The sequence below is a fragment of the Amblyomma maculatum genome, chromosome 1 (assembly GCF_055883805.1).
Source record: "Amblyomma maculatum isolate TAMU_Amacu chromosome 1, ASM5588380v1, whole genome shotgun sequence".
NCBI classification, from domain to species: domain Eukaryota; kingdom Metazoa; phylum Arthropoda; class Arachnida; order Ixodida; family Ixodidae; genus Amblyomma; species Amblyomma maculatum.
In genome coordinates, this window is record NC_139344.1 from 336,225,688 (window position 1) to 336,353,654 (window position 127,967).

A 127,967-nucleotide genomic window follows, 5' to 3' on the forward strand; every position below is an offset into this window, starting at 1 on the left:
TCGCGTTTCAAGCTGTATTAAACTAGTATCCACTAGTCCAAATTTGCGCACCCCAAAAGTGAGCTGCCATACCCTTGTCACGAGGCCATCCCATAAAGGGCCTCTCCAACAGAGGCATCTCAACGCAGCAAAGGAAAAAAAAACTTGAAAGGACCAGCGATGCAGTCACGCGGCGCAGCTTCGGTCGTTGAACTCTCAACAAAGCTAGCCCCGCGTGCGGTGTCGGAATTGAAAGTCAAAGATAATTATTTTATTCATACGATAAGCATAGGCTTTTATTTCTTTTACTCCCTACATTAAAGAAATATCGAAAGCTTCTCCCGGTCAGCGGTTTATGGAAACACGCCGTATAGTTACGCGAGGGCAGCAATTACGCGCTCGAGCGAGACACGAGAAGCTGGGGCGCTTCGGGCTCCCGGCACAAATTGCCCCCTAACGGTCTCTCCGCGGTTCACTGAAATAGCACGCCTCGCGGGGGCCGTGGTGCTAAGTCTACAGGGTCCGCAGGGTGTAGAACCAGGCGATCCCCGACAGACTAAAACTGATGATAGGCGCCAAGAGGCGCTCTCTACGGCTCCTCGAGCCACCCGTGCGCAAAGGGGGAAAGGCTCTCCGGCTTCTACAAGATTGAATAGGGAGAGGGGGGAAGAACACCGCTCCGAAATAGTCGAGTGAGAAGCGCGAACTCCAGCATGGTTCGCGCACCAGAGCCCAGGACCGCAGGTGAAGACTGCTGAAAGTGCAGGTCTTTGTAATAAATAAAAAAAGAAGAATAAGTATGCGTATCGCACGCTTTTTCCATTTTTTATATCAAATTCGCGATATATATATATATATATATATATATGTGTGTGTGTGTGTGTGTGTGTGTGTGTGTGTGTGTGTGTGTGTGTGTGTGTGTGTGTGTGTGTGTGTGTATATACATATATTTGAGTGGGTCCGCGCTAGGGGGTTAAAATTGCCTACAAAGACAGAAAATGAGAGGTAAGCGTTTCAGACCGAGAGGACACCTGTACGGCGCGGAAAAGGAAAAAGCAAAAACGTCCAAAGAAGGTACACTCAATATGCTGTCAGCTTTGCTTCACGAAAAATTAATAGAGCAGTCCAGCAAGCAACAAATCCGGGATTGCTTCTTTACCACCATATAATATGCACCGACAGGAAAAAGCGAATGCGCTGTGGAATCGACATGGGCATAGGTTAAGAATCATTTGCACGATTGATGTACGAGTTCGTATACAAACTTCTGAACTTGCGTCCACTTGTGAACCGTTGGCAAGATAAAACTAACCACCCGATGGAATACAGCAAATTGTAGAAAGAGAGAGACCTCTCTCTCCTCTGTACACATGACACATACTCAAAATGAGGGATTTAACTCTCTACAACAGATCATCCTGCTACCTGACCACCTGCTCACATGATAGCGTGTCAGCACATGTTGCCTTCTAAACCGTGCCCTCTTCATCTTTGACGCTCATTGCATGCTCGTGGACAAAAAATAGGATGGGAGCTGTAGTGCGAAAAAATAAAATTACAAGGATTCAACGCTGCTGAACCAAATATTGAGCGAAAGCATTAGCTGCGGGTGACCGAGCGTTCTTCTTCTTCCTCAGCCCACATATAAAGCCCCGCTTTAACCAACCCATATGAACGGGCCTTAGTGGCCTATAGGGGTAATGTGAATGCCAGGGTCTTAGCAGGCTGTTTCTGACATAACCGTCCCACGTGAAACCAGCTCCACGCCAGCTCCTGCTCCTGCCACGTGAAACCAGCTCCTGCCAGCACGTGTGTCACGTGGGGTGTGACGTCACAGCTTCACGTGGGTAAGACGTAACTGCGGCCGGGTCACGCGAAGGCTTGAAAGTGCGAGTAGCATTGCTTTCGCAATAAAAAAAATATCAGCAGGGACACTACAAATTGTTTACGCACATGAATGCGAAAGCATTATAGTCCCGCAGGCGACCCCTGTGCGTGTGTTTGCGTACTACACTTAGATTGTCATGCCTCACATAACGCCTGGGATCCGTATTCGCAGAAACCTTGATTTGAAATCATGCAGTTCGAGGTACACATATATCGTTGGTTCGAATCTCTGTCGTAAGCTGGCCTTCAACTTTACTAGATGCTATATGCAACGAAAAAGTAAGACACCACCAGAAACTCTATATGACATACGATTACGTCACAAATTTAATACGAGAATGTCAGGAAAACTAGCGCCAAATGCCCAGACAGCACGTTCATTGGCTCGATATTGGCACTGTATTGGTAATGTCAAGCCCAACATAGGGCCAATGCATTGCAAATATTGTATCAATATTGAGCCGATGATTTGCGCCGTCCGGGTGGTGATCGGCCAATGGTGACTAATGTACAGACGAATTAAATGTATAGGATTGTGTTCAGCTGCGGAGGCCTCAGTCGCAAATAGCTCTGGGTGCATCCAGTGATGCGCCGTACATGGTCGGCTTGTTGTGCGTGTCATGGCCGCTTAATGACTTTACCCTATTTTTCCTGCCATCGCTGATATTTTAACGGCTATCCTGCGAGAAAGAACAAAATGACGTCGCCGGATTTTCACCGTAATGCGACGTATGAATATTTCGCATTGAAGACATTGCTGCGTTGTTTATTCTTTTCCCAACCAGCTGGTACGCATTCCAAAGCATGGAATACGCATGTCTGCTCCCGTTTCAGGCTGTTCAGTGAACAGTTTCGCTTACTGCGCAGAAATACATTTTTTTTTCAGCGAACCACCAACCCTTAAACTTATGCTCATGACTGCGCATCAGTGACTAACCGAAACTGCGCAGATACTCCCGCAGCAGGCAGTTCTTTTGCGGGGGCTTCGAGCGGGGAACGCGCAGTGCGTGTTCGGTGATCGGGCGCGTTTCCCAATCGGGCGGTTCCGCTCGGTCGTCCTGGCTCCTTCCGGGTCGGGGCGCGGTTCTCTGAGAAAACGTGCCCGGTTTAGAAAGAAGTGGCGGCCACCCACGCGAGCACCTTATGCAGAGGCCGACTCGGTCCTTCGATGGCAGCGCATCGGCTGGTTCCGCAGCGACGAAGATACCGGGCCAACTATTTCGTGCTGGACACCCACGAAAGGCCTTCGCTCGTATATCCGAGGGCCGTTTTGCGTCTTCAGCGCATGGCAAAGTGGGCCAGTAACAATCCCCTCTTGCCATTCCCTTAGGCTGTCGTCTGTCTATACGGTATAGGACGGGTGAAAGGTCTTTTTAATGCGCTTACCCGTAAGTCTCAACGTACAAAATTTTCTTTTATTCTCTCCACCTCTCTAATACTCTTTTATCCGCCCGTGTGTGAGGAATACCAACCTAGCATATGCCTAGTCGACATTCCTCCTCACTGGCGTTCTCTCGAGTTAGCCGAGTTCTGCAGCCACCGCACTCAGAACACGCGTGTGAACTTTTCGACGCCATGACTATGTCGGCCGGCTGATTATTTTCGTTCATATATTCATGCTGGGAGGATATGCCAATACCTATTTTTTTTTTATAGCTCTGTACACAATTTCCCGAAAAAACAAAGGTATAAAATATCAAACAACCACTTGATTGATACAGCTGTGTACATGAGGCATCTACAGTCGGCGACTTTTTTTTAAGTATCGCGTGAGCGTCTGCTGGGACGTTGTTGTAAGTTCGAAGCCACCCCTGCCTATTAACGGCAGTTGTGTATCGAGGCCCAAAAAGCTGCGACTATGGTTATCGGCTGCATTCAGTGGAGTCGTCGAGTGCGGTTGATATTTCCGATAAATCAAGCAGCGCGACGAAATGGACCTGCTGCAATCATTACTAACAAATAAATAATAGAGAAAACCCTCAGTATAGGCGTATTTAGTTAAAAGAAACTCCCTCTTGGCAGTGCCAGCAAACACAACCTGGACCTATAGCGTCGTGCTTAGAACGTTACGAGTTAGTCTCAGTGAAAAAAAAAAAAAAAAAAAAAAAAAACAAAGAGAAAGAAAATAAGAGCACGCAGAGAATTGAAAATGAAAAAAAAAAAAAAAAAAAAAGCTTGCTCAGAACTCGAACATAAAAATTGATTCGCACAAAGTAGAACAGCCAAGCAGACGACGCTGGCTCCATCAGAATGATCGACGAGCACGTTTACTTCCTCAACCGATTTCCGCTTTGCTTGATCTCGCCGCAGCTGCACCTAGAAATCGACGCTTGCGCGACACTTCTAAAAAAAGTGGCAGACTGCCCTATCCATACGTTTACTTTTTTAATAAAGCTTCAAATGCATCTTTGCTAGTTGGTTTCCGGGTGGCCTCGACTCCATTATATCGTACCGTTCATGTTACCTTCGGCACTGATACGTCTCTCGCGGCAATATAATAGCTCTACTGCGTTACATAAAGACATAAAGACCAAAAAGAGTCCATAAGGAAATGCAATTAAATAGAAATCATATTGCAATGGTAAGTGTAATTTTTTTCGCAGCGCTAATTTTGGTAATTTTGGTAAAGTTAAAGCTCAGCTACTTTGGTGATCTGATGAGAAGAGAGGAGTCGCTGGAGAAAGATTTGATGCTGGGAAAGGTTGAGGGTCGCCGGAGAAGGGGTAGGCAGCGAACGCGATGGTTAGATGGCATTCTCGAGGCATTGCAGATGAAGGTATGTGATGTTAGGAAGATAGTGAGAGACCGGAAAGCGTGGCGTGACATGGTCCATAGGGTCACGAAGAGTCGGACACGACTGAATGACTGAACTGAACTGAATTTTGGTAATAGCAAAGACTGACGGATCCCAGCAGGTTTCACGCCGTCAAGCAAACAACCTTTGCTCTTCTTAAAGGGCTAAGGAGAAAACACATAGGAGCGCGCCACTCGGGTCACGAAGCCAGTTTGGAAATCCATTGCACTGGCTGCGCAAGCTTTGGATTACGCGCTCCGGCGAACAAAAATAAGAGCGCCCTCCCGGCTCTCAGCTCCCCTTACGAACTTCATTGGCTGCCAAACGGATAGTGCTGTTGATGCTGGCTTCTCGTCGCTGATCCCCCATTGTTTCCTCACGAGGGCTGAACCGTACTCTGAAAATAACCTCGAAAGAGACAGAGAGCCGTAGTGCTGTGCGTGTGCACTCTAACTTCCTTCATAGCTACATGCAGCTATACATAGTGTATCATTATATGGTGTACCCTTCTCCCGGGCTTTTAAAGTAAGAAATAACACCATGAGTTGCAAACAACTGCTCAGAGAGGAACACAAGGAAAGTGAACACGCTTCAAAGGAGCGTGACCCGCCGGGGTGGTGCAGTGGTAAGACGCCCGACCACTGTGCCGGAGTACCCGTGTTCGATCCCGACCGCGGCAGCTGCGTTTCGATGAAGGCGAAACGAAGAGGAGTCCGTGTACTGTGCGATGTCAGCGCACGTTAAAGATCCCCAGGTGGTCGAAATTACTCCGGAGCTCTCCACTACGACTCCCCTTTCTCTCTTTCCACTTTCACTCCCTCCCTTCCCTTACGGCGCGGTTCAGGTGTCCACAGAAACAAATGTGACAGATACTGCGCCATTCCCTTCCTGTGAAACAATTATTATTATTCAAAGGAGCACGGTAGAGTCTAAGACCTGTTCTTGTGTGTGATCACTACCTCAGTAAGGTAATAAAGCTACTTGACAGGGGAGTGGTTACTCATTGGCATCCACACATGCGAAGCTATAGCTTTCCTTTGTAGCCGTATGGCTGCGCTTAAGAGTATCCAATGAGTAACCACTCCCCTATTAAAAATTCTACTCCACCTTGAGGGATTCCCCTATACTTTGGACTAATACAGTTGCCTGATATTCAGATATTTTAAAGACAGCGAAGATAAAGATGGACTAGTTTTCTGCCATTTACAATAACATGGAGACGAAAAAGACTGACGACAGACGCGTTTTCTCTGCCTTTTTCTGTTTACCGTTGGAAATTTGTGCCTTCGATGTTCTTCATATAGACATTAAATTGCTGTTTGAACGTTATTGCTTCACCGCATGGTAATAACTCCCGCTTCTGGCATATGTATAGCAACGCACTACATTGCATATGCTTATCGCCAACGTATAAAAAGATAAAAACGCTGAAACGGGAGTACAGGACCTTCAGCATGTTGTTCAAAGTGGCGAAGCGTACAAAGCCGGAGACCCCCCCCCCCCCTCCCCCCCCCCAAAAAAAAAATAAAAAATAAAGTACAGGACTAAGCTTAAGTCTGATTAAAAGCGAAAATGGCGAAAGCCAGTTTACAAGACTGTTTTCACTAACTGCATCGTCATAGTCATCGTTACTATCATCATCATTTCTATAACTGATATCATTATCAACTAAATGCACCGTCATTCATCGCTACTAGCATCCCTATCATTACTGCTACTAGCATCAATATCATTATCAGCGAGATTTTTTTATTTAGTGTCAGTTCGTGCGAAAACTTCCTGCAAACATTTCCGAAGCCCATGAGCCAAGACTGGCTTCCTTCTTAAAAAAAAAAATTGAACTCGGAGCTATAAGCCACATCCCATCCTACGTGCCATCCGTCTCTATATTTTATGCATTAAGAGTAAGCGTATATTTTTCCGCTCTTCCTGAAGACCCTGTCTTGGTTAGGACGTTCAACCCTAATACAGCAATACTTAGACTTGATATCAGTGTGGTCCAACGCTAACCAAATGTAGGTGAAACGTAATACTCCGTCATGAAGGTTTCTCACTCTAGCTCATTATATGGAGGTACGAAAATACTTCCATCTCTTCGCTACTATTCGAAATACGCAGCAAATCATCGCCGCGACTCCTAAATCGGGCCGAAGAAAGTGCCAAGAATCCAGTATACGCAAAACAAGGTGCAATATGGAAAACTAAAATTCGCGGTTCCGAGGTTATCGCAAATATCACCGCGTGCTCCTGATATGCTCTTCCGAAAGCATACAAATGTGGCGACACTGGCACCCAACTTGAAGAACGCAGCTCACGGCCAAGCAAAGCCCAGTTTCGGGCGTTTCGATTTCTCGGCTCGGAGATAGAGGTAGAAATTGCCGCGCCCCGTGCAGACGAGAAATAAATGAGGCGTGCCCCCTAGCAAGCCGCAGTCTATAGGTTCGCCACGCGCGACGCATACTGAACACTGTTCGCCGTTCAATATGCCGGGACATTGTCCCGCTAGCGTCACATTTTCGCCGCTTTGTATACACGCGCAATGCTTGCCCGCCGTTCGATACTTCGCCGTTTAACTGCGAGGGAATGCTTTTCCGCTTGCGTATAACAATAGGCGGACTGCAGGCATAGCCACAATAGTTGAACGATCGGTGATACCGTCGAGATGACTTCGACGATAAACTATTTGCAGCAAAAATACGCGTTCCAAGAGCGAGAGAATAGCTATAGGCGGCAGGAGAATTTGTGACCGCACCGCTCGGCGGTTGGAGAATCGAATTCAGAGGTGCCTCACCGGGTTACATACTGAAGTCAGATCACGCAGCGTTCTGGAATGGCCGAAGTACCGCTGAGATTGTCCAAAGATAAGATAAAACGGGCAGCGACGGGCGATGAACAAGCGCAAAGAATGTGTTAACTTCGTGCTGCAGGAAAGCAAAGTAATGCAGCCTAAAGCAGCAATAAAAATTAAAAACAAAAACAAAACAAAAACAATTATATTGCGAACAATGCGTCAAGATAATACAATACTGTGCAATGGTCGTTTCAGAGTTCGCGTGTACTTGGAACCTTTTTTTCTTGCACTCCACGCTAGACCGCCCATAAAGTGTAAGAAAATGTGATTGTACCCTTAAAATAACAACAACCACTACATAACAGAGCTCCAGCGATTGCTTTTCGTAATGTTTCATCCAAGACGGGTTCCCATCACAGTTAGGAAGCCTTCATACAAATCATTTTTTTTTTTTTTTATGTAGTCTCCTTGGTAGAAATAGGCAACGCTTGCTACCAAGCGGGACCATATGGTTATAGTGGAAGATGTTCAGACTTACTGACTGGCTGTAACAAAAGCTCATTGCTGTTGTGTGCCTAGGAAAAAAACCATTAAATCGCCCCTTATGTCAGGAAAGCGGAGATGGCATGGCTGGCATAGAAACGCCGAGAGAAAAACAAAGAAAAGGAAGCCGTGGACTGAACTAAGAGCTCAGAGTAGATGTGGTCCATTTTGCCGCTGACTTAACCACTCAACTCTAGGCGGCGAGCACGGAGGCAGGACGTGCAGATGACCGTCACTCTGCTCACAAGTTGAGGTGCTATAAAACTTATGACGATTCCTAGGTTTCGTTCAATTATATCCAAGGCACTCTCTAAGTTCGAAGAAGGTGTGCGGAGTTCCATTAATTATTCCTGTTTTAGGCGTCCGCTCAACTAGCGCCAAAGGGAAACCGCTTTTTTACCTGTGTCTGCAAACTGCTTGTATGCACGGAAAGGTTATGCAAAAAAAAAAAAAAAAAAAAGAGAGAGTTGAGGCGTCTCGTTTTATCAGGACATTGAGAACAGCGAAACAAAATGGTCAGGTTAGGGAAGGTTAACTTACGGAATAACGCGGAAGGGGGGCGATGCAAAAGCGTAGTAGGTATAGTATACCAGTGAGCTTCGGCGAGTGTGTGCCTGTGGGTTTCTGTCCGGCAAAGTGTATGTATGCGCGTATGCGTGTGAGCAGGAGGGGGGGGGGGGGGGGGTAACATTCCACCACGAGTATGATTTATGAAAACGTCAATGTGGTATGCATGAATGGAAGAAAAGGCTCAGCCGACTAAACGGAAACGTGCTAGTACTGAATAGTACACTATGGGCGGATACAAGCGGATGGTGCGACCGCGCAAAGCGGAGGAGCAATTCCAGAGCTCGCGGACCACGGCTCCCTTTCCATGGGGTTGCGCCAAAAACACGTCTCTCTAGTGGAGCGTACACTACGTGCCCGTCAGTTCTACATTAGCATCGATCTGGCGCCGTCCTTCCGTACTCCGCGGTTCTCCTACTCGCGGTTTCCAGGCGGCGGCGGAAATAAAGAGAGAAAAAAAAAAAAAAGCGCGCTATATCCGCCGGTATTATATTGCCGGGGGAGACTGGAATGTCCATGGAGAGGAAAACGGGAGCAGTGCAAGATGCTGAGCTACGACGGGGGCAGAGTGAGGGACGGAGGGAGCAAAACTGCGTGAGCGAGCGGGAGGAAACCTTGTTCCTCAAAGTAAGGGCGCAGGCAGAAAGCGCTTAATGTGATGGGACGGCATAGAAAGAAAGAAAGAAAGAAAGAAAGAAAGAAAGAAAGAAAGAAAGAAAGAAAGAAAGAAAGAAAGAAAGAAAGAAAGAAAGAAAGAAAGAAAGAAAGAAAGAAAGAAAGAAAGAAAGAAAGAAAGAAAGAAAGAAAGAAAGAAAGAAAGAAAGAAAGAAAGAAAGAAAGAAAGAAAGAAAGAAAGAAAGAAAGAAAGAAAGAAAGAAAGAAAGAAGCTACGGCGGCCCGGTTTGCGTGCAGTGGTCTCTCTAATACTATGTGTGTATGCGGTAGAAATTATGCGCGTGGATTAGCAGTGCCGCGCGACGGTCACATAACTGCAATCATAAAATGGTACAAGTTTGTGTTGGCACGACATTCGAGCAAAGAATCGCTTCGCTCAAAACAGATACACACACAAAAGTAGCGATTCTGCCTGTTTGAAAAACTGAGTAATATAATAAACATCTCGTGATTAGCTTATTTTACTCCAGACATGCCTTTCTCCGCATTCGTATTTTTACCGCAGAAAGAGGGGCTGCATTTTGTGTGGATTCAGCGTATTTCGTTCAGCAACTCTGCTCCTCCGTCAAGACCCATTTTAATAAAACAGCGTTGAAAGCTTTATGCGGAACCGACAGAGAGCACTCGTCTCCCCGCCCTCAGATTCTCGCTCATACACGCACATCTGGCGAGTCTTTCTGTCAGCTGTGAGGCTGCACCACAGGGGCGACCTCGGTGTGCACTGGGTCCGAGAGGAGGAGGGGTAGGGAGCCGCGTTGTTTCCCAGCTTAGTTCAGAGAGGCAAGGTGAATGGTTTTCGCGGCTTTTGAGCCAGCTTTTTTTGAGCCCTGGGCTCTATTCTTGGAGCCGGGCCTTGGAAGGGGGCTCCCTCATCAATTCGTCCGCGCCTCTTTTCTGGGAAGAGCCGCACATGTGCGCGAGACAAGCGAGAGCTGAGCGAAACTTCTTACCCCGTGCTTCGTTTTATCTCTGATCGTTCCGCCTATCTATGTAGTACTATATTGTAGCGGAATGCCATCGGAGGAGAAGCTTGGACTGCTTGCGTGGTAAGTTTCCCTTTTCAACAAAGTTTGCAACAAAGATAAAACACACAATTACATCAACTACTTTCATTTTCTTTTTGCTTAATTCAGTTTCTCACGCCTCTGTGTTATGTCAGTGTACAAAAAAAAAAAAAAAAAAAAACACTTTAGGCGGGACAGATTAACCAGAGTCCTCCACTACGGCGCATCCCGCATAATTAGAGGGGTTTGACTTTAATGCTGAAACTTAAAAAAAAAAAAAGAAAACGTCGAAAGTAAGTCGAAAACATTTTTTATTCATATTTAATCGAACAATGTCAGTATCTTTCTTAACGTGTCCATCAAAACCAGCTGCGCTTGTATATTCAATCAAAGAGGAAAATTAACAAGGTATTGAAGCTGGGGACACGGTGACTCATCGGCTCCGTTATATTAAGTAAATCCGCTGTGGGTTTTGGGGAACCGTCTCGCTTCCTTGTGCAGGTCTGGTGACCGGGAGGCTTGATTGCGAATGCAATTTTCGAGCACAGCGCGGTGTTTATTCACTGTAATTCACCGCATACGGCAGTTGCATTGTTACGTGTGTTTCTCCGCTTCATGTAAGGACACGGTCGCGGAACCATGCGCAAGCGTCATGAAAACGTTTTCCGTACTGTGCACCGCGACAGTTCGGGGACTGTCGTCGAAACGCACACCACATCATGCCCCGCCCTTCCTCTGGACAAACCAAAACAACTGAACGATAACATGACAGCCCAGTGCATGCAAGTACTAAACTTCGATTTGCGTGTTAGTTTGACGGTTTCATAATTTAACATACCTTACTTCTTTTTAATGGCAATAGCATTTTCCTCTCCAAGCAATTAAGGATCTAAGTACGATCATCTGTGCGTTAATCAGCGGGAAATCGAGCGCTCGGGATTACCAAAATGCAAAGATGAACTCTCTGTGCCTTCCGTGCTGGAGAGGAATACCATATTATACAAAAACAAACAAACTCGGTAATACATAGAAAAATATAAAGAGCACTGCAGAATCTGCATTGGAGTAATGCGAAAGCACGGATTCTGCTGTTGGTTGCTTCTGATTGCTTCTAGTTGCTTAATTCACTTCTTGTTTGCCCATTTTAATTTTTGGTACATTCAAATCGCGCGCAAATTCCTTCCTATGCCCTTTTTTCGGCTCTACTTCTGGTTGCGTGACGTCACATCTTTGACGTCATATCCACTACGGCACCCCTTTCTCTCTTTCCGCTTTCACTCCCAACTTCCTCCCTGCCCTTACGCGGAGTTCAAGTGTCCACAAAACAAGTGTGGCAGATACTGCGCCTTTTTTTCCTGTGAGCCGGTTATTTTAATTAATTACCTGATTAACGTATTGGCCTAATCATTTTTTCGGCAACAACATTACGTCACCCTCCATCGATTGACACCACTCATTAACCTCTACCACTTCTCAATTACTCACAACTGCTGCGGACACGATTTTGCGGACACGGTCTGCGGGCAGAAATCTGTGAACATAGCGAAGTAATGCTTTCGCATTATTAATAATCAGTGACGTGGAAAAAAACGAAAACTGCGTCCTAAATTAAAATAGAAAACGACTGCCGAATTTGCAAATAATAAAAGCAGGAAAAGCTCAATGGTGAATCAGCTATGAATCTGAGTGCCTGTCGTCCAACCCGGCCTCGGTAGCCGCGTTTCAATGGAGCGCGCGAAAAGCAAGAAGCAGCCGTTTGCTCAACGACGTGAGTGCACGTTAAATAGAAACTCAGGTAGCGTAAATTATTACAGGCACAGGACTTGCATTAGCACTGTTTGTCACAGGTTCGAACTCCACGTGCCTAGCAAAGCGTGGAATTCCCTGCCTCAGCATTCAGTGCGGCGCAGGCGTGAGCGATGGAGCCTGACACCAGGGCCCAGAGCACAAATGGTATCGTCCCAACTGCGTAGGCCCTAGACACATCGGTTTCTAGGTACTTGAACTATTCGTCCCACCCGTTTTCATCCGCTCTTACATTGTGGTTCGGGTATCCACTCAGAGTAAGATATTTACCCCAGTGGACATTTACAGCGTCTTTTCTTTCTCCACAACCTCCTCTTCCCCGAGCAAGGCATTAACTGCTCACGCAGAGAGACGGTAATGAGGCTTCCGCCTTTATAGATACAACCGAACGTTGTGAGATTAAAATTAGTTTACTCTTTTTCGTACACATGGGGAACGACATACATATAGCTTTAGTGGCATTACCCTTTTGAAAAGAAAGAAATTGGAATTCGCTCAACTTTCTGTAAATATTCTTCTTGTCAGACGGTTGGCTATGAGGAGGAAGCGGACAAGCTATAGCTTGTGATGATAGTGATGTTGTGAAGCTAGGGTAAGCAGTATGTCGACCTTCGAGTAGTAATTTCCGTCTAAATTCAGTGCAGAACCGTCGTGGTTCAAAGATGCCGCTAGCTCCACTTTTGAATCATGCTCGCGGAGTCAAGTACATGTGACGTCAAGCAGGGGCGATAAACCTTCGCACGACGGGCACGTGAAAGTTCGCTCCGGACGCTGAGAATGAATGTTTGGTTTGTGGGGTTTAACTTCCCAAAGTCACAGAGGATATGAGAAATGTCTTAGTTGAGGGCTCCAGAAATTTCGACCACCTGGGATTCTTTAACGTGCGCTGACATCGCTAGCCCACGGGCACCTTGCTTTTCGACTCCATCGAAAAGCGGCCGCCGCGGCCGAAATGTAATCGACATTAAATGTAACCGCTGACGATGATAACGAACCGTGCCTTTCCGCTTGTGTCAGTGCATGCTGCCGCCGTCGAGTCTTGCGCTCGCGACCAGCCCCTAAAAAAGTAACCATCAGTGCGGCCATCTATAGTATATAAATCAAAATGAGCGATTTACTGAGAGAACAGACAGTGTTCTTTGAGGCGTCTGATATCAACGGCAGAAAAAGCCATCTGAAGTTTACCAGTGAGTCCAGAAACGGTGGACACGAGAGCGATGCGACCTAATAGTTCAGCTCTGATGAGACATTGTTTATAGGGTAAGAAAGCTTTTTGGTGATAAACTTTGCCTACAAGGTATGTCGCTTAATCTTTGTGCATTTCGTTTTCGTTGCTTCAATTCGCTATTGCGTTGTGCAGCGGGATATATTTCCGAATACACAACAATTTTATGAAATCAAATTCAAGGCATTCCAAAAACCAGCATACATACGAACGAGCAAGCAACTACTGGCAGCGTCCATGAGCACGCTTCCTTTCCGTGCTTTGATTTTGCTGCGACACTTCGGTTTCTTTCACCTCCTGCGTCAGTCCACTCCATGTCCCTTATCTACCTCAGTGTACGTCCGAATTCACAGATCTATCCTTTCTGTACTCATCTAGTCTTGCCTATTACGCTTCCGCAACTTTCCTACCGGTGATGCAAAAAGTACGAGAAGCAGATACCCTGAAACCTTGCTTCTTGTTTAAGTAGTATTGCGTCGTTATTAATTCGCACGCTATAGAAACCAGTGTGCGAAACATACGTGTAGCTAGTCCACAATCACGACAATATTTGCAGCCATTTCGTGCAGCCGCAATGGGCGATTCAGTAAAGCATTCTTGAAATTACTCCTTCCATCACTTACGATGCTTCGCAGTGCGCACCCATGTTTAGTACCCCGTAAACATTTACATGATTTTCGATTGTTTCATCTTGGACTACCCTATTACGATGCATATGGCTAGGCAAAGCCAGCAAGTCTCTATCGCTCACTCGTCCTCTATTTCGAGGAGGCCCCGCATCATCAAAGCGCGCAAGCTATAACTCATGTCTGTGAGAAAACCGCACTGCGATGCACGCATGCGCGGCGTCCACGCAAGCACTCACATTCGTCGAGCACGAGTTCGTCGTCCTGCCGCCTGTGACGCCACCTGTCGTCGTCCTCCTCGTCGTCGTCCTCATCTTCCTCTTCCTCGTCCTCACCGGCCTCTTCTTCATCGGCTTCCTCGTCATCGTAGTTGGTCACGTCTAGCGCGGGAATCACGAAGCCCCCACGGTACGAAGGGCCGCTCCCACCGCCTCCTATGCCGCCCAGACGTGCGGCGAACGACGGTCGCGGGGGGATCGCTGGAGGTCGTCGCCGGTGCATGGCAACGACGACGACAACGACTGGGACTTACTCGAGGACTCTTTCGGTGCGGTCCTTGTGGCTTCACGAGAAGTGAGCTGCTACACGACCTGCCCGCCAACGACGACACCACTCGGACGCACACACGTCACAGGCAACACACATTCACCTAGCACTGGCACTCTACGAAGCGCTCGCCCGGTCGCGGTTGCTTCCAGGAGCTCGATGCATGTCGCGTCGCCTAACTCGTACGTTGTCGGCCACTCGTCGATGCAATATGCCGTTCGAAGTGAGGAGGGCGTGTCACGCGCTCCGGTGAAGGGAAAACTGCTGCCAGCAGTCCGCAAGAACTCGAGACGTTGCAGTGCAGTGCGAATCAAAAAGGTCGTTTCTTGTTTTTGCGCCAGTGCACAGAGAAACTGCCCGCCGGTGCTTATTTCAGCGCTCAGAACCTTGCGTCACACGTCGCCCTCCCGCGTGCACAGGCGATGAGTCCTCCTGGTAGCGACAAGCACGCTCGTCACGCAACGCTTTCGTTGCGACGGATGGCACACAAAAACACAGACACGCACCCACACACGGCACACACCAGATTCGAGTAGAAAGCGAAAAAGAGCGCCAGGCAGAGGCAGCAGCGTGCCTGCCAAACGCTGCGCTCACGTGTGTCACTGAGTTCCCGTCACTGCTTCAGCTTGGGCAGGCGAAAGAATCCCTACATGCGACGACGTCCCCGCATGCTCCCATTAACCGTGTCTCGTTCTTACACAAGCGATGCTGTCACATCAGCCTACAGACAGTTTCTCCATCGTCGGCACGTCCGGAATTCCAGCATCGATGCGCGGAAGGACGCCGCTTGCAGCACAGAACGACAGCGGCAGCAGAATAGGGCGTGAGCCCCGAAAGCTCAGGCGGGAGAGGAAAAACAGCTAGCGCTTCTCCGGACTGCGATCTAACGGAAAGTGAGCAGCAGCGCTGGCGGCGGGAAACCAGCGAGTTTGGTGCGCGTGTTGATGATGCGGGAGGGCTTTCGCCGCGCGGGCGCTGCACACTGTAGAGGAGGCTTCTCCTGCCTCCACGCGGCCGGCAGCCGAAGCCCGCGCCCCGCTGCATCACGTGGTTCCACGGAGCGGTGGGAGAGGAGGAAGGGATGCAAGAAGAGGAAGCGGCCATCACGTGATCTCTCCATCCTCTCGTCGCTGCTGCCACCACGGCCGCTACACGCTTGGGGAGCCAAGTCGGATCTCTCTTCTCATCGCTGGTCGTTTTTTTTTCGCTGCCCGCCCGGAGAAACGTGCATTACCTCCGTTCCCGGGAGGGTCGTTCGTTTCCGGTGCTGGCCTCGGCTGTGACACGGGCTTTAGGTCCCCCGCGAATCGCATCGCATTTATTTGTCCCTCATCTCGTTACTGGAGATTAGCAGAGCCCATCTGACGTGTCTTATGCCCGCGGGATGCTCCAGCCCAAGTCTGCCGCGCACTAACGATAGGACGATCCGTTCTGCGCGGATGTCAGCGAAGAAGACATTATGCAGCTGATGGAAATCACTAGATGATGCGGCACATATAGCGTCTTCTTATCAATGACGTAGTACAGGGTTAGTATCCGGCAGGATAGACTTAGCAATTATTTGGTCCGAAATATCTTAAGCTTTGTAAAAACCTCCAGGGTCCACTAAATCGTGCCGCTTTCTAGAGTGCAATGTCCCACCATCTTACTGCTCATGCATTATACATAAGAAGAGCAGCGCTAAACACGCCAGAGAGGATGGTCGTTTACTGTCTGGCACACATTGTGGTGACATCAATTACGACACTGAGACTATGCGTGAAGGCACGATTTTCGAACTACACTTAGGAGTATATCCGCAAGTAAAGACACTTTGTTTGTATTAGTAGGAGTTTAGTGCTCATTTGTGTTATTTCTGGCTAAGATGAACTCTGGAACAGAGTACTCTTCCTTCATATTTTGCATTTACCTTGACATTGAAGACACGCTGATGCACGCAGATGAAAGGTTAAAATGTCATAATGACTCAGCGTTACAATTGTTTCGGCTTGCATACGTCGGCATTGATCGCGATATGAAATGCAGCTGAGGTAGTTTGTCATCATGACAACGCGTGAGGGAAACTTTGAAGAAAAGGGCAGTCATTTTTACAAATATTTGGCGTGTAGCCTTTTAAAACGAGAACCTGAAACTATATTGTAATGTAACAGTAGCATCACAGGCAGCCAAGGAAAACAAAGCACGTCTTTGCAGGATAAGTGGCTTTGACCGCTACATATGCATGTAGCTGTTCTTGAGGGCAAATTGTGTTGATAAAAACGAGATTACTGTGAATGAACTGTCCGGTACAAAGAGGATAAATTTTTTGTTCGCCCTTACAAAAGTGTGAGTACATAATATAACTGACATTAGTCATATATTCAGATGGCCATAATAGTCTGAAATTAAGGAAAATAACATACTTTCTTTAAAAAGAGTTTTCATCCTAAGCGCATTCATAACGCGTTCTAATGAATATGCAACAGAGAAAACAAGAAATGTGAAAAAAGAAAGATTTTGTATATTGGATATTACTGTAAAGGTTGCTTTGTGCTGAACGAGCTTGTAATGCAGCAAAGCCAAACCACTGTAAAACTGAGAAGAAACACAAGGAATGGGATTATTCCGTTGCAAATACATTATGCAGACAACGATTTCTGTTCTATTTGTGTATTTTTACTCTCAATATAAAGCACACAGTACCATCAGTTTCGTTTCCTTCAGAAGCGTTAATCCGTCATAATTATGCTAAACTACGCATGCGTCAGAAACCATTATCCAGATCTCTTCGTAGCAAGCACCGAAATATATACAGTATCGGTTTGATTAATATATTGCTGACTGAATTGCTTGCATTGTCGCTATTCGACTGATAACCCTTGGCCATTTCTCTCTGCCGGCCTGGCAATCACGGAGACTTCAGAGGCACCAATAGTGAGCGATTGAGTGAGTGGGGTATGAGAGTAGGAGAGTCGGGAGGTAAGTGAATGGGTAACCGGCGAAATTACCGAGTGAATGAGTAAGCGAGTAAGTGAATGAGGTAAGTGCTGGAATGCATAAGCGAATGAATGAGCGGATAAGTCAATAAGTGAGTAATCTATTACGTAAATAAGCATAGTGCGTGTGCGAGTGAGTGGGTAAGCTAGTGCATAAACGAGCTGAGTGAGTGAGTGAGTGAGTGAGTGAGTGAGTGAGTGAGTGAGTGAGTGAGTGAGTGAGTGAGTGAGTGAGTGAGTGAGTGAGTGAGTGAGTGAGTGAGTGAGTGAGTGAGTGAGTGAGTGAGTGAGTGAGTGAGTGAGTGAGTGAGTGAGTGAGTGAGTGAGTGAGTGAGTGAGTGAGTGAGTGAGTGAGTGAGTGAGTGAGTGAGTGAGTGAGTGAGTGAGTGAGTGAGTTATACCACAAGGTCCTGTCAATTAGCAAAAGAAAACATTGTTAGGAGATGACAGCAGGCAATGGAGCAGGACGAAGCGCTCGCAGTAAGCAAGTCATTGGCCATGAAATGCTTTCTTCACCGTCGTTCATAAGATGCCCTCCATCATGCACTGCATTCCTTGAATGAAAACGACTGCTTTGCTGCCTGGTCCTGTTACGCAGTAACATCAACTTTGTGTTGAAAGTGGCGTAAAGTTTGTGAGTTGTCATAAAATATTCAAGCTGCTAAGATACTATAACACGCTTGCAAACAGTGTATATGGGTATGTAATTTTCTTTTTTTTTTTCCGAATACCCACTAAACCAAGTGAATCCTGACCACGAAGTCCGCTCCCTCGGGCGTGTTGCAGCTTCGAGTCGTTAAACCAAACTAAATTGTACTTTCACGTGCATTATTAGGCCTCGCTTTCAAGATTTGGCTGCTGTGGGATGTGTACACGTGTACAGTTGCATACGCGAACGGAAATAGCCTACGAACGCAACAATAAGTCCATACGATGCACAAGATGGACTCATAGTGCTCGTTGAAAAAAGTGGGGCGGGGGTCACACGAAGGTCACATTCACAGCCGGGTCACATACATGACGTTCACAGTCCCAACACACGACGTCACAGACAAGCTATCAATGGCAATGGCAATGCGCTGCTAAGAAGATCGCTGATGACAGTAAAATAAAACAAAGGAGGGGAGGGGGGGGGGGGGGGGTCGGAGACAGCTATCCATGACCACTCCTCAGGCACAGTGACCATGTTTCAAGATTAAACCTCCATTAGTGTTACATACTAGTTCGTCCATTGAATCTGCGCAGGAATGATGTATTTAAGTAACGAGACGTGGCCAACCCCATCTCGTGTCTGTAATCAACGCCCAAGGTAATCCCACCTGTTAAGCTTTTCATAGCTGGGACCAGGGGCGTAACCAGAAATATTTTTCAGATGATGTTATACACCGCCGGCCGAAAAAAAAAATGGGCAAAAAAAACAAAAGGCCGTAAAGAGGGGAAAGGAAGGGGTGCAGCACTCATAAAACTTCGAGGGGTGTTCTGACACCAAAATACCCACCCTGTCTACGCCCCTGGCTGGCACATCTAATTAGTCAAAACACATTCGTAAACAGTTCTTCCTTTCGAGAGCTCACCTTTCTCCGTCTTTATCTTGCGCTGGAAGCGGTCGAGGTTATCCTCTTCGGTCGAGGATGAGGTCTCTCCGACGTCGCCATCCTCTTCGTTGGGCGGCATGTCAGACGCCGACTGTGGGAAAAGAGCGCCAATAATGATGCACAGGGCCCACATGCCACACGCGAGTGACGCGTTTATCTTAACGCCGTCTTTAAGCTAAGACCGCCAGAACTCGACGCATAACCGAAGCATGCTGAGCGCGTCCGAAGCGTCCCTCACAAGCACATGACGAATGCACGAAGTCCATCGCCTCGGTGCGCTTTCTGGCTCTCAAAGGCATAAAAATAAAGTATGTCGGCTAATTGACTACTGCTTCTCTTTTCCAGTTTTGCGCAGGAGGAGGGTGAGGAAGCTACGGTGTTAACGAAAGAATGTTTTAATTATTTTTATTTTCCGTGGGTGGCTTTTGTCAGGTACCTCTCGTTTCACGCTCAACTTACCGCTTTCGTTCTTTTTTCTTCTGTTGACTTAGATTCGTCTTCAGTGGCTCTTCTGAAACAATAGCGCGTCTTTTCTGTCTTGACAAGTTGCGTCACATTCGCGGTAAGAGCTGTTTACTCGCATCCCGTACGCCTCTTGCGACCGGCATTCTACGCGAACTGATAGGTGCAAAAAACACGTTGCCAACTTCTTGGTGCTCGCCGGTTGAGAATTCGGCAGTGTGGCGAACTTTCCCCAGTTCCAAAATTTGATTCCAGTGATTCATATCAGTGCGCGCAGCGCCAATAAGATAAAAAGAAAGACAAATTACGCATATGTTTCTTGTCCGTGGGACGCATGTGCGCAATTTCTTTAACACTGTCCAACAGGAAGTACGGCAAGGGCATGTGTTCCACATAAATGCGAATTTGGCGATGAGCTCGCATGAAGAACTGCCAGGAAGGAGGTGTTTCAACAGATGTAGAGAGACAGCAAGTAAAGGCCAATCGTTAAAATTTGCCCCGCATTGGCATTCAAATAAAAAGCATGCAAAGCTCAACAAAGTTCGTGACAGTTACACAGGAGAGAAAGCCCGTTATATGCGCCGAGCACTACACACGACACAAACACAGCTCAAGATAAATCCAACATACAACCGACAAAACAAGATAGAGCGCAACACCAAGCACTTATCTGACGACTCCTTCCGCATGAATAATTTGTAGCCTAAATACCGTTAAAACACTATGCTATCAGTGTCACCGTACTGTTTCGACCTACACAGCTGCCGTGCCGAGGATTCTTCAGGGGGCATGTTTTCTCATTACAAACCACGCCCATTCAGAGAGAAAGAAACGTTCGAGGCTAAGGAATACCGTTATACCACCAGTAAAACGAACTGCTCAGTTGCACACACTTGTTAAACGCTCTAGCGCTCACTTTCGCTTCGCCGCCCTGCCCTCCCTGAAGGTTCCTGCGAACCTGAAGGGGAACCCGGTTTGAGCGTCCCGGACTAGCGCCACGTTGTGTGTATACGTACCGAGGAGGGTGCTTCTAACAAGACGCGCTCGCATCCATCACTGTCGTCTCGCTGTGTGACCGACGAGTGCGCATCCACAGGTCTGCAAGAGCTCGGCAGCTGCGGGCCACACACACGCGTCGAATGCGGCGCGATGCCTCGCTCTGTTCGTCGGCGTCTCGAAGGCCGGCTCGCCCACGGAGGACGCCGAACCCCGACCCACATCTCCCGTATCGCCCTCCCCGCCTCGGACCGCACGTCGCACATGTGCTTTGCGCGTACGCTTGCCGACGCCGACGCAAACTCGCTATGAAACGGCGCGGTTTTACTACCGGGTCTCTGATGCACTGGACGGCGTTGCATGATCGAAGCGCGCTGTATAGGAAGGTTCAAACATTCGCGTACGGGTGGGTGCTGGCTGGATGGCCGCTCATCGATGACGTTTAACAGGCAAGATTCTAGACAAAGAAAATATAGACACTGTAAGCGTATAGCGCGGAAATCGCTTGCAGTGTTTCTGTTCTGCTGCATACTGAACGCTACCGATGATGGACACAGACACAAAGCGAACAAGCAGCTCCGCATTATAGATTGGCTTACTTCTTCACATGAGTGTCCTTATATGCGATTACGACGAGAAACGAAAGAAAACGAAAGGAGTCATCAATGCTATGGCGTCATACTCTTTAAAACGGAGCTTGATACTCATTAACCTTTCTTTGTTTTCTCTCCCTCGTTTATCTCCAACAGAAATTATTCAGGGTGACTTAATGTAGCATGCGCTGATGACAAAGACGCGCAGAAGTGCCTCTTTGAAGGGTCCGCCGTATAAGTATGGTCGAAACTTCGAAATAGACCACACGATGGCGAGGCATTCCTTTTCAGTGGCAGAGTAGTTTGCCTCGCCCATAGACAAAGCCCGACTAGCGTAGACGACCATACGTTGTTGGCTATTCTGTATCTGTACTAGGACAGCGCCCAAACCGACATTGCTTGCATCGGTGTGCACTTCAGTGTCCGCGGTTCAATCGAAATGTGCTAGAACTGGAGGTGACTGCAGGCGACGTTCAATCTCTTGAAATGCTAGCATTTGCTGTTCTCCCCATGTGAACGGCATATCAGCCTTAGTAAGAAGTGTAAGGGGGGCGGCTATATTAGAGAAGTTAGCGAGTTCGAGCTCAGACTCGGAGCTAAAACACTTTCTTCTTCTACACACTTCTGCGCGTCTTCGTTGTCAGCGCATGCTACAACTATGACCCTACATTTCAAATTCTGGACGTTTTAGTTAAGATTGCGTACATTTCAACTCTAACGCTATGAACAGCGCTGTATGAAGTTACCTCATTTAATATGAACTGTAGAGGCAAGACACTGTCTACGATTGTAACACACGCAATAGTAAGGAAAACACTGAGGCGGAAAAGGCACCAGCGCTATTTGTGGCCATGAATCGAGGGAACTAGAAAACGTCTATCTCGCTTGCAAGTTATGCTGTAACGTTATACGCCTGCTATCGCAGCAACTTTGTTCGCTCAAATTGGCCGACATAAGCTTTTTTTTTTTCTTTTTTTCGGGCAGTCCGTAAGCTCGAAATGGCAGCCACAGTCTGCAGAGCTTTGTATTTCAGTTCTCTGTCATTACGATGCTCGCTTTCCTGCATCGCGTTGCTCTAACTCCAAACTCTCATTTCGAGTACCGAACAAAGAGGATGGCTTCAGACCAACGCACGGCTCGGCGTGTCCGCATTTACTTGCAAATAAGTTTTTCCCTTAGCCTTCTTTTTTTTTTTTCTTTACCTCTTGGGAAGCAAACCTGTGACGCTCACGGATCGAACGGCGAGGGCTCCAGAGCGACAGCAGTATACGACCCGGCCCTTGTTTACCTCATGCGACCGTCCACGACAGGCACGAGGGGCTCTTCGAAACAGCCCACAGAGCGGTCAATATCGGGGTTGCATTGGGCCTTCCGTTGTTCGCTGTGGCCTCTGAAAGCTAGTTATCCTCGTACCGATTTCGGAGCGCCATGGTTCAAAAAAATAAATAAAGAAAGAACAAGGATGTAGCCCTCATCAGATCCAAGCTCAAAAACGTCCCTTGTTCCTGCTTCACGATGTTTTCTTTTTTTTTTTTCTTTTTTTTTTTTTTTTACGTAGCCTCTAGCTTAACGAAGGACAACGCATTGTGTCCTAGTTTCTGGATCCTATAAGCAGTGGCTATAGGACATCAATGTATCAAAAATAGGAGGAAAAAAAAAAGAATATTTTGCGCTGCAACAGAAAATGAGCAAAAAAAAAAAAAAAAAAAAAACGTGTATACTATAGAACGTAAACAAAAGCTTCCATGGTTCTGAACCGTCGAATTCAGAGTACGAAATCCGAAAAATACGAAGCACGCGTGGTGTGCAGGAACTTCTTCAAATACGCGAACTGTTTTTCAGCAACTTTTCACTTTATTTGTTCACGTGTTAGAGGACCGTGGAGAAAGAGCCGCATGTGCATGATAGTATAGCTCGGCGTCAATTTCACCCTCGACTGAGCTAAACGTCGTAACAAGAAATAAAGGCCTGGAGAAGGCCTGGAGAACTATGCGACCGTTCCAGTACATGGAAGTGGGCAGCTGCTCTTAGACGTATGCGGACGTGCCAAGCTCTTTGTTGTCATGTAGCCATAAGCAGGGCCGTCGCACGCTGTGAACAATCCCAGCTAGCGGAGAGGGCGCCCTCCCAAGCATGTCCCTAAATGTAAAGTTATGTCCCTAAACAAGTATGTCCTTGAAGTCGCGGCGGATGCCACCAGAAAACGCCGAGAACGAATGGACCCCGGGCGCCACGCCATGACATTGTCACAGGTAATGACAATCGCCCTCCTAATTCTATGTAAAAAAAAGGACGTGAGAGAATACATAGTATTTTGCAAAACTAAATAAGCGCATACCAACCTAAAAATTTAGTTTACTCTGGGAAATTTGTCAATTTTGGCCACTTTTTCGAGAGAGAGAGAGAAAAAAAAAGACAATGATTTAGCGATAGCTAAGCGCAAGTTTTACGTGCGAAAGATAGGCGTGCTTTCGCCCTAAATATGCTTTGTTCGGCGTAATAGAGATAACTAAGACTAATCAAGCTTAATTATACTTAGAAAGGCGTAATAATGGCCAACGTGTGTTCAGACATCAACGCGCTACTTAAAACAACAATGTGACACTTACGTTGTGAAGAGATATCTCCGTTAAAATAAGGACACCTACGTAATTCGTCTAACACTGAATTTTTTTTTCGTAAGGACCACCCGTTACAATGAGAAGGCAAATCAAATCCAAAGTAATGTGACCTTGCTGACATTTAGTGTTGGCTTAACTAAACCCAAGGAGGTTATGACCTCATTGACTTAAACAAGGAGGTCATAATCTAAATGCTTAGTTAGGCTTATGAAGGCGTAATTACGACATGTGCTTCTCACAGGCTTAATTGGTGTTAAATATGCGAAATTAGCTTCGACCTTGGCCGTAGTCATGGTAGTAATGGTCCCTCATAGCAAGTCACAGTACAATTACAATGCATAGCAAATCCAGGCTTGGTTGATAGCAGCATTCGGTTAGGCGGGAGGTATCCGGAAATCGGCGAACTCCTTTCTTCTTGACTAGAAGAGCCTTTGCACTAATCTAGCTGTAGCTCACACAGATTCAAAGGTCTATAGTGCGTCGTGACCGGAACCGTGCAATGTCAAAGCGAAAATTGTAAATTTAAATCACATGGAGCTTTTACGTGACCGGATTGAAACCCTGAGCCTTCCGGGCCCAGGAGCCGACTGTCCTATCCCCTCAGTCACCGCGGCGGGTAAAGAGCCAACGTAAAAAGGCCCCTACAATTCCGCAGCTCTGCAGGGGTGCGCCCAGAACCGCCTTCGCTAAAGTTTTGTAACAGTGCCAGTGCCATAAAGAGCCCACTTCCGCGCACTGGCGCAAGTAAGAGAGGTACATGAGCAACGCGTAGGTGCGTGTTTCGCTTTTGACGAAGCTGCTTTTTGTTTATTCGATGCTGGTTGGAATGTTGTTGTTGTTGTGGCTGTAGGAAGAAAGAAAAGAAAATGCACGGGCCTGCTACTGGCTCCGTAGCTGAGCCACCTCCGCTGCCTTGTGCGGACAGAAGAGAAAAAATAGACAAGAAAGAAAAAAAGAAGAGGGAGAGAAAGACGCGCGCACCGCAACAACAGCCGTCGTCCGCCACCACTGAAGCGGTGGCGGGTGCAATGACGGCCTACAACAGATAAAAATTAGTGGCTGGCTAGCCCCCGCCGCAAGCAGCGTTGACCCACTGTCCCGGCCCCGTAGGGCCAGGAACTACCACCCTTCACCACCTCCAGGTCTGTTTGGAATGAGTGCAAGTACGAACGTCCCGTTTTACTCGCCCTCCTATCATACCTTCCTAACAGGTTGGGAGCGTTTTCCTACTGAGTGCGCGACAAGCACTATGCAGTGCACACTCGCACAATGGGAGCAAAATAAACGGATAAATTATTTGATAAGAAGATACACTGCGGAAATCAAAAATAGTCGCAGCACTTCACGAAGATGATGAGAAGCATGACTTTTTTCTTATTCCGTAGCAAGCCACCTAAATCGAAATGTACTGCAACTTTTTCAGTGCATCTTCACAACTCCTTATATGAAGTAAAAACGCCGTTCTTCTGCGTTTTCATATTATTATTTTCTTTCTTCGAAAAAAAAAAGCGTTTCTCGTCTCGGTGCACCTTCAGGGAATAATTATTCCCTGCAGGGTGACGTGTGACCCCCACTGTGACACGGCATTATCCTATTTCCTACGCCGTCACTATCGGTCCGTGTATGTTCTTCCTGCAACTTTAATGAAATGAACGCTTTGCTACTTCGACCGTTCCATGCATACGCTTCACCTTTCTCTAGTCTTTGATTAGTTTGAAGAAACGTCATGGCATATTTGCTTACGAAATGAAACGCCACGTCGTTCGGAGCATCTCTGCTTTTTTACGCGAGTACTTTCTGATGCCTGTTTTGTATAGCTTCCGCTCCGAATAGGCGGCGGATTTCGATGCAAAATTTAATCGACTTGACTTTTCCAGCGGCGCAGTGCCCTCAAGTTCGTCGTGCACAGCACACAGAGCTGTCCAAATCAAATATGCCTGGAGTAGACAGGATTCTGAAGGGGGCTGGAGCCGTAACTAAGTTACAAAGAGTTTCCTAATTTACTGACTGAATAATCAAGTCGGAAAACCGCACTAAACAGCTGATCGACATCTTGTAAAGTTCGTACAGGTGTACGACGGCGACAGCCGTGACGCTACATTTTAATCGAGATAACTTCATATCTCGATTACAGGCTACCACCTCATCACGAACCTATACACGAGCGGCTCCTCGATTTAAAGGTCCACAGAAGCGGTCACCATGAAGCCACTGATAAACGTGTTCAGTGTGTAGAATGAATCCCTTTGAGCATTAACCCAAAGTATAACTCCTTGGAACAAAGCCAGCAAATTATTATTAATTTTTAAAAACAGCGTTTTATGAAATTCGCGGGCAGAGAGGCTGTCGCTTGGCGGTGTCGCATGGAACTATTTCCTTAAACCGTGACGTCACGGGTGAGTTGACTGGCAAGGCTTGCTAGAAGCTGCCATTCGCTGCGGCCACTGCAGCCATGACGTCACGGACACACTTCCGGTAGCTGCGAAAGTCTTCTGCTCGTGCGCTGCTCGAACTCTGTGCGGGCTGTTGTTACACAGCTCGCCGCCCTTATCGGTTAGGCGGGCGTTTCCCATCAAGTACAACAACCGAAGCGACGCAGTGATCGGCGGAACGAAGCTGCATTTACAAATATCTTATTTATACAACGTGGTTTCAGGAGTACCGGAGTGTCGTCCGACGAGACGTCAACAGCACGGTCCTCTTGAACTAGTTTGCACCCATGGCCGCTTCCTTATCCAGGCGGAGTACAAAAACCACCCCTGGCGTCTCGGTGCTCTGAAAACTCTATGCCTGCGAGGTTACTCGGACGTTCCTATACTGGTGACGCATCAGCAGACACTCGTACTGGGATTGTGCGTGACGTCGACGTGCATACCAATGGGGAATGCAAATAACGGCTGTCGCTGTGTCTGGTGGAATCGATTGTGGAGAACCGAATCTTTCGAACGATGCATTATCGGAGATCAAGTAGCTCATGAATTAAAAGTGACCCACTATTACTCATGTTTACAACCAAACGGAAAGATTAACTGTTCGTTGAGGCTGAAACGAAATGCGCATAACACACGCACAAGATTAATGTTACTGCTGGTTAATAAAAGCAGTGCCCCCAGTTTGATTTCTCGGTTTAGATCGGTGAAAGTATATAATAACCTTTTTTTATGCCGCAGCTGCGGTTTTGATAAACTATCCACTTCTGGTTTCAACCTTTAAAAAATCCAGGGGGTAACTAATGCGAAAACATTGAGAGTTCTGTCATGCCGCCTGGTGGATTCTCTCGACACTACGCTAGCGAACCTCGGCCGCACTTGGCCGGATGTATTTACCGAGGTATTATGAAGGAGCGGCGCAGATGGAACTTCACGAAGACGACGGTGTCCACTGCTTCGCAGGGGGAGCTTGATGAAGACGACGATGTTTACTGCACATCACGAGAGTGTGTTGGAGCTTCACACGAGGCTTGATAGAATGCGACGATAGTATAGTGTTCTCGAGCCGGATCTGTTCGTTCTGATGCGGGTTCGAAACCCAGTGGCGATAATGTCTTTTATCTTTATCGACAGTTTGTACGGAAACGCTCTGTTCACAAATCCTGTCCATGCCACTCGTTAGCCAAGAAATGCTTTCGCATTAAAAGAGTCCATGCCTTCTTTCCTCTTCACCCCCACCCCCTCCTCCCCTCAAACTCAATGAGAACTCTCGGCTTAACACTGTGTATTGTTCATTATACATTCCTTTCCAGAGAGGGCTAAAAAAGATTACTTTCGCAAAACATGATTCGCACGGAAGGGGAAAGTAAATTTAAAGTAAACAGGTGTGTGTGTGGGGGGGGGGAAGGGGGGGGATGGGGGGATTTATCAGTACACGGTCGTTCATTCATTGCCCCTTTAACGCGACTAAATTAAAATAATTTCGCTAAAGTGACTTTGCACCGATTGGCATCAGGTGGCCACTAAGCGTTCACCGGTTTTACTCCCACGATAATCGTTATGGTCAAAAGCCTTTCGCTGGGGCCTTATCCATTGCTTAGACTTACTTACTTCTCAAGAGGAAAGAGTGTCAGGAGCGACAGCATAAGCTCTACCGCTCGAACGTGTGCACGGGGAATGCAGCTTCACCCTTTAATTATCGTAGCACAACTCTATGTAAATGATAAGGCCCCACACTTTATGCTAAACATCAATACCAAACACGTATCCACGCCTACAGCTAGCCGGAGCCGTGCAGATATAAACCAGCACGTTAATCGGGGCCGCTCAAATAGAAGGCAACGCGACAACGCTATTCAGAAGCAATTGCTAGACGCGGAGAATCCCCCCGGCACTCCCCGCATATCTACATATATTCTCGCCCACGTAACGGCACACAAAAGACCCGGAAGCACTGGCAATTGGACGCGATCGGCATATATAGCTGCCAAGACGGGTTGGCCGCCGTTTATCGTCGGCGCCAGGGCCGCACAGGCGGCGGCGAAGCGGAGGGCGAGCTTAGCCGGTCCTGACGCATTCCAAGACGTCACCTACCGTTGCGTCATCGGTGGTCGCAGTGGCAGCGACGTCGCTCGGACGTGGCTCGCTCACATGCTCGCTCATATCTCCGCCAGAAGAGCGCGACACGACACAGCGATGCACATCGATCGCAACCCCCAAACACACACAGACGCACACACAGACACGGACTCACGAAAACACACACGAACTGAGTAGTTGCAGGACGAGTAGCGACCGACGATTCTCCCGGCGGGCGTGCGTAATAGCTCCCGGCGCTGTGAGGCGCTCGTGGAAACGGCGCCGCTCGCTGTACTCGAAGAGTATGTGTACGCCCAGGCGCGCTGGTGGAAAGTAAGAGAAACGAAAGGAAAATGAAAGTGGAAGAGGGTGGAAAGAACGGCACCATATAGGCTGCGGCAAAGGAAAGAAGAGCTTGGGAGGGGGTCGCCCAATTGGCAGAGGCAACGGGGAGGGGGGCTGCAGTGCCGGCCTAATCGTCCACATCCGCCGCCGTCGTCGACGGCCGAGACAAGCGGAGAGGGGGCCTCCGCCTCACTTGCTGAGACAGAGCCTCACAAGATGACACATGAATGCCCCGCGAGCAGCGGCGACGGCCGCCACCGCGGGATGTCTGTGCGCGGAAGGAGCGTGGAGCGGAGGGATGTCTTCCTGCACAGCACGCTGCTGCGGGAGGAAGACGTCCCTCCTGGATATTCGGCGGAATCCTACGGCGCTGAGTGTTCGAGAAGAAAAGCAGTGGCGCACAAGCGCGGCTCGCATCAAGTGCCTGCACCAAGCGACCGGGAAAAATGATCATCATCATTCAAGTGCCTGCGCCGAGCGACCGGGAAGACCATCATCATCGTTCCTAGTAGAGGAGTCTTCATTGTTCGCCAAGCTTGGTGACAAGGCGACCTCTAGGCAGTATTGACGTGCACAGATGAGACTCTTGGCCAAGTCGATTGCTGTATGCGCTTTGCGAGGATGAAATATAAAAAAAGAATGTTATTTACTCTGAAGAGCTGCAGAGCACGTTGGGCGTAGTCGCAAGGGAGTAGTTTACACACAGCAAGGTAAAATGAAACTTCCGAGCGAAAACGTAAAACTTAATTTGTGCTATACGTAAAAACCATAAACACAGTTTTCTTCTGTAGTATGCACCGAGGTCCTATTCAAGGGAAGGAATTGCTCGATAATAACCCCAAAATTAATTTATACCCTGAAAAATACCTCAACACTTTACTTTCATGCAGCAAGTGAAACCACGAGGATGTTATTAAATCGCTTTCATTGATGTAGATGATGCAAGAGCATTTCCCACAGCTGCACGTTTGCTGCATTCCATCCGTTCGTGCGGTGCACGTATTAGCTGTTCTCTAATATCGAAGACAAATTAAAACCGCTGACTTTTTTTTTTTTTTTTCAAATCTCTTTTTATGAAGCACAAATTACAGAGCTTTCGGCATTTGTAAGCCGACGGCATTATATCGGTCGGTTCAGATAGTTTCCGTTCCACGCCGTTAGGCTTTCTTGTCCAGTAAACGTTTAGTTACTGCCCCTTGGGCGCGCATTGTAAGATGCACGATAATGCGCGTAATGAGCGCACACACCGCAAAGAAAAAAGTAGGCGTTTGTAGAAGCGGAATTCTTTCTTCAATTTTCTTTAGTGCAACCCTCTCCCTTAAAGAACTGCAGCGAACGCACTGAGAAAATAAGTGCATGTACATTACTTAGCACTTATTTCGAGCAATGAGGCTGCAATAAAAAATTTCTATAAAAAAACAAAAATGACGGTCTCTTCGTTTATGCCTCATAGATTCCAAGTTTCGTGATTGCCGCAACGGTGATCAATAGACGTTGAAAACAGCTTCCGGGAGTGAGATGGATGATGGCGCCGACCTTCCCAGTCAGGTCACAACAACCGAAAGAGCGAGTATGTCGCCAAATATGTTCTTTCCGCAAGAACGCAAGGAAAGAAACTGACGAGTTACGACCAATACGTGCAAAACGATGCGATAGAACAAACACCCAATCGTTAAACCTGTACGACCCAGTTTGCTCAGATCGTTTCATGCGGAAGTTGCTTGAGTAGCAAAACCTAACTTCGTCATCGCAAACACAGAATAAATGTTGGCAGAGGAACTGATAGAAAAAAAAAAAAAAAAAAAAAACTTAAGCCGCTTCGCCACTGGTGAGCCTTTATATATGCTGCAGAAATGTGACGTAGGATACGGTATGTGTTGAGTGAAGGGTGAGTATTTGAAGTAGTCCGCACCGCAGAAAAATTGAAAGAGTACTGCACTTGGGGCGTGAAAGTCGTCAGCTTTACCTCCGCTCCTCATAGACCCCCGTAGTTGGTTTTATTCATTTTCTTTAAACTGATTGAAGAAAAACAAATTTAACTTATTTGTGTTACTCCAGAAACGCCAAAATTTGCATTTATTTATTTTTTATTTAATTTTGTGATGGCAGCTTCACTTTTTTTTTCAGTCATTTTCAATACGTGGCCGTATTACATGGCCGTATACGTGGCCGTATTACATGCGCTGGACATATCGCATTGTGTGCCTGAAAGTGTTTGTTTTCTGTGGGATGAATACAAAAATGAATATGTCCAGGGAAACGTGCTACATGAGCATATTAAAACATGAACGAATGAGCCCTGGCAGACGAACTTGCACTCGGAGCTTCAGTGAAAGTCCGATGATTAATTCGTGATTTGAAAGTAAGGAATAAACAACAATAAAAACAAAAAGAAAACGGTAACAACGTTTTTACTAGACAGAGGACAATATCCAGAATGTGAAAGAAACTTTTTCTGTTTCTCTCCTGTTTTTCACGTCCTGTTTACGTTTCACGTCCTCCTCCTGAATATATTTTCTTTTTTTTCTTAAGCTGGTTCCAAGGCATAAAAGTAGACTTCACTACACACCCTTAACAAAAGCAGCCTCCCGTTCCCCCTAGCATGGAGGCCGGTGATTATACCCCCTCTTCAGACAATGCCAGATATAGACAAACTATAGCATTGTATTTAAACGACTAGACCTATATGTACGACTACGCTTCCATGTGCTCGGAAAAATTTGCCTGAGATAAAACAACACGGAAAAAGATGAAAGGGAAAAATACTAGATGCGTGCATTGAAGTGCGCAGTGCGGCAGTAGGCACGCGTCGCCGAAGCGTTTAATGGCGTGTAATAAAAGGACTTCAATATGCGTTTGAAAGAGATGGAAAAACGCGGTATCTCCAAAATTCGACCGCTCTTGATTCGAGCTTTCACTTATTCGAACTGACACTTTGACATCATCCACATCACAGGTATTTTCTCGAACTCCGTAAAGATCCAACAAATTATCGTTTTTTTTTTTCTTGCTCGAATGGCTGATATTCGACCGTAATGTTAACGCACAATACAGCACGGATATATTTTCAGATATGGTATACTCTTTAAAGGCAAGTAAAGAAATGCGAAGAAACGAAACGCAAACAGCTACAATATGATGCTGTTTTCTCACGCATATCGATGCATCGCTCATCGAACCGTATATGCTATGCGCGCATAAAAAGAAAAATAAATTAGTTTTTTTCATCGTTTAGTCAGCAGCAAACAATACAATTTTAAGGTGAAACATATAGGAAGAGCGAAGAAGATTTGTCTAAGATCATTCCCAGCTTTCAACTGCGATTGTGAGTCTCTAAACACGCTCAAAACGACGGAGACGGCCAATGCGGAATTCGTTCTGAGCAAAAGTTTAAAAAGTGAAAGAAGACACTTCTGTTTACTCAGGATACAAGCAAGAATGCAATCTAACTATACCCCGCTCCACGTCGAGAAAAATGTGGTCGTCATATATCAGTTTCAAGGATCAATTAAAGAGACGACTAGCGTCCTATGAAGCAAGGGTTCTTTTATACTTTTTCTTTCGAACTTGGTTTCCCGAAACCAATTTCCCCGGCAGTCCTCTTGCGACCGTAGAGGCGACTGGCAATTTTCTTCACCATAGTTAAACGGCACGGAATCGCTCATTTTTCTCCCGTTATTCTTCTTCAGCGAGGCAATTTTCTTCGAGCAAGACACTAGAGCCGCGTAAAGAGGCCTCTCCCTAGAGTCGTCGAGTTTTACCCCCACTGAGGCAAGTACACAGGAATCTGCTGCATTTTGAAACTCTCGCTGTCTGGAGACAAGGAAGGGAAACTTAGAATGACGGGCAAAGGACGCGTGCGTTACATTGAGGCAATTACTTGCACCCGGCTTTTATGGCGCAAAACGAAACGGTCGAAAGAAGGGCGAAATTAGCGTGTCTTACCTTGTTAAAAGAAGAAACAATGGGAATGTGAGAGCGTGGCGCAGTTAGCCATTTGCAAGGGGAATTCTTTCGCGAAGCAGACTTAAAAATAAAGGGGCCAGCGACTTTTTTTCACGGGTGCCAAATGAGAACGGGGACAATTTTCAGTCGTCGTATACCGAACGGTGCGAAAAGGCGCAAAATGGGGTTAAAAAACTGATTTATTTATAGGAAGGCAAAGGCGCGGTAACTGTCTCACTTGTTTTTCTGTGGACACCGCAACCGCGCCGTAAGGGAAGGGAGGAAGATGGGAGTGAAAGGGGAAAGAGAGAAAGAGGAGCCGTAGTGGAGGGCTACGATTCCTGAGAGAAAAAAAAAGGAAGAGGAGAAGGAGGGGGGGGGGGGGGGCGGTCGCTGAATATGGGAGAGAAAGAAAGACTGCTGAGTTCCCCCTTTCAAATTTGCCAAGGAAAAATAAATAAAAACGCGGATGAGACATTGAAGAGTAGCACGAATGACCCTTCAAAGTCCTTAATTGTGCTCCACCATTTGTTCGTTCTTATGTTTTTTTCTTTTTTACTTGGGCAGTGCTTTATCACAGGGTTCCTCGTAGTTTGCTCCCACCCTCCCAATCAAAGTTTTTTTAAACACAGAGTATAAAGCTCAACGAGCCCCCAAAATTTTCAAGCTGGAAAAAAAAGAAAAAAAAAAAGGAAAGAAAAGAGCAGAGGAAACAAAAACGAAATGGAAAACCAGCAACTACGCTCAGACGCTCGCAAGCACGAGAAGCAGAAGAACGCCGGAGGAAATTTGCATCTCACGCCAGGAAGCTGCCTGCCAACGCCGGGCTGGCGAAGAGAGGTCAAACAGCGAAAGAATAGTAAAAGAGTGCAGAGGGACGTGATGCAGCAACCAAATTCCATTCTCGAAGAAAGGAATGCAACGTGAGCCAAGCCAAGCGCCTCCGTCTGCCGCGCCGCAGCCGATGCGCGCCTTGCGTTGTGTGGCAAACACTTCCGCTCTTATTGGGCAGCCACTACACGCAAACCCTTTCGGTCGCTGCCTTGAACGGACGCATAAAACAAACCAAAGGCCCTCGTCCGCAACGAAGAGAGGGAGAGAGAAAGAAGTTTCACACGCTGAGTGGGGGAGACTTGACGAAAGGGCGAAGGTGGTGGAGGGTCGAGGGAATCTACTTGAGAGACGTCTTCTCGACTTTCCGTCTCCGCCCATGGATCTCCTCATGTCGGGCGGCGGCAGCCTTCACGGGCGTTCGCTCGTCTGTTTGTTTTCGTATATCATCGCGAGAAGTAGATTAGGCGAAGAGCGGAGCAACGCGAAGAAACGCCGGGGGCGTAGAACGAGGTATTTTTCTTTTTTTCTTATTTTGACGGAGAGAGAGAGAGAGAGAGAGAGAGAGAGAGAGAGAGAGAGAGAGAGAGAGAGAGAGAGAGAGAGAAGAGGGAGGGAGGGGGGGGGGCAGTGCACTGATGGCTTTTGAAAGAAAAAAAAGAAAAAAAAAGTGGCTGGCGAATTTAGTATGGTGGCTAAGAGAATGGAGTTCTCGCCCGATGAGGAAGGTGTAGAAAAAAAAAAAAAAGGCTTTGCTGCTTCTCTCTTCAAACAGTGCGGTCTCCAACTATCCACGCACATTCCGGTTAGCTTCTCTCTTCTCACTACAACCGCCTCCCGATCCCCCGCCCTCCTAGACGCGCACTTATCCGCCCTGCCGCGGAGGCTCCGAGTGGAAGCCGAGGACCCGGTTTCAAATCCGGCCACGGCGGGCGCTTTCGGAGGCGAAACGCAAGGCGCCCGTGTACTGTACGATGTAAGGTCATGCTAAAGAATTCCAGGCGGGTGGAAATTATCGGAGCTCTCCACTAACGCGCCCCTAATAGGTTATCTCTTCTTGGGACGCTAAGCCACCGTATCATACCGTACCATACAAATATGAAACGATACTAAATCATAGCATGCAGTATAGCATAGCACAGCATACCATCACCCACCCAATGCTTTACAAAGTTCGTGTGTTGGCCGTTTTTTTTTTTTTTGTTTTTTAGTTACAGGGGGAGAGGGGTGGGGGGAGGACTTGGTATTACCAACGTCCGCTCATACACACACCAACCTACAGGAGTACTATTTTGGTTAACGCCGGACCGCGACATTCTGATGACTGCGTTCGGTTATTGTTTCCATCGCCCTTCGCACTTGTCTTGAAAGCTTGAACGCAGCTACACACCATTTTGAGGTCGGCGATTAGCGCCAGTTGAGTGGCGAAGAAAAACGTTGATGGCTCTGCATGACTCCTCCACAAGGCTGCACAGTTTTATAGCAACCCCAGAAAGGCCGGGGCGCGCGATTAAAGTATCAGCAACGAAATGAAGGGTGCAGAAGGGCGAGGAGAGGCCGCGTCGGCGTCTCAGACTTGAGCGCGCACTCCCGCGCATTGCATATCTTGAGAAAGAGAGAGAAAAGCTGCCGCTCCGCCGTGCAGCAAAGTCAACCAACGCGAGACTCGATCTGCCGCGCCGACTTCCGGCAGCAGAAAAGTAGCGGGAGGGCGCCGTCACAGGCGCCTTCGCAAAACAGCCGTTTTTGCTGGTCTATACTATGCACGTATGCATGTACGGTATTGCACTGTCGTGGCTTAAAGGGGGAAGAGGGGGGGCATGGTGCTGCCAAAAGTTTGTAATTTTCTGATAGAGATATTTTTTAACTTTCACAAAATACACTTTGGTATCCTTTATCTCAAAAACGTTTTTGATCGTTTTTCACGGTGGCGTCGAGCCGGAAGGAGGGAGTATCTAAACGCTTTATTTGCGTTTTTCTTGTTATGCAAAAATAAAAAAAAAACGTTTTTTGGGGAGTTGGCAACTTGCTCATAGAGCATTTCCTTTAGATCATACATGGCAAAACTACTTTTGAAAAGAAATTAAATTGCATTACCAATTTCTCTCCATAAAATCGAACAAAAGTAATGAAATTACGTTACCAATTGCTGATCGCAAAATAATGTCATTACCTTACAATTACTTCCTAAAAATTATGCAATTACTCTTAAATTACTTCCCAGTTTTCATGCATGAGAAAATTCAGTGAACAAAACTGCGACATTCTCTCGGTGCCCGACGCACATAGTTTCGATTTCATTCAAAATTCCATCTCCTGCAGCACGTGCCATTATAAAGATAAGACCGTGGCAACACAACAACGAAAACAGAACACGGTCGAACGCTCGTCACTTTCATTGCGCTCAAGGCAGAAACGAACGGCGAACAGCAGAACTGTCTTCATTGTTTGAAGCCGCCGAGGCTGGTTATTTATGGCTTTGGTAGTCCCAGGAATTGACCACGGTAGTGTAACCAAACGCAACTCTGCTACTTGGACAAAACAACCTAGGGAGTGACACTGAGCGCTCTTGACTACCTTCCAAAAGTCAACCCTACGCTACTTGCCCCTTTGGCGACCCCTCGATCAAGCAGACGCACAGTTCTACCCATCCCTGTTCCTCCTTGCTGGTCATTTACGCTGGCCCAAGCCTGCCTTCATTCTTGCTTTCGAGGCCTCTTATCAGGCGTACGTTGTTCTGTCCGCACGAAGAGCAAATACGCATTTCAGTTAAAGTAATTTCAAAAAGAAGTCATTACATTTCATGTGAAATTATTGCCCAAAAGTAATTTATTATATTAATAAATTATTGTACCAGAAAAGTAATGCATTGCATTATCACTAACGTAATTCACTTACTACAATGTGTGCTTTAGATTTCAGAAATTTTATTGTACTCGGGCATTATATTCCATCACCATCATCGTTATCAGCCGGACTATACCCACTGCAGGGCGAAGGCCTCTCCCATATTCCTCCAATCAAACCGGTCCTGTGTAAGAAGCTTCCACGTGAACCCTGCGAACTTCTCAACCTCATCCGCCCAACTAACTTTCTGCCGCCCCCTGCTACCCTTTCCTTCCCTTGGAATCTAATTGTTACTTTTAGCGACCATATCTGTTATCCTCTCTTCGCACTACATACCCTGCCCCTGCCGATTTCTTCTTGGTTTCCATTAGAGTGTCATTAATTCAGGTTATTTCTCTGATCCACTCTGCACGCTTCCTATAAATTAACGTTACGCCTACCTTTTCCGGTTCCACAGCTCCCTGCGTCTTCCTCAACGTAAGCAGAACCATTTTCGTTAGCCTCCACGTTTCAGCCCCATAGGTGAGTACTGGCAAGACGCAACTGTTATATACTTTCCTCTTGAGCGATATCGATAAGTTACCATAATAATGATCTGCGCATACTTGCCAAATGCGCTCCATTCCAATCTTATTTTACAAGATATTTATTTTTCACGGTCTGGGATCTGCGGTCACTACCTGTCTATAGCAGACATATTCACCTACAACTTCCAGTGCTTCGCTACCTATTATAAACTGCTATTCCCTTCCGAGGCTGCTGAACATTACCTTAATCTCCTGCATATTAATTTTTGCGCCTACCTTTCTGCTTTTCATGTCTAGGTCATCAATCATAAATTACAATTCGTCCCTTAAGTTGACCCTGTCCGCACGAGGCAGCGGTTATGGCTCAGGTATACAGCCAGTTGGTAGGCCCGGGCATTTTGTTTTCCTTACTCTTACAGTCGTAACAACAAAGAACTAAGGTTGCTGTGCAGCCACTATACATATCTTTCAGTATTTTCACGTATCGCTCATCTACACCCCGGTTTCGCAATGCTTGCATAACTGGTAAGCTTTCGACCGAGTCAACTGCTTTGTTGTAATCAGTTAATGCTGGTTATATTCCGAGCATTTTCCTAGTATCTAGCTGTTAGTATCGATATTATCGATGGTAGAGTACCTTTTTCAAAAACGTGCTTGATCCTTTGGTTGATTAAGGTCTAAGGTTGCCCTAATTCTATTAGCAGTTCACCCAAGTAAATATCTTGTGCGTAGCGGATAGTAAGTTGATTGGTCTGTGATTTTCCCAGTCCTTATGAATTAAGAATAGTAAGTTAGCGTTCTTCCAAGATTTTAGTACTGTCGACGTCTTCAGCCATTGCGTAAACAGGGTGGCCAGTTTTTCATGCGCGGAATACCCACCGTCCTTCAAACACACACACACACACACACACACACACACACACACACACACACACACACACACACACACACACACACACACACACACACACACACACACACACACACACACACACACACACACACACACACACACACACACACACACACACACACACACACACACACACACACACACACACACACACACACACACACACACACACACACACACACACACACATGTTTTGTGTGTCTGTTCCTCCATTTGTGTTGTATGCACGACACTTTCTAGTACTATTTCTTTTCTCATTTCATTGCAGACTTTGGTAACTGCTTTACAGGTAATTTTTTTTTCTAGGCTGTAGTGTGCTTAGCATGCTGATTTGAATTTATATTTTTGTGTATTGGCTAACTCTTAATGTATAATTTTTGTGATTTTGTTCTATCTTCTCTCGCAGTTTCTGTCTACGTACAGCCTTTGTCAAAAGTTTAGAACCCAGGGGGTTTACTTCTGAGCCGTGTAGTGGCGCTGATTTAGCATTAGTGGAGGTCATTCCCATTGGATAGGGTAGCATAAGAAATGTTACCATCAAGATGTTTGGATCGCTAGAAATGCATTACAAGCTGCACGAAGTGGCTCAGAAGCAGACCCCCCGGGCTCTACACTTTTATTTATTTATTTATTTATTTATTTATTTATTTATTTATTTATTTATTTATTTATTTATTTATTTATTTATTTATTTATTTATTTATTTATTTATTTATTTATTTATTTATTTATTTATTTCATAATACTGCAGGCCTTATGGCCCAAGCAGGAGGGGCATACCAGGTAACAATCACACACAGAAAAAAACAAAAAATACAATACACACACTACAAAGACTGCACGTTTTCTTCTGTGCCTCCTTCTTTTCTGGAGCTCTTCATCTTTTTGTTTTCTTATCTCGTTTTAATATTTCACAGCACTGCTTGTTGAGAATAGGAAGTTGTGTTCCTTGTTTACCTTTGTATTTTTACGGTATTGTATATAATTTTTTTTTCACTAAATTACGTTATTTTTTATTTTTTTATTTTGGGCGTTTAGCTCTTTTTCTTTTATCTTAAATTGGCTTACGCCCGGTAAAGCTTTGTTGGTCCGGGCTCTCTCTCTCGTTCGTTTACATTTCTTTTTGTCATGTTCTGAGAGGATCAATAAAAGGTGAAAAAAAAAAGGTCATATATGCACTTTCTATCTGTACAGATAACCACAATTTTGCGACGAGAAGGTGACTACACCTGTCGTAAATTATTCATAAGAAATAACGATATATAGAGCACGACAAAATGCAATCTCTTAGGCCTGAATCAGTTTACAACATTTGACGCGACAGCATTAAAAGTTGTTTGTAAGCAAGGACCGTTGCATTCAAGTTACCCCCATTCAGGCCCGTTCATGCGGCTTATGCTTAAAGCGGGACTTTATATGTGGGGTAGTAGCCTATATGTTATCGCGTCAAGCTTAAGTGTCCCGAATAATTTTCATAGCGACGTAGAAATAACAGAGTGAAAAGTTAAAAAAAATTAGTTGTGGTTTAACTCTTGGTTAATCCTAGTTGAATTGTGAGTTGGAAGCTTCTTTTGCCTGCTATATTATTCCCCTCTTACGCCCTATCAGTGTAAGGTGCTACATTATCGGGGACAATTAAGCTCATCCTTTAAGAGTATGACGCGAGAGCGTATGCTACCAGCCCACATATAAATGAGAAGGGTTCAATGCTGCTGAACCGAATGTGGAGCGAAAGCATTAGCTGCCGGTAATGATGATGATGATGATGATTCGTCTTCGTCGCCTTCTTCTTCGTCTTTACTTCTCCTTCTTCTTCGTCTCCGACTTCTTCTTCGTCGTCTTTTTTTTCGTCTTCTTCGTCTTCTTCTTCGTCGTCTTCTTCTGTGCCGTCGTCTTCTTCCTCGTCTTCTTCACGACTGTTCAAGGTCGAACGTGGCCCTTCCCGGGACGACGCGACGGGCCGAAACCTGGCGCAGTATTGATATCGCAATAAAAACCCCTTGCTACTATTCAGTGAATGTATGGCCTCCAGTTACCGACTTTAATGTCAATCGTGTTCGGATCCCAGAAGCGGCAGCTTAAGTGCGGAAGTGCCTATGCTCTGCGCAATGTCAGCTCGTGCAGCCCTCCATTATGACGCATCTCGGGAAGAAATGACAATAACGAAGCCTGCAATTGGTGTCGCCAGTCATAATTGGTCCAATAACTTCGCACTAATTGCAGACATATATATATATATATATATATATATATATATAAATTGTGATAATAATAATAATAATTGGTTCACAGGAAGGGAAAGGCACAGTATCTGTCACACGTGAGTCTGTGGACACCTGAACCGCGCCGTAAGGGAAGGGAGGAAGGTGGGAGGTAAAGTGGAAAGAGAGAAAGAGGAGCCGTAGTGGAGGGCTACGAAGTAATTTCGACCACCTGGGGATCTTTAACGTGCGCTGACATCGCACAGCATACGGACGCCTCTTCGTTTCGCCTCCATCGAAACGCAGCCGCCGAGGTCGGGTTCGAGTCCGGGTATTCCGGACAGTAGTCGGGCGTCTTACCACTGTACCACCCCGGTGGGGCAATATATATTGTGTGTATATTGTTAAGGTTAATTTACAGAGTGATTCTGCACCTCAGCCTGGTGCGCAAACCAACAGATGGTGAGCTTCCTCTTCCTCAACCTCTATTCTGGAGAGACTCTTTTTCACACTTCTTTGTCCTCTTCTGTGCGCATGCCTGACATTATATATATATATATATATATATATATATATATATATATATATATATATATATATATATATATATATATATATATATATATATATATATATATATATATATATATATATATATATGTCAGGCATATATATATATATGAAATACTTGAAATACAATTGAAAATATGATGAAAGATGAAAATACTTTTTTTTTTCTGGCAAGAATTCAGGCGGTAGTGATAGTGAATGGATTAAAATGTGAAAGCAAGCGGCGAACTAAAGAAACTAGCCTAAAACTAGCCATGCATGGTGTGCCATCTACCGATGACACTCCACGTTATGAAAGACGAATAAGCTGGCGCGCCCGTGTTTGACTCCTCCGACGGTGCTCGTCAACATACACTGAGCACTAAACATGTGCGGTAGTAACCCAAGAGAAGAGTAAGCGCTTCGCTGTTTGTCGACTTTTTGACGGCGCGGCACGAATAGCACGCATTCCCGAAGCCAACGTGCTCTCGGACTGCAAGGAGCCTAGGAGGTCAACACTCGAAAGCCTATTCCTTACAAATTTCTTGAATCCCGGTAACCACCACTGATACAAGTAAATACATTTATAGAAAAGCTGTTGATAGTACTCCATGCTTCTCCGTAAGCAGAATACTAAAAAAAAAAAAACAAAAAAAAAACTGGGGGTTCAAGGTATGACGCGACAGCAGTAACGTACCGCTTGACTGATGTTCTCTTAATCACTAGTCTATTATCTGTGCCCCTGTCATCCCACACTGAGCCGCACAAGCTTAATAGCATACATTCGTAAGCTACCACATGGCGTTAAACGCCACCAAACATATATATAAATCCCTTCTTTAAGCACGCCGTACGAAGGTTCGTGCGTAGCCTATGGGCAGCATATATTATTCGGGACCCAATAAGGGTCCTGGAAGGCTGCATTGCGATCACGTCCTATCATATCAAAGGCGAAGACCCAGTTGGCTGCACCGGCCAAATTGGCAACCTCGCGTGGTCTCGTGACGTCACACAACACGACGACTAATCAGTGCACGGTCATATCACCGACCAACTACCACCTGCCATTTTTCTCTCGCAACGCTAAAGCTCTCATAGATGCTGATTTTATTGCGAAAGCAATAATACGACAGTCAAAGCGAGACCTCGGGTGGCCACAGCTAGCTATGCCGTGAAGAGACAGTTACGCCGTGAAGAGTGAGCAATCCTGACTTAGTGATCCCCACTGAATTGGCCAACTCGAATTAGTTTAGACATCAATTTTGGTCACATTCTGATGAGGTCAAATTTTGGGTGTCCAAAGGGCCAAATTTTGAGAGTGAGCAATCCCGACTTAGAGATCCCCACTGAATTGGCCATACTCTAATTAGTTTAGACATCAATTTTGGTCACATTCTGACGAGGTCAAATTTTGGGTGTCCAAGGGGCCAAATTTTGAGAGTGAGCAATCCCGACTTAGAGATCCCTACTGAATTGGCCATACTCTAATTAGTTTAGACATCAATTTTGGTCACATTCTGACGGGGTCAAATTTTGGGTGTCCAAGGGGCCAAATTTTGAGAGTGAGCAATCCCGACTTAGAGATCCCCACTGAATTGGCCATACTCTAATTAGTTTAGACATCAATTTTGGTCACATTCTGACGAGGTCAAATTTTGGGTGTCCAAGGGGCCAAATTTTGAGAGTGAGCAATCCCGACTTAGAGATCCCTACTGAATTGGCCATACTCTAATTAGTTTAGACATCAATTTTGGTCACATTCTGACGAGGTCAAATTTTGGGTGTCCAAGGGGCCAAATTTTGAGAGTGAGCAATCCCGACTTAGAGATCCCTACTGAATTGGCCATACTCTAATTAGTTTAGACATCAATTTTGGTCACATTCTGACGAGGTCAAATTTTGGGTGTCCAAGGGGCCAAATTTTGAGAGTGAGCAATCCTGACTTAGTGATCCCCACTGAATTGGCCAACTCGAATTAGTTTAGACATCAATTTTGGTCACATTCTGAGGCGGTCAAATTTTGGGTGTCAAAAGGGCCAAATTCTGAGAGTGAGCAATCCAGACTTAGAGATCCCCACTGATTTGGCCATACTCGAATTAGTTTAGACATCAATTTTGGTCACATTCTGGCGAGGTAAATATTTGGTGTCCAAGGGACCAAAGCTCCTCATAAAAAAAAAAAAAAAAAAATCAGCCTGCCATGACATTTGAATCCACGTTACCCCTATGCCACGGGCAGGAGCTGCTTACTCGGGTCGCTCCGTTCATATGGGAGGGTGATATCAGAATCAGCCTGCCAGAACCGTTTGCATTCTCGTTACCCCTACGACACGCAGGCACGTCCATATGGCTTGGTTGAAGCGTGACTTTATATGTGGGCTGGTAGCTTACGCTCTCGCGTCATGCCCTTAAAGGATGAGCTTAAGTGTCCCCAATAATGTAGCACCTTACACTCCGACCACAAAGCTTCCTTCATGACAGTCAAGAACTGTTAGTAGAGTGTTTCTTGAAGGAATATGTGTGAAAAATAAAAACCCTTAAGTGTTTACAGACAATTGTCTGTAATTGTACATGCATGTCTTGCTCTAGATCTTTGCCTCAATCTATCGAAAAAGATGAAACAGTTGATAAGCTGCGCTTAAATTTCGCCTTAGGAAGTAACGTAATCATCGGCAATTTTTTCGCGCTATCCCTCGCTTTCTTCACAGCCCGGTTGAGGTGCCCATAGAGAAGCGATAGCCACAGCATTCTTCTGCTGTGAGGTATAATTTGCAATGTGATCGCTTTCAGCAAGACACTTCCGAGGGGAATGAAAGTGGAAAAAGGTGCTGTAGCGGAGGGCTACGGTGTAATTGCGACCACCTGGGGAACTAACGTGGGCGAAGAGGGTGGTTGATCCTGGCCCTACGGGGCTGGTGCTGGTGCTAGCCTGCCACCATAGTTTTATCTGTTGTAGGCCGTCATTGCACCTGCTACCGTTTCGGTGGTGGACGAAGGCTGTTGCGACACGCATCTTTCTCCCCCTTTTCTTCTCTATTTTCTCTTCTGTCCACACGAGGCAGCGGAGGTGGCTCAGCTACAGAGCCAGTAGCAGGCCTGTGCATTTTCTTTTCCTTCAGTCGCAACAGCGGCAGCACTGAAATCGCACAGCAGTGCATGTTAAGATCCGAAATTACTCAGCCCTCCCCCCCAGTACGGCTTTTTCTCTCTTTCCACTTTCATTGTAACTGGTTCATAGGAAGAGAGAGGCGCAGTATCTGTCACACTTGTTTCTGCGGACGCCTGCACCGCGCCTTCAGGGAAGGGAGAAGGGTGTGAGTGAAAGTGGAAAAAGGAGCCGTAGTGGGAGGCTACAGCTCCTCTCTCTTTCACTCCTACCTTCCCTTATGGCGCGGTTTAGGAGTCCACACAACAAGCGACGGATGCTGCACCTTTCCTTTCCCGTGAACCAATAATCATTATTATGGACACCTGAACCGCGCCGTTAGGGAAATGAGGAAGGTGGGAGTGAAAGTGGAACCACAGTGTAGGGCTATAGGGTAATTTCGACCACCTGGTAATCTAACGGTCACTGACATCGCGCAGCAGTGCACATTAAAGTTCCCGGCCCGGAAACGAGGCACACTAACTAGCCCGAGATCTCATACACCGCGCTGGAGAAGTGCGATCGGAGCAATGCAAACAAGAGGACCTGATTAACTATAGCAAAATAACAAAGCACTACAGACTGAGCAGGAAGGTCCTACAACCCCCAGACCCCACGTTAAGCAAAGAGGAAGCAATAGCATGGAGAAAGCTACAAATACATGCCCGAACCTAGTTCTAGTCAATCATATATATGATCGGAAATACGATCAGACCTCTGTTCATTGTGTAAGGAAAGGGGATCACTTGATCACATAATATGGGAATGCGCGAAGTCACAAGGCAGGGCTAAAAATATAACTAAATACACCTGAAAAACCCTACCGCGAAGCTGGCTCAAGAGCTCAAAGAGAAATTGTTCGACTGGCTGAAGATGCCGCAGAGTCCAAGAACTACCGGCCGGCAACTAAGGCGACTGTCCCACCTTCCGGGTCTAACCCCCTTAGAGCGGGATAGTCACTCTGTTAGAAAAATAAATATTCTCTCTCTCCCCGGGTGGTCGAAATTACTCCGTAGCCCTCCGCTACGGCTCATCTTTGTTTCCACTTTCACTAATATTCGTTCAAAGGAAGGGTGCAGTACCTATCTCTTGTTCTGCGGATACCTGAACCGCGCCGTAAGAGAAAGATGGGAGGTGCTCCTCTTTCCGCTTTCACTCGAAAGCGGAAAGAGAAGCCGTAGTAGAGGGACACGGAATAATTTCTACCACCTGGGGTTCTTTAACGTGCGTTGACATCGAGGAGGTGGCGAAAGGTGGCTGTTCCTGGCCGTACGGGGCTGGTAGGTAAACGCCGCTTGCGGCGGGGGCTAGCCTGCCACCGAATTTTCATCTGTTGTAGGCCGTCATCGCACCCGCCACCGCTTAGGTGGTGAACGACGGCTGTTGCAGCTGCGGCGCGCGTCTTTATCTCTCTTTTAAAGCGAAAAGCCTCACTAGGCTCGTCAACACCGCGCTTCACGTGAGCCGGAGCCCCAGATTTGCCACTTCTGCGCATGCGCGAAACCGAGTGACGTCATGCATGGTGCAGGTGACCGCCGTCGCCGCTGACTCCGTCGCGAGAGGGGGGCTGTTCCTGGCCCTACGGGGCTGGGACTGATCAACGCCGCTTACGGCGGGGGCTAGCCTGCCACCGAATTTTCATCTGTTGTAGGCCGTCATTGCACCCGCCACCGCTTAGGTGGTGAACGACGGCTGTTGCAGCTACGGCGCACGTCTTTATCTCCCTCTTCTTTCTCTCTTCTGACCAGCTCAAGCTGATGGACAGAGCACGCAAGACGGCAAAGGCCACTGGACTGAGGGCCCCACCCACGCCGCGCCGTAAGGGAAGGAAGGTGGGTGTGAAAGTGGAGATGCCGTAGTAATTTCGACCACTTGGGGTTCTTTAAAATGCGCTGACACGCACAGCCCACGGAAGCCTCTCCATTTCGCCTCCATCTAAACACAGCCGCCGGCGGTCGGGATCGAACCCACATATACTCCGCCACAGTAGTCGGGCCTCTTACCACTGCACCACCGCGGTAAAAATAGGTTTGGGAGGACACCCACACGGTATGCACCGAAAAATGAGACGATACATTAGTTTCCATTTCCCCCAAAACCCATTTTAACAGGTGGTAGAAATTTCTAGATCCCTCCTCTATGGCGTTCACGTTAACTCTTAGAACAAATCCCTCCTTGCTATCGTCTATCCTCTGACTGTCCACCAGCTCCACGGTTACCCGAGGAGCGATCCTGGAGCAGCCACCTTCTTGTTCCCTTTCCTAGTGCATGTAACGCACACATCTTTTCACCAAGGGGATTCTAATGGAAACCACCCTCCAGTTGTGCATCCTTACGTTCTCGCCGTGTCCTACGTATAGACCCCGCGGGAACCATGCTCCTGTTACCATGGTTATGACCTGGATGATCTTTTATATGACAGCGATCCTACACTGTAAGAAATGTTTGTTGAAAAATATGGAAATTTTCTGCAGCTGTTCTGCCAGAAATTTCCTGTTCCGCAAAGTTCTTTTTATTCTTCTTTCATCTGTTTTCTGCTTACAACAGAAAATTGCTGTGAACTGACAGAAATTATGTTATGCTATGTTTCCCGGTTTTTCTGTCAGTCTACAGGTATTTCTGTTGCAGCTAAAAGGAAATGTCTATAATGCATATCTCTCTTTTCATATCTAATGTTTTTCTGCCAGTAAAAAACAAGAACTACACAAAGCTCCACTTTGTCATAAAACAGTTAAGGCGAAAGACTTCCTAACTTTGTTACGCAAAAATCATTACACCGGTGCGACACTGAACAGCATCCATAAAGTTGGCCTTGACAATAGCAGTTGTTGAAACACTGAAATGGTGAGTGGAGCGATGGCATACATAACACCAATCGCGTAGCAAAGAGTCCCTCCTTCTCTTTTGGCCCACTATATGCTTATAAGCACCACTAGTATCTCAACGTGGTGCCACTGTTTATGCTTTCTCGTATAAGAATTGTTATGAAACCATTCTTCAAGCAGCACTTTCATGAGTATCGTACAATTTTGCTACCTGTTAGCATACATCTATTATTCAAGTAAGAATCAGTTTGCGATAGAAAATTGAACAGACATATGTACCTGCAATTGTTTGCCTTCGAAACAGGGTTTCGGCTGGAAAACAATAGAATTACAGCTTTTTTTTTTCGTGAACATGTTTTGGTAAATGGCGTATAACAGATATTCTCTTTACGGAAACCAAAATTTTCGTTAACAATGGCTGTAATTCCACACAGTTTTTACAGTGTATGGTTTTATTTTTTGCGACATTAAAGGCCCCATCCGCCAGAAAATCCGGCATTCGCCTTGTGAGCGAAAAATCCCGTTCATGACTATGGCAAATGACATAATGGCCGGGCACTGGTTGGTGAGCAGGCTAATGATGTCATGAGAAATGACATGGCCGAGTTGACAGGTGCTGCCAACTTGGTCTTTCTGCTTTGATATGGGAATCAAACCCTGTGAGACCAGTAAGACCCGCTACACCTAGGCCATGCAGGCACATCCGTGCGACTTGGTTAAAGGGAGGTTTTATACCTGTGTTGGGTGATTTTTCACATAATGTGGTAGCTTTATGACTGTATGCTAATGAGTGAGATAATGAAGGCACAAATTAATAGATTAAGTGAGTAGCAAATTAAAGTGCATGATCAAGAAGACCAAAGGAGAGCTATAGTCTGGGACTATAAATACTGTTGGTTGTGGCATCCATCCCCTGTTGCCATATTCTCATTTCATAGCAACAACTGTTAATGTTAGGCATCCCTACGCTTTTATTACACCCCACTCTGTCCATGGTAAACACTCTCCGGTTAGACTGACTACTACTATACTACAACGGCCTGAAGCCAAGAGAATGAGCATTTTGATCGCCAAGTGATTAACATTGCGCTTTACACAGTGCATGCCTGCACCTGCTTGCTATAGGCCAGTGCAGCCACAACACTCGCCTACAAGAAGCACATGAGACCAAGGCAAGAAGCAAAAGCACTCCAGAGTGTGTACACTGCTGGAGGTGGTGCACTACTAAACGAAGTAATAAGGGCATGTTGGGTGCTTACCAACAGCTGTTTCAAGAACCCAGTAGCTGCGACTAGAAACTGGTCCAAGCGGCTAACAAGAATGGTGTGCCTTTCCCTTGAAGCGCACCTTGCAGTAATGTGTGCGACTGATACCCGGGTATAGCTACTCTTTCAATGATAGCTGCCACTTTCAATAAATTATTTTGGAAGGAAGGATCACAGGCACCTTGAAACTGCCCCCAGATTTCATGCAGTTTACTAAAGCTGTGTCAAGACATAGCGACCTCAAAAGGACATAAACCACACTCGCACTGGATGCAGCTACACTGAAGGCAGCATGTCATTTGCTGCACCATCGTGCACCCGAATCTTATGTGGTACTGAAATATTTTTTTTTAACAAAATAGTAAGAATTATATCACTATCCAACTTTACATATTCAACCATCACCATGAGCTCCTATGTGCATTTTTTCAGATGGCTGCTCTGTCCTTTCTGCGTCACTAGTACTGTTCATGGCCAATGTCTCATTTTCTGGCACACACTCAGCTGCGGCTTCAGAAGACTGGCATGGGGTTTCTTGTGCTTGATGCACTGCCTCCACACACGTCTCCCCTTTGTCCTGCTCCGAAGTGACACCAATATTAACTTCAACGCTTGATGACATCTTCGCTAACATTTTGGTTGGCCGTTTGCACAAAGGAGTTATTATTGCATGCTTATCCTTAGATGAAGGGCTCTTTGGTCTCCTCCCAGGAGACGAATGTCTTCCAGGCGTCCTTCCAAGCCTGGGTGGAGACGGCGAATATGCGGGTCTTCTCTCCGGTCGATGATGCCGGCGAGGCTGGGGAGAGAAACGCTCCCGTGAACGGCGACGCATTGCTCTTGGCTCTGGGCTGTGGCGGTGATACCTTGGGGTTCTGTGTTTTGCATGGTGAATATCAAGTCGGTCATGAAGCGATATTCTCCGAGGCTGTGGATGCTCTCTAGGAGAGTATGGCCTCGGTGGCGGTGACCGCGAGTAAGATCGCGACCGCGACCTGCGCCGCTTCCCCAGGAGGCTGCGGTAGTCTCCCATCTCCCTTGGACTGCGAGCCCTTCGGAATTCAACATCTTCAGACAAGCTGCTTGGAGGTGGTTGCGTGCTCCGTGCAGGCCCACTGGGAGATATCCTGCGCTTGATTCCCAAACGCTGATGAAGTAGACCCTTACCCGATGGTTTGCTTACCCTGGTAGTCAAGTCCTGGAGTTTTGATGGCCTACTAGTGGCCTCCCCAGATTTTTTTACAACCTTTCTGGCCTGTTCATTTGCCCCAGCTTCCTGCTTAGACTGTGAGGCACATACTTCCGCAGCATGGTCTTCAGGTGGCTGTTTGGCAACTTTTTCGAGAGGCGTAGTCTCAAACGATTCTGTGGGTGGTTCTGGTGGCGGTTTTCCTGGTGGAGTGTGTGGACCTTTCGCGGTTCTTTGACCTTCCAGAGGTGGAGTCCTCTGATGTTCGGTTACCAACTGTGGCGAACATTCCGGTGGAGCTTGTGGTCCCCTGGTAACTCTCCTTGTCAGCGGTGGAGTTCTGATGTGTTTGGCAGGCGGCTCGTTCTCTGGTGGAGTGTGCGGCCCTTTGGTGATTCCCTTTTTTCTAGATGGAGGAGTCATATAGCAGTCAAAATGTGGTTCAGGTGACCAACTTTCATGTTGCATGTATGGTCTTTTAGCAACACCTCTGTGTCTAATTGGTGGTGTCCGGGACAGCATTGAACGTGGGTCCATTGGTCGATCTTTGGGCGATGCTTGACTTGAGGCACCTCTCCGCTCCTGGTGTGGTGAGTCGGTAAATCGTGCTGCTAAAGGTGTTCTTTCAGAAACCCTTCGCCTTTTGAGTGGTGATAAACCAAGTCTCCTGTTTACTTCCATCCTCCTTGGCAGCTTTGTAGGAGAGCCACTTATTTTCTTTATGCTGTTCCTTATAAGCCTCTTTGCATTTCGCTGTGCAGCAGACTTTGTTGGAGTACCTGGCACCTTAGCTGCAATTTCATTTTTTCGTGACGCAATTACTAATTCAGGCACCTGACTGTACTCAGTTCTGTACTTAGGCCTCACATTGTTGTATTCATAAAGTCTTTGCAAGTCCCCTGACATGTCCACCTTTGGCTTTTTTGGTTTAGCGGGATCTGGAGGATGACTACGCTCTTGGGGTGAAGGGCCATAAGGTCTCTCTGCAGTGGGTGTTCCAGGCGAATTCCACGATGAATGGCTTTGCCTCTGAGACCGTTGTTGAGGGCCTCTTGCGCTGGTTGGTGTGGTGACTGCAAGTGGCGAGCTTTGTGATCCCAGGTTTCTCTTGAAGACAAGGTTATCTAACCTGCATTCCAAAACATGACAGTGTTACATAGAAAGGGCATAGGTGGACATTGCGACTAAGACTGACTACAAAGGTAATTAGTGCGAGCAACCAAGCACACAAGTTCTTTACAAATTACAAGTAAACATGCTTATTTACATGCCTTGTATATTTTTGTTTTACACTGCTGCACTGGTCCCTTAACATAGTGCATCATACACTTTAAATGAAAATTAACAGCTTTTCTACAAATTTGGTGCAGTAATGAGCAGATGCATTGGAGCTAGGGGAACACAAGTACTATTTTCTGTCAAAAAACTGCATTAATTACTGCATAACACTTTACTTCCACCTTGATTTGTGCATTATTCAACTTAAATTTATTAGTGAGCCTTGAACACTAGATCACTGATGCAATTTGACACTAGACGACCACATGGGTATCTATATGCCTGATGCAATACTTCTGCATTATTTGCATGCTGCCTCACTCTTGCACAGCCTTCAAAAACCATTGCTGCATGTATACTTCATGCTGATGGAATATATTTCCACGATGCTTAAGCAATGGAAATGCGCAAATAAAGACACAGACAAAGGGCACAAGGACGGGCACATACTCACGACTGACTTTATTCAGAAAAAATGCTCATTCCTACCGTTTCCTACAGCGCACGTGCCAGCAACTTTCTTTCATTTTTATACAATTTGATATTTATGCACTTATCACCTGAGCTTTCAATGAAAAAAAGCCTCTGCCAGCTGACGTGCCGTCTGGTCAGGACTGCGCCTCAAGATTTTAGTTCTAGCCATTCCATTGCTTAAGCATGTATGACTGAGTCACCCAACAATGTGCCTTCTTAAATGTTTCCAGGAATATCTCTGAATATGTTAAGAAAAACTGAATAATTTCAGTTCATATCTTGCATTTCTTCGTGATCACTCCACCACTCCGATTGCCACGAAGGGTCTGAAAAGACCAACTTTTTGGTGATTTGATTACCGCATCCACACTTTAGCTTGATTGATTAACAGCCTTTTTTGCAACAGTGTTTCTTAAGCCACTAAACCACTGCCATGAATGATCTTTATAGCACTAGCACCATGTATAGCAGCAGGAAAGAAAAACACAACCCTTAAATGCTCAAAAAACGATCACAGTGCACAAAATACATGAGCAGCCAACTCAAGCAAAAAAGTAGGAAGATTAGATGTGCTTCTCCTTGGGAATTCAAAGAACATTGAACACCAAAAGATGTTATATGCTCAACTTTTATCTGAGTCAATCTAAAGGCCGAAGTGTTGACATAGAAAAGGGTAAACAATTTACAGCTCGGTGGATACAGCCATTACCAGTAGCATAAAGCCCAAGCAGTGGACCTTTCCAGTAATTCCGCCGCGCCATCGAGCGGTTACGCAAAGCCCGCTGGGAAAGCGGAGCACTGCTGCGCTCGCATCTCTCCGACTCTGCCGGTTCTCAGGCGAACTTTTCTCTGCCATCTCGGAGTCATCGCTGCACTGATGCTTCCCACTGTTTTCTTTTTTAATTATATTGTGCCCACCATTCCTGATCGAGTTGCACAGTTGGTTGTTGCATTCTAAATCCATGGATCATCAGCCGACACTGAAAGTCCGGCATTTGCCCACTGCAGCTCTCCGTTGCTGCGGCACACGCATGCACAGTACAGAAACAATCCTTCTCCTCCTCTCCACGCTAACGCGCGCATCTGGAGCCCAGTGGCACAACATTTTAGAAGGGCGCAGCTCACTGTCATGGTTACGACGCAGCAGCATGTGCCACGCAAGGCAACCTTGGCTTTACATGGCGTAGTGAAGCTTTTGCTTCAAAAGTCACAAAAAATTTGCACAAAAGACTAGCAACTAACTATAAAAGCCATCCAGTGCTTTTTGCATTTTGCAAGGAAGCACCAACGATGCGCACAAGAAGACGCATGACGGCAGAAAGCAGCGGCACAGCACGCCAACACGTTTGCCAGCAGCAGACGCGGGAGGAGATCGCTCCGTTCTCCCATCATGCTTTGCATGGATCCGCCAGGGGATGGAGCAGCACTGCAATTTGCGAAAAGGTCTATTTGCTTCTAAGCGTGTCAGTGGACCTCTTATAACATCCATGGAAGTCCAGTGTTCCATAGGTGCTAGTATCACTCTCGCCCTTCAAAAGACTTGAAATGCTGGCAATGCATAATGAGAAACTAAGCTCCTTACTTTAGATGAAAACAGCATCCGATGACACAGCTATGCAACCAGCAGGATAAGATGCAGGAAAAAGGTTCTAGGAACTGACATAACAGTACCCAACTGTCCTTTCACTTTGTACATCTCGCCTGCCTGTTACAAGTTTGACGCTAACATGAAATTCTGACATCCACCCACCTTCGTTGGAGGCTTACTATCTCCTTGTCTCGGGAGTCCAGGAGATGCTTAGCAGTCTTGTAAAGAACTGAAATGTTGTGTCTCAGAATTCCATTTTCTTTCTTCAAAGCAGCAATGGTTGCTTGTGCAGTGATAGATAGTGCAGTACTGCTCGTCTCACTACCAGCCACAATCTGAAATCAGCGGCCAGTAAACAAATTACTCTGGGGCCAATGGAAAGGAATAAAACAATGGAAACAGCCTTTGCCAAAATGAATGCAGCCTTTACAATTTCACTTAGAAGACTTGCAGTCAAAGTTTAATATCACATAGGCAAGCAGGATGGATTGTGGATACAAGCCACAATGGGGATTAATTTCCAGCATGTCCCTGTAAGAAAATAAAAACCTTAATCAATTCAGCCTGGCTTAATCATGGCCACCATACAGATAAGTCATAAAAAGTCGCAACAAAGGACTCAGTGGTACAGAAAACCTTCCTTGGCAGCTGCTACTCAAGTGCTATATTGCAAAGAAATGATGCATGCCTTTGTTCAAGAGCTCTTCTCTGCAACAAAGCGCCATATTGCCGATCCTGAGAATGCACAAAAAGTTCCTCAGAATAAAGGACAAGGGTGATGCTGGTCAGCACAAGCTCTCTGCCAGCGATATCAATAAGCCAATTACAACTGCATTTTATTTTATTCTCTAGAGGCTGTCGACGCCCATCATACTGCATGTTCCCATATTGAAGCTTCAGATAACCACTGCATAGCCTCATCAGAAACAGAATTTTCTGTGCGTGCATTTACTTGCGAAAAAACTTGGTTAGTGAATGTTACATCACAGAAGAAAGAAAAAGCCTCTGGCTCTTGCGACTATCAAACGATAACAAGTGACTTGCAGTCCTGCATCTATCGAGGCAGGATCCGATAAAGAATGTTACTTTCTGAATGTTGAATGTCTTGCCGTCTGCTGTGGCATGGCAATTTAGCAAGGCCTTTATAATGGAAGTACAATGAAAGCATCTTGGTAAAGGCCCTTTGGCCATAATTACAAGTTACTCATTACTCACACACACTGTTTATATATCCCACCAGGGTAGTGTGTGTCATCTTAATGAACTACACCTGCTGCTCAGTTTCTCCAACTATATAGTGGCTTTACTGCGCTACCAGTGAATAACAGCTATCTTTCCTGGTTGTGAATTTTGGAAAGCATTGAACATATCCTATATGCCATTCCTTACTTCCAATACCATTCACACTGTTCAAAGCTCGAGCAGTGCAGACTATATTAAGTCAGCTGGGCACTAGACCATTCTTTGTGGCGAAGATCCTGCTTTCTTAGCCTCGTCGGCCAATGGCATAGAAAGCTTACAGACTTTTGTCAAAGTAATTGGAACTTTGCACATTTAGGAGACGTCTTATAGTCTATGTGTGGGCAACTTTTACAGGGCAAGCTATGCACCATCCCTTTACATTACTTAGATTAGTTTACTGAGTTTAACGTCCTAAAGAGACTTAGGCAATTTATTAGAGACGCTGTTGTAGAGGGCTTCAAAAATTTCGATCACCTATGGTTATTTAACTTGCACTAACACCATAAAGTACACGGGCGCCTTGCTTTTCGCTTCCATCGAAAGAAGGTCGCCGCGGCCAGAATTGAAGCCGCGTACTTAGAATCAGTAGTTCACAACTCTAACCACACACCACGGCGGGACTCTCACGATGAGAAGCCTGTTCTCAACGCATGGAAGTGCCCTGGAATGCATGATCAAGCGTGCAAAGATGCACTCACCGAACGTTCTGGGGCACAAAATGTCTTCGTCTTTGGCGGCCCATCTTTCTTTAACGGGGTCGACTGCCGAGGTAATACGGATGTGTCCAACAGGTCCAATTCAGCAGCAGCTGTGGAGTGCGCCTCTTCAATGCTACGCTTACTCTGGGAGCACGAATCACCGAGATCAGAGTAAATGTCGGGGCAACCATCATCGCCCACTGTATAAACAGCACTCCGATTATGAAGCTGGCGCACAACCTGAGGTCGATCGTCTTTCTTTGCTAGTGTGGCTACCCCTGGCAACACAGACGTGTCCAAAATGTCCAACTCTGCAGTGATTGCGCAGCGCGAGTCTTTGGTGTCAGATGTGGTTTCGGAACACGATCCACTGAGATCAGAATAAATTTCTCCGTCACTCTCGTCTTCCATCGTGCTAATATCAGTAGAGCTTCCTTCCTGTAAAAAAAAAAAGAAACGTTTGTAGCAATGTTTCACAATTTAGCGTCAAGCCAGCAAAGGGTGAAATGCAATATGCGCAGATGCAGTCGGTGAACTAGTTACCATGCAACCTAAACAGCACAACAGTAGCTACAAACAGTTAAGAGTAAAAGGCAGACGCTTTCCAAATGAAATATTCAGCAAAGCTTCTGACCCACAGCGATTCTGACCATCCAGATCAACCAGAGGAAATGCCACAGCGGATGCGTTTGGCTACACAGACAAAACTGTGTCTTCTTAAGCAAACTGTGGGGACGCAGGGCCAAATACGACGCTCCACCATGAGCTCACTGACATTTAATGTGCCGATCATAGTGAAATAAAGTGCTAAACTTAGCTCAGCCTGTCCCCGCGTACACCCGCTCACAGACAATTCGCGCCATAAAATAGAGACATGAAAGCAGCTGCTGAGATGGGAAACTGAAAAGTTCGCAAGATATTGACGGTCTTTACTGTATACACTTTCTTTTAAAAGACTAACTTTAAGCAAAAAATATAATTAAATAATGTTTTACTTTAGTATGTTCGCAGAAGTTTTTGGAGTTTCAGTGTATTTGCTGCGTTCCACAAAATTTACTGCTGTCCTGTAAACACGACGCCAACTCCGCCAGACGCCTCTCCGCTCATCGGTGTCGCTTTCGTGTAACTATGTTGATATGAGCCGGTGAATATAGCTTGCGGCACAATGTTAATTACTGTTTTTTTGTGTAAACTCATACTGTGTTTTTTACACGCTTGTCTGTACGTTTTAGACGTGTTTTCTCTGGTGAAACACAAGCTACTTTATCGATTCAAGTACTCGAGTGTGCATGATGCAAAGTTTCCCGACGCGAAACTCCTGTGCCCCTCCAGTGCTCTCACTAGCATGGACTTACTGCAGAAGGTTCCTAAGCACATAGCAGTTCTAATTGGTGAACATGACATCTCGTATCGAGACGCCGCTAATCTCGTCGTGTGGTGTTTGTTTGCCGGAATACCGCACGTAACTCTGTACGATGCCGAAGGTGAGTTGCACTCTGGACAGCGGTCCTCTAGATTCGTTCAGTGCGTCTTTTCCATCGCTTGAATCTTCATTATCTCCTTTGCGTTGTTTCATATTTTTGTGTACTTGCTACCTGCGATCGCAGAAAAAAAAAAAAAAAGGAGGTGAAGTTTTGGGTATTTATCAACCTAACCTCTCAACAAGTTGCCGAAGGTGATGGAGGAGGAGGTGTTGATGCCGGTCGAACGTTACTGTGCCTCGGTCGGAATTGGGAGCCTTGCTGTCAAGTTTACTTTCACTCGTACCTGCAGCGGTGACCATACGTGACGTCGGTTTCGCCCTAAGTAGCGTGCTTATTTTATCTTTTGTGCTTAACGGCCAACCACCATTTGTGTACAATGCGTCGACTACCAGCTGACAGGATCGAGCTTATCGCTTCACTCCCGTGGCCGTACATGTAGTACGTATGTACCGGCGACGTTCCTGCAACGTTCCACTGCTGCTGACATTGTCGGGAATTTGCCTCCGGGCGCATTGCTTTTTCCAACCACTTTTCCTGATGGACCAGGAGTGGAGAACGGGCGACCTTAAAGCGCGCGCATGTGGCACTTTCGCTTGCCTAGCACACGTGTTCCGTTCGCCTATCTGTGCTAACGTCATCTGCGCACGTTTCCATGATGTGTTTTACTTTTCGTATGCGAGCTCCTGTTCAACAAAACGTGCGCGTTCAAAGTTTTTGCTACCAGCGCATCTTTCATCGTAGGTACCATGCGCGCGATAGTGGCTGCGCCGTTTTGCGCTTCAAATGTGCCACCAGGAACGTTTGATCTCATTTTCTTTTTGTCTCCACTATAGGGGCATTAAAGGAGAACGTCGCCAGACTCTACAAGGAGATCTCAAGGAGCCAAGCGGAGAACTTCGGGTCTGACAGCCGCGCCAAAGTTGTTCTGCATGTGAAGGGCCAGAAGCTGCCAGAAAGGAATGGTATGACTTCGTGAACCAGTCTTGCTGCAATTTCTTTCCAAAACGCATCGTTCATTGTAAAAGGCAACAACGTAATTTGAGACTGCAAATTTTTGAAGCTTCCCAAAGCGCTTCAAAAGTGTGCCTATGAAAAAAAATGTGGGGAAATGTTTGAGGCAGCATGAAATGTCAGAATGAATTCTCCAAATCAACTTGAATATGTCTGTATTTTACTTCAATTTCCTGGTGGAATTAAGGGGACATTCTTTGATTAATTTGATGCCTGTTTTCCTCAGTTTTCTAATCTAATCCTATTCGTGTGTGTGTGTTTTTTTTCCTCATTCTGCTGTTATTTGAGGCCGCATTTATACTTTGAACAGGAAAGAGACTCAACCTTGAAGCTAACAGGAAAATTGGCGTGCCATTGGAATGTGGTATTACTACTGCTCTTTTAATCTTTAGTGGTTGTGAAAGTTAATGGCAAGCTACACAGGTTTCATGACTGAAATCATGCAGCAGTTAATGATACAGTGACCGAATACAAGACTGCATGCTAAACATACTAAGACATAATCTCCTTGACCTGCAGATATATTGTTTTAAGTGCAAGCACTCACTGTATACTGAACAGCACTGCTGCATTTGAATGTTCTTGCTGAAAAACTCCTGTTTATAAGCAGGATGGTATGCTCTTTCAGACAGACCGTATGCAGCTGCATGCTTTGGTGTGAATTTGACACAGAATTTCTTCAGGCCGAAAAGAAGTGCCACCATATTTGTAAATAATGCTGGCTTTGGTTGTTGAAATAAAAGTAAAATATGTGCACTGGTGTGCGTCATTTTTGAGAAAACACGATACTACAATCTTTTTGTGTATGTTGCTGTCAAAATTTAATCATAACACCTTAGTACGAGTCACTATTAGTGTTTTTGGTACACAATGTTAAAAAAGGAAGTATTCTTGTCTAAATATCATACATGGCTTAGAACAATACTGATTAGATTATATTAAATGTGAACTGCAGTATTCTGTATGTGTAGTGAATTTTAACGCACAAAGCGAAGCTGTGCTTCTTTTATCTGCTGTGTAATTGCCAGTAGTCTGAGCTGGAAGAGGTATGCGCAGGTGCCGTGCTTTGTTAGCAGTCGTTTATAAACGGATGTCTTTTGTCATCATCCCTCACCTAAGGGCAGCTGGTCGGCTAATGCACAAATTGTGCAGCTCATTAAGCGTACATGTGTTATTGGTATTTAATGAACAGGTTTTGTGGCATCCATTCAAAGTGAATTAATAGGTCTAGTCTCTCATTATAATATATTACTCTGCAAGCTCATTGCTACTGTCAGTTATGTTTTTCATTATAAATGAAGGCTTGATAAGCAACTATCTGAATAATAGCTTTTATGGCACCGAGCAAAGCTTTTATCTTCTGTAATAATACAGTCCTGCGTGAATCTTTTGCAGGCATCGTGATAAAGAATTTGCACCTGCCTACTTTTTTAACTGACTTCCATGTTTCTTCGTGATTTGTGGCTACTGCTGTCTTCTTATACAGAGATTTAAATATAATTCTAATGTCCATCCCTGGTTGTGTTATGAAGCAAGATTTTTCCCAGTGCAAGGTGTCTGAAAACTGTGAAGTAGTGGGCAGTCCGCATGCAAGACCTCTTCAGCACAGAATTGAAACTGGTCACAGACAGAGCATTGTCCAGAAACTGGTGCTTCATTTTTGTAATGTGTGGCATTTTTATTTGTACTGCGACAGCATGCATGTTTTGCGATGCACAAACTAGTTGGGCAAACTTGAGGATGGAGTGGCGGATGCGTCACGGAGAAGGCCCTTCAAGCAGTGGAATCAACTGCCTTGCAGTTGCCACACCTGCTGGCAAATGCAAGGCATTGCCTGCTGCGTCATGACAGTGAGTTGACAACATTTTTTGGAAGGCCCTCTCTGAACAGGATTTGCTACTTTGTTCTCGAATGGTGTCTAGCAATTAGTGACTTGAAATGCACAAGATTGCAGCCATAGGTGTTTTTACCGCTTTGCAGTGGCTGCGGAGTAATTGTGCTACATAATATTGTTCTTCTAGGTCAGAGAAACGGCTACAAGCAGCACATCAATGTGCATCTGGCCAGTGGTGAGGATGGCCGTCCACACCTGGCGAGCATAGCTCGCACATTCTGCCAAGCTGTGGAAAGAGGAGAGATGCGACCTCACGACATTACTCCTCATTTAATACAGCGAGATTTGGGAGGTGCGTTTGTGTTCTGAGGCATAAACCTGTTTTGTTGACCCTTATCAGTGAAAAGTGCCAGTTGGAAATTTCCCTGTAGCATCGATGAGGTGGCACTGCTGCTGCTGCTGCTGCTAGAATTTACCTGTGCAGCAGCCAGAGGGTCAACATTCTGAACATAATTTATTGCCTCTCTTTTCCTTCATGAACTGTGGCAGTTCAGGCAGGATCCGATTTTAGCGGTGTTGTTTCTTCTCTGCTGCAGTACATTTTGGTTCTGGTGGCAGGACGTAAATTGTAGTGAATCTCCTGCAAGATTTGCCTACCTGTCATACATTTGAAATTATATGGAGAACGTTTTTTCACTCCTTTTATGACTGGTCCAGACTTCCTGTAAAATTTTTCTGCGTTAATTGACATGGCGGGAAGATTGAATGATTTTTGCTTAAATTTATTAATGTTTCCCACTTTGCTGCTCAATGTATCGCCCTTTTTAATGAATGACCACTGGAAGTCAATATGGCAGGCTGCCGTGATAGTGCAGTGTATGGACATTGCAGACTTCAAACAGGAAACTGTTGGTAGCGTTTAATTATGACGAGAGCGCCAAGGTGTATCTCCAGCTACGAGAAAGGGACATTCTGGATGGACAAGTGATTAAATGGCAGGCACGTTAGGCTACAGAACTTTTAATGAGTGCAGATCTTTCTCTCTGCAGATGTTCCCGACCCTGAATTACTACTGAGATGTGGCTATGTGCACAGCCTGCTCGGTTACCCACCTTGGCAGATCCGGCTCACAGAGATTATGTAAGTACGCTGTTTGCAAGGCCAGTTTGGTCTAGTTTATCTTGATAAACTTCTCTGTATTAGGCTAGAGGGAAGATCACTAGGATTCAATAGAACCAAGTTCATTTCTTAAGTTGTGTGCATGCGTATGCATTTGGCAAGTGGCTGCAACACACATAGATACCAAAGATACCTGGCTAAGCATTGTGTGAATATTCATTTTGTTAATGTGCTGAGAAATTTAACCCAAGGCCATGAAATGCGTGGAGTGAGTGGGGAGGTCTTGGGCCATTCCATGAGGGGAAGTACGGAAGAGGGTGCTAAAAGAGAGTCACTGCAGTGAAGAGCTCCAAATTAATTCTAACCACGTGGGGACTTCTAGTCTTCACCGATATCGCATAACTGTACAAAATTTGGGAGACTAGGCTTCCTTTTTGCAAGCAGCGCAAAATGTAGCTAATGTTCCAAGCATTTCAAAACTTGCACATAGTGCTCATTTTTATTTTTACTTTAAGTGCGATGTGCATTGGGAGTGCCGGAAATCATTCGCAAAATTTCTAAAAGCAAAAAGAAATGTTGTGCAGCGGTGCTTCTAGATTTAGAAAATATATCTGTAATACCTAGGTTATGGTGTTGGCTCGTGGCAGCCAGATTCCTTCCACGTCACTTATTGACTGCAACTTTTGCAAATGCAGCATTGCAGCGAGGGTCAAGTTTGCATTGTTAGGATCCTGGAGCCTTCACTTTAAGCTTCATTCTTGCAGCTCTTGCAGCCATAACATATTTTGCCTCTTTAGCTGCAGCTTGCAGTATTATGAAAGAAGTAACTTTTCACTGCCTGATGCAAGGTAAACATCCTCACAGCCATAAATTGTCTGGAAAATCAAGAATTGAGTTGTTTTTCAGACATTGCTGCAGCACCTCATCGCATATCTAGCACCTTCCGTGTGCACTGACCTAGCACCCAGTATAAAATACTCGTTTCCCATTATATCAGCTGTTTAAATGGCTTGATTATGGCAGCATACCAAGGTCCATCTAGACAGTGGACTGAACTATCTGCAATAGCCCGGGGCAGGGTTGCTGTCTTGATCAGAAATAAACGTCTAGTTTGCGGCACATAGCTGCATCGTAAAAGGGCACTTGCGATGAATGCCATTTTCCCCAACTGGCACAGTCTGCACCTAAAATTTTATCATATGTGTTTTGTGTGAACTTGACAAAAACGCAGCTGAGCTGCAAAATGAAGCTGGACCTCCTTAATGGTATTTTTGTGGATTCAAGAGAACACAGCTTAACATTTAAATTCCGAGTCGTTAGGCAGGTGGCGTTAAAATTGCCGACAGAAAAGAAGCAATTTTTCTAATGTGCCTTTCTCGGCCTTTCTGTGCTATTATTCCTTCCAAAAGCTGTGCACAACCTTGCCTATGCACACCAAGCAAAATGCCCGAACGTTGGTCCTCTTTATCTTATGCCAATTCAAAAGCTATTATTTATTGTTCAATAACAAAAACCTTCAAAAATGTGTGTTGTCAGGCTAGTGATTATGCTTAATGTTTAAATTCATCGTATGTGTCTCTTGTCTTCGTCAAAGTTTTTGCGTTATCATCTACAATAAACAATAACCTCATTTACAATATTGCTTCTGTTTTAGTTGGCTACAAATTTGGTGTGAAAACCAAGTTGTGTGACTACTTTTAGCTTGAGTTCTGGCTCTTTCTAGTACCTGCCCAACGGCAATCTCGCATATTGCTCTTTGTGTATAGATAGCCATAATGGGCCATTGACAGCAGTCAGTGCTACAACACTTGGTGTACAACAAAACAAGCGGTGCTCGTTTAGCAACTGGAAGTATGTGGCAAATTACCTCCTCCTTTCCTGCTCCCACGAGTGCATAGGAACCTGTCTCAAACTTCTTGTTTTGGCATAAATAGTAATCGACAGGGCCACAGCTGGTGAGAAACAGGAACAGTTGGCGGTTTGCTGTATGGGGCCTATGACCAGCAATGAAAGCTGATGATAACAGTTTTCTGACAAACCCTGTTTTGCTTGCAGTTACAATGGCCATCCCTTTGTCTACTTAGACTCATGTAAAGAGTAGTGTCTGAGATGGCTTTTATGAGACTCGATAATTAAAAACTTGAAAGCTACTGTAGATTTATCCACAGTACAGAAGACACAAATTAAACAGAGCCTTTATGATGGGCCTGATGTTGATAGAAGAAATGAAACAGAATCCTGAATAGGCGAGTTCGAACCTACGGGGTTCCATTTTCTGAACTGTTTCCATCACTACTTGTCCCATTAAAGTTTAATTCCCAGTCTTTGCATGAGATGTGGAGCGGAGAGATTGCTGTATACAAATTGAAGAACCCCACCAATGTTGCCCTCAGTACCATCCATAGAAACGCATCCCAGTTGTTTTTGCCTCATTACAGACCACATTTTAGGAACACCTTATCTAATGTCATTTTTGAAGCGAGAGTTTCACTACGCTACATAAAGCTGGTCTTTGCATGAGCTTTTCAATATAGCCTTCAAGGAGCAGGAGGGCAAACTATTGCTGTGCGGTTCAGGTGTTCACAGAAAGCTGCGACAGATGCTGTGCCTTTCCTTTCCTATAAACCAACACACAGTGTCAGCGTGGGCTAGCCATTGACCTTCGAGCCACAGGACAGTGTGGCTACAAATAGCTTATGTGTAACCTTGTGGACCACCTCGTTGTCACGCAAGGAACTTAACCCTTGGACCTTTCAAACTTGGAGCTGAAGAGAGAGTGGAAGGCGGTGGAGCACGCGATTAATGACGCCACGTCGCGCCATCGTGCTATGGAAACAGCCATGACGTCAATCGATGGGTACAAGAATGAGGAGTAACCACGCCTTGACTCAGCCAACCATGGATGCCAGTGGCAATGATGCCGCGCTTAGCGCATCATAGCGATGCCAGTTAAATCGGGCTACAAATGTCATTAAGCTTTCGCTATTTTCAACTATGCTAAACCTCTGCTAATTTTGTTTTTAAAGTTGCCAGAGTTCTGTCTGAAGGTGCATGTTGACCAGTCACTATGCTATTTGTAGACTAATGTAATACGTACTTTGGACCCAATAAACCTTTTCCATTTAGCTGCAAGACCCTTCTGACATGTGCCTTCGTGAAAGGGAATGCGTTGTACCTTTTTGTTGCCTTTGTATCGTCCTTTTAGAACTTGCTGTGTGAAAATGCCCTTGAAATCGGGGATGTACGAACTCTGCTTTTTTTCTGCTACATGTCAATCTCCATAGTCAATGCCATGTGTATACTAGTATCACTTGTCACCTCTTGCAGAGCCCTGCCCACCCACCATAATCTTCGGCTATCGGAGTTTTTGGAGGCACTCGTCAAGTACAACAAACGGGAGCAGCGCTTCGGGAAGTGACTGTGATACATGTGGAGTGCCGCTGTTCCTCACCTAACACATGCCCTCCACCAAGTTCATTGCTCTCCATCAATAATTCATTGTCCCAGTGATGAAATGCTATATTTGTTTGGAGGAGGAACTCTAAGTCTTCCTTTTAGCATAAGAATGTTTTACTTAAGTTACATTAATTTGGATACTTCTACTCTATTGCCCAAAGGTCCTGCAGGTTCCTTCCCAGCCTTGTTCCCTTGTTTCAATAGGACTTGCCTGCGACATAAGGCGAGCTTTTCAAATGTGCAGGTCTGCGCGAGTGGTACTTGATAATCGAGCTGCTGTTGCCCAGGCCAGTTTCACTACATGAAAATGTATAGCTACTGCAGCATGGCCTTTTGTTACGGCTGTGCTGGAATGTACTGTAAATAAATGTTTTCGTATGTTGCCAGCGACCCAGAGTTACTTAATGTGGTTATGCTTAATTTGTTATGGGATTCTTTGCGATCAGTAGAGCTTTTATTTACAACCATTTGCAAAGGAATGTTACAAACCTTCATAACAACCTACACTAAATCTAGTACTGTGGTTGGAGAGAAAAAGAAAAAAAAAACTATAGTAGAGTAAAAACAAAAACAAAAAAAGAGGCTGAATGTAAGCATTTCACACTGCTTACGAACGAGGGGAACGTGACAACAAGAGCCTGTCACATTCACAGTTGTGCCATGTGGTTATACACCAGAATATGATTCGTTTCTAGGAATTGCACAGCAAGGCAATAAATGGGCAAAGTACTTTGCCAGACAGTCACTTTCAACATGAAAATGCACCCTAAAAACTTTCCATTGCAGTTTATCAGTACTACTGACAGGAAAACTGCAATGGACGATGCTTTGTTGGTTGACAGCATGCAGTCAGTGTCAAATGGAGTTACATAAAAAAACGAAATGTGAATACCAAAAAGTAAATATTAGCCAGGGCATACAACTAGAAACTTTTTCTGTGATGCAATTTCACGATTTTTCTATTTCAAAAAGCATAGTGCTGCTCTAGAATCGCACGGTTTTCTCGATGTACCGCTGAATGAGTTGGTGCGAGATGTCTACAAAATATTCACTAAGTGGCACCTTTTATAAATATGTTCTAGTATCCCAGTCTCCATCATTCTCTCGTTTTGCCACTCATATTTTCATTTAGCTCAGGTTTATAGTAGCAACCATGAAGTTGAGACATTGGTATTCTAGCATAAGCATTGGGTAATCAGCACTGAATATTTGTGCTATACAAGTGCGCAGTAACCACCATGCACTATTCCTCAGTGACTGAAAGTATTTGCTGTTACTTTATCTAAATAAAAAGCTAAGCATCAGACCGAATTATAAGCTCAAAAGTTCAGATGCCTCTGGCATGTTTTGGTGTGGTCAAATATCAAAACCCGATTTCGTTTACTCTTCAGCAGCATAATACACATGGCCGTACCACAGCCCATGGTAACTGCCATTTTTTAACCTGTATTCTACTATATAGCATGTTAACTGTCAATTACTTTTGTTAGCACACAGTATAGTTCATCTGAGATGGATAAATGATCTAATTTCTTCAGACTACTTCATGTATATTCCTCATTTTTGTAATATCGATGCTCTCGCCATATCTGTCGATTTTTTTTTTTTTTATCGCATGAGAACAAGAGAAAGAAAAAGGGAAACGCGCTGTCACCTCATGCCAATGCGCTGCCATCGTGCCATTACCATAACTAAAAAATAAATAGGTTAACATATACAGCAATGCCTCGTTAATATGGACTCTGTTAATATGGACATGTACGACTCATATTACGAAAACATTTTCTGCAGATGAACCTTGCAATGCCTTTACACTTCATTAACATGGAAGTTTGCTGTTCGGACAATAAACAAGGGCCCATTGGGGCCCCGTGTTATTTCCCATACATTAGACAAGTGCAAATTTAAGGCTGCATCAAAATTTCAGAAATGAGCAATCAAAAAAATTTCAACTCTCTCTCTCTCTCTCTCTCTCTTTTTTTTTTTTTTTACAAACTACTATGAAAAATCTCTTACCAACTTGCATACCAGTTCATGTTGTCCACTCCGTGTTTATGATGTTTGCTACTACATATGCAAAGTATTACAACTGGACTGTTTAGTAGCTTGACAACAAAGACTACAGCACGAAACCAAAAATGGCAAATGCAGTTTATTTGGCGCAAAGAGCAGGGTTGGGTAAAAGGGAAGGTGCGAGGTAACTTGGCTGAGTGATGAGTGTGATGGGAGAGGCTTTAATAAGCCTCGCTATTTACACATTAACACAGTGCAGGGTAGTAGGGTGGGAGGTTGGTGGTGGGCACGAGTTCCTCTCTGAGCATTCAACAGATCAGGATGAAAAGAACAAAGTGGCTGCAGTCCCGCACACTGCAGCCTCTGTACACAATGCCCTGCCTATTCACAAAAACAAATTATACTTGACCAGTGCTCATAACGCTGATCACTCGAGTGAGACGATGGCTCCATGTGGTGGTGGGGTGCATGCTGCTGGTTTCTGCACCTGAAAATGGAACACAGAGCACACTCCTCAATACCCGGAGCAACAATGGCTACAGCTACGCACCGGAAGACCGACTCCAAGCAGCATTTTCCCAAGGCAGCATAAAAACATATGTACCCCACACTACCTTTAGCCCATGTCTAGATGAGTCGCACTGAGTCATGATTCACTTCACACACTGCACTTATCACCAGTGGACGTTCACACCACGTTTGCAGGAAGCAGTGAAGTTGTAGGAAATGGCAATGTTCTACATACTGAATCGCATGGCAGCCTATGCACTTCGAGCACGTAAGTAAAAGCAGGAGATGCGCAAGGATCAAATTAACAAATGTTGCTGGCAGTGTTTGTGCCAAGCAAGTTGACCTCACCAAGAACCCTTTTGACATAAAAAGCTTTGGCATAAAAAAAAACAGTGAACTATGCCAGATGGAAACATACTACTGGAATCCAGTCTGGCCCTTGTTACAATATGTGGGCTAAATTGGAATAAAAGCAATAAAACCTCTCTTCAGATCACTGGTTGCTGTTCCTGCAGACATCCTTGTTCCTTAAATACAGTAGAATCCCATTGTAGTAAACTCGCATAAAGTAGAAACCACAGTAGGGTATAGGGCAACCGCAGTCCTATTTAGCCTTCGGTAGATAATTGCACATCCTCTATCATTCTTAGTAAACGTCATTAACAAATGGTTACCACAAAAAAGCATTTGGCCATCAGGGTGTGCTTCCCATAGAATGCGGATGCTGCTGCACACAAAAAGTGGTCTAAGAAGTCTCGGAGCAACACACCAACATTCAAAAACAAAATAACGATGCCTACCCCTCTTGTTTTGAGTTAGCTTTGTGAAGGAAGGTTTAGGAACTATACTAGAGCAAATATAGTGATGGTGCACTAGTTGTTTCGAATGCACAGCAGGAAGTGTTTTCCTGTGTCCTTTCCACGCATGTCTCCGAGTTCTCTCCCAACATCTATACCCCTCTCCTCCACGCGCCTTTGCCGTAAACGGATCTCTCCTAGCCATTAATGACTGAACAGAAGGGCTGTTTATGGCCTACTGAGTTTTTGGTTTTTGCATCTCTTGTGATGTCAGTGCACGTTGAAGATCTCCAGGTGATCAAAATTACTCCCGAGCTTTCTACTATGGCACCCCTTTCTTTCTTTCTTTCTGCTTTCACTCCTACCTTCCTCCCTTCCCTTACAGTGTGGTTCAGGTGTCCACAGAACAAGGGTGACAAATACTGCGCCTTTTCTTTCCCGTGGACCAATTATCTCCCGTTCAGTAGCACCAGAGCGGCTCCTTGCCTTGACATAGCACCTAGTCAAAGCGTTCGTGGTCTTCGAGTTGCCTTGCCAGTGCCGTGAAGGGCACACATGAGAGACAATCTTGCAAGGTACTTGGCCACAGAATCAACCCCTTGCTCAGAGTTTCAGCCAGCGCAATTTGGAGACAAAGAAGCAGCATACCAAGAACTTGTTCTTCTTGCTAAGAAAATATCAGCCAATCCAGCCACTGGTTTGAGCGGCGAAAGAAACTTCAGCGTTGCCAGGTCCATAACGCAGGAGTACCATACATGCCTCAAGCCTCTAGCAACAGATAATTTGTTGTTTCTGCATAATAGCATGATAATTCTATGTATGCACAGTGCCTTATACAATGCACAAATTTGTCAGCTTGAACTCGAGGGCTCAAAATTTAAAGGTCATAAATAATAACCATCTAGAAATTGATTCTTTTTGTATGCCGAATCAACTGCAATTACAGCAGGTGGACTGGGCCTCTGTCTGAAGTAGAGCACAGAGCCAGGCTGGGTGCGAGCTCAGAATTTCGACCTTTGTACACTTTAAACTATAATAAGGCAAAATGTGCAGTGCATGAGAAAGAAAAATACTGTAGCTGGCTATAAACTTGTAAAGAAGGTGGTGAAGGAGTACAGAGAGATAACAAGGCAAAAAAAAAGGGGTGAATGGTCGAAGTACTGAGTGGCATGAAGCATGAAGTAGCAGCAGGAAGCAGAAGCACAGCAGTACTGCGTGAAGGGTTTTGCCACAATTTATTGTGGTGTATGGGGGTATGAGGGTGTTGAAAGCCCCATTTTTATTCTTCAATTTATCTTGTCAAAACTTCTCATGCAAGTGCAGAATGAAATGCTGATTTCAAATATCTTGTGTCAAAGAGAAGATATTGCAAAATAGACGTCCTAATTAGTAGGTTGCTTCTTATGGGCCACTGTGGTAATTGTTCATTAGAAAAAGACCTCTTTCAGGAACAAGCATGCATTTCCAAAGGTCTATCGCATATCCTAAAGCTTTTGTTTTTTAATTGTGATATATTAGCAATTAGAAAAAAATTTGGCTAATTACTGCCACATAATTTTTTCTTTCCAACTATGGTATTTATTTATTATCAAGAAAATGACATTTTATGAATTTCCTTAGCTTTAGCATGTGCAGTAGACCTCTTGAAACGTATGCATGTTCATAAAAGAGGTCTTTTTTAAATGAGGGATTATCATAATGGCTCGTAAGAAACGGATATATGTTATTAGGCCATAACGTAGCTTTTTTATGCGATATTTGAAATCTAAATGCATATTTGAAATCAGCATTCCATTCTGCACTTGCACGCCAAGTTTACAAAATATGTTGAAGAATAAAGAAAAAGTTTTAAGTCCCTCATCTCCCCTCAACTACAGCCTGTCAGTGCAGTCATGGAAAAGACGCCCATGTTACGTGGAGCTTTCGTTTTCATATGGACTCGAACACAGTCTCCGTAATACATTTGTGGCCAAGTTACCTTTGTACAGTCAGTACTTCCACAAGACAGATCAAGTTCTCTATGGGGCTGAACCTTATTCAATGTAGCATCTTGTCTGCAGTCTTTTAGTATTTCACGCTGCACAAGTGAGGCTGGGTAAGCCAGCATATTTCTCAGCTTGAAATAATTCTTGAAAATTTCTGAAGCACAAATGTCGAAGCTTGGCACAGACATTTTAGCAGAGGCATACGCTTGTTTGCATAGGCTGTTTAAGTTGACAGAGGCACCAAACAGGCTTTCTCATTGTCACACACCCTCAACATGCATCAGTTATGAATAGAAACCCTAGCTCTTCTAATGTTGTGTGAGATGCTTCCAGCTTGCCTCCAGACTTCCACACCCCCATTACTACTAGTTACAAAGTGAGCATAAGCTGTAAAAGCAGGGTTTCACAGCAACTAAGGTGTGGGCAGCAAGATGGAGGAAAAGGCATACTGCACCTGTGATGGGTGTCTCATCGGTCTCTGTTTTTGCGACTGGACCTCTTACCCGACCCTGCGCTTTCAGAACTATGTCGGCGCCTCCGACTTCGGCTCCGACTCCGGTCTTTTCTCCGGTGCGTACGTTTGGCACTCCTTGAGCGACTCCTTCGTCGCCCGTGGCTTCGGCTCCGGCTCCTCGAGTAGCTACTGCTGCTACTTCTGCGACGCTTGCGCCTGTCCTTTCTGTCTCTAGACCGACTCCGGCGTTTGTTGCGCCTCCGGCTAGTGCTACGGCTGCGGCTGGAGCTGCTGCTGCTGCGATGGTGTCGGGAACGCTGTTTGTCCTTCCTGTCTCGCGAACGGCTCCGGCTTTTTCTTCTGCGTGAGCTGCTACGGCTCCTTCTGTTGTTCCGTTTCTTGCTTGAACTAGTCTTCTCTGAGGTGGACTTTGTTGATTCACGCCTTGAGCTTTTCTCCTTATCTCTCTTCAATGGGCTGTCCTCATGGCGACGATCATCAATCTCTGAAGAGTTGTTCTCGGGAGAAGTGCTGCTACTTCTGCTGCTACTCTTATCATTTATCTTATCATCTGAAGCCAGCACTGCTGGAGGACTTGACCAGCTTTCTTGTGGTGCATCAGCAGCGCCCTCTTGGCTTTCCTGGACATCAGCCGACCCTGGTTCCTCATAGCTTGCTTGTCTAGGAGACTCGTCGTCTAAAGTGCCCGGTGAACTCTTCTCGGCTACAAACACAACGATGCAGACACTCAAAATAGTTTTTTAACAGTCACGCTGCACGAGTCTCTCTACTTGCCAAGCAGCATGCTCAAAAATATGGGCTACCCCAATACACCCATTGTAACGCTCAGTATTTGTCGCACGAACATGCTTGTGTCCCTAAACTATTAAACGTGGCAGATGTCTGATGTCATCACAGCTGGGTGCCCTTCAGCACGTGTTGCTAGTGCAATCATAGTGCAGTACATGTAGTGCAGTCAAACTCTGCTACAACGAAACTCACTGGACCAACGAAACACTTTGTTAAAACATTGTTGTAATGAGATAATCCCAAAAACATGACAGATAGGAGCTGATAGTGCAAAAATGATAATTACTTTAAAATAAAACTGGTCAACTTTGGCAGCCCTCATTGTACCAGTGCCGAGGTGAGACTTCGTATTCCACCATTAGCAGCCGCACCATGACATTGCCGTGCACTCCAATAAAACCTATGCCTGGCGGCCTCGCAAGTATCAGTGGTTTCTAAAGACTCACTGAATACTGTTCAAGTGTCTAAAAAGGGTATCTAAAGGCTCACTGAATACTGTTCAAGTGTTCAAAAAGGGTAAATTCAGCCGAGAAATAAGAATAATAACTTTCCGCATGTGCTTACGTTTCCCTTTAATCACACCGTCCTGCGTATCGGCAGAACGCATGGCAACTGCTTCCATGCACCTGGCATCGGACGGCTTTGTTACACTGTTGTTAGCTAGTTGCCCATGGATGCACCAGACTAAATAACGCTCGGATGAAAATGCGAATCTACCATGCTGGTACTAAACTGTCATAACAGAGGTCAGCATTTGCTTCTGCAGTTAGGCTCGAAGCTGGCAATCTGCTAATGATTATACTCTGCAACTCAGATAAGGGGAGAAGTGAAATATCAGTTACTGTCGATGCTGAAGTGGTTATCGATGGCATGACAAATGGTTGCGACTGATGAATGCCTCCATTGTGGTGCTTCAAGGGAATATGTGAGGCAAAACACTTGTGGACTTGCTCAGCCTCTGTGAGACAACGCTTCCTACGGAAGGCAGGCTTGTGGTGAGACCTTGAATGCGACCATCCCAAGTGAGACCCTAAGTAATTGATCAATGGGAACTTTCATAAATTTTAAAGCGAGACCAATCCAAACTACTACTTCTAACTTTCTCCCCCATTCCTCCTCCCTTTCTCACTATGCTTAATAGGAAACATCTCGAATAAAAAACAAAAAAAAAAAAAAAAAGAAGAAGACTTCAGTGTAGCAGAGTCTGACTGCATAAAAAATGATGCATAAAGAGCATGAATCAGCTGCATTACAAGACGACTGTGCCTTCAGTTATGCATGAAAACCTTATACCTCGTGTATTGTTCAATGTGATGCGGTCACAAAAGAAAAAAATAACACTCCGAAATGTTACACTAAGTGATGCGTGCCCGGTGCTTCACATGCTTGATCAAGCTTGCATCCCTGCCTGCAACACCTACTGTAGGCATAGGAGGTCCCCACATTAATTTCTTTGCCAACAATCCCGTTACAACTTGAAGACAATCAACCTCTACAAAACTGGCTAAAGTCTGAGCAAACATTTTTTTAAGCAGTGACCACTCTGCTTGTCTACATACAGGGCCTTTTATACTTCATTTCTTTTCCTCTTTCCCCAAAAAATGAAGCTGTGCCCTGAAGACGCTGTTATTTAAGTCTTGCAGGAAGCAACCTTGACTGTGCCCTATCCCATACATTCTGTGCTGACCGTGATTCATCTTTGCGTTCCTGTGCTCCCTCCACGCTGCACGATGGCAACTGGTTCTTCACCTGGTTTCACTTCCCTGTGCCCTGCTTCTTTTCTCTGTCTCTGACTTTGTTAGCAGCATCTTCACACCACCTCTCCCCCAACCAAGCACGAGGAGGCAATGAACCGTACACTTACCAGGCCTGTTGGTGCTACGCACGCCCCCGTCTTCCGTTACCTTCTGGGCTGCCTGCAGCTGTTGTTGCTGTTGCTGCTGCTGCTGCAGCCGCCGTTCGTGGCGGCGGTCTTCTTCATCCAGCTCCTCAGTGACCTGGTGCTCCCACTGGGCAAACGCAGCCCGCTTGTCGCGGATGCTGCGCTCCAGCTCCTCATCCGAGTCATCTCCACTCTCCCCGCCACTGCTCGACTCGCTGTCACTGCCATAGCCGCTCAGACCACCTAGAAACAACCATGCCCAAAAGGCTCTGCGGGTCAACTGTCTCAACTGCTTGCACAAACAATGAACAGGAGACAAACAAAAACTCTGAACAGTGGTGATGCATGCAGCAAAGCATCACACCTGCTTGCTCCAACAATGAGAGTATTCGGTAGCAGTTCTTTGTCGAAATGTTTCATTTAGTTGGAACAGGGGTGCAACAGCTGAAGTAGGATTTGGAGCAACTTTTGGAGCAGGCAAATTTTAAGTTTGGAGCAGTAAAATCCAAATTTAGAGCAGGCCACAGAAAAAAAACTTGCACTTCAATGCACAAATTTAAATTTTGGACAGGTGTAACGAGGAAGAAACCTTACCTTCAGCAAAAGAGAAAATGAAAAAAATATGAATATCAGACTATATGAACGTGAACCAAAAGAAATCTAGAAACTGTCACCAAGAAAACAAGACTGGCGAGCGTGCCTTCGGCCTGTGATTTACGTTTTCCAAGGGCAGGTGATAACTCAGTGGTTTTGATGTAGTCGACATTTTGCCCAAGAGGAGGCGTGTGATGACAGTAGATATTAGGTTATATACTTCGTGCAAAAATGAGAGATTATAGTATTTTGCTGCTCCAGCAGCTGTAAATGTTATTTTCAGCAGTCTTGGGCTCGCGGCGCTATGGAATTCAAAATCTGAGACTGCTGCGCGTTTCCTGACAGGGCGGTGTCCAAAACAAAATTTATTTTGTGCCCCCTTATGTTATATTTGCACAAATAGAAACTATAACTGCTGCACTTGCTACACTATCTGATGACGGGAACTTGAGTCTACCGATGAAACAGCATAAACAATCTCACGGTGCATGAATTAACGGTCCGACAGGATAACGTCAACTTCAAATATCCTCATAAACATGCGACATGTACATTAAAAGCATGTGGCGCTTAAAACACGATTGTAGTAATAGTAAAAATAAGACAATAGGTGCCTGCTCTGCCGATTCAACGAAAGACTTGCAAGCGATTACACTGACGATTTTGGCAGCAGATGATATACCAGCCCAAGTGGACAGCAGTCGTTTGCAGCACCTGTCAGAATCTGCATCAAATGCACTTGTGGCGAAGCCGACAAAAATGCACCCTTTTACTGCCTCTCGGAGTCGAAAAACGCACACGTGGTTTTCTTTTTTTGTTGCATTACTTGCGTTACACTGCTTAGATCTAGGCACAGAGTTGTGTTATGGGTTGCGTCTCCATGACTGGATTGGTCACCGGCGAAATGCATGCACCCAACGTAGCTCTTATTTTTCGCCAAATATACTGCACGACTGCAAACTTTTTTTGGCTAGTCGAGGCATTTGGGTGCAGCATGGCGCAGCATTTAACACACTTCACGCTAAAGGTAGAGCTTGGCATAGAAACATGCTGTTGTATCAAAATGGCTCAATTGGCACAGCTGTTGCACCCCTGTTGGAAGATCAGCAGAGTAATACAGGATGCCGCAGACCCTGGCTCATAGTAACCAACAGCTGTTTTCGCAAGAAGTGAGCTACTACAGTAATTTTAGAGCAATAACAGAACATGGCCATCTGAGACTCAATGCCAGTTCCAGAAAAAAAAAGAAAAAGCTAGAACTTGCTATGCACAAAATTTAAATAATTTCCAAATTTCAACATAAAGTGATGGTGTGCCACAGTTGTGATTTTAGGGATTAAACCGCAACCTAAATATCACCACAATACAAGGTGCAAGTATACACATATTAATGCTGCAATCCTTCCAACGCAATTTAACGCTGCCTACCTAGCATAAAATAAACAGCATGTATGGCTTTTTTTTTTTTTTTTTTTTTTTCATTTATGCTGAGCAAGGGGTAAGAGCATTTCATTTAAAACAAGACAGCGAACTCAGTTCACTATGTTCAAACTTGTACAGGTCTCGCGTCCGAAGCACGGTGACCATACACGTACAGAAAACAAGGTTAGCACAAATGATTTCCCAGAGCTCACCATACTATTTTTTTCACCAATTAAAACTGCAGAACAAAGATGGTAAAAGTTACCGAGATCTGAGATAAAGTCAGAGATGTCTTATGTTGCACAGTTTTTGTAATACAACACAAGTAAACATGGCAATCAAACTTTTTTGCAGAGTTCAAGTCAGAGTCACCAGAGTCAGTGGATTAGATGTACATCTCCAACTGAGCCATGTCAAACCAAAAACCGCTAATGATTCATAAGTCAGGCTCATCTTAATGCTTATGTGACAAGACTGCCACTATAAATTCCAAGCCTTGTTTTCAGAAATGCGTGAAAGTGAGTTTCTTTTCTTCTGTTCTGAGTGAACTTAACAGTAACTTCCTTCAAATATTTTTGCAGCCAATAATTCGAACACTGTTTTTTTTTTGTACATAAAGTATCCTTGCATGACTGGCAGTGCAGAAATTTTAAAACCCCTCACTATTCTTTAACAAGGCCATAATGTAAAAAGTAATAAGTGCAACTTCAAGACACTAAGCCAAACATTTTTAACATAACAGTTCACATACTACATGCAATGTTTACATGTTAAATGACACACAATTAGTAGTACAGCCCCTAAATATTACTGCTATTAGATGCAAGTGTTCTCAGCACATTATACACTCATGATGAACTAAAATTTTGAGCATTGAACATTCGGGTCGAACTGAATGCCGGACGTTTTACTAGTCATTCAAGTATTCAAAATTACCGAATAACTGTACAAGACTCCTAGGTTTGTTTTATTTCTACAGCAAGGATACAGTGTGAAGCATTTGTTTGTCGTGTTTGCACAATTTGAAAGAAAAAAAAAACAGCACTTGCAGCTCCAGAGTAAGCCTTTGCGGCCCATACTCCAGATAAAGCTGCTATAACAAGGTGCCATTAAATCAGGCATCATTTGTGCTGACCTTGTGAACAGGCCATTGCTTCCTTAAGTGCACAGTTCAAAGAATAGCTGAGAAAGGACTTACCCAATCCACCGGTAATATTTGCCAAAGCTGAGGAGGATCTGAGCTGGCGGGCGGGAGCTTTTGCAGCAAATCAGCAGAGGGAACCATTTTAGTGCACTACACAGAGAACACAACCTACGCACAGGGGCACATCAGGTCTCTGGTTCACAGACTCAAAAGAAGCACGGGTTCCATACATATAAATCTGCTGGTGAAATTGGACTTCACCTGTCCAGCAATTTCCTTCAGACAGCAGAAAATTGCAAGTTCCAATCGAGCTCCTGTACTACGCTAATTGTATACCACTATTATTCCAGCATTACATGTAAACTATCCATTGCTACATCAAAACACAAAAATTAAAAAGTATTACAAAACCAAGACATGCGGCCTTTCTCAACTTTACCTCCACCCTTCGCTAACCATCAAAAGTGCTCAAATCGATTTTCTTTCCCACCACCATCAGCAAACATAGCATGAATGCTAGAGCACAACTTCAACTGATATAAACACCACAGAGCACAGGCTGCTTGCTGGGTCCAAGACCATACTAGAGTGGCAATAGGGGACCTGTCATGTATAGTCAGCCACATACTAGAGTGGAAACAGGTGACATGCTATGTATAATCAGCCACATACTAGAGTGGCAACAAGGGACCTGCTATGTATAGTCAGCCGCTCACTAGAGTGACAACAGGGGACCTGCCACATATAGCCAGCCGCCGCAAACAGACTGTGCAGCATGATCCTGGACTCAGAAGCCAATGCTCCACAGGACTAATGAGAGTCGAAGCCTGAGCATTCGAGTTACGTTTGGCTGGTCCTGTCCGCATACTGCTCGAGACACACGTCACAAGAAAGTCCACTGATTCTTCTGCTATAATAATACTGTTAGAAGTAACTCCCAGATTTCACACACTTCCCTGTGCAGTGAAACCACAGCACTACAGTGGCCACTCCTCTCTCCACCTCCCCTCCAACTGCAGGGGCCACTTGGTTCAGGCAACTGCAGATGGCACGGTCTTGGGAGCAGCTGCTCTTTCATTCACACATCCCTCAGTGTCCCATGATTATCATCAGCCAGACTATACCCATTGCAGCGCAAAGGCCTCTCCCATATTTCTCCAATTAACTCAGTGTCGTGCTAGCTGCATACACGTGAACCCCGCAAACTCCTTAACATGATCCGCCTGCCTTTCTGCCGCGCCCTGCTACGCTTTCCTTCCCTTGGCATTGAATTTGTTACCCTTTTCGACTATTGGTTATCCTCTCTTCACACTATATGCCCTGCCCATGATAATTTCTTCTTCTTGATTTCCACTAGAATGTCCTTAATGCGAGTTATTTCTCAGACCCACTCTGCACGCTTCCTATCTCTTTCGTTCTTAGATAAAGGCAGTTGGAAAACTGTGCTGGCGCACCGCGCTGCGAAGTGGGCCCAAACAATCGGCGGTCAGGCGTGAGTTGATCGCAAAGCAACCGCAGCGCACCTCTCCCCTGCTGCGGTAGATGGGTGAGGCCACTGAGCTAATACACAGGCGGAAATTTTAAAATACTACTAGCCCTCTTCTTTTAGCAATGCAACGGATAATAAAATTGTGTTTGCGTTTTTAAACACACCACCGCGACTACTGACGCGTCTGAAGCAAGGAGGTTGCAGATGTGGCTCAAGTGGGTCGTCTGCTACCTGCCTGCTTGAGATACGTCTGCAAGCGTGGTGGCATTTCATGCGTACAAAGATGTGTTTGAAAAACGCAGGCGCAGTTTTATTTTCCGTTGCGTTGCTGAAAAGAAAGGGTTAGTAATATTTTACACGTAATATGCAACTGTTGCATATTTTCCTCTTGAGCGATACCGGCAAGCTGCTAGTGATAACCTTACTGCCTACTTTATAAAAATCCGAATCTCTTTATACACCTAAAAAAAAAGTACAGACAGGTAATTGAAATTCTTATGAAGGCAAGTCCAGCTTGACAAACTATGCCTTTGGCCGGGAGGAAAATGCAATGCTCTCTGGTTATGAGACACGGCAGCCAAGCACCGTTCAAAGCCTTCGAGTGGAACATTACTAATGAGAAACAGATGCACTCCTAGCACATGCAGCATTAAAAATAGCAAAACCAGCCTAGTGGTAGGAACTCTTTGTTGATAGCTCGAATTTCCGTAAACAGTTCGTCAGGAACTCTGTAATGATCTGTGCAATGCAATAAATGAGAATTACAGTTCTCAATTTCTAATCGGGAGGGAAATGCTAAACTCTTAAGGAAGAGAGAAACTGCAGAAAGTATTGCAGAAAATCATCTGCTGGTCCCTATCCTCCATCTCTGTTGAAAAGCTCTTAGCAGCTCTGCTACCATGTGCAGGGTAATATCTACACGGATAACCTATGCTGGCAATTCGAAGTAAGCTCTATCAGCAAATAATGTGGCAGAATTTATGGTGCTCAGATCGAGTCTTCTGCCAGTGCCACAATGATAGCGGAGAGCTATCTTCAATGCCAAGTCTCCTTCCGAGCTGCGATATCAAAAAAAGTTAAGCAGGACTGTTTACACCCTTCAGCTCGAATCAGCTGAGAATAGGCTGTGAGACTTAACGAGATGCACAGACACATCTGTGGAACAGAGAAGGCGGGTTGATAGGACTGTGCTATTACCCTAAAATCTCTTTCTGCATCTCTAAAATATATGTGGCCATCGCAATGCAATATAAAATTACTTCTTTGGAATGCTGCACAACGAATGTGCGACAGGGCCCACGCTAGCATCTTCACAGCAGTGACTGCGCGTCAATCTACGCAGGGAAGTGGTAACCCTCACATTCTGAGGGCATCCTGCCATTCAAACTCCACATAATTTGCATAAATTACAAATCCACTGGAGTTCAAATGATACTGCACCACATTCCCAAGCCCAGAATCAAGCATGCCAACATCTATGCATTTATTGTGCACAAAACAGCTTCCGTAATGACAAGACCGAAGACTGCCATATTGAAATATAATGACTACATATAACAATGATGTCGTAACAAGGCTACCTTTCTGAACTGCTTTCTGGAAAACTTCCTGGGCTAGAGAATGAATCTCTTCATTGGTTACTTCGAGCAACAGTTCCGTAAGCATTCTCCGAACTTTCAGCATCTGTAAAGAGAGAAGGTTGTGGTACTCAGTACATAGCCCACTGTGAAAGTGGGCAATTTTTGGACCAAGCTGAGCAAAGTCAGACCATCTAATATTGGACATGCATTCTAAAATGCTAGATTTATATGAAAAATGCAAAAAGTCAGCGAGCCAAATTCCACTTTAAGCCAAAGTGAAAGCTGGCACAAAAAGGCCATCGTGAGCAATGCTTGCCTGATTAGGGAACAAACTTGTGGTCAAAAATATCGGTGGCAGGATGATTGGTTGTGAACGCTATGTGTCTTCTTGAAATATGGGGCCCCTCAAATTTTTTTTTATGAAGGGTGCAGATGCAGACGGTCCGCTCTAAATGGCCTCCAATCCATGGCTGGAGGCCACCTTAGCGGCCCACTCGGTGGCCAAGGCTTGAATGCCCGGGTCCGAGCTGACCAGAATGGCCACCCATCGCTCAAGAGAAGGAATTTGTACTAAATCCTCCGGTGGAGGTTCTTCCTTACATTGCCATAGTATGTGATCATACGTGGCTGTTTCGCCACAGAACATGCCCGCGGGTTTAAAGTCATCAGAAACAAGCAGGGAAGCTACGCAATCACATATTACACTGAAAATGCGCGTAACCGGCTCCTTCAATGCCAAGTTAAGCATTAAAAGTTGAAAAAACATGCGTGCCTACTTCGCTGTACCTATGCACTTGCAAGACTGGAGGCTACACCATGCGGCCCTTTGCTTTTGCCATCCGTCGCACTATCAGCCGCATCTCACTAGGCACTTTCTCTTGCACCGCTCCCGTGCTGAACTTTCCAAGTTTTTCTATCTTTTACATGGCCAAAAAAATGGCTGAGGCTTAGCTTGGTTAAGCCTGGTCAGATGCGAAGCATATTGATTGCTAAACTCGGCTTTCCATGGTTACACTTGGCTAAACTTTTCTTTCCTTGGTTACACATGCTTTTACGTTACTCGTATCAGTGGAGCATCGTTGTCGCCAAGCCGCATGCCGAGCACGCTCCTTGGCTAAACATTCTTCCCGCTCTTCTGGGCTCTCTGCAGCACGCCGCAGCCTTCGCTTTTCATTCCACCGCTCGGCTGCACTCCCTGGAGGCATCGCCACCTTTTGTGAGGGTCTACTGGAGGTGAGCGCAATAGTCTCCCCTTTATATATAAACCTGCGCTATACCACGTGGTCCGCACAGCGTGCAACCGCAGCCGACGGCACGAGCCGGTCCCCGTCTTTCCTCTGTCGTGACGTAAGCGTATCACGTGGTGTGACGTCACCATACCACGTGGTCCGCATGGCTTGCAACCGCAGCCAACGGCGCGAGCCGGTCCCCCGTCTCTCCTCTGTCGTGATGTCAGCGTATCACGTGGTGTGACGTAGCATTCCACATTCTTTGCACGGCGTGTAACCGTCACGAAGGGCTGTGGTTTACCTCTAGCAATATGCTTCGCATAAAATTGCCTTTTGCTATGACTAATCATGAAAGGGATAGAATATTTACTACTTATGAAAACTCGCTGCTTGCTACAAGTCCACATGCAGCCAGCGCTAAACAAATGCCAGATGACAGCCATTGCTCAGCAAAGACAGCGTCCAGACTAAGTTTTGAACATGCAGAAATGGCCACATCTGCAGACACAAATTTGGCACGCACTAGGCCTAAACAAATGCCACAGGGTTACCACCAGCTGCAGCTCATAGTTCTCACACAGACATAAAAATTGCACTTCCAGCCAAGGTAAAAGGTGGCACACAAAGACCACTGTAAGCAATGTTTGCCTGATGCAATGATGCAAAAATGGTCCAACCACCACCAGAACTTCATCAGGCTTTACAGAACTTTACAGTACAGCTATGTGAAACTATAAATCTGTGGTGCTGAGAGTGCACTGTTCGCCTTGCGGAGATGCAAACAGTACACGCCCTAGTTCAAGCCACTGTGCACATCATTTGACCTCACAAGTCTGTAGCGCGGCAAGTCGTGCCATACCACTCTGCTGATTCCTCCTTCACATATTACGCTAAGACACCAGAGAGATGGAAAAATGTGCCCCTAACAGCTGCCTCTGTAAAAGTGAAACAATTCAGGTTTGGATGAACCGTTAGTTACCACTGCACATTAGGCATTTTTTGGTCGAGCGTACCAGCTCTTGATGTCGTTCTTCGGGTGTTTGAAATTTGAAATCCTCCTCCTTCACCCGTACAGGCTCCGCCGCTTCATCAGGGGAGGGCTCGCGGGCGGCAGGGGCGCCATTTCTCTTGGGCGACAGCCTTGCACGGCCACCTTCACTAAACATGTCAACCACATCCCCTTTGTCCTCATCAGAGTCTGAATCCTTTAAAAATAGAAACAGTAAAAAGGTGAGCATGTTTCTCACATGAAATATAAAGAACAATTTCAAGCTCTTTGCATATGAAAACGTTTTTCTTTTGTTTGTTTTTTTCAGACATGCGAAACCTTTTAAAGGAGCATAAGCATCAAATTTTAGTTGCATTTTTATTTTTGTTAATGGTATTTAAGACAACACTGTACACAGACCACCACGTGGTCTTCACATACAGCAGCTAACTGATTTTTTCTAAAGAATTTATCATCGATTCGCTGATTTTTTTGTTCATCTGCTTTAGCTTCAATGGCCAAGCGATGGCTATCATGTCAAGGCCAAGTCTGGGATGAAAAACTAATATAATCACTGATTCTTCACTCGTAATTCCTGTTCTTGAGGCAGGCTGGCTTAAGCATTGCAGTGAATTTAAATCATAAAGGATTAATCGCATTTATCTTTAACATCATAGCCTTCACTTGGCGATTAAAACCTACACAGGTGAGAAAAGAAACTCTATTATAAATTAACAGTCATAGGCAGCTAGCAGGTGGCGATCCCACTTCCATGTACAGTAATGCCTTATGCATCACTGTCAAAAATAAACCATGAAACTAGAAATTTGGTGTCTATACTGCTTTAGTGGCCAGCTCAAGCTATGCATTTTAAAAAACTATTTCAGTTCCTGAATTGTGAGCATAGTGGAGAAATCGGGAACAGTTCTTGCCCAGCAGTCTCTCGGGAAATGAAAGAGAATACTGCACATACGTGCAATGGCTGCACTTTTTTTTTTTTTTTCACAGTTCTGACAGAGTGCAGATTTTGCGTGGGACTGGCATTTTTGAGCCAAGTTTTTCCAACTACAGCACAGTCCTGATTATGCATCCCTGTTTTATGCAGAGACATGCATTTTATTAACGAATCAGCACAGCCCGGCGAATCCTCAAAAGTATAGATGATATCACGTGCGCCTAATGATCAGCATATGTTAAACATCCGAAATAAGAGGTTGCCAGCAGCTACTTGGTCACTGTATCACTTCACTGGTCAATGTCAAGAGATCTCAAATTAAGATCATGTTCTTGTGCTGGTTTTGTCATTGGTTTGCAGCGGTGCTTTGTGCGTGGGACTCTCAACCATCACTGTAGGACGGCCTTCGCTTGGCCTGCTTTTCCGTGCGTATTGCTGTCGAAAGCATTGAGAAAATCCCTTATATGTTCATTTCAAAGTAAGGTCACTGTCTGATGGCAATTGGAAACAAGGTTACACACATTATGGTTAACTGTGCCTACATCCAAAGCACCTTCACTGTGAATTTGATGCGAAACACACAGGTCTAGTGCTTCTGGGCAAATAGTGCACAACTACTATAACACGTATTCTACCTGTCCCCGAGCCTCGTAGCACCACTGCCACAAGGAAATGTGCTGCTCGCGTCAGTATACACCATTCTAGCTTTTGCACAGCATAAAATTTTGTTGCTTCTGGTGTAAAAGCTAAGCGCACAAAATTGGAAAACAAAGCAGCACACTACAAAAACTTACAAACTTAGACTTGGTATTTGACGGGTCATCGTCTTCGGCGCTCTTATTGAGCCTGGCATGTCTCTCTGCTTCTGCCCTCTCGCGCTCCAGTTTGCGCATCTTTTCTCTCTCCATTTTCTCCAGGCCTTCCCGAATCCAGCCAGGCAAAGTCTTGCGCTTGGCAGCATCTAAAGCAGGAATGAACATGAGAGCTCACACATTACGTGCCAAGTTTCTCTACTTGCAAAGGATACTTTTCAACTAGAGTCACAACATAGATCAAGGCAGAGCTCTGTAATGAACTTTTAAATAAAACACTGGCTGAGCACACAACACTGCAAAGTGCTGGGGCTCAAAAGGACCTGCAACAAAAGCTCTCACCTATCTGATGCACCTCTTCCTCAAAGAAGGGGACTTGGGCCTCCTCCCTCTCATCACACCTCTCTTTCCTCAAGAACGGCGGCGGGCACGAGTTCGGTCCCATGCCCCAGTACTGGTGGTAAGGGTCCCCCGCATTTGGGTAGCTCTGTAAAAGAACAGCAGTGCAATCCCTCAACACCTGCTCAGCTCCCTGTGCCTGTGAATATAAGCTGACTGTAGAACCTTAAAATCTGACCCTCAAAACTTAAGTGTTGCGCTTTTTTAAAGGTATGGATGTTAACACAGCAATGCACGAAAATGCTTCTACATAGGCCCATCCCTCCTATGTCTGCCTAGCAATTACCGCGCACTTCATACATGAGTGTCAAGGCTGCCTCACACACCACCGGCGAGAGTCCATGTCAGCAAGAGTAAGCAGACTGCAGCTCACAATTTCATGGTGCCCGTGACACTGCTCTTATGTATGTGGCACAGCAATGCTCCTGCCTGCACATCAGTGTTTTTCTCCTCCTTGCAGACTTCACTCAATGCATCAATTAAATGCACTACATGGGCAAAAGACAGGTGCTGGCAAAGCACCGGACCCTTCCTGCAGTGCCAGGGGCACTCCTCCTAAAACAAATACAGCGGATGCTAACCAAGATCCTCCCTGTTCATACACAAAAGCCATGGGATGCCTGCCTCACTCGGATGGATCAATGTCTGAGCAGCACCTACGTCCATGAGTGGCGGTGGGGGTGCGTACTGGGCGTACTGTTCAGCTCCGCCGCCATGGTTGTAGTCGTAGCTCTGGGAGGCAAGCGGCTGGGCTGAGGAGACGTGGCCGTAGTCGAAGGTCTCCTTTTCTGAGACGCCCATCGGGGGCATGGGACCGGCCGCGTGTGGAGGAGGACCCATTCCCCCCGGGGGAACTCCTTGGGGTGGAGGCCCCATTGAGGAGTGCCAGGGTTTTCCTTCCCCAACCACCCAAGAGGACGATGGTGGTCCTGTCCAGTAGCCACCCCCTGGTGCAGGTGGTCCAGATGGTGGCATGCCTCCTGAGCAGCAGCAAAGGCAAAATGGCAAAAACACATTGTGAGATGCAGCCATGAGGAGGCGCACAAAACTGCACCACTGATTGCACAGTGTGGAGACTTTGCCGTGTTGTAAGACTGACAGTTAAATGGATCAACAGACATGCTCTCTCAAGTGCATCTGCTTATGACACACTTCAGAGCATGAATTCAAAATTGTGCAAACAACTTGTGGCAAAAAATAGCATTGTAAAGGCAGCAACAAGTGCTAGGAAGCATGTGTCCTTTGGCTACACACGAGAAAAAGTTCCCAGCCTTCTATGTTTTTGTTTTGAGAGACTGCACTTGTGCATGAGTGCAGCTTTGGACTACTTCGTTTCACCATTTACTTGTGCAACATGCAAGCACTCTAGAATGATGAACGTTTTTAGCCACATAGCATTTTGTGCTCACAAAACGCACCTGCTACCTGTGTATATTTGCATTAAGGTTTTGCCTTTACTTTTAAAGCTCATATATGATCCTTGTACCTACTGCACCTTCCCATTCTTTATTCTGAATCCTCTTCATCAATCTGATGCAAGCATACAAATGCTCCTTTTATCATGATAGCATTTAAGCCGCATTCTTCAGAAAATTCGGCGCTGTCAGCGTTGCAAGCAAAAAAAATCACGAGCAACCACAGCAAGCAGCAGTTACCAGGTGACACGGGTGAACACTGATTAGGTGGTGGGCTGTATTACAAGATCACACAACACCGTGCTGGAAGGAGACAGTTTCGGTTAACTCAACCTATTCAGATCCTTGTATCCCGAGTCGGATGCACTATTCCTAGACCACACGGGCCCATTTTCTGGGCTCGGTTAAAGCAGGGCTTATATCTGTGAGGTGCTCTTGCACTTAACGTGGTAGCTTACAACTGAATGCCAAAGAGCCTGTGAGAGAAAACAGATAAAAATTAAGGGACTCCTGATTAATTGAGTACAAAGTAATTGTACTCGCAAGAGAATCCACAAGGAGAGCCACAGATCAGCCTTCAACACTGTCATGTCATACCCTTAAAAGAAAAGCTCAAGTGTTCCCCCATCCTGTAATTTTCTCTGAAACCTATTTCCTACCATATGCTTAAACCCTCAAGGTAAGACAAGCAATCAGTGCTACTTAGTTTGTGAAATGATTATAACAACAATGATGCCCCATATGACACTACAATTGTGCTACTTTACGGGACACTTACAGCAAAAGGCACTAAGCTGCCCAAAAACAGCTGCAGTTGCACATGAATGACTCAGTGGATTCATGGCTGAGGGGGAGTGTGCAGTGCATCACAGTCTTGAGTCAGAACCTCTGGCTCAAATCAGGTCGCCCAAGTTGGCCTTCATCGGGGATGCCGACTAAAGAAGCAAAGCTTTTGGCTCCGAATGTCCTTACGCTAGTAAGTTTGGAAGCATGTGGAAGAGACAATAGGGCCATTTGTTTAACCTACACCAGCTACACCAGTGTAGGAAATCTCTTATACCTGTAATGGAATTTTGCTGCACCGGTGTAGCTGGTGTAGGTTAAACAAAGCCAGCAGAACTAGGCGAATATGATTAACCCAGTAAAACACTGTAATAATCTGTGCTGCTACCCTATGCTGAATCTCATATCTTTGCCAAAGAAGACTGCCAACAATGAACAACTCGGGCACACACACTCAAATGTTCTGCATGCCATTGTTAGCTAAATGTATGCATTAAAGCACCCTTTAACCATGCTAGTATTCAGTCTTCAGGTGCTGCATACTTCTGGCCCACCTTTTAGCCCTCATTCAGAATTCTTCGTTAAACATGTTCACTATGAGGGCTAGCATATGGTCACTAGAGCATACCGATTGGTGGTGGCATAGGTTTGTGTGCCACAGTCGAAGGCACAGCAAGGGGTGCTGCCTGTGGTGGATGTAACGAGGGTGCAGGCATTCTGGGAGCCATGGGAGGGGCCATGTGTGGTGCCGAAATTGCTGGCTCGGAGCCGGAGGGTGCCTGCTGCATTTGGATCCATTGCTTGGCAAGTTGAGCCCAGTCCACTAAGAAAGGGGGTCGAAACAGCTTGGTCAGGTAGCAAAGTAAAAAGAAAATTCTAGGAAGATAAAAGTACGATAATAAACAAGTTAGACTTCAGAATCAAAAGGTTTATATGTGTGAGCTGGAGAATCCAACAATTAATAGATATCACCCTTCATTTTTTGAGTTTTATTTAATGTGCAAATTGGAGAATAGGAGAGGTAAACATCAGGTGACGCTATTTAGGAAGACCCACTGAACTAAAACCTGCTCAGAAAGTGGAGCCACTCCGTGCAGCAACTTTTGTTAGCTTTATGGCCATTCAGGGCGCTTGGTTGCTCTATTAGTCTGTTATGACGATCATCAAACAATTCTTTTCGCATGCAACAGCTCACGCTTTCTTTTCCTTCTCAGAATCAACAATTAAAACAGGCACATTGACAACTTTCTCTTTAAGACAGAGAAAGAAAGCATCGCAAGTTCTGCCTCCTTGCTTTCTGTCAGACCATCGCATCTAGTACAGATAAATGGAAGACTGTGTGGATAAATTACCATAATACCTTCTCTAAAATAAAACAATGAAGGGGGCATAAATTTAGAATATAATAACGGCTAGTTTTTGCATGCAATATAAAATCATCTCATCTTACGTCACTACTTTGAAAGCAATAGATGCATGTGACACGTTTCACTAAATATTACAGTTTAGCAAATCAGATATATATATATATATATATATATATATATATATATATATATATATATATATATATATATATATATATTTTTTTTTTTTTTTTTTAAATTTATTACAATTACTTATGTACTACATCGTTTTATGCACGGCAATTCTCCACACAAGACCTTCCCGTCTTTGTACACTGCTAAAATATTGATCATCGGAGACTATTCTAAATGCGCAAGAGCATGGGAGCAGGGTGTTGTTGGCGTGAGTGGTGCTAGATGCGATGACGCCAAAGAGAGTTGTGGTCAGAAGCCACGTTTTTTGGAGGGTTTTTTTTGGCTTCTCACTTCTGAAATTTACCTTTAAAACTTATCCTCAAATTGAGCCACATCGTGAATAACACACACTAAAAGAGGTTTAAAACAATCAGTTAAGTGGAAATAAGGGCAAAATACCACTAATTTTCATACTGCAGTCTTCAGCTAATCAGGATTAACCAGATTTTTTCTGTTTTGTGTGCAATAATTGGGAAAACTCGAAATGAAGGGCTTTACTTATCATGATAAGCCACCGAGGAGTGGTAAGAAAGACACAATGAAAAGTTTCTGCATGCAATTGTGATCATGTTTATGACAAAAGGTCCTGTGCTCCATTAAATACTGCTGTAAAATGATAATATATTCCTCAATAGTGCTTAAAAATCCACACAGTAATACAACGCTAGAAAAACAGCTGCACCTAAAAAGCACACTTCATTACTTTCTAGACGAGAGCCTAAACTAAACTACATCAGGCTCAAAGTGCTGCTGCAAGCAGCAGTTGCTCAAAATATACAAAGTTAAAAATTGCTGGGACAGCTAAAATATGACGAACTGCCTGGAAGTTCTACAAGCAAATACTACAAGTGTGCATATATATAGGCTTTTGAAGCCTTCACTAATGTTCTGTGTTCAGTACATGATTAAGTGCAAAATCGTGTTTGTGGTAGTAAATTCAACTCTACTAGTAAACACAACAAAACTACGCAATAAACTTGCTCGTAACACGCAGTCCAGATATTGCTTAGACTATATCTTCTTGTTTCCAGCCAAAAGGCTGTTTTAATGAACACAGATCAAACCTTTCTTACCAAGATCCCTCCCAGATTCCTTTTTGGCACTACATAAGGTCATGCATGAGCTGCGGCAACAACATTCATACTTTCATTATGATTAATCGAATGCTCGACATAAGAACACATTCAATACACTAAAACAATGTCAACGCACATATTAAAGGTTCTCACCTTGTTCATGAGGCACGTTTTGATACATGGAGGCATGAATCGGCCACTGATTCCACGGTCCAGCGGGTCCGGACCACATTTCTATTTACAGCGATTTTTTACACTGAAGAAAAAACAGGCAACTTGCAGTCTCTTTCACGGCTGCTAAGAAAGAAGTGAATTGAAGCATGCATCACAAGCAGCGCGAAAAAGTTCATGCGGTGTTAACGATGCGCAGGTTCACGACGCCACATAGCAATCAAATGACTTGACTCAAGCAGACGCATCTGAAGATTTGCAGGACCTGGTTCGATCTGATTCGATTACGAGCTCTAGAGGCCGCGCGTAACACCAACACGGAACACCCAAGGGCATTCGTAACTTAAAAGCATTGAAAATTGCTTTATGAGCGTTTTACGTCAAGCGCAATTATATGATCTTCAGCATTCTTGCACAGGTCCCGTCGGTGCTTTCAAAAGCGTTCATGAATGCCACGCCAACATCGGTAGCGCGTTCAAACTGAAATACTTTATTGTTGCACAGCGCCACTGAAGGCTTCGCTAACTTGATTCATACGCTGTCCATGGACGACACCGGAACGTCCTGCTCGCGGTTCGAGTGGTAACGGAAAGAAATTTACCTCGAGTGATCGACTGCGGTCAGTTTCGTTGCACTGCGGTGCTCCTACACCACCGGAGCAACGACAGTTGACGATCCGAAAGATGATTTTCACAAACAGCCAGTATATTACGATTCTGCGATACACGTTTCGGTGCACAAATACAACATTTCTTTCAGCTGTGACTAAATGTGGCAAAGAAAGAATGTAGTTAAGGACTAGCACATTTCTTAAGGCTTACAAAATGGCGCAAGCGAGCCAAATGAGTGTACAAATGAGCGAGAACGCGAGTTAGGATTGATGATGATGATACATGACAGCAGCAGTAACGTTACAGACATGGTAGCTCGCTGCTAATTTTTTACAGGAAGAAAGCTTTGAAAAACGTTCTAAATTGTAGCGCGGTTCAAGATGTCGGATTCGTTTGCTTTGTCTGCTCTAGAATATTGTCCTAGTGGCGCACTGCTGTCGAACAAACGGTTTGTGGGGTTTAACCGTTTAACCAGTTTAACGTCCCTAAGCGACTCAGGCTATGCGAGACGCCGTAGTGGAGGGCTCCGGAAATTTCGACCACCTGGGGTTTTTTAACGTGCATTGACATCGCACAGCACACGGGAGTCTTGCTTTTTGCCTCCATCGAAAAGCGGCCGCTGCAGCCGTGATTCGATCCCACATACTTGGGCACTAACTTCATCACCACAGCGTGGCGGTTCTCGAGAATTCCGCCCTGCTCTAGGGAAAAGAACGAAAGCTTTTGTTGGGCTTTCTCGCGTCTTACTTATAAAATGTTTCTAATAATGCCCGGAAATGTAATAGCTGACCAAAGAAAATTATTCTTAGAAAGACTAAATGTTGCTTCAGATGCTGCACAGTTCACACAACAGAAGCTAGTTCGTGCATGCCATACTGCAGTCTTATCCACTGCAATGTTAACAGTGAAACTGCACACTCAGCGAGCAAACATTTTTTACAGCAGCTGATGCCTCAGTTGGTTCATTATTACGCTGCTGAGATGCAGAAGTGTACAACATTAGCACTACAAAACACGAAAAGCACTTCCAATCCCCTAGCACCAGCTCGACTTATACATACCCTAACCATTTTCACAAGCACCTTTTCTATCCCACACAATATCCTGAACATACTGTATGTCCCCAGTGCAATGATCAAAACATAGCACACTGTCTGGGAGTGCCCGAACACACCATAGAACTTGACGCATATCTCCCACCCTCCAGGGAGACTGCCCTGTCCAGCTCAAATCCGAGCGCAACTGGCAATCTCTAAGCAGCCATGTTGGATCATTATGGATAGAGCAAATAGATGAGAGAGCTGGTACAGGGTCATCCACTTCTAGCTATAACACTGTCACTACTTTCAAAGCAACAATGCATCTAATGCAGGCGCATATCAGTGCAGAGTGACGCAAGTACAGAAGGACCCGGACATGCTTCTTCACATGGCCTGCCTCTTAGCTTTACTGCTTAGCCACGTTGGACGCAATGGCGCTTTCAAAGCAGTGACCATGTTATAGCTAGAAGTGGATGAGGCTGTACGTGATTCGTAGAAAACACCTAGGTCAAGGAGGACCTAACACTGAGAGAAGCGCGCTACACACTCAGCAGATGTTTATTACCAAAATAATAGAAATAGGTAGTGATATGACACAACAAATAAAAAAAGGAGCGAACAAAAATGATTCAGTGTACAAAGTATACAGAAACAACTTCATTTATTTCAAAATATACTTCGAAGACATTGAGTGTTCAGAGAATGCCTCCCTCCATCCGCTCCAACGAACACCAGGCTGCGGCCTGCCCCGACTTCCCCTTCAATTCTCAATATGCCAACATGGCGCTCAGTCTCCTTCGCACGCTCCAAGTCGCAAATCTCTTCTTTCTCTTTTTTTTGCTTGCAGATGTGTGCAAATCTGCAACATGCTCTGCGACATCCGCAATTGGGCGCCAACAGTGCAGAACAGGATGAATCCGTAGGGGCATGGCAACAGATTCGAATCGCGCACTGTAGCCCATACTCTGTCCAATTCGCTGATTTGTCAGCGCTGAGTGACCACAATACATTGTTGATTGCACTCGTCCGTCATCTGCTTCAACTTTACGTCATGGTCCACCTGATGGTTGTGACTGCTCAAGATATCATCGCTGATATGCTTGAGCTTCATCATTGCCATGGGACCCTCATCAATGTTACACTTGTAAAGCCGAGGCCCTTAAGGCTCCGCATTGAACAAACCTCCTTCAAAATGTACAGTGAATGTTTTCACCACCACCACCAGCTTCCAGTGACATGCTGCTTTGAGAGAAAAGGCCACTCAGCCCTCCGTTGGATCCCTGCTCCCCGACATGCAAGTCTTATGGCTTCGTCCCACTTCACTGTCAGCATAATCGACATTGATCTTGTTCATCTGCTTAAACTTGTGAGCTCGATGCTGGAAGTTCATAGCGCAGCTCAAGTTTTATGCTCACGTCCTTGACGTAAACGATGACACAACTCACACACTCACTCTGGCACAACACAACACTCTGGCAAACACTCCAGGTTTCCACCGTGTTCGTTTTCTGAGCACTGGCCTTGCTTTCTTTCTGTGCTTGTGAAACTGCGGCCGCCACTTTTCCAGGCTGTTAAATGATTCATTGTTTCTTCATCTCCCTTGTGCACTGCATAAGTGTTTGCGGCATTGCCTGACTCCATTCTTGTGTTTGCGCAACACTGGAGACAAGCTTTTCGTTTGCCACCTCGGCCTCTTTCGCAAGCTCTACAGAAGTCGGCGTGTCTGCTAGAATCATTGTCGAGACGTCTTCTTTTCGCACATTTTCAGAAGTTCCACTTCGGAGTTCTTCGAGGTAGACTCTCTGCTGTTCGCTTTCTTTGTCTCGCACAGAGCCAATGAATGCACTTCTGTCTTTCTCTGCTGTTTCCTTCTAGATTCCTTTGGATGCTTGCTCCAAGGGTATGTCATCAGGTACAGGATCAACATGTTGCACTCTTTCAAAGTCTTCTTCAATATTCCTTGTACACAGCACAGAAGTGTCTGCCCGCCATTCAATGCATGTAACTAGCTTGATTCTTTCTTTACTGTTGAAAAGCCCCGTCTGGGTCAGTCCGAGATTGTAAAACACTTCTTGGAGAGGTGCATCCCACAGTACGGCAGCCACTCCTCGGTGACTATTTAGATCGCTTTGGACCCACTTAGAATCATTACTTTTATCAATCACTTTACGGGATGTTTCGGTGTACTGGAGTTCCTTCAGCAAAGGCTTTAGAGCTGATCCTGGAAAAGGAAAGTAAAAGATTGGTGTGACCACGGTGGAACTTTCGACTTCTGTCTCTTTAAGCACAATGTAAGAATCGGCGAGTCGAAAGGTGATTCAGTGAACAGCGATTCAGGCTTTGAAGGACTTCTGTGAACTGCAGCTAGAAAAGGCTGGGTGGCTGAAGTCATCTGGCACAAATCAAAGTCTTTCTTCATGCAATTACATAAATTTTCACTACGCTGCGTCACTCCTTTGAAACTATCCTTGCAGCTTTCTACCTGTTCAGAGAATGACTTCTGAATGGAAGCGCATTTTCCCGCCGTGAGTTGCACTTTTCTGTGACGTTCGATCCTGCTACTGCTTTCGTATAGGACATGGCTGCTGCAGGGAGCTCCGCTGCTGTCTTCATGAAACGAAGACTGTCGGCAGCAATATTAGGCCTCTTAACACCCTCGATATGATAGCAGAGGAGCATCATCATTCCTGTGGCAGTCTCCTCATATTCTTGTACAGATGTTATGTCTTCTGCACAGACATCGACTTCAAAAGCATGCATTTTCTCATTTAGTACACGTAGGCCGTTGTTGCATGTTTCCAGCCTCGTGTGAATAAGCTTTATCGCAAAGAATATCTACTGCGTTCAAATTCAAAAGTTCTCTTGCTTAGAGTAACAATCAGGTCAGAAAAGTGCGCTGGACGATGCACTTCCTTTCGATGCGGTTCATAGTGCCTCAATGAAGCCCTCTTCGTCTCTGTCCGGTGGGGTTCATTGCCGGAGCTCCTGATATCTTCTTGGAGGGTCGTTGGCGTTCGTCTAGGATCGTTGGAGGTGCTTGCTTTTGCAACAAAAATATATAGAAGTAGGGCAAAACACAAGGCCGCCTCTGACTGTCTTTATTCCCGGCTGTCCCCACTCGATTCATAATATGCCAACATGGCGCTCAGTCTTCTTCACGTGCTCTCAGTCTCAAACCTCTTCTTCCTCTTCATTTCGCTTGCAAATGCGTGCGAATCTGCAACAGTTAGCTCACTACACAAGAGGTGCCTTTTTTGCAACTGAAGTAAGCTTCCAAGACTTCACAGGTTATTTTAACTGTATTCGTAGAGCATATATGCCCTTACTCCAATGCAGCTTGAAAAGCGCATTCGAGAGTGGATGGTCAGTGCCTGTACCTGTCAGTGTTTGATCTTGTTCGTGCCACGTTTTCACCTTCATAGTGTCATTCCTGAAGTGTAGACAGTAGGGTATTCTTTAATTATATGTACTGCAATCGAAAGGCCTTCTCTGGTTATCTACATCTACTACCACAATACACACACTTGCCCATCATGCAGCAAGTAGCCTTTGCCTCAATTATATAGCAGAATTTTGTGATGAATGCTCAAGAAACCAGTTAATACTTCAAGACATATGCATGCTTCACATTTATGAAAATGTACTAAGTCATGTGGAACAGCCAGCAACAACTCCTTAGGACATAGTGGAGAGCCCAATTTTTGTGAGCTTTGCATACCTTAGTAGCAGCTCTTCAGTTAGCTGAGCTCTCCATCACACCCCTGTTTTAGCGAAAAAGAGGTCACATTATCAGACTGTTCTCAGATAGACACAAAGAGCATATCTTTAGGCTGCATCAACAGATAAGGGTAAGCAATGACAATAATAAGCATTAATGTTAGACCTGATGATGCTTAATTTTTGAAGAGCAACAGATGTTCTTGGCTTCTGCACCTCCACCAAATCTCATTTGTTTCACACGTTTTTCCAAAACATTATATAATGGCAAGTCAACCCTACATTCACTGCTAGCCTGCCATCACCTAAACAACAATATAACACACATGTGCTTGCAATCGAGTTAGCATGTTTATTCATATGATTAAATACATCATGTAGTTCTCATCATTCATTTATTGAATTTGATAATACAACAAATTTTAGTAAACAACATGTAATAAATACTCGCCACAATACTTTCAATATTAACAATGTCTAACAAACATAAAAGAGAAAAAACAACATTTAACTTTAAATTCATAAATATATTGCATACAGTTAATATAAATAAAGATATGCATAATTTGTGAAGTGAGCACTGGACAAGCTTTTAATGGCTTCGAATCTCTTCTTTGATGCAAAGCTTGAATGCATCCCATCCTTCAGTTGATATAAGGTGAGACTGCAAACAAAGAAAACAACGTGAAAACAACACACTGTTAGCCATATACGCATGCATTAAATATCATATGGCACAAGTAAGTGGATGAATAGTGGACTAGGAACATTTTTGTGATGGAGGTCTGCAAATAACTACAAAAAACGTAAATTGGCTTATGGAAAAGCAAAGGCACAGTGATCGTCCCACTTCTCAGAGGACACCTGAACTACATAGTAAGGGGATGAAGGTTGGATTGAAAGAAGAAGGAGATGTTGTTGTGGACAACTCTGGAATAATTTCAACCACCTGTGTATCTTTAACGTGCACTGACATTGCACAGCACACGGACGCCTTTGCATTTTGACTGCATCAAAACGTGGCCTCCGTAATTGGATTTGAACCTGGGTGCTCTGATTCAGTAGCTAAGCAATACTGAATCGGAGTGCCCAGGTTCAAACCAGACCACAATCTTTGCGGCTCATGATGATGCACCTGCTGACATTAACAGGAATTCCCTTAAAAGCTTGAACCTGGTAATGAAAAGGGCTTGCAGATTCCTTGACATCTTTCTCCCCAGTCCACCCAAGCAAGCTAGCTTGTGAAGCACTGTGGCTCTCACAGCAATGTGCTCACGCATGTGTATAAAAAGACTCGCAATACTGCCACATATTGAAAGCAGTAGCACAGAACAGACCGATCTCACCGGACAGTTTTAGGTGCCCGGAGTGACTGAGCACCGCAATTCTGATTTATTTTTAGTTTGTGTGCAGCCATCATGCAATGGGAGGTTCACCTGTTCCATTCCTGGATGCTATATAGAAACAGCGCAACAAACAAAGTCCTTGGGTTTTGTGCTTTTTCTAAAAAGCAAAGCACCAGCATCAGACGTGAAAACAACGGATGAACAGAGCTGGACGTAGTCTTTTGCAACGCATTCCACCTTTTCCCAAACAAATAGGTGTAGTTCTGTGGGTTCTTGTGTCTGAATGCAAAACCAGTATTTGAACATGCCAAATAGCAGTAGCATGTGTTATAAAAGCACCTTTGCCTTCGTATGCCCCCTCTTGAATGGATCAGCTTCCGCTAATCAGTGGTAGTATGCGCCAAGCTTTCTTGCAGCATCTCAGTGTTTCTTATCGCTATTAGAAAGTAGAGGTCTTCTACGTGCAAACACTGTGTCAGAACAGCATCCTGTGCATGGCTTGCGTTGTGTCATTAACAACAGCAAGTAAAAAATGTGCATGTTTAAGGTAATGGTCAGCTCAATGATGAGGCTTTTGTAATATAAATACAGTACAGGGGCGATAAAATGAAATGTGAACAGTGTGGCGTCTACAAGCTCCTCCTCTTCTGTTTTCTTTCATTGTGCTTGTACCTGTATGGTAAGAAAAAGAGGCAAGAGCTGTCTATGATTGTATTGCGAATGACCAAGCGTGATAAAAATTAATGCTATCAGCAGAGCACATAGATGCCATACTTTACACATTTTTTTATTACGATGGTAAATCGAGACGTTACTTTTTTTTTTTATTGACGTAACATGCTTCATGGGACCCTTTTTACCGGCTCACTTTCATGGATCTCATCATCGGGTCTAGTAGTATTTCTGTAACTTCGCTCTTTTGTCAATGTTCCGCAAGCACAAATCAAAAACCTTCACCTAACCTATATGTAAGAACTTATGATATCATTGTTACAAATATATGTTGCCACATATTGGTAGTGTGCGAAATCCATGTATGTACGTACTAAGTAGAACCACGTTCCAGTAGACTCGATATAGTAAAAACACAGGTCTAGTAAAGTGAAAGCGAAGTCCCAGTTCATCTTCCATAAACGACTGTACATTGTTGGCCCTTCACAGTAAAGGTATTGTCAGTAAAGATAGGTTACAGTAAAGTGAATCTGGCCGCGGCGCGTTCTTCCCACAGACTGATATCGCCGCAAGTGCATTACCCAGGATTGCCGCGAAAATTTCTTTATATGTAAGAAGTTTTCTTTAATAACTTTACCACCAAGCTCACCAGCATTAGAAGAAGCCAACTTTACGTAGGCCTTGGAGTCGTGAGGGAAAGCATGCAGCTTATAGGAAAGAAGACTAAAGCTGGCTACAAACATGGAAGGAAAGTGGCGCGGTTAGTTTAGAAAGTAAAAAAGAGTAAAAATGAGGCGAAAAATAGGGAAGGGAAGAAACGGCCGAACATTTGCAGCACGAGGCAGCGGTGCCAAGCAGTGGAGGCGTGACATGTGCGGTTTTGCAACGCTTGACTGTTGCCGCATTTCTGATCTAATGATTTTTAAAACACAAAAACAGCAGATGATGACGCAGTGTTCATGCAAGGGCTCTAGTTTTTCACATGAAATCAATTTCAGTTGCATTTATATCAATGTTACCTTCATGTATAAGAAGTACCCCCTCAAGATGTAATAAAAAATCTTATATCTGAAAAAAAAAAAAAAATTCACGAAGAGACGATAAGAGGCATTTTTGAGCATTTTTGTCATAAAGCAACAAGACGTGTTTAGTAAGTAGCTATTTAATTACTAGACATATCATCCTCAGGACCATGTTATCACCAACAACTGATATAGTAAAGGTCTTAATGTAGTAAAGATATTTATTTGCTGCTCCGAGTGGCTTTACTATAAAGAGGTTCTGCTGGGGCATGTAAGGCTCGACACAGCATTTCAAAACTCTCGAACCATATTCTTATGCGATGTCCATTCTAGCCTAATGTACACACACATCAAAATGCACATGCACAAAAAAAAAAAAAATGCATGATGAAATATTCGCGTACATCAAGGTGATTCATACATAGCTAAAGCTAATATGATAGAACGCAATCAGTGGAAATTAAAGAGTAGCAATGGAAATGAAAGAGTAGCAAGAACTTTTGAATGCTCTTCTTGCATGAAACAGTCAATGCAGTTTTGCAAAATACTCATATGAGGAATTTTTCACAGCGATGCAGTTTGAGAGATGTGAGGAAAGTTAATGTGTACTAAGCAGCATTTACTGCAGTACTGCATTTGCATGTGCAGTTCAGCAGTCCCCAACAACAGGCGTGGTGGCAGTGCAACTTCTGGAAAACCGGCATATGTGCAGATCAGTAGGTGGGATTGGTTTATTCGCAAGAATATAACACGAGTTTGCTTTTTCTAACAATCTCCTTCAGAAAGCACCTCGTGATGCATTTGGAACAGAGTTAAAAATATAGACTTTTTAAAGAGCAGGTCGCAAGGCACCAGCATACTGAACTGTGCTTGTAGTACATGAAAATGCTGAGGATCGACCTCCCCTATGCTCTCCTCATAATTCAAATAAAACAGTCGCTTCAAGGGTCATGAACAGGTTTATAGAGAATACATTTTTTTTTTCAGTTTTTTTTTTTATATGAGCTCACCCACCAGGCCTGAAAGCAGTGAGGAAAAAACTTCTCAATGAACTTGGGCCACTGAAGTGAAGTGCACCGCAACTACTAACGAGAGAGTGCTGTATTTACAGAACTGTACGTCTATGGTAGTACATGATGGGGCAGGTGCAGAGCAAATATGAAATTATAAACATGCTGTTGTGTCCCCGAATCCCATTCAAGAGCATAAACTGCTGGGCAAGGTGGGTCACAATACTTGCAAAGCTGAAACTAGCAAAGACAGACACTGGACAAAGCAGAGGAGATTGCAGCGATGTTGTCTGTGTACCTCCTCTGTCTTATCCTATGTCTTTCTTTGCTGGTTTCACGTTTGTAAGCTGATATCCTGGATGTTTCATATTCAATGGCAGTGCCATGTTTTGGCTTCGACTGTAAGCTGACACCCCTCCCCACTCATTTTTAATTTTCCAATTTGAAAAACAGGTAGAATCACAATCATGCAAGTACCGTATCTATAAACGTGTAATGAAAATGACACAGATAGTACAAAATTAAAAAATACAGTGAAAGAACCATGAAGAGTAGTGAAATGGCACAGAACTGCGCAGTATGAAACAAGAAGCAAGCCAAAAAGCAGAAGTAAGGCTGCCACTGCTGTCTCAAAGGCTTCCCACAGAATATTGCAAATCATTTGTTGTCAAGTTGTGGAATACCGATTTTTCCGCATCAGCAAACCAGGGACTCTAGGTATGAGTAATAAGTAACGTAAAACATGCAGTATATTTTTCACTCAGGTGACAGGCAAGGATTACGCATGCAAGGTAACACCTCACACACAAGAAAAAAAAGAGTGTAAAAACATTCCAAATTTTCAAATATTCGGAAATTACCTAATACACCGAAAACGTTCGAATTCTGCGCAGTTTTACCTTACTGCACGCTTCACTGCAATGCTTGAGCGCGCGGAGTTGCAGTGCCGGAAAGGCCCTTTTCACAAAACTGCCCCGTCGCATTTTGGGTATACTTCACTGCAATGCCTACTCACATAAACTTTGCAGTGAAGCATCTCAAAAATGCAACGGGGTCGTTATGTGGCGATCGAGCGACCTTCTCTTTTGTGAAGAGGATTTGCTTTGGTTTGGCTTGTAGGGTTTTACATTCTAAAGCAACTCAGGCTATGAGAGATGCTGTAATGGAGAAACTCTGGAATTTTCGACAACCTGGGGTTCTAACGTGCACTGACATCGCACGGGCGCCACCCCATTTCGCCTCCATCGAAACGCACCCCTTCCCGACATAGTGCGCAAAAACAAAGCATTTGATAAAACCGGAAGAAAACGTTCTCACTTCGGTTCTATCTCAAATTCAGACAACGAATGCGCAAGTGTTCATTGGATAAAATTACTGATGCGAATGTTTTCCGGTAGTTTTTTGTCCACTGAAGGCTGAATTAATGAGATTTGACTGTCTGCAGCAGTGATATGACAGCTCCACCCGGCTTCCTGCTGGTCTTTCCAGTACAGAAAACCAGTCTACAAGCTTTTGCATAATATTTATACGCATCTTTCAGTAGGGTATACACTTCTGTGCAATTCTAGTTTAATTTTATTTGCAAATACAAGTCATTTCTGAAATAAGCAAGACAAACATGTTTGCTATATTTTAATTTCTTTTTTTTTTCGCTCATCAGATGTTCAATATTCGAAGGCCCTTTTTTTTCCCCATATTCGCATTTGATTCGTATGAAAAATTTCAATATTCACACACCCATAGAAAAAAAAGCCTATTTTCTGCTCACTGCATTTATATATGTTCATGTTTTTTATTGTAATTAGAGCTCTGAAAGCCTAAAATTAGCAGAGACTTCTTCTAAACGCTAATAGTTTCACCCTCAGTCCACAACTGACCACCATACCAGGGGCATTCAATAAATTTGTCTACCTAAGCAAGGAAGTATGGTATACAAGACTAAGTGTCCCAAAGCAGCATCAGCAATGAGGGGTGTCATAATTTCTACCACTTGACTTAATTAATCTGCATTGACATAGACTCAAGTAAAAGAGAAGGTAGTGAGTGAGCGAAAATGAATCTGTGCAAGGAGACATGCCTTGAGGTAACCCATATGAACCTGCAGCTCAGTGCAGTTCCAGCTGACTGGGTGACAGCATGTCGAGTGGACCTGTGTTTGAGGTTTCAAACGAACTGCTCGATCAAGAGCAAAGAACAGTAACTAAGTTTCTTATTAGAAAATATAAGAAAACAAAGGAGATTCTTGAATGTATGTAGATGCTTTGTAAAAAGCCTGCCTCCGTTTACCACAAAGTGAAATTTTGGAGTAAATAATTTAAGAGGGAAGAGTCAACTGAAGATGGCACTCACAATTATATGCGAAACAAGGTGGATAGCTTGTATTTGTGGATCGCTGAGCGACGATGTCAAGATAAGCAGAAAAGATGGGCACTTCAGCGTCAGCAGTTCGGACCATCACTAATGAAAAGCTGGACACGTACAAAGTTAGTGTAAGATAGTTTGCGAGACTGCTGGGCTTATCTCAAAAGGGTGCTCATTGCCAGTGCTGGACATGGTCATAAAGAATCAAGAATTTTTTTTTAATGTTTGGTGACAGCAGGCAAGACTTGGGTGCAGCCCAAAAACCGCAAGTCCAAAACAAAGCCCATAAAGTTGAAGCCCAAGATTCCCCTAAAACTCGCTCCTAAAAAGTTTAGGACTGAATAATCTGCCAGGAAATTCATGGGACCGTTCTGAGAAGAAAACAGCCACTTGCTTTAAGAACTCGTGCCACAGACGACAGCTATAGGTGGAGAGACCTAGGCTAACACGATCACTACTGTGCTGGAGACCACCAAAAAGAAAAGGCAAGGAAGCTCTCATCAGGGTTCGTATTCAGTGTTTTTGCAGTTTTAAAAAGTGTTGTTAATTCCCTGACCACCACCAGTCATCTGATTGGTGGATTGGTGATTGGTGGCTATTTGGTAGCCGGCATTCCACTGATTATTTAACTATTCCACACACCAGAACTATATGCCTCAGGTTATTTTCTTTTCCAATATCTTGAAAGTGTTTTTGAAGCCAACGGCTTTCAACCAATGAAAACGTCAAGGAGACAATGACAACCTAAACTCAGTTCGTTGAAAGTAGGCAGAGTGCACTGAGTCTTCAAATAATTATGCTGACAAAAAATTATTTTTTGATGAATTTTCCATTCTTCATCAGGTAGATAAAATTTTTGAATGCCCCTCACATAACAAATAAAAAAATAAAGAGGAGCCAAGCACCACTCGGCCAGCCGGGAATTGAACTGCCAACTGCCCAATATAAAGTTTTTCAGGAATACCTTAAATGTGTGCAGTGCAGCTTGCATAACGATACTGGTGGTAGCGCATCCTCAAAGCAACTATCACTGCTTGTAAGATGCATGCCACAGTCTATGGTTTGGTCACAGACTGTTCAGCTAGGAAGCACAGTTTATTTATTTATTTATTTATTCATATACCCTCAGGGCCCGAAGGCATTAAAGAGAGTTCAGCAGATAAAATTTAGAGATCACTCACTAGTTCCGTGACAACCTGTTTAGCAAAAAAATTTGGTTCTAGCTCTTTAAAGCTTTCCACAAATATTAAAATTTGAAATGTACTGTGTCCTACAGAAGTGTATAATACATGTAAATGTGTCAAAATGCATGTTTCCCTGAAATGAACGGACAGTGGCCCAATACTGCATCGATCAAAGGAGGCCTGCATCTGTATACTTACAAGTGAGACTGCCTCGTTCTGAAATGTAGAGCAATTATGAAAAAAAAAGAATTTGTAAAGCATCATGTGCAACACAAGGCACATAAAAATTCTGCTGCAGTGTGGTCAAAACAGGTGGACAGCATAGGACGAAGTACAAGGATAAGAAAAGGGTATGAAGATTTGTGAAAGCAAGTGATGAAAGAAAGCAAAAGGTTTTTATACCCCCTGTTCCTCTTTTACAAAAATGCAATATGACCTAATCCCAAAAAGACCATCATAAATGTTTCGAAAGCGTTATAACTTACACATCGTTACTTAACAGTGAAGATGACCTGGCAAGCACGAGGTTAAAAAGTAATAAAATTATATCTCGTGGAATATTTCTTTGCATTCAAAGTGGATGTAACAATACTCTATAAAACAATGCATTTTCTATGGTGCACTAAAACTAAAGCATTCAGATACAAGACAGTAACAAAGTAATTAGGTATAGATTCAATAAATGAAGCTTAAATCCAACTTTGCATTAGACACAACACCTGGCACGTGGCACAACACCTACCTACTCATCAGGTATCCCAAGAAAAACTTCCATTCACCTATCCAAACACTGTATGGCGACATGCTTTATAATACTTACTGACCCTATGGCGTTAGGTTCAATTCAATATGGCAACACATGAAACACAGCACTCTCAGACAGAAGCATAAATGCAAACACAGAACTCCTGAAGGTGTAACAACTAGCGTTAAACAACCACAGTCTGTCTTTCTAATTCCATCACTTCATTCTTCCATTGCTATGAAAGGGTTTACTATCAAAGAAAGGTAAAGATATTGGCTTGAGGAGAGTTATAGGCACACGCACATTCACGCAAATGAGCAGGCAGACAGGCACACAATCCATACATGCATGCACAGCTTGCAAAATGGAAAGAACCAGAAGCAAAACAGACACCTGAAGGTGATTTTCAAGATACTGGCCATGTCTCAAGTGCGACAGTATCGCCTCTGGCTGGAAAATAATAAGGCCTAGCACCAAACTTTCCTCACCCTCAGCCCACGATGCAGGCGGTCTCGCATAATGGCGATGAACTCTTTGTATGAGAGGAATCCGTCTCCATCTGCATCAAAGATCTGGAACACTGTGTCCACGAGGTGGGGATCCAGGCTGTGGCCAGTGCAAATCTTTACTGCCCTGTGAAACTCCTCTGCATGAAAAAAAGAAATAAAAAATCAGATGAGTCTGAAAAAAAAAAAACACGTAAAAAAATTGCCACACTGCTCACAGTGAAAGTTCCTCCAGTAACTCCTGTGCCTGCAGAATGCATTATACAGCAAGGCTGTTTGGTTCTGTTCTCTTCTTCGGGGCATTCACTCAGCTGTTACTTGAACCCTAGCTTCCCATAATAGCCAAGAAGAGAAAAATGATGATAAGGGCCTCTGGACAGTATCACAATGCATGTGATTAGTTAGGCAATGAGCTTGAGCCAGTTAGCTGAACAACTGTTTGACTATGTAAGCGGCAGAACACTGAAATCAAAGTGAACTACTTTTCTCATAGCACGCTGCTCTTTGATGTAAAATGGGCATAACCCTTGCAGTGTTCCTTAAGCAGTTAGGAAAAGCTTCAGCAACTACCACTTAATTCATCATCATCATCTGCGAGGCAACCGAATTGCCTATTGTCCTCCAATTAACCGTGCCTTATGGAAGCTGCCAGTATCATATCCCAGCAATTTTCATAACCTTGTCAGACTCCCCTCTGCACCATGTTCTGCTTATCTTTAATTGCAAACTTTTAGCACAAATTATGACCTGCTTAATGGAACTTTTGAGCGCAAATTGAAGCTGGCCTCCATCAATGCATTGAGAGGACACAGAGGCTACTTCTCTTCAAAAAAATGAAGCATTTGCAAACCAAAAAAGGTGAAAGAATGAAATACGGGTGGCACCCTTTAAACGTCACAAGTAAACTGCATGTGTCGACACAGTTTTTTGAGCACAGATCCTATAGGCTAAGCTATGGAGCTTATTCATGTGACGTCATTGCAGCTCTGCTGGCAACCATTGCACGCACGATGCAACATCGAACAGAGAGAAGGGAGAGAGAGAAAGGGAGAGAGAGCCGATGGCGTTTGTTGACCTAGCATCCGCGAAAGCCAAGCTCTGGTTGCACAGCTGGTGCCCCACTGTCGTGGCGCAGTGGTTAAGACGGCCGACTACTGTTCTGCAAAACACGGATTCGAACGCGACCGCCAGCGGCTGCGTTTCAGTGGAGCAAAATGAAGATGCGTCCGTGTGCTTTGCGATGTCAGTGCTCATTAAAGATCCACAGGTGGTCGAAATTACTCTGCAGCCCTCCACTACGGCTCTTCTTTCCACTTTCACTCCCACCTTCCTCTTTTCCCTCATGGTTCAGGTGTCCAAAGAAAATATGCGACAGATACGGCGCCTTTCCTTTCCGGTAAACCAATTTATTCATTGCCCAGCTGGATGGCATTGCAAAGCGTCTCAGGTGGGGGAAGAGCTGACACACCGAAAACTTTTTTTGCGTGTGCTTTTAAATTCAAACAAACCAACATTATGGGGCTCCGCAATAAAGGGTTGCCACAACTTCCGCCTGCTAAACCTGATAGCGAATAGCGTCTGTACCACCTTTAACTTCACAGAGCCCTTTTCCGTGTATAGACACCATGTGTTTGAGCAATGTGCAATTTTCTCGGCAATAAATGTCGTTCAGAGCTGGACAAAAATTAACACTGTCAAAAAAGGCCACAGAATTTACTTTTACTAAGAGCAAAATATAGGATTAAATTTGCTTCAGTACAGCCTGTTCATGTACAGTCATCAGCAAATTTTAAATTGAAAAAGTAGGCTTTCTATGCAGATGGTGGCTCTAGTGCCACCTGCAATTGCGAAGGTGAAGCTAGTTCCTACTCTGCTGCAGCTTCCTCGTCATTTTGACTGCTGGAATTTCACCCCACTATTGACAGGCGACCCTTGTCGCTACTGCCACAGTGTGAGTCAATTCCTTTACACCAGCATCACCACAGGCAAAATACATTTCCAACTGATTCTAACTAAAGCCTGGTATTATAAAAGCAAAACCAACCACCAGGTTTCCCTAAATGACAAATAACCAGATAACAAATCTCGCCACTTTGTGAACTTCGTACCTTAACAGTTTTGTTAAGTTAAGGTGGAAGAAGCCTTCATACAATATCTGATTAATGCAACAGAGAGTACAATGAAATAAGAGAGTAAGGCTACCTTGTGATATTGGCTTATTGGCATACGTGAACATCCTCATGGCAATGGAGAAGTCATCCAGGTTATTAAGAAACTGGCAGAACGCTTTGAACTGGTCAAATGTGATTCCCTGCAAGGAGGAAAACACATGTCAACACCAGCGCATGCATGATTGCATTCAGCAGCAGCTGACCGCTACTTTTGATGCCTTTAGCGATATTCATTCATGCTAATAAACACTTACTCATTACAGCGAAGCGAAAGCCTTTTGGCCACCCTGCTGCGATCTTTGGAATGCCAGATTCCTCGAGAAAAAGAGAGAGAGAGTCTCTCTCTCTCTTCTCTGACTATCATCATCACTATCGGTCACTATATACCAATAACTAAATTAACTATCTCTATCATCATTACTGTCATTGTAATCATCAATTGTCACTACCATCCTATCATCATCGTCACTGAATGTTTTTAACCATCGCTGACTATCACTATATTTATTAAATGTTTAATGTCATTTAATGATTTAGACATACCACAGACTTTAATGGGGCCATTGCAGGAGTGGGGAAAATAAAAAATGAGAAAGGCAAGTAAACAGGAACACACTAATAAAGCCAGATATGATACAAGGAACTAAATATAATATGGTAATATATGCAGCACTTTCAATATAATAAAGACGGAGTGCCGTGAAATAAATCGAAACAATACCCAATCAACGCAACACAACTGTGCCATGTGGCATCAATTGCTTTTAAAAACGAGTTTATTGAAAGCGGCCAGTCTATGCACGGAATTAAGCACCAGTATTAGGCTGTTCATCGAGAGAAAATTCGTTCAATATTATGAGTACATATGAGCAAGGTTTGGTCTGATATACGAGTGACAAGATATAACAAATGGGGAGCAAAAACAAAAACACAGCTGCTGGCTTGCATTCTGAATGTTTTTCTCTTATCACGTAAATTAATAATAAAGTAAAGCAAAGAATGAACAGCATCCATACCTCATAATATGATGTTTAAAGAAGTAGACGCATGAAAAGCATAATTTTTCCTTTGAAGCATTGTGCAAGACAATAGCGTATATGAGTCATGATGTGGAATTTACCTACATCAGCAAAATTATGTATATAATTGAATTTTTTCCTCTTTCAGTTTTGCTTTCAGTTTCAACGGTCAAACAATGGTTGTGTCATCGCAAACTAGTTGGAGGTCACGTGAGTCATTAAAGAAATTGCGATATAGTCGCTGCTTATTCGTTTTTTTTATTCCAGATCCTTGGGCAGTCCATGTAAGAGTTGGTGTGAGTTAAAATAAACAAAGCAGCAATCATACTGCAGTTTTTGTATGCCTCATGTGACCTCAACTCGTCTGTGACGTCACAGTCGTCCTTTGGCAATTTAAACCAGAACCGAAAATGCCTGAGAGGAGAAATTCAATTAAAAAGTATTTACCGTCTTTTTTGCGCAGTCCACGTTGTCGCTGATGTTTTTTGGTGTGCTGTGGATCCTTTCAAAGACAACACACTCTACAAGAAATTGGTGCCTCCACTTCTTTAAGCCCTATACGGCTTTTCAATACCCAATTACAGCATGAAGTTATTTTATTTAGTGTGACCTACACGAGCACAATGGAGGATAAAGGACAAGCATCCTGCACTGGGTTCGCGCAATTTGAGCAAACTTTTTTACGCTTGAAAGGATGAATCAACCAGCCCAAGGACATGTCCAACGACAAGATATGCAGATGCAGTAACAAAGTTAAAAGGTTATCAACGTTTTGAAACTCTACACAATGTTTTAATGCATATGGCAGAAACCTGAACCACATTCATACTTTTGTTGGACAAGTCCCCTTATATCCGAATTGGACTGGAAGACCCACAAGAAATGACAAATATTTAGTGGTGCTCTGTAATTAGAGGTGCAAGCCTTTACTGATGGAAGGTATTTAAATCTGATAAGTTGTCTGTGAAATTCATTTGACCAGTAGCCTCTCTTAGCTTTTTTTTCACGGCTGCATTTATGTGAGCCAAGCCGCATGAATCGGCCCACCCTGTCCCACACATAGCCATTAGCTAAGAAGGCCAAGAAGAGAAAGCAGTCGAACTGCAGCACCAAGGCGTAGGGGCCCAGAGAAAGGAGGTACAAGAAATGCATGCAAAAGCCTAAGGTACAGGCTGACGGTGAGAAGGACAACACCACCTTGTGCTGAATAAAGCACATTTGTCTGCTATATCGCAGAAAGCTGCAAAGTTCTTTTTGTTTTTCTGCACCTATGCAACTTTGGGCAAATGAGTGTAGCTTGATAGCATCCATATTTGCACACTTATCTTCAAAAGTTCACAATATTCCTACTCATCCCATTTAAGCACTGTAACCACATCTGTAGGCATGACTTGAACACTGACACACTCTCGTATACAAGGCGTAGCAATGCCTGCAAATATGATGACAGTAAAAATGTGCTGCAATCTAAAAACAATTTGCATAGTCTTTCATTATTCATTTCCAAGAGGCCCCCTGCTCATGTTCTCAATCATCGTTTTTCCCCTACATGACTTATCACCTGCCTTAAGGGATTTAAAATCAATATTTAAAGTGATGTGAGCATAAACGGTAAGGCACTTTGTCATTCACCATTGGCAAATGCTATGAACAATTCAGAAAACTCTGAATTCAGTTAGGAATTCGCTTTCAGGAGAATGGCACTGATATCAACAGATGCTGCCAAGGTTCTTGCACTGCTTGTACCATTTGTCACGTCTTCTTGTATGTTAACATAGGTTTATCAGAACCTGCCCCGTGCTTGCAGGTTCGAACAGCTCATTTTGACGATCTCTGGAACCAGCTCATTGGCATTCACATCACCCTCAGGGGCAAATCTAGATTTGACAAAACTTGCTGAATGTGGAGGATACTTTAATGTGAAGGATGAGTGATGAGTGCCCTCCTAAGTGCACATACTTTTGTCCCATGTTTTCCTAGCTGGGTATGCCAGTTAGTTCTGGTTACATAATAAAAAGAGGTCTCCTGACCTTCTCCTCAGGGATGCGGTCCTTAACCCTGTCAATGTAAGCTTCATAGTTGGCACTGTGGATGTACGTGTAACGAAGCAGGATGCGAGCGAAGTCGACCTCAGAGATTGTGGGCATTCCCCGTGAGAACTCTGTGAACTCGAGCTCTAACACTTCCGTCTGCAGGTTGTCCATGAACCTGTGCAGCAAATGCAACAAACAGAGTTTATGAAATTACTAATGCACAAGGACTCTGTAACAAATCACCATATCACTTTGTAAGCAGTGCTTGGCACAAGATAGCACATCTGGTTTTGGAAGAAAGCATTATTGATTGTTTATTAGTTTTTGTGCATATAAAAACTGAATTTGCCACTTGCTTAAAGTTTTTTCACTGCATAGTATCCAGCACACTTTACAGACAAGAGCTCATCTACACGTAAAACAATTTTTTTTTGTCATGCTAGAGTATCGACTACGCTTCATGGTATTTCAGTCTGAACAAACCTGCCCTGAGAAACACAGGGCAGCCAGTATTTAGTTGGCCATGAAAGTAAAGAAAAGTGCACAATCACTAGCAAAAACAAAAAGCAATCAGCACTGTTTGATACATGCTACTTATTAAAAAAGTAACAGGAAGAGAAAAGTAAAACTTGCAGATTGGGCCACACAGGGCCAAGATTCCTTATCATCCACTTTAGCCAAATTAGTTTTAGGGTTATAGGTTCACAAAAAGAAGGGTGTCATATATGTCACTTCAGAAATCTTTCTGTGCCAATTTCATATGTGCACATACATAAGCAATAAAAATGGATATAACATATTTTTCCTTAAACTAACACCTAGCAATTCAAACACAGAACTAGAACTTCCAATACTATTTATAGCTTTATGTTAATTTTCAAAATCTGTCAAGATTTATGTCCACTGGCATTAAAACTTGCCCTCCTCAAAACTGGTTCCCTGAGAAGAACAAAGAAAATTTTTCATGTTTGCTGGACAGCCCCACATACCTGTGAAAGTCATCATATCTAAGAGTGTCTGATCCTTTCTTCCCAAACAGGTGCACAAGCAATGTCGTGTCCACAGAGTTAAAATCCTTATTCTCACTTTGCTCCTAGGAAAATTCCAACTTTTTGTCACAAACACAAAGTAAGCAAAAATACAGCAGGGTCCTCTGAAAATGTTTTGAACTAAATGATGATAAAGAAGATCAAGCTGAACCATGAATTCTACATGACCGCATTTCGCTGTATGTCAGAAGCAAAACAGGTGCAGTTAAGCTATTTTATCTTTAACCTCTTTAACTTTTTATCAGACAGGCTGCATGATCAATGATTAGACTTGCTAAAAGGGAAGGTGGAGAAATAATAAGAAAACAATATCTAAGTCAGAGATAAACTAGAACAGAGCAAAAAGAAGGACATGTTGGTACTGGTTTGTGACAGATACTGTAGTGCAAAAAGGGCAAGAGAGATAAGGGAGGCACACACAACAGCCACTTCATTGATCGAACACTTGTTGTATGTCTCTCCATTAAGTTTTGTCCTTTTTGCACCGCTGTATCCACCAAGAAACAAATTGACATGGTTGCCTCAATGCATAGTACTACGGTTACTTATACTGAGCTACAGCCACTGATACAAGGTGCATACTATGTTAGTAGTGAGATTTGTGGTTATATATATACTAGATACTATTTAAAATATTAGAAAAGTTATTTTCAGATATTCAACACTAGTATTTAAGGGTTACTTATCTTCATGCTAACAGAAAATGGTATACAAAACTATATCTACTGACAAAATCTTTTACAATGCACACACACACAAGTTATGCAACACGAAACTATAACTACAACAATACTGCAAGACAGCAATGAAAGCATGACTTAAATCACAATAAAAAATATTCTCTACAGAGCACTACTTTGTATCAAAAAAAGCATATACAAAAACATTTGTGCACAAAACAGCAAAAGCAGCAAAAGCGAGTGTGAAAAACGATGTCACGACAGGTGCACCTAAATCTACACAGGCATCAGTAGCCCCACAGGATTGGAACATCAGTAGGTCACCTGCCAACTACCTGCCACCATAAGCCAGCATAGTGCTATATTCAGCACCAAATAAGCCATGATTTGAAACACTATTATATAGCATCAGATTAAGTTCTTTTGAGAGCAGAAACATTAGTAAGGATGATGGGAGGCATGTAACAGTATGCACAAGGCACATTCATGACCTGACACATCAATGAATGACCACTGCAGACTTCATGGTACCTGCAGCATGTTGCAGTATGACAATGAAATACCACAACAGAGATGCAAACCATGCAAGAGCACAATGAGTTACATGCTATGCAATGAAGCACATTAATAAAAAAAATGCAAGCTCTCGATGTGCAGTGAGAAGTGAAAGAGACGACCAAAGAGCAATTTTTCACGTGCAAATAAGAGAAGCCTGGAAGGACGTGACTTCAGGAGCATGCTTGCTTGAGACTTCTGAACACAACTGAATTAGCAGCAATGCATTCACTTTCCACTGCTTAAGGATAGCCACAGATATGTGGCAGAGAACTTGACTGGAGATCATCAAGTCATTTGTGCTGTGCTGCAATTTATCAGCAAAGCTGAAAGCATTATGGGTGCCAAGTACTTTGACAACGATCAAAGCTAATACAGAACTAGCAAAAAACAGTGGTTAAATATGATTACTTTTGTCACCAAGACCTCCCATGCAGTTAGCAGACCTTGCAATCGGTAGCTAGACACTTGGACGTGTTTAGCCAGGGGCAGCAGATATGGTGAAAAGTTTGTGGTAAGGTCCCAACCACGAAAAAATTAAGAAAAATGGTCAAATTTTTTTGCACACAAGTTTAAGCGATGTACTTCAAGCTAGAATCCTAGGTATTTAAGACAGGTCAGGGAAGCCATCTCTACAAAACTTCTCCGACATAACAAAAGGATTCTATGTAGCTGCTTCTCATAGTTTTATCTAAGAAAATGCAAAACTACATTTGCTCAAAATAAACTTCATATTCATAAGTCTTAAGCTAGCAGGAGCCACAAAGAAAAATAAAACTGCAATGCAGGGCTTTATGCAAAGCAAGCAGGAAGGAATTGTCAGTAACATGCAAGTCACAAAGACAAGTTTTCCACAGGGAGGAGAGCCTTACTGGAAGCGATGATGGAATTGAGTATAATCTCTGGTGAAAGGGAAAGACGAGGCACAGGTGTTATTTCCACAAAGGGCACATGTGTCAAGCATACTTTCTTTTTCTCCACAAGTACAGGTTCGCAGGCAACTGTCATTGAGACATTTGTTGTATCGACGTCAATGGGAAGGTAAGTTGTATTGAATTATTTGCACAGAAGTCTCCTCCTTCAACTTGGCATTTAGGGCTGCGTATAACTACTGATGGCCTTATCAGCAGAACAGGGGTAAAAGTTGATAATAATGGGCTCAAACAAAGGTTATCTAATGATGGCCTGTATGTGGCAGGTCATATGACCTTAAACTATGTCTAAATTGATTAACCTCTCAATTTAGCGACACCTAAAACCACATAACTTTCAGCATTATAATAGCAGATAGTCTGCCTCAAGAACTTTGAATTGCTTTCTTAATGCACAAGGTTAGTTAACTCTATTCTTACACCCTACAAGTTTATGTTCATGGCTGAAAAGAATGTCCTAGCCATGTACCATTTTATCTGCTACTATTTTTTTCATTTTTGCTCCAGATACTGGTAGTACACTTTGTGAAACAATGAAGCAGCAATGGAGGCTTCCAGCTGTCTCAAGGAAAGTTTCCTGCGACAGGTGCATATGATGAATACACAAGTTGGCACAGACATCCACATGAAGCTTCAGCTAAGCACTAGTTTCAAGTGCACATATATGAGCCTGCAGTGTAATACTGGCAAAAGTGAAAACAGTGCGCATGGCAACACGAACGGCTACCACAACCAACACTTCAACAGCTTAGGTAGGCGCCAAAATACAGAGTGCAGCACAAGGACACAACACTGCAGACACACACTGAAAAGCCACCATACTACTTTCGGCCCTATGGCTGTTTGTTTACAGCTACACAAACACAAAGCACAACCTATATCCCTTAAATATAGTAGTAAGCTGCTCACACAGCACGAGCCTGAAGCAAATGAGGTGATTGTGATGTAGAAAGATGGGAACGGCTACGCAACTATAGTAACCCAGACACACTTCACCCTCGAAAGTGTGAACCCTTCATCTTATGTTTATTTCAATGTGATCCCAGTTATAGTCATTAAAGGTACCTCCCACTTCCAAAGCTAATAGAGACAAAAAGCTTTTGTGCTGATTATGTCCAAATGACCATTAATGCCACTCCAGGAGGTAAACACAAAAGCCTACAGGCAAACACACAAGCCCTTGATATGTTTTCGTTTGGTGCTTACCATGCACGCCGCAGGTGACGGTGCTCAGGAATTCTTTAGAGTACATGCTTAGTGAACACTTTCTCCCCCAGCTTTAAAACTTATGTGTTTTTAAAGTGATAGCAGTTAAGTCAACAGAGTGTGTTCTTATTTTAGTACTTCAGGCTACAAGGGATGCTGTAAGGAGGGCTTAAGATGATTTTGGCCACCCGAGTTTACTGACGTTGCACAGTACATGGATATCTTGCATTTTGCCTCCATTGAAACGTGATTTCCATGTACGGCATCTAACCTGGATCCCCCAGCCCATTAGTTTCGCACTCTCAACCACTGAGCCACCAAGGCTGTGTGTGGTATCAAAAGCTTTAAAACTTATGTGTTTTTAAAGTGATAGCAGTTAAGTCAACAGAGTGTGTTCTTATTTTAGTACTTCAGGCTACAAGGGATGCTGTAAGGAGGGCTTAAGATGATTTTGGCCACCCGAGTTTACTGACGTTGCACAGTACATGGATATCTTGCATTTTGCCTCCATTGAAACGTGATTTCCATGTACGGCATCTAACCTGGATCCCCCAGCCCATTAGTTTCGCACTCTCAACCACTGAGCCACCAAGGCTGTGTGTGGTATCAGCGCAAACATCATTTTTAAGGTGCATCATACAACTACATCATCATCAGCCTGACTATGCCCACTATAGGGCGAAGGCCTCTCCCATATTCCTCCAATTAACCCGGTTCTTTGCTAGCTGCATCCACGTGACCCCTGCGAACTTCTTAAATTCATCCGCCCACCTAACTTTCTGCCACCCCCTGCTGCACTTTCCTTCCATTGACATCCAGTTTGTTACCGTAAGCAACCATCGGTTATTCTTTCCTCTCTCTGCACTACACGTCCTGCACATGCCCATTTCTTCTTGATTTCCACTAGAATGTCAGTAACTTGAGTTATTTCTCTGACCCACTCTGCACGCTTCCTATCTCTTAGCGTTACCCCAACCATTTTCGTACAACTACATACATAATCATTAGCCTCAAATTCATGACAATTAATGCTGAATACATGCGGTTATTGACAAAAATAAAGATTTTAAAGTAAAAAAAACAACAACAGTCGGTTATCACTGCTTATAAACAATATTATAAACAAACTGCTAGAATTTTAACAAACTGGATCACGGAGCCATATTTGTGATTTACAACAATAAGAATAAACACTAAACATATTGGAAAAGAAAATTAATAATCAGATATAGCTCTGCTAGGCAATTATCATCAGCCAGGATTGTACATGTGCTTACCAGCTCAGGCACATCTGCATTTGTCTTAAGCTTCTTTCCACGTCGTGCAACAGTGCTAAAAATCTTTTCAAGCTGGGGAAAAGAAGGGAATAGAAGAGAGAAGAGGGCATCATAGTAGGCTGTGCAGCTCAGGCAAGAGAGAACACAAAAAGCAGCTTAAATGACAGACACATACTCCAGAGTGAAGTAAACTCTGAAAAAGCAGCACTGAATTTAGTGCTTGGCCACTGCACTCGTGGTCACAGTGGACACAGAAAGATGTATACTGATGCGAGTGCTTGAAGCAGCATGAACACACAAATTGTTGGCTGTAGCCAGACCACGACACACATAGGTCAAAACATTCTACCCGTCTCACACATTCCAGATTAGGAATGTTGTAGTGGACAACGAAGAAGGTTAGTACCCATTCATCACATGCGACAAACAATGACTCGCACACAGCCCTACTTACTGACCTAAATAAAAGAGATAACATAAAGGCCCGAGAGTTGCAGTGGATCTAGCTTTGCATTTTTGTGTCACACACATTATTACTGCACAGCAGAAACACCTGTCCCACGTTTTCATGCTTTATTGCTCGAAACATTTACTTCGGGCAACTAAAAAAAGATTTTGTTTAAAAATCTCATAGGCCCTAACAAGATACCATTTTATTTGAGGTCACAAAAAACTGAATGGTTGCCAATCAAGCTATATTTTTCAAATATACATACATACATGATAGAGCTTGCTGCTATTGAATATACTTGTCTGTCAAGGTACTATGCAATTATCTCTACATTTAACCTGCTTTTTAATAAAAAAGAAAGATGTGAGGTTTGCTCAAGAAGCCAAAGAATGTAACCAAACTTTCTTTGCAGAAAACAATATATTGGAGATAGCAAACATTACCAGAACACTTTTATTTAAGCTTCAGACAGCACCTTAGGTGTTAGGTAGAAAAAATAAAACTATTTTAATGCAACGACAGTCCCCTTCGATGTGTTCAATAAACAACACATGATCTCTTTTAATGCTACTGGAATCAAACCACCCGACGCATGCATATCATGCATTATAATTACACAACATAAAACAATGTAACAAATAATTTTCTCTTTAAATTCAAGCTTGCACATGCAAAACACATATGAAGCCACCCAGCCAAAGCTAACTTTCATGCAAAAAAGAAAAAAAAAAATGCACCACAAGCCAGGAAACAACACAGCACCCAAACACAGCAAAACAAACTTACAACATCTGAAGGAACATCATCAAAAAGTCCAAGTTTTCCAGACTTTTTGAAAAAAAGTGCCGCTACAAGGATTTGCAGGACCTAATATTGCATGTGCACACACGTACAAAAGAAAAGCAACATAATGAATAAAGAAAAACAAACAGGCAGGAACTGCTAAAATAATTCTGAACAAATCATCTCATGTGCTGAAGTAAGAATTAAATTTGATCCCTTCTTGCTTGCATGCCTGCACAAGTAGTGCGTGAAAGAAATTTTAACATATTGTTAACATCTCATTAAAGATGCTAAAACAAAATCAATATGTTACACTTCATCTAGCATATCACTGCAGTTAAAATTCATGTAGAATAAAAGCAGGACACTTTGTCGGAGGTAACATCAACTTGTACAGCAGCATTTTCACTTCAAGTACACGAAAACAAAATTTACAATTTCTTCCTAGAAATTTGCATCCATCTGTCCAATATTACTCAGTAAGACTGCACTGAAAGGATAATCAACTGCCCTGTGAGGACTGCTTTGTTAAAGTATTCAGAGGAAATAAAGCCACATCTTGAAATAAGGCACAAAAATTCCTATGAATGCATGAGAAGCCCAACTATATCAGTCAAAGGTGTCAGCATTCAACTCTTTATAAGTCAGGAGCCTACAACAAATTTCACAGTTACCTTCTCTTTTCCACTAGTGCATATCTTTTTTGAAATAGATATTGAATACCACACAATTAAGCAGTGTGAGGTACCAACTGGCATTAAGTACTAGTATGAGATGCCACTGATCCTGGCCTGGCAAAGCCAATGCTGCTTAATGCTACTTACCACACTTGAGAACACCATCAGGAGAATAATGCATAAGATAGCGTAAGTTTGCATATCTAGCAAATGAATGTGAATATGCTACAAATGTATGTAAGAATTGAGTTACGAGAAGCACAAGATGCCAACAAAACCTCATTTACGCGTTATGCGTTTAAAGCCATTTTTTTTTCCCTCTCAGATATCAGTTTTCTGACACAATAAATATTTTGAACAAATAATATAAATGAGGTTGCTTGTCACAGACTTTCAGTCAAAGATATAAAAAGAAAATGCATGAATTTTTATCTATCTTTCAAGAAAACATGAAGTATTGGGCCTGAAAACAGTGCTATATTTCTAGCTCTGTTGGCTCTCTAAAAGGTGTAAACAGACACAAGCACAAATGAAAAATTTATGCAGGAATGTTGCTGGTAGTGTTGGCTCACTTTAACCAAAACTGCAATTACTTTATACACTGGAGGATAATGCAGTGGTGAAACTCCCACTGTTGCAAACAAGGCCCTACTTTGCTGACAATTAGCAAAAATCATAAACCAAGCTTAATAACAGAGGCAGGAATGCATCAGTCATGAGCAGTTTTCCGACAGAAGGCAATATCGTCAGAATACCTTTCCTTGCAAACTTAAGGACAGACGAACGTCAACAGATGAATGAAAACAGTAGCGGGAAAAATCATGTCCTCTAACCTCCTTGGTCATGGCTTCTTCATATGAACAAACAACATGATTAGTTTTGGTCTGATTACTCCTCAGATGTTATGTTCTGCAAATTGCTGCAGCTCATACATGCCACTGCCTTGCAAAAAGCTGCATAGTGCCATTTTAAGCCCCACACATTTTAAATTAATGCGAGAAAGCCATTTTCAAAATGAATGCCTCTACATTATATATGAGCTCCTGTGGGTGTATGCTTCTATTTGCTTGTTTTACAAGCACAAGTGCTTAACTAGTTCACTCACAAAGATGGTAATTCACCATCTTGATGTAAAAGGGCCAATGAAAAAGAAAGCAAAATGCCGCTCGCTGGAAACATGTTTGCCATCAGTAGATAATAGCAGATGGTGCCAGATGGCAAGTTCCTTGGTTTCGGTTAGCAAGTTCTACACAAGAAGAAAACATCTGTTCACTATGTTTGTAAATATTTTTGGGGAGAAAGTATTTTCTAACCCCACTAATTTTCAAGTAGCACATAACATCCTACAGAGAAGAAAGAGTATAATGGATGCTGAACTGAAACTGAGGCACCACTGATGATGATATAGACTAAGATGATCCAGAAGGTCCAGATGACATGTAAAGCAATGAGTGTGACAGCAATTCATGTCGGCAGGATTTGAACCCCACTGTGTTTCACATGTCTGATTGTTTTAAGATTTTCCCCACACGAAAAGATGTACACATATATGAGGTGCTCTCATGTTCCAAAAGCCAAATAAAACAGATTGTTCTGCTGCAACATTTCTAGCACAAATTATTGCAGATTCCCAGAAACCTGAAAGATGTAAAGCACTTAGAAAGACTGTGTGCAATACTGCTTAGTGAATATAAAAAAAAAATGATAGAACAAAATGGTCAAAATGTCTACTACTTGAACACTTGTTTATAAATGACTTCTTAAGAGATATTTACATGAGTCAAAGCAGGTATACCAAGAAAATGATCAATAGACTAAACTTGAAAACTTCTGTTACAAATTACTTTTTATGAGATATTTAAATGAGTCAAAGCAGACAAACTGAAACCCTGAAAGCAAGCTGAAATTTTTCTGTACACATGAGATACGAGAGCGATAAAAAAATTACCCAACCAATTATCAAAGAGGGTGATTTTTTTCTGTCCAATTTTGGTATGTTTCTCACTAAATTTGAAAATGAGAAAACTTCCTTGCACTGCAGAGTAACTTTTGGCTATAAAGCAGACTATACTTTGTCACTATATGAAGCAGACATAGCCATGTACATGGGAAATACTAAAGGTGACAGGGATTCTTGATGAACAGAGGGTGTGGACACAGTGCCATAAACAACAAGCTATAACGGAGGGAGGCAAACCAGCTAGAGTACACCGTGATCATGCAGATGCATTGCTCTTATATGTGTGTCCGTGGTGTGTCAACAGGCACATTTCTACAGCGCATGTATATTTAACTAGGCATGTGTAAATACAGCTCCCTCACTTCAATGTGCAATTAAACGTAAAACTATACAGTTCAAGAAGTTTATTAATAATAACTAAATGTAATCACAATAAGTATACTCTTATGAGTAAAGTCAGAAAAAAGTTGTGAAGACAATGTATTGAGCTTAGCGCATTAATCAGCAAAAACTGTTACAGCTTTGGTTAGGCCATTTAGCCATGTCAAAAACACTCATTTCTTCAGTCAACGCAAAACTAAAGTCGAAATCACTTCGGGCACTTCTTCACTCCTTGCTGTCATTAGAGGTGAACATGAGCCAAAACGAGGTGTACACGGGCCCAGCCTGGCCCATCCGAGACAAAATAGATGGGCCCAAGCCCAAGGTAAAGGGATTCCGAGCGGCCCGAGCCCATGCAGAGCTATACTCCCCAGCTTCCCACTGTCATTGTGAAGCATGTCAAACTTCCATGGTAGCCACCGACAAGGCTGTTGCCATGAGGACCACCCTCAGATTGCATGTTCATCTGCCCGTGTCAGGACGTTCTCTGTTGAAGGTAGCTCCCCTCTGCATTTTCCCTTGACAGCCAGCTTATGGCCTCCCCGTAAGATTTTTCCTCTGTCCATATTGCCACTAGCCAGCCATATATTTAATTTCAAATTAACAAATTCATTTTGAATGAAATTAATTTAGTGTCTTTCTGTGCGCTTTATCTTTAGTCAAGTTGCAATGCACCATCTAGCTCATCTTCAAGATTTGTGAAATTAATTTAATTATCGTATAAATAAAGTCTTACAGCTTATGTCACAGACTGCAGAGCAGAATGCATGGCTATATGGCCATACCAATCCTATAACAGCTTACAATGTAAATTTTACAAGTTGTAATTTAAACCTGTAAGGACAGCAAATTTGAACAGCAGTCTTTTCATACAGCTCAATGAAGCATTATGTCAGAAAAAGCAGGACCAAGTAAAAACTAGTGTTCCATTCCTTGACCGCATCAATGTGTCCATTTAGGAGTGCCGCTGTTGTTAAAAAACCTCATAACTATATTTTTTCACTGAGGAAGAGAAAGCAGTTTTAACTGCTTTGAGCAGCAGCCCAGCAGCCAAAGAAAGAAAACTCAGTAAATGTACTCGAGAGAAAAATCAGGATGTCAGCATCTTCCAAGGGGCTAGAAAAGATGCAAAGGCATGAAATGTTACGCTTGTAGAATATGCTGTATAGCCTTTACATTTCTTTTTTTCTTAACACTTATATCATTGCTCGCATATGGATTTATAAATTTACCTTTTCTTGAAACTGTATGTAGCAATACTTTGGAAATAACCAATACTATTGAATGAACCTATAAAAGTGAAACTGAATTCTTCCCTATGCAATTCACAGTCTGAGAAGCTTGAACATGTGCCCCAATCCAAAATGTTGATATTTTGGTTACTATAACCAGCAATTTAATACTTTCTTTATCTGTCATACCAAGTATTAGTGTTCTACTTGCCCAAAAAAATAAAACGGTCAGAAAGTTTTCAACATCTTTTTGCATAAAACTGTGCAGAAGACAGGTGCTTTCTGGCATTCAGGAATTGTTTGCATGGAAAATATTCACAGATCCACTTACCACCAAAAATTCCTGCTTATCAACCCTCTGATTACCATCGGTATCAAACATGTTGAAAGCGATTCTGAATCCTGATTGAGGTTCTGCAACAAAGATGGCGTGATTATTTATATCCATGTAAGCTGGTGAAATGCACTTACTTGTCAATACAGACAGCAGGAACAGATACTCCGTGTAGGATATAATTCCTGAAAAACATGAACAAATAATGAAAGCAAAATATGACCATTTAAGAATTCCGAGCCTGTTTCGTCCCGGAAGGGTAAGGCATGTTTCGGGGATGACAAACTCACCGCGCTCCCTCAAGTCTCTAAACAGCTTTGTGGATCCGTATTTTCTCGCTGGCGTTTGATCCAGCATGTGTTCCAGCTCTTTTTTAGAAAGCTGACGCCGGTGCAGTCGGGCTGTGAGATAGAAAGATAAAGAAAATGGATTCGCATGAACAATGAGAACATTTCTCATCGTATCCAGTATGTGAAATAAATTTATATATATATATATATATATATATATATATATATATATATATATATATATATATATATATATATATATATATATACACCCACATTCATGGCATGGAATCAACAGAGGTGCTTGAACAGAGAAGCTGAGCAGCCATCATATGATACTGATTTAGCATAACACCTGTACTCACGCCTTGGTTCCGACTCTGTCAACGATTCAAGGAAATCTTCCGGCGTCATGTAAAGCTGGCCATCATACTCGACCGAGGCGAATCGGATGAAACGCCGTTCACGCTGCGTCAAGTGCATCGTGTGTTCAGCTTCCTCCCGATCCTCCTGAACGTTAGAAATGTTTGCATGACCCAGACAGGCACTATAACCAAGAGAACAGAGTACTCAGAAGAGTTTGAACCACAGCGCACCCGAATCGCTGCATCCCTGGCCTCCTTGGTTGGTCTCTTCGCCAGCACTGTTACCGGCCGTTTGCTCACGAGCAAGTAGGCTGCCATCGACGCGGAAGCAACTATGCTGGCAGGGACGCCAAACCGAAGTGTTTTCTCGACCAGGCGCTTGTGGGAGATGCATCTTGACGAGTGTCGCGTTACGCTTCGTCCGATTAAATGTCCCGTAAAACTACGCAAAATGGGCGTCGCCATCTCTGCGACAAGTTTTGGTTTGGAATACGTTGCCAGACCGCATTGGTGGCTTTTGGGCATTGCGGTCAAAATTGGTGATAAGAAACATGCAATTCACATACTCAAAATGATGTGCGTGTTTCCTGGCCCTTTCCTTGCTCCACCCTTTTCCTGTAGCGCACACAAGGGTCGCCACGGGTGTGATATCTGTTTTCCATTTGTTTCACCTCGTCCACATGCTGCGTGATGCGAAACGAATAAAACGCGGCAAATCTGAACGACCCTTTTAATGCACACGTTTCAATGCGCTTCAACATAAGAACTGCAGTCCCACGAAGAGCGCAAAGTTTAAGGCATTATGACTATTTTCAGTTTAAAACACGGCTGCGACGTCCGAGATCGAACCCGCGTCCTCGTGATCAGCAGTCGAGCCCTAACCACTGAGCCACGCGCGCCGGGCAAGGACAGGTTTGAAAGACGACACGTACGTTGGGACGCTACCGCATCCGGTCTATTCACGGGAAAACGTGTTCCGCCGTCAATTCAGCTCTATTTCAGCAATCTTCACAAAATGAGGTTTTGACAAGGGAAGCTCCATGACGCATGAAGACGATAATAAGATCCGGAAGAGAGCCACACAAATCAGAAGCTATCACTGTTGCTAACTCTTTTCAGCCGCGCGGGCTCCGTTTTTCACTGGTGAGTCAGTCTTCACGGAGGTGAATTAGCTGTCTGAATCATAGCACATAATCTGCCTGGCAGCGAAAAAACGACCTATCTTCAGGTGTTTCGGGTTTCTTTTCGAGGGACGCTTTCGCATCTATTTGAAAGTCGCTGTCAAGCTCGTAAAATTGATCGATGACGGAGATTGACATTGCTTGACCGCTGCGTGTATATACGTGGCTTTTTTTTTTTTTTTTTTTTTTTTTTTTTTTTTTTTTTTTTTTTTACAGAGTAAACAGCCGGGTCCGAAAGCTATTTTCCGCATATATGGTTGCATGTATTTCTCCGTGCAGTACAGTCGCTGTGGTGGCAGTTATGATTCTATATATAGAAATATGTCGGAGCTAAAATACATTAAAGCATTAAAAATACAAGGCTCAAACTGTGTGCAGAGTGTTATAACATCAATACAACCAAAACGTTTCATTTGAGAACGCTTCACAACACGCCGTTTTGTTTCTGCAGATATTTCTGTCTGGGCGCGCTGCGCTCCTCAGGGTCAGAGTGAAAGCGAGGTGGCGGTTCCAAGTCGGCCGCGGACGCTCCTCCAATCCCCTACCCCGCAATATGCATCCTCTGTTCCACCAAGGGCGCCGGAAGGCGCGGGCCAAATACATCCAGGAAAAGTACGGAACGGACACTGAATCCTACTACGTAGACGAAGCAAAGTCAGAAGCGGGGTACACGGTAGCGGTTGTGATTCACCAACAACAACTGGTTGATGCCCTCACCATCTGCGATGACAATATAGAAATGGCGGAGGAGGTGGCCATTGCTTTAGCCGCCACGCATACCTCCTGCGCCTATATAATAACATACTCTATGGCTGCCTACCGCAACTACATCAAAGGGCGAATATGTCCCCGGGCTGCCAGAATATTGAAAAATTATGGACACCCCGAACAAGACAAATGCCTCGTCTGAACACCGGGACATCAAGGCGTGGAAGGGAACGAGTGCGCCCATGCCGCTGCCCGAGCTCTCCTCCCCTGGGACTCGACCCCTCCATCCTCCAAACCGCCCTATCCCGGCCCTCTGGCGACGTATGCGGAGAGGTTACAGCACTGCAGACTCTCTCGCAGAAAATATCCACCCCCAGCCAAGGGGCTCTCCAAAGCGGAGGAAGTTAGATGGCGACGCCTACAGACAGGTACATATAACACACCAGCCCGTTTAAACACAATACACCCCGGGTTCTGCGACCCCAAATGCAAATATTGCGGAGAAAAGGCAGGCCTGCACAACATGGTGTGGACCTGCCCACACAATCCTCCAGATGATCCTAATGCAGTGCCAACTATTGAGGGGTGGGAGGCTGCCCTATCCAGCTCTGGACTAGAGGCCCAACGGGCCCTCGTGACACGTGCGCGGGTAGCAGCGGCAGCCGCTGGAGTCCTGGACTAGGGACCCCACCTACACATCCCCCTCCCTTAAATATACTTAATAAAGTTTTTCACTCACTCACTCCTCCAGTTATTCTCTGGAGAGTGGTGGTGATGGTGAAAACTTTTTAATGCTCAAAAGAGAGTTTCGGAGTCTGAAGACCCTGCTACATGGTCGATATCCTTTGTCCGGGACACCGCATGACAAGACCCCGTCTCGCGCCCGCTTTTCTAGAGCTTTTCGGTCCTCCAGCGTGGAGCAGTTCAGGAGGGCAGTCTTCCATGTCTCTTGGGTAGGGATAGTGGAAACGGGAAGGTGATAGATATCGCAGATCTCTCCACAGTGCGGGCAACGCCCATCAGTGTTGGGATCAAAGTGCAGAGAAGAGTTCCTGTCTGCAGGCGCCGCGGAGTTCGCTCCTCCGCCTTATTCAGCCTCTTGACAGAGGGCAGCTTGAGGCGATGGCTGTCGCAGTAATGGTTTACGATTTCTCGGAGCTGCAGAAGCCGTGGGGATCCTAAAGCGGTTGCTTGCCAACTGAAGCAGCAGGTAATCCCGATATCCAGCGACTCTCTCCGTGGTTTTGGTATGCCCGGAAATCCTCGAAACTAAAGCGCGAATCTTGATCTGTAGAAACGCCAGGGATGGAGGGGTTGAAAATGTGTAAATGTGTCTTGCGGTTCGTCCCGACCCAGTTGTACAATTACAGCTACGGTGCCAGGGACACAGCGAGCTGAGCCCCACTTCAAATCAGACCGACAATAAGGCGCCTATTGATGACTGGTGGTGGTGGTGAAAACGTTTATTTTATAAGGGTAGATACTTGGGCTTGTTGGTACATGATCGAAGGGAACAAAATGTAGCGCACCAAGACAAGGACAGAGAAAGAAGACACACACAGCGCTGTGTGTGTCTTCTTTCTCTGTCCTTGTCTTGGTGCGCTACATTTTGTTCCCTTCGTTGTTTATTTCATATTTGGAGGTTTGACGCGGAACCTTAAGAGCTTCGGCCTGACAATACTGGGTGGAGACCCTAATCAGGGATCCCATTGGCGGTTGCCACCGCCCGCGCACGCCGCGTTAAGGCCCTTAGGGCCTGTAGGTCGCAGCAGCCGAGCAGGGTCGCCTCCCAGTCCTCCCGGGAAGGGTTAGGGATGGGGGAAGGGATGGGTTTTCTTGGCAGGCCCATACCATGTGGTAGGTGTCAGCAACTCACTGCATGGTGCATGTGTCTGAGCCACAAAGGAAGAAGTGAAGTTGAAAGAAAAGTCAAACGTACATTTTTTCCAGTGGCGCATTCCCTAAGTGGCCCCCAAGCCAAGCACGTTTGACGCGTCTGACTTGGTCGGGCCACGAGCACATCAAACTTTAATCGATCTTGCTACACCTCTTCGCATCGTTACTGCAGTGTTTTGAATATAACGGCTAATGTGCCTACAGAAATGCGCCAAGGTAGCACTGAGAGAAATGACTGCCAGCCCCTGCAGTGACGCTGACGAGTTGGAGTGAGAGGAGTGTGCTACCGGCGAGCATGAGGTTAATAGATACTTTCAGGACAGGTCCCTTAGATTTGCTTGAGAGCGGCTCAAGTTGAAAGGAGAACGGTAAAAGGAGAGAGAGAGAGAGAGAGAGAGAGAGAGAGAGAGAGAGAGAGAGAGAGAGAGAGAGAGAGGGGGGGGGGGGGGGGATTTGCCTCCTTCGTTTTGAGCCCTTCCCACCCTTCTACAGGCTATGTGGGAAGCTATATGTCCATGGCAATTCCGCCTAAATTATAAATACGGTCGAGCGGCAGCCATTTCCGTTAGATGTCCATCAGCATTGCTCATCACTAAATTTCGTCTACACATGTAATTATGTTGTTTTTGTTTTGTCGTGAAGAGAGCTGAGATAGCTCAAAGGTAGGGGTCGGAACACCCTCTTCGAAGTCATCAGCAGATCTCAAAATATAAGAGAGAGAGAGAGAGAGAGAGAAAACGCAGACTAGGTTATAAAAGATGAGGAGGACCGTCCGGCTCCTGTCTCCTCGTGCGTGCTCTTGAATCTACCGGAGTTCACATAAATAAAATTAGCGCCTGCCTCTACGTTTCAACGAATAATACAAGTGTGTTGTCCAGGAAAGAGACCTTAATTTAGTTGAGACAGAAGTCTTGAATACAAGCTGACTTGAGATTTTCCTCATCATCTGCAGCCAAACTACACCCTCTGCAGGGCAAAGGCGTCTCATATCCCCCCAATTATACCTGTCCTGTGGCAGCTGCATCCACATAATACCAGCAAACTTCCTAATCTCATACAAACCTTCATTATGCACCCTCATTGAACCTCTTGACTACACGACAATTGTTCACCACTATCGTCGTTGCCGTGCCACGTACCCGCCACCACATCACACGCTCACTCACGTACTGGCGACAACTCCAGACACATTCGTTCCCATCGTCTCTATTTGCCGACATCTTTCACCCCACGGACTTTCCGCCATACTTAACCACATGCAACGCCACTCCATCCACTCTCTACCACTACCTATGGAAATGCCCACATCCCATCTGCAGAAGGGTAGTTGTCTGGGTTTCAGGTGTTTAGAAGACGCACCTGGTTAAGCTGGAGTAGCCATAGAGCGCTTACTCCCTTAACGACAGTTTTTTTTTTAAATAACCTTAAGTAATCGTTCCCGCGGCAAACGTTTGCCTCGTATGCCCGTGTGTGGGAGAGAAAACGGAAGTGAAGGCAGATGTTAGGAATGCAGTGACTTCAGTGCTGTTTGTATGTTTGCTTGGAACCTCTCCTTTCCCAATTATTTGATTAGACAATACTCTTTCCCCAGCTTTGGTTAGCTGGCGAAAGCCTTCTTTTCCTTCCCCTAACCACCGATTGGTGAGAAGTGTCGTCTTTTTTCTTTTGTGTTGATGTCCCTGCAAAGGGTGGAGGCTGAGGGCTTAAAACTAAGTTTTCTGGAACTTCTGCATCAAACCAGGGTTAAATACCTCTGATTAGCGGTTTAATAATCTTGTAAATCATTTTTTCCTTGCTTGCTTGTTCTTAATTTAGTTATTTTGTAAATAAACAGCTAACCTTACCCGTCCTCGAGTAAAATGATTGTTAGCGAGTTAGAACACCAAAACCGTTTTTATTATCTCCACCTGAAGGGGAAACTCAGCTTATTCATCTGTAAGTACGAGAGTAGTTTCTAGAGATCCCCATGCACTTGTTCATATTTATTTGCGCTTTTAACAATAACCTGTAGTCGATTTCATCCACTAACCATATTTTTTTGGATAAAGTCACCTCATGAATAGTAATACCAATTAGGAAATATCGCAGAATTAACCAAATACAGAAATGGTGTGCCGACTGATTTATTCAGCCTAATATCCCGAAATGTAAATTCATGTACATCCCCGCCAAACTCTTCAAATCTTCATTTATGTTACCCTCTGAACTCCACAATGCTGCCTCAAACTAATTCTCACACAGATATGAAATACTGCTTGTGTTTCCGGATCACTTTGCTTTATCAGGTCTGGCTCCTCCATAGATAACACATTAAATATACGCGTAGATCTGTGCTAAACAAGAATATGCCTCGGCCATAAGGAACCCTCACCAAACTCACTCCTTTGAAGCTATTTCGAAACAAGTAGCTCGTTCCATCATACGTGTCCCGCCTTTGCGTTAATTATAAGCTCGAAATTGTCCCTCGCACCCTAACCGCTTAAAACGCTCCTCCGAAAATTTTCAATGCTTTATCTGATGCACAAAATGCTCTCTACCTTTCCAGCTCATCATGACAACCTTTTACACGCTTCTTCACGATCACCTCGCCGTTTCTCCACTTCTCTCAAGGTAGATGCTTCTCTGAGCATATTCCAGAATGCTCGCTCTCACGTCACGGGAACCTCGTTGCTAATTGCTCCAACAAGCGTGAGAAAGAGGAAGGCACGCGACGCGTGCGCCCCGTAGTGAGGTTGACTGGCGAGCAATGAAGCGTGCGCGTCAGAAAGGCACGGTATTTGAAAGCGATTAAAGATGGGCTATAGCGCTGAAACTATTGCATTTTCGACTTTATAAATTCTAATGCGGCTAGTAATAATGACCACTTACGAATCTCTGATTGCAACCAGGCTCTTGACTGTTAGAGTTCGCCGTTAGAGGTGAATATACTATAGCTAGAGTTACCCCATTCGAAGTTACTTAATCAGCTTACTAGTTAACATGATTCACCTTCTTCATCTCATCCAACACCGGTATTATTGCGTCACAAATATCTTCTATTTTAAAGTGGCGTTGTGAGCGCAAAATCACGAGGCACGGCGCTGGAAGGCGGAAGCTGGCAGCTGACATTAGAGAGATTTAGCTTACCGTGATCCGCGATCCGCCACCGTGACCCTCTACCGCGCGTGGGCAGAGCGCACAAGCTGATTGGCACCGACGCGGCAGGTCTATGTGCCCACATCTAAAGTCCCTTCCGGATGGATGGATGGAATATAGGAGCGTCCCCTTTGAAACGGGGTGGTAGCAGTAGCTATCATGCTCATTTTCCTTCCACATCAAGTATGTGGCGCCATCTATCGGCGTCAAGGGGATCTGGGCATGTGCAGTAGAACGCGCGGTGGCGGATCACGATAGCGGATCGCGGATCACGGTAAGCTAAATCTCTCTATTGTCGCGCACTGACTGGCAGTAGGGTTGCCCGACGTGACATTTTTAAAGTTTAGTGGCAGGACTACCCTGAAACACCCTGTGTGGGCGCTGGATGGAGCTCGGTGGCGAGGTATAGCCCCTGCTGCGACTTCACTCTGGAGGTGCCTAATATCGTGTTGCGACCAGATGCCCGCCAAATGCAGGTGTCATTATTCATGCTTGTTGCGAAGCTCTTTCAAAATTTACGAGGACGATTTCGATTTGGCTGAAATGACGTAAGGACATGTAGTTTAGCCAAATGGGACCATGGTTATAAATTAGTGTGCTCGGTCTACGCTAGGTTGAGTGAGAGACTCATTTTCTCAAACATTTCACCCGATGGAAGCTAAGCGTCAGACCAGGAGAAACTTACTACCTGCGAAAAAAATAAAAATAAAAAAATAATAATAGTAACGATGTGAAGCTGGCGGTGCTGAGAATTCATTATTTCCGCACTGCCAGGATTGGAGGCGGATACTTAAATAATTGCGCCACTGCTACGATATCTTTTTTCTTTTCAATATTATAGAATATATTCGATTCCAAAACCGGTAGATGTACCAGCTTCCTGTGATTCTGGCATAAGCCAGCGATGACAGCTTGTCACATCTAAGCGCTTATCTCCCCCCTCCCCCCCCCCCCCTCTCTCTCTCTCTTTAATTTTAGACCCTGCTGACGACGACAAATTGTAACCTTTAAAATTTTGTCCTCATCATCTGAGTGCCACATCTTGAAGCGTCGGATGGCTTCTGAGAGCTTCAAATCTTGAGTTCTACTCGTAAGCGGACAATAATCAGGTTTTGATGCAGGAACTTCGTCGAAGTATGTAGGTGTAAATGCAGGCCAAGTTTTTCGTGCGCTAGCGTGTGGATGTTACTGTTCAAAAGATGAAGTCATATCGTACGGTGTTGCGAAAGAAGGGTTTATTTCATTGAAGTTTTCACTGCAAAGCTTTGAAGAGTTCTACAGCACATCTTGTACACATAGGACGAAGAACACAGATTTAATACAATAATAATATTATGTCGTAATGTGAACACAATATAAGTGAAAGAAACGGAAATGACGCATCACTATATGCACATCTATGCTACAGTAACAGCTTGACCATTTCAGTGGCCAAAACTCAGTTTCAACACCTGGCAGCGCTTGAAAAACCAATAAAAATAAAAGTAAAAATAAACTAGAAGGTGAAGAAGAGAGAGTGCGCGAAGCAACTCAACTGGCGACTTCTCGCGCATATGACCCATCAATAATTCCTCTGCCGCAGTTCATGCTATCTATAGAACGCTTTGGCCTTCTGTGACTTGCGGCCACGCTTCACGAAGTAAATTTGGTATCTCAATTCCGATTCCCACGCCGAATGTGACAAGTACATCGAAAGCGAAGGTCCGATGCATACCCGTAAAATCCGATTCCCCTTTCCACATTGCAAATATACTTGTTTTTGACTCGTGTTCGTGTTGACACGAATGTACCCAGTTATGTTCATTTGTTTCCTAAGGAAATTTCGCATTCAAACATGTTGACAACGTAGGAATCTACAGAACGCTCGAATGATTGAGCGCAGAACACGAAAAAGGAAAAAAAAAAAAAGAACTATACGATATGAAACAATATCTAATATATGTACAAGACATGTGCATGCTTTACATTCGATGAACGAGCTTGGTATACATGGACTATCTACACTTAAAGCTATGAGCCTAGATATGGATGCACAACGAGAAATTGTGTCGAAGCCGGTAATTTGGGAGTCTGAAAGCGTATAACTCTATTATTTATTGTGTTTACGAGGTTACAAACACGAAATACACCCTCGCTTCACAATGGTTGAATTGGAAAATTTTCACCTCTCGCTGCGCAAGGTTTGTTTGCGGTCGGAGACGTGGGTACTATAGCCTTTTATGAATCATTGAAATCTCAAAAGATTGAAGTCTAGTTAAAGGAACGGCTTTATTATATGTTGAACAATCAGCTGCCTACATCCAGTACGGGCATTGGACTGGTGCAAATACCAACAGCGAATAGGGACGAGCTTGAACAGCCGGTAGAAAAGTATAAAAGTACAAAAGTGAAAAAAAAAACAACGTTCAAAACATCCATTGTCGCTAACAG

General features: G+C 44.3%; 5 protein-coding genes across 13 annotated transcripts in view; 1 reads left to right on the forward strand and 4 right to left on the reverse strand.

Moving 5' to 3' along the window:
* The window catches only part of Dys (Dystrophin), a 517,227-nt gene extending 488,739 nt beyond the window's left edge, over window positions 1-28,488 (reverse strand). The window contains exons 1-2 of one of the 4 annotated variants that reach the window (XM_084587908.1): window positions 28,209-28,488; window positions 18,993-19,104 (exon numbers count right to left, since the gene is read on the reverse strand). In XM_084587908.1, the coding sequence (XP_084444034.1) occupies window positions 18,993-19,104; window positions 28,209-28,277 (181 nt within the window). In that variant the 5' untranslated portion in view covers window positions 28,278-28,488. Of the gene's footprint in view, window positions 1-14,136; window positions 14,573-18,992; window positions 19,105-28,208 lie in introns of those variants that run through there. The other 3 variants (XM_084587892.1, XM_084587901.1, XM_084587929.1) reach the window with 3 other exon arrangements.
* Window positions 28,489-45,993: 17,505 nt separating this feature from the next.
* Window positions 45,994-54,944, reverse strand: LOC146207497 (uncharacterized). The gene is made up of 4 exons (XM_084587933.1): window positions 54,690-54,944; window positions 54,056-54,493; window positions 52,278-52,450; window positions 45,994-49,904 (listed from the first exon to the last, which is right to left on the reverse strand). The coding sequence occupies exons 2-4, from the start codon at window positions 54,464-54,466 to the stop codon at window positions 47,981-47,983; spliced, it is 2,508 nt and encodes an 835-aa protein (XP_084444059.1). The 5' UTR covers window positions 54,467-54,493; window positions 54,690-54,944; the 3' UTR covers window positions 45,994-47,980.
* Window positions 54,945-55,107: 163 nt separating this feature from the next.
* LOC146207498 (dehydrodolichyl diphosphate synthase complex subunit nus1-like) lies at window positions 55,108-64,661 on the forward strand. Its single transcript, XM_084587945.1, has 5 exons — window positions 55,108-55,539; window positions 56,373-56,501; window positions 58,572-58,736; window positions 59,434-59,524; window positions 62,831-64,661. The coding sequence occupies exons 1-5, from the start codon at window positions 55,221-55,223 to the stop codon at window positions 62,919-62,921; spliced, it is 795 nt and encodes a 264-aa protein (XP_084444071.1). The 5' UTR covers window positions 55,108-55,220; the 3' UTR covers window positions 62,922-64,661.
* A 429-nt stretch (window positions 64,662-65,090) lies between these two features.
* LOC146207499 (uncharacterized) lies at window positions 65,091-87,883 on the reverse strand. 3 transcript variants are annotated; one of them, XM_084587956.1, is made up of 12 exons: window positions 87,610-87,883; window positions 86,991-87,093; window positions 84,849-85,043; window positions 82,683-82,999; window positions 81,966-82,110; window positions 81,606-81,772; window positions 79,882-80,073; window positions 77,640-77,742; window positions 74,625-74,681; window positions 71,393-71,653; window positions 68,719-69,442; window positions 65,091-65,459 (listed from the first exon to the last, which is right to left on the reverse strand). In XM_084587956.1, the coding sequence occupies exons 2-11, from the start codon at window positions 87,067-87,069 to the stop codon at window positions 68,733-68,735; spliced, it is 2,226 nt and encodes a 741-aa protein (XP_084444082.1). In that variant the 5' UTR covers window positions 87,070-87,093; window positions 87,610-87,883; the 3' UTR covers window positions 65,091-65,459; window positions 68,719-68,732. The 3 variants fall into 3 exon arrangements, with proteins under 3 accessions (XP_084444082.1, XP_084444077.1, XP_084444091.1); XM_084587951.1 differs by having other exon boundaries at window positions 82,683-83,002; window positions 87,610-87,880; XM_084587965.1 differs by lacking the exon at window positions 86,991-87,093 and having other exon boundaries at window positions 82,683-83,002; window positions 87,610-87,881.
* Window positions 87,884-92,708: 4,825 nt separating this feature from the next.
* MICU3 (Mitochondrial calcium uptake 3) lies at window positions 92,709-119,251 on the reverse strand. Of its 4 annotated transcripts, XM_084587975.1 has the most exons (12): window positions 118,849-119,251; window positions 118,618-118,762; window positions 118,253-118,363; window positions 118,100-118,147; window positions 117,960-118,042; window positions 113,382-113,462; window positions 112,145-112,216; window positions 107,435-107,538; window positions 106,443-106,620; window positions 103,425-103,533; window positions 101,205-101,362; window positions 92,709-93,040 (listed from the first exon to the last, which is right to left on the reverse strand). In XM_084587975.1, exons 1-12 carry the CDS (start codon window positions 119,140-119,142, stop codon window positions 92,969-92,971), a joined length of 1,455 nt encoding a protein of 484 aa, XP_084444101.1. In that variant the 5' UTR covers window positions 119,143-119,251; the 3' UTR covers window positions 92,709-92,968. The 4 variants fall into 4 exon arrangements, with proteins under 4 accessions (XP_084444101.1, XP_084444107.1, XP_084444114.1 ...); XM_084587981.1 differs by lacking the exon at window positions 112,145-112,216 and having other exon boundaries at window positions 118,849-119,250; XM_084587988.1 differs by lacking the exon at window positions 113,382-113,462 and having other exon boundaries at window positions 92,710-93,040; window positions 118,849-119,249.
* Window positions 119,252-127,967: the final 8,716 nt, after the last annotated feature.

Bases quoted from the DNA above. Each gene is read 5' to 3' on its own strand.
- LOC146207497 (XM_084587933.1), bottom strand. From the start codon at position 54,466: ATGGAAGACGAGAGTGACGGAGAAATTTATTCTGATCTCAGTGGATCG. The intron at 52,451-54,055 runs GTGAGTGCATCT...CGCTGATTTCAG, and splicing joins TTTGTGCCCCAGAACGTTCG to ATTGTGGCTGGTAGTGAGAC. The intron at 49,905-52,277 runs GTGGGTGGATGT...TTTGGAATGCAG, and splicing joins ATAGTAAGCCTCCAACGAAG to GTTAGATAACCTTGTCTTCA.
- LOC146207498 (XM_084587945.1), top strand. From the start codon at position 55,221: ATGTTAATTACTGTTTTTTTGTGTAAACTCATACTGTGTTTTTTACAC. The intron at 55,540-56,372 runs GTGAGTTGCACT...TCTCCACTATAG, and splicing joins AACTCTGTACGATGCCGAAG to GGGCATTAAAGGAGAACGTC. The intron at 58,737-59,433 runs GTGCGTTTGTGT...TTCTCTCTGCAG, and splicing joins AATACAGCGAGATTTGGGAG to ATGTTCCCGACCCTGAATTA.
- LOC146207499 (XM_084587951.1), bottom strand. From the start codon at position 87,069: ATGTGGTCCGGACCCGCTGGACCGTGGAATCAGTGGCCGATTCATGCC. The intron at 81,773-81,965 runs GTGAGAGCTTTT...TTCCTGCTTTAG, and splicing joins GGAAGAGGTGCATCAGATAG to ATGCTGCCAAGCGCAAGACT. The intron at 69,443-71,392 runs GTAAGTGTACGG...TTGTGTTTGTAG, and splicing joins GCGTAGCACCAACAGGCCTG to CCGAGAAGAGTTCACCGGGC.
- MICU3 (XM_084587975.1), bottom strand. From the start codon at position 119,142: ATGCCCAAAAGCCACCAATGCGGTCTGGCAACGTATTCCAAACCAAAA. The intron at 118,148-118,252 runs GTGAGTTTGTCA...CATGTTTTTCAG, and splicing joins TAGAGACTTGAGGGAGCGCG to GAATTATATCCTACACGGAG. The intron at 107,539-112,144 runs GTAAGCACATGT...GAATTTTCCTAG, and splicing joins ATGCAGATGTGCCTGAGCTG to GAGCAAAGTGAGAATAAGGA.